The sequence below is a fragment of the Crocodylus siamensis genome, chromosome 5 (assembly GCF_052110815.1).
Source record: "Crocodylus siamensis isolate JL-2025a chromosome 5, ASM5211081v1, whole genome shotgun sequence".
NCBI lineage: Eukaryota > Metazoa > Chordata > Crocodylia > Crocodylidae > Crocodylus > Crocodylus siamensis.
In genome coordinates, this window is record NC_143399.1 from 161,904,613 (window position 1) to 162,010,359 (window position 105,747).

At 42.9% G+C, this 105,747-nt stretch overlaps 1 protein-coding gene across 2 annotated transcripts; it reads right to left on the bottom strand.

Moving 5' to 3' along the window:
• Window positions 1–42,007: 42,007 nt before the first annotated feature.
• On the bottom strand, window positions 42,008–71,820 carry TMEM106B (transmembrane protein 106B). Of its 2 annotated transcripts, XM_090046912.1 has the most exons (9): window positions 71,712–71,819; window positions 66,259–66,328; window positions 61,594–61,815; window positions 57,111–57,174; window positions 54,509–54,668; window positions 50,679–50,819; window positions 50,540–50,589; window positions 48,426–48,479; window positions 42,008–47,429 (listed from the first exon to the last, which is right to left on the bottom strand). In XM_090046912.1, the coding sequence occupies exons 3-9, from the start codon at window positions 61,811–61,813 to the stop codon at window positions 47,291–47,293; spliced, it is 828 nt and encodes a 275-aa protein (XP_089903038.1). In that variant the 5' UTR covers window positions 61,814–61,815; window positions 66,259–66,328; window positions 71,712–71,819; the 3' UTR covers window positions 42,008–47,290. The 2 variants fall into 2 exon arrangements, with proteins under 2 accessions (XP_089903038.1, XP_089903037.1); XM_090046911.1 differs by lacking the exon at window positions 66,259–66,328 and having other exon boundaries at window positions 71,712–71,820.
• Window positions 71,821–105,747: the final 33,927 nt, after the last annotated feature.

Consider the following 105,747-nt stretch of genomic DNA (forward strand, 5'->3'; position numbering starts at 1 on the left):
ATACCCTACCCCCAATTCCATAGCTTTCCATAACTAGTAAAGAAGAGCTTTAAACTAGGTTCACCAGGGGATGGAGACCAAAGCAACAAGGTAAGTAAGAAACTGGAGATAGGCTTTTCAAAAGTCTCTGGGTTAGGGTCAGAGGAGAGAACAATAAGGGTGATGTCTTGGTGGGGGTTTGCTATAGACCACCAGACCAGGAGGAAGTGGTGGAAGAGGCTTTCTTCAAACAGCTAGTGGAATTTCCCCAATCGCAAGCCATGGTTCTCATGGGGGGCTTCTGCAGGGAGGGCAATACAGCAGTGCACAGACAATCCAGAAAGTTTTTGGAGAGTGTTGGGGACAACTTCCTGGTCCAAATGATGAAGTGGTCAACTAGGAGCTGTGTTCTTCTTGACCTACTGTTCACAAACAGGGAAGAATTGGTGGAGAATGTGGATGGCAACTTGGGCAGCAGTGACCATGAGATGATTGAGTTTGGGATCCTGAGGAAAGGAAGCATAGACAGCAGCAGAGTAAGGACCCTGGACTTCAGAAAAGCAGACTGACTTGCTCAGGAAACTCATGGGCAGGATCCCCTGGGAAGCCAGTCTGAGGCAGAGAAGCTGTCCTTTAAAGAAGCCTTACTGAGTGTGCAAAAACAAACCATCCTGATATACAAGCATGCAGACTAGCAAGTATGGCAGAAGACCATCTTGGCTTAGCAGGGAACACTTTACTAAAGTAAATCATAAAAAGAAAGCTTATAAGAAGCGGAAATTTGGACAAATAAGTAGGGAAGAATAAAAGAGCATTTCCCAGGCATGCAGGGATGAAGTCAGGAAAGCCAAAGCACGACTGGAGTTGCAGCAAGCAAGGGATCTGAAAGGTAACAAAAGGAGGGTTTCTACAAGTATGTTGGAAGCAAGAGGAAGCTCAGGGAAAGTGTGGGTCCCTTACTGGATGGGGAGGGAACCTTGTGACAGAGGATGCAGAAAAGACTGAAGTACTCCATGACTTTTTCGCCTCATGTGGCATGTGGAGGTGAAAAGGGAGGCATGTGTGCACTTTAAACACTTTAAAGCAGGCTAAATGCTTTTGCACTGCTTTAATGGTGTCGGTGTTTCCATGCCTGACCAACGTATTACACATTAATTCCAGCGGCTGTAGGAAATTTGGCAGCATAATGCACCTTAAATGACTCAAGGGTCAGCAAACTAAAACTTCTTCGAGGAATTTTAGTTTGCTGCCCCTACAGCAGCAGAGTGAAGCACCGGGTCCCATGCAGTTGCGTGGCTCTGAAGGATGCCCTGCAGGAAGCCTGGCAGCAGCCCAGGAAAGCAGGTTCTGCCCAAGAAAAGTGGCAAGCCTGATTCCCCGCCACCCCTCCATCAGAACCTGCCTGCCTTCCTGAGCTGTGTGGGGACCTGGTGCTTCCCTCTGCAGCTGTGGTGCCCCCACCCCGGCCACCTGAGCCAGGTGCCTGTGGGCCGGTGCTTGCGAGCCTGGGGGGTGGCAGGGCATGCACTGCTGCCACAGAGGGAAGCACCATCTCCTTCCCCCCTTGCAGCCCAGGGACCACTCTGTCCATTGGCAGGTCGCCCTCTCCTCCCCACCACAGGGCAGGTAAGTCAGTGGGGTGTGTGCATGATGTGGGAGTGGGGGGGTCTAATAAGCCCTAAATTGAAGCAGTGTTTTTTAAAACCCACGGCTTCAGTCTAGGGCCCCCATTTCACCTACATGCACTCATCAGTCTTCGCAGGCAAGGTCAGGCCCCAGACTACTGCACCTGGCAGCACAGTTTGGGGAGAAGGTGAGCAGCCAGCAGTGGTGGAAGAACAGGTTAGGGACTATTTTGAAAAATAACACCAGCCAACTTCTCTCAGAAGGACAGAGGCAGAGGTGCAATGAGCGGGGAGGTGATAATAAGCAGAGGGGTAGGGTTTGGCAGTCTTACCTACACCAGGAGCTCAAAAACAGCCTCCAGCTACTGCCATCACTGCAGCTGCAGCATGGTTTGCCTGCACTGGTTGTTTCTCATACAGCAGCAGCATGGTGTCTATGTACCTGGCTGCTGCTGCAAGAGGAATACCATGGGACTGATTCTCCTGAAAGGGCTCAGAGGATAGCGGCGATTCTGGCACCCTTGCTATGTTGGAACCAGGGGCCGGTGCCCTGCTTACCCATCCCCCCAGGCAGAGCCTAACAGGCATGGACAAACCAGGTGGCCACAGAGGACCAGGACGTTAAGGGGGCCCAAAATTTTAATTATTATTATCATCATCATCATCATCTCTGGCAAAGGGGGGCCCAATACTAAAAGTCTGCCTGGGGCTGCCAGGAGTCTAGGTACAGTGCTGTCCCCAGGTTATATTCGAAGCCCTCCCAACCCTAAATTGCTTAAGGGGCCTATGTTTCTTACCTCTACCATGGCCTCTCTTTCTCTAGGCTGCAAGCTCTGTAATGCATCTCAAAATCTCAGCACAGACTCTCACCCTCATCTACTAGTAAGTCTACCACCATTTGTTTTTATTATATGAAAAAACTTTTACCAAGCTATTAAGACTGGATCTAGTAATGTTGCCATGGATATTTTGCCCCTAATTTCAACACAAGCAGGCCTAACCTTATAAAATAACAGGCATGTCAAAACAAATGCAAGCAGACAGCTCTGTTTATGGCACACTATAGGTCAATCTTCTACAGTAGATGATATTGCTGAATTTAAAAATAAAGCATGGTTCTATGAAAAATGTACAATGTCCCACATCATTTGATAGCTTTTCCATCACTTTGAATTTGGGAACATCGGAAACACTTTCAGCCCATTTACACCTTTGTGGTTTGGTAATGAAAGCCTGTATGTGAGGGGAAAAAAATAGAGTAGTTCAGCCTAGGAGCTAGTCATCAGTCTTTTTGTCAGTGGCTGTATCTCAGTGAACTTTATAAGTAATTCATGTTATTCCTTTTCTCTTACCCCACAGCACAGGGGGACTATCCATTAAGACTGTGATTCGTTGTTGGGCTTTACAAAGAGTCAGTGGATGACTATGAAGGGACAAAGGCAGCTTGTGAGTCTGTGTTGAACTGAAAGACTATTATATTTTTGGTTAAATTTGAGAGGAAGAAAATGTCATTCTAAAGCAAAAGGAGCATACTTAATCCTCATGTCAAATCTTATGTCAATCCTTATGACTCAGTTTTTATGTTCTGATTTGTGAATAGGATCAATTAAGTGGTCTTTGTAGTCTTAGCATAGGCAGTCTTCGTTCATATGCTTTCCTGAGTGGAAACCAGAGATTCGTTTAGATTAAGCATGGTCAAACAAAAGGATGTTGAACCATTTTAATTTCCTTTAAGGATACAAGGTCAAAGCCTGAAATGATCTTTAGATAAAATCCAGAGATTGGGATTCCTTTAATACTAAGCAATTAATGTAACCTCCCACCAGCACTATTAATTTGGAAATGCACACAGACACACAGCCCTGAATACAGGGGTGGAAAACTTGTTGGATGAAAGCATGGTATAAATGGGTTATCTAGCCTGCTGGCTTCTGCAGGCAGGATTTACTGCTTCAGGAGATCCTCAGGGAGTTCTCCCAAGTAAAATACAGTCTTTTAAACAAATAAAACAAAATCCTGCTGTCCTGCCCCAGACAATGAGGGGAACCCTTTTGGCTCTGGTCCCAGCACAGCAGTCTGGCCCTTCCCCTTCAGCCCACAACTTGCTGCTTCTTCTGTTTTCTCCCATAGGGTAAAATGCACCCATTAGGAGACTCCCTAATTATTCAAGAGACCTTGCAACTAGTCTCTCTCAACAGGATTGACTGTTCCCTCTTAAAAGGACAGTCCACCTGGTTACACATCTTGCCCTCCGACCCCCAAGAGTAGAATCCGTGATGCAGTCTTTCAAATCTAACCCCCCTCCTTCCTGTGAGAAGTCAGCATTGGCATGTGCAGCTACTGGCCTGTGGTGGATGTCCAAGGAGTAGGGTTGTAGGGCCTCAATCATCCACTTTAATGATGAGGTAGTCCTCCTTGATTACAGAATATTTCTGCTCTCAGAGAAGGAGCTTTCGCCTCATATACAGAACTGGGTACTTTCCTTCCACTCTGAAAGATCTGTTTGTAAAACAAAATTAACACTAAAGTTTGGACTGCACAGCACTGAGATAATGCACAGTATCTTTTTTCTCTTTTCAAAGGCCTCAGCTTATGCTTCATTGCTCTGGGTGCCAACCTGCACAATTTATATTTTAGTGGGATGGTCATTGATGAGACCTGTGGCATAAAGTTCTGCTAATAACTTGTCAACCTAGGAAGGATTTTAGCTGTCTTTTTGTCTTGGACATGGCCAACTTTATCACTCTTTACTTTGTCCATGAGGGGTCTGATCCCTCCATTGCTTGGTGTATACCCCAAGTACTGTACTTGGTTTTCTGACAACTAAGCTGGCATTTTGCTCGATATGCAGTTGGGCCTGCAGCTCAAAGTGATTGTAGCACTGCCCTGACCCAATGAAGATGTTCCTTCCAGGTACTTTTAAACACTCATGCACTGTCTATGCACCTGCCTTATCCATCAGCCACCAGGGTGTGGCAGGGGCACCATGAAGACTGAAGGGGACTGTTCTAACCTGGTAAAGCTCCCATAGCATTGTGAACACTATTAGACAAGACAGCAAGGGTGATTTGCCAGTATCCCTTTGTTAAATCCAAGGTTAATATATACATTTGGCCTTCCCCAGCTATTGCAATAATTAATTGACTGGGAGTATCAGGTAGGTGTCAAAATTCAACACTGTGTTCAATGCAAACTTGGATTCACCATTCATTTGATGACTCCTCAATTACTCCTGTGTCTAGTATACTCTACACTTTCCTCTTTACTGTTTCCTGTAATGGCTCAGGTGTCTGGGAGAACGTCATTTGGCCAGGGCACCCTGGTTTCAGGACTGTGCCATGATTAATCAGGGTGGTCTTTTCTGGCTGGGTTGTGTACGCATCCCCAGTTCACCTTAGGATCTCAGTGGGTCCCTGCCACTTAGCCACCAATTTACTCTCTGCTGAGGGGAGGAACAACAGCACCCTATCCCTAGGTCAATAGACCTGGAGTCATACATTTTTATTATAATGCTGTTCTTGGGTCTGAAAAGCAGCCCTGAAATTATCCTTGGTGAATTCTCCCACTAGAGACTCCAGCATTCCCATAAACTAAAAACTTACCAAAATGACATTCTGTGACTTAAAGCCCTGATCCTGCCACATCTCATGAAGGAGGTCTACTATACTTTAGGGTTGCCACCCCTATAGAAATTTAAATAGAAAGAACCCCATGGAGGACCGGATCAGACATAGTAGAAGCATATTACATTTCTGGTGTTCACCGGTCACAAACTCTCTCAACAACCCATTCAGAGTCCAACTGAATCTCTTCCCCAGAGCATCTGTTTGGGGGAGGTAGATTGAGAATATGACTGGGTGGATTTTCAAAAGTACTCATGTTTCCAGTAGGAATTGGGACAAAGACCATGCTCTGGTCTGTTAATATTTTCCAATGGCCCACATGTGAGAAGATTTTTTTTAAATAGTTCTGTGGCCACTTTTTGGGCTGAGGCTTTTAGAATTGCTACTTCTTCCGGGCACTAGGTGGCAAAATCCATGAGCACAAAGATAAAATGGCATCCACTTATGCTCAGTTCCAAGGGCCTGACTACATCTATCTGATCCTATTCAAAAGGAACACCTGCCAAGGGCCAAAGCACCCAGGGCTCCTGATGCCTTGTGTGTGGAGCCACCAATTAATACTCAGGGTACAAGGCACAATAGTCTTTAATGTTTTGATAAAGCCCAAGCCAAAAGGTCCTGGTGAATACACTTTCTTGTTTCTTTGACTCCCAGATGGTCTGCCCAAGTGGTATGTCATGGATGAAATTTCAAGACCTGATTGCGGTATAATTTTGAAAGCAATAATTGGAACCTCCAGGTTCTGGTCATCTTGTCTCAAGAGACCATCATCAGGACACCCCTTGCTGTTCAAAGTGGGGATCCTGGGAAGCCAGCTGAAGATGTATCACAGAGTCATACACCTGGGCTGGTCGGCCACAGTGGGGCAAAAAATGGGTCCTCCCTCTGTCTTTGCATGAAGTCAGGCATCTCTTCCATGGGTACAATTTCCACCTCAGGCAAATTATTTCCTCTAGCTAGTCCTCAGACTGATCTTGACTGCCTAGAGTTTGCCTATGTTGCACTGCTAGGCAGAACAACTTGGTCAGCAGGCTGCCAACCCATCACTACCAAGTAGAAGTAGCTAGCCACTGCCACTGTCAGCTCTGCAGTCTGGCCCTCCTATGGATGCAGGTCACATATACACATTCCATGATCAGTAATTGAGCAGGGTCCACAAGCTTCTCACAAATGAATGCTTACATAGACTGGAATCCTCTAAACAGGATCTGGGTATCCCTCACCTTCATTGGGACACAAGCTTCTCTGCCTCTGAGGCCTCTATCTATACCTCAAAGACCCCAGTCTGCATATATTTGCAATCCTTCTGGGCAATCCCTGTGCCAGTAGCCTGGCTATCCATACATAAAGCAAACCAAGAGTTCCCCTTTCCCCAAGGGGATTATCTTCTATTGTCAAATCTGATCTGATACTGTTAAGCCCACCCTTGTTTCTTTGGCTATTAGGGCAGGACTCCCAATTTGGGTGCAAAATCTCCATCCAAACACCTTCTCATTTTGAGTTCATGCTCTGCTATATACATCCCTTTGGTCCAGACTTTGGTCCATAATCTAATTTGGCCTCAAGAAAGTTCTTGACAAAGCTGACTGCCTCCTTGAGATCACCAACCCAGAGTCTGCAAACCTACTCCCAGGGTCCTGCAGGCAATAGCTGGCAAAATTGCTCCAGGACTACCAACTCTATTGCCTCTGGCTGAGCAAGACTCAGGTTTCAGCCATTTTGTACACGTATCCTTGACCTGCTGGCTAACTTGTTGGGGCCAGAAGCCCAACTTAAGCCCCTCTTCCCAGAAATGGTGCCAGTATACTACTTGTATGACCCACACGGTTTAAGATGGTGGACTTGAGGATGTCATACTCATGCAGGCTTATTTCCCAGGGCCCAGTATGCTGCCTGAGTTCCCTCATCATGTAAGATGCCAGTTTAGGGGCCTGCAGCTTTCAGGGCCATTAATACATTTTGGTCACCCACCCAGAAGTCTCCAGAAAAGCCTTGGGATCATTTTCTGGCCCCATTTTCATAACAGCTCTGTCCTCTTCTGTTTGGGCAAGGAGAGTAGTACTCACCTGCATGCTGGGCTTCACCTAGTTCAGTAGCTGAAACAAAGTGCTGCTGTGCTCTTGAACTTTCTGTTGAAAATGCTGCTGTTTAAATTGGAGGTGCTGGACAACTTGTTGCTGGTATAGCCTCAACAGGGATCTTACAACATTCCAACAAGGCTTGGGTATCCATTTCAGTTGCTAGCTGGGGCGGCCTGCATTCTCTACCATGGGTAAGCAGGTTGCTTAGCCTACTGGTATCTGCAAGTGAGCTTTGTTCCCCGAGGAGCATCTCAGATAGCCTATCCAAATGAGATACAGTCTTTTAAACAGATTAAACAAAATCCAATCGTCCTGTCCCGAACACTGGGAGGGGGACCCCTTTGGCTCTGCCCTCAGCACAACAGCCTAGCCTTTCCATTCACTTACCAGTTTGTTCAGCCCACAGCTTGCTTCCTCTTCTGCTTTTCCCATGAAGTTTTAAGTTCTCAGTGGGGCATGCCCTCCATAGCTACCAGCTTTGGTTTTTTTGCTGGTGGGTACTTAGACATAATTTTTTTTTTAAAGGCACTTTAACTCAGCACACTCCCATGCTGAGCCCAGAGGAGGTAGTACATTACTTCAACCCAGCTTTGCAGAATCTGTAAAGGTTGGGTGCTTTAGTGGGGCTTTTTTGATATTTTTATCTAATAGCTGCTTGGATCAAGTACCAAAAAGCCCAGTCTAAGGGCCAATCTTCACAAACTTAGCAGAGCCAGGTTGAAGTAACGCACTGCTTCATCTGGTAAAGTGCATTTTGGTTTTTATAATGTCTGCTAGCATGGCGCCATGGGTGCTGAGCACCCGCTAACTTTTTTTTGGTGGGTGCTCAAGCCCCGGAGCATTATACATTATACAAATGCCCTGCAACGAGACTTTCAGCGGGGCTGACTGTTCCCCTGTTACCAATTGCAGCAACTTAGTGTAACCTTTTCTGGTCATCTCCAGTACTATGAATTGGGTTTATTTTGACCTAATGTAACTGAATTTTGTAATAATGGACCTGAGCATATTCTTTTCCATTCAACTAGTTGTAAGGCATACAGCAGAAAAGGGAACACAGCCTAAACAGCTTGTTATCTCTCTTTTCCAAATACAGGGATATGAAACAGCAAGGTCTGTGGTGTGGTCTAACAGTGGAGTCAGACAGCAATCTCTCTGCATGGCACACATCCTTGACAACATGCTGGTATTAGCACCACAAAGGCCAGTGGAGATTAGCAGTGCCCAGACCGGCACTATTTTCCACTTCAAATAATCTAGATGGAGGGGGTACGACAGCAAAGACAGCCAGTGGCAGTGCTTATTTAAAGGAAGCTGTGCTGCGAGAGAGAATGGAAGATGAGAAGGCAGCATGGTCAGGGTCTCTGCAGAGTTGCCCTAGGACCTGACTCATAGAATCAGCACATTCCTTCTCTGAAGATCCTCTGCCTCAGCAAGGTTCATCACCTGGCCTGAAGCCCAAATAGGTCAAGTTTTGTGAAATCAGCAAGGGACAGTATATACATATTGCAAACAATGTCTGTGCACTCTGTACATAGCTTCACTTCTCCCTACTCCCCTTTCCTATGGTTTATAACCTGTTAGCCCTGGGAACTGTGGACTCTAATTCCTCATCTACAAAATTCCAAACTCAGCTTCCTTTCTTTTGTTTTAAGAAATATTATAATTAACATTTGCCATAGGTGCTTACATCTACAGTAACAAATACAAATGAATCCAATTCCAATTTTAGGTGTTTGCTTGGTTTTGTTTGATACAATTGACCATACTTAATGCTATTATAGCTCCAGAGTCATCAGAAAAGCAGCAAATTAACTTTCACAAGTTCCCCGAGAGGGAACATAATACCTTTGTACTTCCCAGACATTTATAATACTTGGTAGTTGCATAAGGTTTTTAATACACAGCTCTCAAAGCACTTTGCGAAGGCAGGTTCACCCCTTCCCTCATTTCACCTATGGGAAAGCTAAAGAATGGAGAGGGTAAGTGATTTGTCCAAGGTCAGAGGATCTGTCACTGGTATGAATGAGGCCTAGAATCCCTCTTCGCTATGCAGTAGTGCTACAACCCCAACTAAGCAAAGCCAGTTTTGAGGTGAAGTGTCTTGCCCTCAAAGTAGATAAAAGTGTATGGAGGAAGGAAAAGGAGAGGAATCCCAGACTACAGCCTACTCCCCCCTGCGGGAAGACCTGCAACTTCTATGGACAGATTTGTGGCTCAAGAATTGGACTCGTAAGTCATTTAGGACATTAGCACATGTTTGTGCGGTGCATACCATTTGTATAAATGGTAAAATGCATGTCAGTGCTGAGAAAATAGTGGTGGTGTGCTTTTGAACTAAAACGCACTGAAGGTGTTTTAGTTCAAAAGCACACTGCTGCCATTTTCTCAGTGCTGATGCATATTTCACCATGTATACAAATGCATGAGACAGTGCTGGGCACGTCAGCTCGCATGGACTCGATTAATGGAGTTTGCTCTGACATGCCGGATCTCCGATGTGTTGGAAAAGACAAATGTATGTGTATAAATACCCTGAAAAGACCCAATGAGCTGTGGCAGAGATCATCCTTGAACTGAGGGATTGCCAATGATGCAGTGGCTTGTCCTCTTAACAGTAGCTCCACCTTGTCAACTGCCACCTGGCAATTCTGCAGTGAAGCCAGCTTCATATGCCAAATTGAAACTTGGTTCTGCTAGGTCATGTAACCTCTCATTAAAGACATCATCATGGCTCTAGGTATAGGTTTGCTGGCTTATACTCCCTTTTACTTCCTTGGTCTACAGCAGGGCATACCAAGTCTTAAAACTGGTTAATGGGGTTGCTTTGTTTCTTGGTGACAGTGCAATAATATGAAAAAGAGAAAATTTCTTGGCCATATTAGAGAAACTGTAAACAAAAGTTAAACTGGGGGCTTCAAATACAAGCTACTTTCCCTTTAAGAAACAAACCTAAAGTAGGATATGCCAGAAATCCCCTGAAAGCAAGATTCCTAGACAAGTGGCACTGAAAGAAAAAAATTGAGAAGGCACAGCTACAGGCTTCAGATTAAAGGAAGACAAAAGTGATTTGTTCACCAGATGTCTTATCAGAGCCACATCTTTTAATCTTGGCAATAAACACTACAAAACAATGTTACAGAGATCTGTTTTTGTCATCAAAACATACGGCGTGATGGGAACAGCAGTAGGGAGTACATATAAAGAGGTATAATAATTATGGTGCAGGGAAACCTAAAAGTAAAAAATGTTTTTGCTAAAGAATAAACAAAGTTGTCTAGACAGCTTCCCATCAGGAAACCTTAGGAGGCATACACAGTACTTTCTGATTGTAAGCACGTGTGAAGGGAACCAAATCCACTAGGAATTCCTCAGAGGCAAAGAGCTCTTCAAAAGGAATTGTAGAGACATCTGCCTCATGGCAATTCTGTGCGCCAAGCAATGAACTGCTAAGTTTCAGTAACATGAATCAGAGCAGCAGATGACATGACAAACTCTAAATGAGCAAAATTAAAACAAACTAAGTTCTGAAAGGGAAATGTTTCCAAATGTGACAGTGTTACCTGGTTGCTAAACTACCCTGGACTTATGATCTGTGGCTGAATCGGCTGACTACAGGGCTGAAAAAGACATGATCTAAATTTTACTTTTCAAACTGTACCGTCTCATGCCCTGCAGCATAACCTTGCTAGCATAAAAAATTCAACCCTCTGTGCCTTGTTTTCCCCTGTCTGTCATCTGTACTTGGCCACCTTTTCAAAATGCTTTAAGATCTTTGGATGAAAGAGTGCTATTTGAGCAGAAGTGACCCCTAAATTGCATTTCAAGCCTGCTCCACTGTTCTGCAGAACAGAGAAAATTATGAGCACACTGTACATGGAGAGTCATGAACTGGAGATTGCAGGAAGCTGTTATTGTAATGTAATTTTACAGCACCAGAATTTAATATCTACTTGACATCTGTGCTGCAGGAAGCATACCAATATGAACCACCATACTTTTAGGAACCAGGGCACAAGCCTTTAAAGAAAATAACAAAATTAAGAACAGCAACAGGGTTGGTCCAATTTGATCTGCTTCCCAAAAGCACATTGCATAAACCACCTGTGTATTCAGCAGTCTTCAGGATGTTACCTACATATGAGGATGTGTCTATATGGATGACTGCAATGTCATGCAGAGATAAGCTAGCTATAAATGAGTAACACACTGACAGTATAGTTGCATTAATGGAGCACTCTGTCTAGTTTAGCATACAAAAGTGTTTTATGAAGTCACAGGCTTGACAGAAGAGCAAAGTTATGTTCTCTCTGGTTTCATAAGAATGATCAATTGTTTCTCTTTTACATTTTCAGTAATATTTTTATACAGGAACTTTCCCCCACAGACCTCAAAGCACTCTATGAATATATTGAGCCTCAAACAAACCTGTGACGTTTGTAAGTTATCCCCATTTTACAGGCCAATAGGTGGATATAAAAGGTTAATTGATTCAAAGCCCATGATAATAGGAGACAAGTAAATGGAAAGAGACATACAAGGCAATGAAAAAGGAATTCTAAAAATACATCAAAAGTAAAATGAAAACCAAAAAAGCCATAGGTCCCTTGCAGAATACAGAAGGCAGCAACCTAGTTATGGAATGGCTGGCTAGGCTGCCATACTGCAGAGATGGACTCGGGGGCAGACCAGCAGCTGAATAAGATGAAAGTGTTTTCTTGCTGGGGGGGCGAAATCCAATACAAGTGAAGATGGTATCAACAGGAGTGTCTCTTGCAAATCAAGGAAAGTGATTCTTCCACTCTATTCAGCACTAGTGATGGCTCACCTGGAGAACTGTGTCCAGTTTTGTGTCCTACACTTCAAGAAAGCGGTGGGCAGATTTGAGAGAGTCCAGGGAAAAGCAACAAAACTGCTTAAGATTAGAGGCCTGAGAAGCATGACTTACAAGGACAGGCAGAAAGAGCTAGGGTTCTTTAATCTGGAGAAGAGATGACTGATTGGTTCCCTATGACATTGTTTTATTTAATTGAGTGACTCTTAGTGCCTTCATTAATGCTATAGTTTTGTGGGGGTGGCTGACTGCCTGAGGAGAAAGTGAGGCCTTGAGAGACCAGAGGAAAGAAAGGAAAGGCCCAGGGAGTAAACTCCTCATTCAGCAAACCTTTTGCCCCCCCTTATATGTGGAGAGTCTAGGAAGGACAGAACTGCTATGGCACAACAAAAACTGTTTGGAGATGAGCGATCAGCTGTGCTGTGTCTGATCACCTCCACCCTGCCTGTAAAGAGGACAAGACCCCCATATTCCCAGAAGCTGATCCAAATGGAGGAGCTCTCTGCTGTGGATTGCTGGGGAAGCCAAGGACACAGACGAGCCATGGATGGTCTCAAGGCTGGCATAAGAGGGCCCCTTCAGGAGAGAGAGACTGAATAAAGCTGCTTCTTGGGCAATGCCAAGGCAGATCTCCACCCAAAAGGAGCATGATCCATGACACCAGCATGACAACTATAGAGCTTCACTGGAACATGAGACTGTAGAAGTAACATAACTCCACTATTTCTTATATCTGAGATGTAATCTATTACCAAAAACCTGGTACTATTTAGTCTTTTGAGAGACAAGACCACAGCCCATCTATGATCAGGGCTTCTTCGCAAGTTTAAAACACAGAACTCAGGAACCATTACAAATTCCTTACTGAAACCCTGATTGTACACTGAATCAAAAAGCAATCACATTGCCACAAGTCAGAAAAGGGGGCAAGAAGCAGGTCTATGATTCAACTTTTCATTGGTTATACCCCAAAGCAAAAGAATAAGCACTTATCTCTATGCCGGTCTACCTGCCTGCAACAACACAAGATCATTTCTCACCTATACTAGCTGGGGAAGAGCCAGGAGGGAGGAGAAAGCTGGCATGCAGGCTGTCAGCAGGTTGTTTTGAATTTGCAGAAGTCTTCCCACAATTCCCCCTGTTTAAACCCAATATCTGGCTTATTTAAATAAATATACTGATTGGTGTTCTGTGTTTCACTAAGAGTTTAGGAACAAGAATAAACCAGTTTTTCTGTGGGCTTGGAAGATGCCAATTCACTGAGGTCTGTGTCCTAGTGAAAAGTACAATTCTGGGATAAAGTTCTACTTCTGTTTCCCTCACCATCTGGTAATGCTACTTGCCATGTTCTGTTTCTTTGACTTTGCTGACTAGGCCAGCTGCACTTCTGCAAGGGCTCATTCTGAAATAGGCTGTGCGATCTGCTTCAGCCACACGTCTGCAATTTAGCAAAAATCCCTTAAAACTAGCCAAGGCTGACAACAGATTAACTAAGACATGATTATTGCAAGAGGGCTCTAGCTGACTACAATATTATCAAGAGGCAAAACATCTAGCAGCTGTTACACGCTTTTCCAATGTTTCCAGTCTACAAGTCCACTACTCTGTAATGTATATCTAGAATCAGACATTTACACCATTTAAATTGAAGACTTGGCTGCAGAACTGTAACGTCTGCTGCTAATATAGGCACTCCACATATAAGGGGGCAAAAGGCTTGTTGAACAAACATCTCTGCCAAATATAAGCAGCCTAATTCATCATTTGAACTACACAAAACCAACTAATTAGGGAAAAAGCAGATACTTTGCTCTAGCTAACCAAAATGAAAATATCAAGTATCTAAACCTCCAAAGTCATCAAAATTTGGACTGAACTCCAGAATATGTAGAACAACATATATCAAAATGCAGTACCACTGAATTAGCCCAAGATTGTTATGTGAAAAGTTGTCAGCAAATTTTCTCTACTTACAGGGTAATTTAAAATAGATCATGAAACCATTCCCTGCCCCCCGCCGCCACCCTCATAATCATCCCTGGTCTACAGAAATGTTCAGTCAGTCAACATTTCAGTTAAAACCTTGACCTTCCTTTTTGTCATCTGAACAAGGACAAATGGTCCAGTGACACCACCAATATATTGCATAAGGTAAAGAAGAGTCACAGGAACATAGGACTAAGAGACTTCCTGAGCCATCAAGTATAATCCCCTATATTTACAGGCAACCACTTACCCAAATAGCTGCTGAAATCACCATTTCAAGCTCACACACAACTACAAGATGCAAAATTAGAAATACCTAGAAATCCTACAGCATAGGTTTATGCAGGGGTGATGAAAGCACTGCCCTGCCACAGTGATCAGAGGGAAGTACCTAGCTAATACAACAGGGGTTGGCAACATTTTTGGGCAGAGTACCAAAAACACCCACAGCCTCAACTTGTAGGATGTTGGCACACTGGCACAGATGGCAGAGAAGCCACAAGGGGTCTAATCCTTGTTGTGAGAGCACAGCCCCAGCCCCTTCCCTGACATCTGCCCCAAGACACGCATGCCAAGCAGAATGTCTTTGTGTGCCACATTCTGGCCCCCGTGCTGGGGGTTGCCTACCCCTGTAATACAATAACTTTAGTTAATGAATGACTCGTTACAAACCAATTAGAAAGTGAGTTTGAAGGCTGGATTTTAAATTTCATGCAAAGTATAAAATGAACATAGCCTTAAAATCTAAAGGTTTATAAAACATCACTTACAAGAATAAAATGGAATGCAGGGATACAGATCAATACCTGCTATCACAAGCTTTCAGTATTTTATTGTAGGTTTAGCTGTTCTTAAGTTGTTATCCCACTGTATTACATTCGTTGTTTATACAAGAGTATATTTTGAAACAAGGGAAACAATTTCCACAGGGAGAAAAAAAAACCAAAATGCGCATTGCACTGGTGATAAAGATGCTTTCTAGCCCTAATGGCTTGTCAGCAATACTTATTAATACACTTGTTTGTCCTTTCATCAAAATAGTTGACCACGGGGCATTTACTAGATGAAACCAGATGCTTTAAAAAAATCACAAGCACCCAGGTCCAGTCTATATTTGAGAAGGAAAATGGTTTATGATTAGGGCATTAAACTATGACTCTAGAAATCTGGGTTCAGCTCTGCTACAGAGCTGCACAATCTTTGGCAAGACAATTCTCAGTATGGTAGCACCTCCACTTTTAAAATAGACTTAGTAATTAGAGCAAAATCAGAATTTTCCAACTAAATAGTTTTTGGACAGGAAGTGCTTGCCCCGCTGTCCCTTCCATCCCCCTCAGTCAGCACCCCATGCTATTGCCACCTCCAGCGTTGCTGGCCTCACCCCCCCTGCCATCCTCTGCCGTGCCACCACTGCCACCTCCCGTCCAAAACACTCTTGGAGCACTCTGATTGATTGTTTTAGTAACCAAAGTAGTCCAAGAGTGTTGGACAGACAGACAGACTAAGGCCTTTATTATATTAGAATTAGAAGGTTTGGTTATGGGGAGGCGGGAGGGAAACAATCTGACCATTTCATTTTTCCTGAACACTAAATTTCCTTTCTAAGGGAAATTTGTAGTTTTCATTACAAACAAAATAGTTGAAAGTATCAGAATTTCCAGTGGGATGGAAACTGCAAGTTTTAGACAGCTCTGCTAAGCCAGAAGGGAACTAAGGATACAGCTGTTAGGTATTCATATACTGCAGTGATGAATGCCTGATCTAAGTTCGGTTCTTTGTATTATGTTTATTGCCTTGTGATGCAGTGAGGGCATCCTTTTGCCTCGGACTTCCATTGCCATCCATCCACTGGAGGACATCCATTGCCTTGTGATGCAGTGAGAACATCCTCCTAAAAACAGTGCTTCTGTGAAGTCTGAAAAATGTTTTACTCAGCACATGTTTAACATAGAATTTCAGATAAATTTTTCTCAAGTTTGCAAGTAAGTGGTCAAGGCACATTCTCAAATTATTTTAAACACCGGTATTCCTGGGTATAGTGATTTACTGAACTTACTTCATGCCTTCAGAATGAAATTAAGGATACAAGTTGTCATTATTACAAATCATCCTTTTTCCTTGGACAAGGGCCAAATATCTTTGTGCCCAACTACTTGAAAGTCTATTAAAATTATCTTAATTTGAACAACTATTTCATATGCAGATCACATTTAATATTTCATTGACACGGTCTTCATTTTTTCAAAATGACTTGAAATGATATATGTTTTATTCTTCTAATTAAATGATTAAGCTGACAAAGTAAAAACATCAAGGGATTTGTAACAGGCAAGAAAAAATAAACTATCATACAACTATCAAAATTATAGAAAGGAAAGCTTTATTAAATAGATTCACTCACAGTTGAAAACTGTGATAAGAACTAAATGAGCTGTTTTGATTAACAAAATTGTTGGGGTTGATTTTTGCATGTGCATTCTGTTGCATCCCACTGACGCCCACATGCAAGTAGTCACTACTATTGACTTAGGAAGAGCTGATTTTACTCTTCAGTTTCTCAGGTCAATTAATTAGCAGGAGACCTTTCCACAAATTAATTTCTCCAGATTGTGCTTTTGGCTACTCCTGCCAGCCAACTGCAGAGACAGCGCATTTTCTGTGCTAAACTACAGTAATCAATACTCTTAGCCAAAAAATCAAAACAGAGACCTCAAGTTGGGCTCCTAAAACCATATTTAGAACCTAAATAAATGGCTTGAATTTTTAAATAAATCAATGGCCAGCAACTCCCTTGGACTTTACTGACACTTTGGCACCAGTTCTTAAATATCTCCAACATACATTTACACAAAAGAAGGCATATGTCAAGCCACAAGGAGGGGTTGAGATTTAGAGGTAACAATGGGAAAATAGCTTAGACGGCAGGACTAAGGTGTTTAGAGGTAAGATGACCATCAACCCCACATCTTTTCCCCACAAGGTGCATGCTGGGTCTGTTACCCTGATTGTGTCAAATTAGCTCCCTTCCTCCATATGGGAGTCAAAACTAGGGACCTTCTCATTCTAGGACAAGTAGAAACCCCCTTCCTGCCTCTCTGCATGTGGTATCCTGGGGTACATCCCTCAGGAACCCTCCCCCTGCTCCTTGTATGAGCCAGGATGTAGTAATTTCTCTCTTTTGCAGTCCACTCATATCAGCTGAAATCTTCTGTGCCTCACAAGATGCTCAGAGCAGACATACCTGAAGCTTGCACCAAATACACAGCACAGTGACTGACAGAGGAAGCAACAGGGAGACAAGTCCTAGGAGGTAACTTCAAGGGTGCAAGAATGGTGCCTTTCAACTTGGCCACCACACCCACTGCTGCCATTGCCCTTGCTACCTATGCCACCCAGGGTGCAAAGCCCTCTTGCTATGCTTCTGGCAGGAGAAGCTAAGAATGGTTGTACTCGATGCACATCACAGGCTCAAGACTTGATAATATGGATACGAACACCCACAGAAAAGAATGGAGCAGTTCATGTTTCTCAGAATTATTTTCAGGCTGTATTTACTTCCTGAAGACATTTACATTTGACCATTCCAATATAATAAAAGGTTTAGTTTGTCTGTCCATAACACTTTCGGGCAACTGTGCATGTGCCGCGGAGAGGTCGGGCAGCAATTGGCTGTGCAGCCCAGGCTGCGTGGGCCCAAGTTTAAGTCGCCTCCAGGGAAGTTTGTGGTGGTGGCAAACACACCCCTGCTGCCTGAGCAGTGAGGCTTCCCCACTCCTCCCTGCCTGAGAGCAAAGGGAGAGGGATCACAGTGGCAGTGCTCCTCCCCTCAGAGCAGTTGGGAAGGGGCTGGATCTGGAGCAGCAGAGGTGGCAGAGTGGGGCCAGGCTGTGAGTGGCAGCAGGGTGAATGGGAGTGCCTGTCAACTTCACAATTTCCCCAAAAGTCTGGGGATTACTAAAACGGAAATAAAACCTCTAAATACTGTAAACAGCTAAGAACCAGAAAATAAGAAATTAAGGTACATGTATGAACAGCCATCCAATGTATGATCTAGTGTGCACAGGCACTTCTTTATTGGCTAGTTTTCAAAAATTAGTTTTTTTGTTCAATTCTACATTGTGAAGGGGCTCAAGATACCACCAAGAACTTTAAATCTGAGCTTTATTTTTAGATCACTGAAGATGAGTGACCGTATTTCACATACCCCATGCCATCTACACAATCTGATCAGTAGGTGTCAGATCTTTCTGGACAAGCTAGCAAACAGATCTTTCTATCAAATGGCAACTGCACCAACATGAGGAAAAGCTGTGTTAGTTTTGACTAATAGTGATATTGTAGTTGTATAGGAACTGGTTGTAGGAACCAACCAACTGGTTGAGGGAAATAACCTTGGATCAAGTGATCATGAATTATTTCAGTCTATGCTTAATTGCAGGAGAGACGAGAATAGGTCAGTAATGAGGGCCTTGGACTTTAGAAGGACTAGCTTAACTAGTAGATTAGAGAGCTATGAAACCTGGTGTGGAAACGGCACAACTATTTTAAGGAAAAAAAAGGAAATACTGTCAAGTGCTTGCATGCCAAGCAAGTGAAAAAGAATGGTAGGGAAGGGCTGCATGAATGAACAGGAGCATCTAACAGGCCATTACAATTAAGCAAAGGATCTATAAACAGTGGAAAAATAAGTCCAATTAGTAAGGAAGGATGAATATCTTTCTGTGGTCAAGTATAGCAGAAACAAAGAAAAGCAAAAGGCTTAGACGAGGTTGACTTTACAGATAACATTAGAACTAATAGTAAAAGCTTCAACAAAAAGAGAACCAAGAAGAACAAGGTAGGACCATCAACTGAAGTAGAGGACAATTGAAGCATAGCCTCAAAACTTAACAAATACTTTGTTTCAGTGCTCACTCAAACAGAGAACAACTGAAGATTAGTGCCATACCATATAGCAATGAATAAAAATAAGTTACATGAATAAAAAAAAGTTACTATTATCTGATATGGAAGCAAAACTTAGATTGCTGGCTGGTACAAAATCAGGGGGTTCAGATAATCTTCATCATATTCCTGAAGGAATTGACACAAAAAGAGAGATTACTCTACTATGGCTCTTCACTGGATTGGTCAACTCAGAGACAATACATATGACTAGAAAACAGTAAATGTAAATGGAGTGCTTGTTTTCAAAACAGGAGAAAGTGATCTAATGCTTATAAGTAATTAGCTTGACTTCAGTATCTATTCCAAGACCCCACCTACTGTTGAAGGAAGAAAGTCAGATATGGACAGAAACAGAAAATAGGACAAAATACTACGCAAGTTTAAACAATGGAAAAAAACATGTCAGACTAAGTTGATATATCATTTTATGATAAAACAAAAGACCTCTTGAATAAATATGGACTTAACATTCAGATCTAAGCAAAGCTTTTGTTAGTGTTACGTGGGAGATTATTGGTAAAACTGAATAGAACAGAACAGGGCTCAATACTACAAATCAAGAGTACTCAAGGTAGACTATGCAGCATGTTTTGCTGAAAGAGAAGTTATTGAACTAGAGATCATCAGTAATTGTATTCCATAAGGACCTATCCCATTCAACACTTCTGTCTGCAACCCTAGTAATAGAGTTACCGGTAAGTGTCCTCAAGAAATTGCAAACAATGCTAAGCTGTGGGATATTGCCATTGCCAAAGAAGGCTGAACAGAAAGGTTCAGATAATCTTGTGGAATACAGCATGGGAAATGGAATAATGTGCAATTGTATGAAATGCAAGGCTCACACTTAGGAATATCAAGGACTTCAACTATAAGATGAAGCTCATGGACTGAAGACATTTGAGGAAAAGAGGAACCTAGGTGTATTGGTCAATTACAACACGACCACCAGTTACCAGTGTGCTGAAGCAATGAAGAAGGCTGAATACAAACTTAGGGTATATTACAGGAATATGTGCAACCGAAACCAGAAAGCACTGATAAGACCCAATTTAAATTACTGCAGAGGTTTTCAAACTGTGTTCTGTGGACCCTTGGGCTTCCATGATAGGTCATCAGAAGCTCCATAAAGATATTGGGGGTGATGGCAGAGCGGGCTAGGAGGCACTGTGCCACCATTACTGGGCCTGGTCACCCGGCTCCATGACAGTCTTTACAATAGAGATAGGGGTTCTGAGGCAGAACAATTGATAAGAAAAGGTTCTGTGACTTTAAAAAGCTTGAAAACCACTAGAATACTGCATGCATTTCTGATCACCAATGTTCAAGAAAGATAGACTTAAACTGGAATGTGTTCAGAAAACAACCACTAAGTGATTAAGGGAATAGAAGCTTTTAATTATGAAATAAGAGTAAAAGAATCTTAGAGAACAAGAAGAAATATGATCACTATTTCCAAGTACAATTGTCATGTGAATATTGGGGGAAAAAAAGAGCTTTTCAGGCTGAAAACACCAGTGACATTGATCAAACGCCAATAAAACTGACATTCAAATATATTTAACTATCAAAACACTGAAGTCTTGGAGTGGCCTTCTAAGCAAAGAGGTGGTGAACAAGAACCCAGATCTCTAATACTGAACTGGGTAAGTTTATGAATAGGATTGTATGACAGGACAAGAGTTCTGGCCCACCAATCAGTGTGCAATGTGGAATCAGGTGCTTTTGCTGGTCACCAGCTAGGGCTAGGAAGGAATTTTTTCTTTTTTCATAAAAATGTGACCGACTTCTTTTCTCCCCACTCCGTCTATTTTCTTCTGAGGTACTGGAACACGGACCACAAGTAAGACTGAGAGCTTTGACAGAAGCATGCACACCAGTGCTTCTACTGCTACTTAGAAAGCTCCTGGCTAGAGCATCTTCATCTTGCTTTTCTACTTAGGGTCATAATTGCCAAATTCCATGTAAAAAATAAATTGTTTTCCTAGATCAGACTGACAGGGAATATGGGGGTTTTTATATCTTCTCCTGTAGCATTGCCCTTTTCCCTAAGATCTTGTGTACATATGAACCAAGTGTTCTCTGTTGTTGCAGTGGCAGGGTATTGTCAGTGCTCTCGTCTCCTCTACTTCTAGGGTATTCTTGGTGTCTTATGTATTCTTCTTTCTGGTTGTTGGTGAGGGTTTGAAGTTGCAATTCTGGGGATTCCCTCAATTAATTGCCTGCAAACTCAAGGGATTGTATTGGATGGCCTTGGAGGCCCCCTGCATTCCTACGTTCCTATATTATAGGCATTATGTGGGTTTTGTTTTTGTTTTTTTTTAATGACAGCCATATTTTAGCAGGCACAGAAAAAAACCCTACATTTGCCAGCTTTCTCTGGCTTTTCAGGTCTTTTAAGTTAATCTATCATATTTGTTAAGAACCAAGATCTAATTGAATAATTCATAGAATTAGGTACAGAGAACAGAGCCATGAGAAAATGACTCATACCTACAGAAAAGCTCGTCAGGAAATACCAAAGAAATATGAGAGAGACTTCTCGGTAACTTTATTTCTGGTATGCTAACAAATACACTTAGTAGGCATTGGAGTATTTTACATTCATGCTTCCCATGAAAATAATGGAGGATGGCTGCAACATAGCAAACACTACTATGGTCTCTTCCTACACGAGCATTTCACCTACACTAAATAAACTGTTAAGAAAGACTATTCACAAAATATGGGGAAACTAAGAATTAAAGATAGCTCATACAAGTTATCTTCTAACAGTGACAATAATGGTCTTGGAAGCTGTTCTAACTTCCATCATCTGGTATCAGCCTTAGTTGATAGACCAAGCATATAAACTTGTAGGCTGAATAAGAAATAGCATCATTATTAGGGAGGAAAAAGGCTGGCCCATGTCACGAACATATTATAGCCTAGAGAACTATCCACTAGTGATCAGTCTAAAACAGAATAGTAGGGCAAAATACTTGTAGATGTGGAACAACGTTTTTCACTTCAGTGCCACCTCTGTCAACATTTGGGGCATGACAACTAAAAAATTCTCTCATTCGCAGTAATAGTATAAATTCAGTTCAGAGTAGCATGGTCACACCTGCAGTAAAAATATAGATATCTAGCACATAGGGTTTTTTTTAAACTTTAACTATGGAATATATATTAGAAAAGAAGCATATATAACCTTGAACCATAAAACACCAAAATGCTTTAGTATTACATTTATGATAAATGTGCCATCCATTAATTCTGACTGTAATATGCAAGGTCTTAGAAGTGAGATTGTCAGACCTGATGGATTAGTAGCCTAACTACTGCACTAAGAAAAATACACTATGACTGTATCACCCATCATATAAAATAGCTGCATAATAAAGTTATTTCTCTTCTTGACAGCTCAAATGAGAGTTGTGTTTGGTTTTGAGTAGGTTGCAGTATGCACAAGCTACAAACCCAACCTACATATTCTGGCAGTGTAAGTTAGACATGCACAGTTCACTTCAGACACCAATGTATTTTTACTCTGGAGTAACATTTGAGGTAAATTATCCTTAAGTGCATTGCATGTTTGTAGCTTGACCAATCCACATCATGCAGCAGAACTCTATTACACCAAGTGTTTTAATTCAATCAGCTATTAGATAATAGCACCACAAAATCCCACTGAAGCATGTGATCTATCAGATGCTGGGAGTGTCAGGTCAAACTGATGCCACGGACATGTGCTACACTATCTACGCACAGGGCACAGAGTCATAGATTCCAGGGTCGGAAGGGACCTCAGGGGGCCATCTTGTCCGACCCCCTACCCCTGGCAGGCAAGAAAAGGGTCATCAAACCTGGAGTCATGTGAACCCAGCTAAGTGCCTGTCAAATCTCCTCTTGCAGACCCCCAAGGATGGGGCGAGCACCACCAGGAAGCCTATTCCAGATCCTGGCAACCCCGACCATGAAGAGCTTTTTTCTGATGTTCAGTCTAAACCTTCTCTCCAGTAGCTTATGGCGATTGTTCCTTGTTGTTCCAGGGGGTGCCCAGGTAAACAGATTGTCACCTACGTCATGTTGCTCTCCACTTATGAATTTGTATGCCACTACAAGATCCTCTTTCAGCCTTCTCTTGGAGAGACTGAAGAGGTTAAGGTCCCTTAGCCTTTCCTTATAGGGCCTTCCCTGCAGGTCTCTAATCAGATGAGTGGCTCTGCTTTGGACCCTCTCCAGGTTGTCCACATCCCACTTGAACTGCAGCATCCAGAACAGGACACAGTACTCCAGCTGTGGCTTAACCAGAGCCACGTCGAGAGGGAGAATCACCTCCCTGGACCTGCTTGTGACGCACCTATGGATGCACGACAAGGTGCAATTGAGCCAACTACTTCATCACATTGACGACTCATGTCCATCCTGGAGTCAACAGCGACTCCAAGATCTCTTTCTGCCTCAGCGAAGCTGAGAAGGTCGCCCCCCAGCCTGTAGGTATGATGGCAGTTCTTCCTCCCTAGATGCCACACCTTGCACTTGTCCTTACTGAATTGCATCCTGTTGCTCTCTGCCCACTTCCCCAACTTATCTAGGTCGGCCTGGATCTGGTTCCTCCGCTCCAGGGTGTTAGCGTCACCCCATATTTGTGTGTCATCCACAGACTTGGACAGCGTGCTTCCTACCCCCTCATCCAGATCACTGATGAAGATGTTTAACAGCATTGGCCCCAGAACTGGGGGAATCCACTGCACACATCTTTCCAGGTTGACACAGACCCATCCATCACCACTCTCCGCCATATCGGCGCTGACCATTAGTTGGCTGTTGTTCCCTTTGTTGTGTCCGTGATGCATATTGAGAGTTAGTCTAGATTCTTATTTAAGACGACAGAGGCAAGAAACTCATTGAAGAGCTCTGCCTTGTCCCTGCTATCCATCATTAAGCCCCCTGCCCATCCTGTAGGGGTCCTATGCTACCCTGCACCCTCTTTTTGCTCCCAATGCATCTAAAAAGGGTTTTTATTGTCCTTGCACCCTGCTGCTAGCTTGAGTTGTAGAGCCGCCTTGGCCTTCCTGACTGACTCCCTGCAGGCTCGAGCCAAAGAAGTGTACTCTTCCTTGTTAGCTACCCCCTGCTTCCATTTCCTGTATGCTTTTTTTGCCCTTAAGGTATCCTGGATGACCCTGGTTAACCAAAGGGGCTTCCTGGCCCCTTTGCCCCCTTTTCTCTGCCATGAGATCATCTCACTCCGAGCCCAAAGGATGGTTTTCTTGAGGAATGACCAGCCATCCTGGACCCCCAAAGCATCTGGGTTCTTGGTTCCTAGTACCCTGCTAACCAATTCCCTGAGCCAATTAAAGTCAGCCTTTTTAAAGTTTAGCACCTGTGTCCTGCTGGGTATAATGCCTGCCCTTCTCTGGATAGTGAATTTTATCATTTGGTGATCACTAGGTCCCCTAGGTTGCCTTGAATCTTCAAATCCCCCACCAGGTCATCCCCTGTGGCCAACACCAAGTTGAGCAAGGCATTACCCCTTGTGGGACTCCTTACCTCCCGTGTCAGGTGGAGGTCCTGGATACAGGTTAAGAACCTGTATGAGAAGTTACATCTAGCTGACTGTTCCTCCCAGCATATGTCTGGGTAGTTAAGGTCCCCCATGACTACCATATCTCTAGACCACACAGCCTCCGAGAGCTGCCTGGAAAATTCCCCATTTAGCTCATCCTCCTGGTACAGAGGCCTGTAGTAGACCCCCATCACCAGGTCCCTTTCCCCCCAGCCCCCTGGGATCCTAACCCACAGAGTCCGTTTGTCCATCCTCTGATCCCAATTTGATTAGGGAAGATGTGTACTGTTCTGTGATATAGGAGGGGGTGTTCCTCTCTTTTCTCCCTCCTCTCTCTCTCCTATACTACCTATAGCTTTCTATTCCTACCACCCAGTCATGAGTAAAGTTCCACCAGGTTTCAGGTAGTCCCACTAGGTCAAAGTTATTGCTCACAAACAAGAGTTCTAGTTCCTCCTGCTTGTTTCCCATGCTTCCGGCATTTGTATATATACACACTTAATTCCCCTTGTGGCTGCCCCTGAAACCCCCTTATACTGCCGTCTACATTCCTGCATGGAAACAAGTGACAGCTCCTACCATGCCAAGCTGAAAGTAAAGAGCCAGTTTGTTTTTTTCCACATCTGTCAGGAGCCTTTAAGTCTAAAAAGCAGTGGTCTTAGAACACGAGTTACTTAACTTCTGTTGAGTGTTTTTGTGGGCATCAATATAACGGAAATCTGAATTCCTAGAAATATATCATTTTGATGACTGCAATAATCACTAGCTGTGAAATCTTGTGTGGGGCAAATAAACATGTAGTATATTTGCTCAAAATTGCCACACACAAGATTTCACAGCTAGTGTTATAATCCAGTATCAGAGTATTAATGAAGTATAGAGTGGCCTAGATCACTCTTTAAAAAAGCATTTAGAAACACCAAAAATCAAGTAACACAAATTTATTAAAGTAGTTCACTAGTTGTGAATTACATGGACAAATTAAATTATACATCTTTTTATCAATTGTTCTGCTCTATAATGCTAGTGGCATTATGGCTCTAGCTGTTAACCAAAAGGCTCAAAGGCTTATAAAAACAGTTAATAAAAATCCAAATTTCAGAAGATCAGGATGTTACAATTTAGGATAGTCAGTTTTCAGATAGTAAGAGTAGCCACTTATTTCCATGAAGCAATGTACAGCACCTGTTGAAGGCAAGAGAAGGATCATGAGTCAAACCACTGTTAGCAGGGCTAGCAACAGAAATTACACGTAAACCAATTTAAGTGATCAGAAACCAGTTTAAATCTATAACAGAACAGAAGTTCAGTGCACATAAGCCACTTTCAAAATGTCTGAAGCCAGTTTAATATAAACCTGGATAGATGCAATGATGGACTTAACTGATTTAGGTTAAATTGGTCTATTGAACTTCTGTCCCAGATCCCTTCCCATCTGAACTTAAATCTCAGTTCCCCAGCATCCCAGGATGCCTTGCACATCCCCGAACCAAACCCCAATGCAGGGCAGGTGGGTAGCCACTCTCTCCCCTGTGGTCCAGAGGAACCCAGCTGGTCTTGTCCTTGGAGTGACACAAAGCTGAAGAAGCAGAGCCCCCACTCCACAGCCCAGCTGCTGGGGGCACATGGGGGCTCCTGGGGGGGTGTACACGGGATGGGGGAGAGGAAGAGGAAGGGAATGGAGTCTGTTGGGGTCTACAGTACAGAGGCCCCACAAATGGGGACTTCCCCCCTGCCCCTCCACATACACAGCCTGGCTTTCCTCCCCCCAGCCAGGCTAGTCGATGACCCTAGCTCCAGCCCTGCTGGAGCATGGGAAGGTAGATGAGAAAGGTGGGCAGGGGGATGAGAAAAGCCAGGCTACAGGGAAATAAGCCTCAACTGCAGGTCCCCTGCTCTGCGCAAATCCCAGCTGGGCAACCATGGCTGGGGAAGGAGGCTCTATTCCCCCCCTGTCCCTGCCCCCCTGTGGCTAAGAGGCCGAGACCTGTGTGGGGGCAATCACCCAGCCAGGATACAGGGAGGAAAGCTGGGTTGCCTGCACTGTGGAGCACTCCCACACTGTGCAGACCTCAACTAAAAGGGGACATCTGGGATGGGGGTTTCTGCTCCCCCTGCCTGTCTGATCCTGCCTTGGGCTTTTTAAACTGTCTGTACTCAGCCTAGAAGGCCAAACTATTCCCCCCCTCCCCCCCAAAAAACACGTGCGGGTCCAGCAGCTGCCTTTTGTTATTTCTTACATTAAACCCAAAGTACAAATTTATAGATTGATCAAAGCAGTGGTTCCTCAACTTTCTAGGCCAATGAATTGCTTAGAAGCCAGGGTAGAGTTGAACCTTTTAGATTAACCAAAGTAGGTATTATTATATATATTGTAACCTGGGTGGCAGCCCAATAGTTGCCACCCCCGACCAAATATCATGGATGGTGTGGTGAGTGGAGCACCAATTTACTATCTAGCTGGCCCCTACTTCCCACAGAGCAGCCCATGGTCCCAAGAAGGTCTAACATTTAACTGATTTAACTATTTACACTTTATTTATAAAAGAAGAATAGGAAAGGTTATTTACAAGTGAACTTAAATGGCATAACCAGAATCACAAAACAAACCAGAATGACTTAGTCAACCCTTGACTCAAGAACCACAGGTAGGGTAACTGGCTGCAACAGTGTAGGCTCTTCTGGTCTGCATCAATCAAATTGTATCAAACCTCAACCCCTTCAAAGTGGCTGAAGGGTGACCCTCCGAGGCAACCAAAGAGGCAAGCAACAAGCAACAAAGTAGGCTCCTGCAGCAATCAGCATGACCCAAGCACAAAGCTCAGACTCCACCGATGACTATCAGCTGCAGAATAAGGGACAGGACTGAGTCCCCTCTGAGGCAGTCAGTGGCAGAGGGTCAGCAGCACAGGCAGCTCCCAGGGGTCATTGCTCTAAACCCTTGCTCCAGATGACTGGCCGGGCTCCCCAAATGCATCATGGCTTGCCGATCCTGCTCCAAGAGCTGGCCTGTGCTCCGAGCTGCCAGGGACCCTTGTCCTGGCACTCTGCTGCTCCTCAGGACCCCAATGCCTTGCCTGCTGCTGTCCCGCTTCCCCAGGGAAGGTAAGAGGTTTCCTCAACTCACCGGTCCAGCTCCCCTGCTCTGGATAAGGATGCCGCCTATGCTCCTGGCCACTGCTTCTTCTTTACAGTGGAGTGGGGGGCTGACTGCCACCACTAGCCTCCGAGATGCCTGGCACGTCCAGCACATTGTGATGGGGCCTTGGGGCACCAGCTCTCTGCCCCAAGCCCTGGCTACTGCTCCCTCTCTGCTGCAGGGCTGGAGGCAGAGCCAACTGCTGCTGCCTTCTTCTCCCAGGGCCTTTGAGGATCTTCAGAGGGGTCTCTCTGATCCCTCTACTGGGTCAGCTCACCCCAGCTCTTCTTAGGCCTCCTGCATTGTTCCCTGGAGTCGCTGTCAGCAGCCCCCCATGCCAGTTCAGCTGCTGCTTTCATCACCTCTGGGAATCGCTCTTTGGCTTGCAAACCAGTCAACCAGGGCTCAGGGTCACTGGCCCCCAACTCCAGCCATCCCCTTCCATGCAAATGAGGGAATTAAAAACCCCTTCTTTCGACTGGCTTCTTTACCACAGGGCAAGGCTCCCCTGCTCCACCCTTGGGGTCACTCAGAGTCATCAGCACTGTTTATAGCCCAGGGTAAGTAAGTATCTCAAGTCAATCTGGTGAGCCCACATTGGCAGTCTGTTACAATATATTTGTTAATGTATAAGGTTCAAATTAGTATATAGAGTACGAACTTTCACAGGCTGATGCTGACAACAAACTAGTCAACTGGAAGACCTCTTCAGAACCACCATGTACTCTTACCACCAAAGATAAAATTAAAAGGGAGACCTCAATGCAACCTATGAGCCAACTGCAAACCACTATCCAAGATTCTGGACCACCATTTAGGAAAATCGCTGAACTAAAATTATAAAAATTTTAAATAATAAAAATTGTTCTGCTAAAAAGTAAATACTCTCTATGATTATTTATATTTTTGGCTCATACTCAGTTTATGGTCCACTGTAACCCCCACATCCTTCTTTGCAGTGTTGTAGCTTTGGTGGTCATTCCCCAGTGTGTATTTGTGCATGTGATTATTCCATCCCAAGTGCAGGATTTAGCACTTGTCCTAGCTGAATTTAATCTGGTCAATTTCAGGTTATTTTCCCAATATATCCAGGCCATTCTAGATCCTAGTCCTACTGTCCAGAGTATCTGCAACTCTATCTAAATTTGCTAAACATGCACTCAGTCCCATCAGCATAATGATTAACAAAGATGTTAAACTATACTGAACCCAAGACGGAAACCTGGGGATCCCCATTTGATACCATACCTCTTCCCAACTAGACAATGAACTATTGAGCACAATGATCCAACCAGTTGTAGATCTACCTTACAGTAGGTGGATACATCTAGTGTGAATTCCCTTAGTTTGTTAATGAGAACACTGTGGGAAACAGTATCAAAAGACTTGCTAAATCAAAGTTTTCTGCAAAAGGCAAGAACACCACTGCAATGTATATTAACTAGAATAATATTCAATAATAAATGTGCAGTAAAAGGACAGTATTATATATGACAGATATGTAGTTCAAACTATTAAATAAAGTAGTAAGAGGAGTTGCAAACAGTCAAATTTGCATTGAAAAACAATAAACTATGGATTGTGTCTCAGAGGCACATGTGCTATTGCTGAAGCTGCTTCAAGGTTTCATTGCCTTACACATTTCAAATGCGTCAGAGTGAGAGTTTTAAATATATATTATGTTTCAGATTATACAGTACTAACATGTACCATTTGAGATTACAAACAGGGAGATTCATGAATAATGGATTTAGAAGTGAATAGAAAGGCTTATAAATCTAGCTGTTCTGGTGACAGTATGTTATATAGTTCATATCCAAAGACAGCAACCTACTTTTAGGAGTCTCATCAGAAAAACAAATGTGCAAGGAGATCTATTTTTTTACATTCATTTCTGATCTATTTTGCACCGACTCAATTCAATCTTCAGACTAGATATCACTCCATACACTTTTTAATACAATGTACTCCTGAAGTACATTATTTTAACGTACTATATAGTTGTGGAAGGGTGATGGGGGCCACCACGAAGGACAACTTACCGGAGGCACGAGATCAACAATTCAAATTAAAGAACATCCAGTGCCAGTATGCGAGTGCCGGCAGCCATTTGTCAGTCGGAACCAAGACGCGGGTTTAAAACCAACACGGAGCAGTATCATGGGGGGAGGGGGCGGACCGGGAGTGAGTTTCCCACACCAGCAAAAAGTGGCACTGTGAGGTGGTTTGCCCCCATGGGGGTAACTGGTGGAAGCCTAATTCTGAAAGGCAATGCCACAGAGCTGACTTGAAGGAGTAAGAGTACTTACCGTTGAAGCAGACTTGGATGCCTGCTGAAGACGGCCAGAACTGGAGCAACAATGAAACTGAGGGAGAAAAAATAGATAAAAGGACAAAACCGTGAGTGAAAGAAGGTTTGATAGTCCACTTAGTAGTGTGTCTCAGCCCCGATGTGTCTGACAAGTGAATCAGGATTGACTGAACCCAGAAAGTCTAGAAAGACTATGTATGGACTTTGTAGCCAAACAGAGACTGATAGATTCGGTGCTTCCCCTTCAGCAAAAGGAGTACAAGAGCGAGACTGATTTGAAACAAAACCTACCCCAAAGGGACAACACACCATCAGGTTGGTGCTAGGTGCAGTGTAGGGCCTGCAGTCCAGGCCCAATGATGCTACACGTGACCTATAAGAAACCGAAGCGGAGTAGAGATGGGTCTTCCTCCCTTAACTATTTTTCATGAAAGACGTGGCAGGAGAGAACACTTGGTAGCTTTAAGGATCAATGCCATTGGCTAAACCATCAACCCGAAAGCCAGTGGATAGTGCAAGCAGGCCAGGAAAATCAAAGCATCTGGCTAAGGATCAGCACGGAAAATTACAAATATACTCCTGGAAAAAATTACTCAGTCAAAATATTTTTAAAAAAATTTGTTTGGTATTTTTAAAAAGTTACCTTTTTATCATCTTTTACAGATAATGTTGCTGGTAGTGATATACTGAACAATCTGTCCCAAATTCAGTCTCCAAAACACATTGGAACAAAATTATCTATGGAGTTAGCCACAACCTAATTCTATAGTTTGTTTCAACATACAAAGTACAGAAATCAAGTTTGTCTCCAGAAATTCATTACCATTCTGAAGTGTTGCCTAAAGATTTGAAAACAGAATTGAAAACTAGAAACTGCTGAATCTTGCTTTTGACTCTTAAACAATGGGCTTAAAAAAAAAAGAGAGTAAATCTCTAAGCCCTGTTTTAATTTCTTAATCTTAAAAAAAACCCCCAAACCCTTAAAAACCTCATATGCTTGCCATAAAATTTTAATCAGGACTGACGAACATCCACAGGAGTAAAAAACCTTTTCTGCATTCATAATTTAATTATAAATCAAGTGGCTATCTGGGCATGCATCCTAGTGTCTGCAAACTTTTGTGGCACTGCAGGGGGTATGTTCTTGGTCCCTGGAACACAAGGCTTCTGTCCGCATTTTCAATTTGCAAGTTTTCCAAAATTGTTGCATGTCATAGAAACTGTAATATTTTGAGACGATATCCAGACAAATCCTCAACCCAGGTGAAGTGTGCGCTCTTAATATGCAATAACAATCTGGCATGCAGCATCTGCTGGAGATGATGTACATGTATCAACTTAAAGTTTATGCTAATGTGGTACCTGTTGTTACTGGCCTCACTTATCCCAAAGTTGACTCCTCCCCTTCCTATTGTTTCCATACCCTAAAAATAAACTAGGTATTTTATGGAACATCATAGTGCTATTTAAGTAATAGAAAAGGTCTACATAATACAGCCTACCTTCCCATACAATGAAAGAGGCTCAACAGAAATTCCATCTGCATGAGCATGCAGAGCAGCCTACTGAAAGTGGTCCTCTGTTAGGAGGCTCTACACATAGTAATACAAAAAGTGTTGTCCCACAAGACTTAAATATCTGAAGACCCAGGGGGGTTGGAGGATGTTTTCCAGTAGTAGGGCCACATATGGTTCTTGAATGACTCAGATTTGGAATTGATTTGGCTTGGAATACATAAATATGCTCCTTAAAAAACCCCAAAAACTAGAACATTAAATACAGTACACAAGAGAAAGAAAGTGTTATTACCCCTGTTTTACAGAACAGCAACTGATGCACAAACTGCAAGAGCATGCCGCAGAGGAGAATAAATCACAAGTTGAGTGACCGGAATGGAAATCAACTGCCATGCTGATAAAACTTAAAGGACTAAAAGCTAGCTTATTCTCATGAATCAGATTCAGGGAAAAAGGTACCAGAAAGTAGCTCTAGTTATATGGCGAGATAATGCAATTGCCAATAATACTGCATTACAATAATGTTCATAAGCCATGAAAACTGTTTGGAACTCTTAATGCCAGCCTCTGTTGGTCTCTTTAGGGCAGAATGCAAGGCTCATATTTGCAACTTAACTTGTGTTGTACGAGTAAAGATTGATACATCTTGGTTTGGTCATGATTCCTGGTGACAAACAAGAATGAATTAGATTTGACCGTCAGGGCTTGGTTTGTGTGAGAGCAAAAAAAATGAACTAATTTTGCCCCCAAACTGAGCAAAATTTCACAACTTGATTTAGACAGAGATACAAATCCCTACAGCCCTTTTGGCACAGAATTTTTCAGATTAAAATAAATAAATAAATAAAAAAAATGCAGTTTAGATAGAAATACCACACCAGTGTTAGCTGTTGAAACACACACAGATTTTTTAGATTTTAAAACAGACTTATGAATATGAGAATACTTAAGTGCAAAATCAGCTACTACTATTCTGAAAACTTAGAGGAAGAATAAAAAAGTTAGGTGCATCAATGTATTTTTCTGAGAAGCATGAAGCACTTCACATTTTAATGTAACTTATTATTAATGAATTAATGGCATTAAGATGGATTATTTAAATTATTCACCTTACAATTCAAATTTAAAAGCACCGAAGAAGCAGCCGTAGTTTAAATCATTGTTCAAAATTAATACACGACATCAATAATGCTGTCAACACAACTTTTTGATTAGTTGTGAGAGTCTTCTGTCAATTGTAGATGAACCATAGCGAGAACAACAGATGAGGATTTCAGTATCTACAAATGTATTTCATACTTTATCCTGAAGGAACAAAAAAGTACTCTTGGTTCCCTGAAAAAAAAAGGAAAGAAATATTCTAAAAACATGTTAATATTATGTAACATTCTGCTGGATGAGAGGACAAGTTAATGTAAACACCCTCAGTTATTAATAATGTTGCTGGCTTTAATGCATGTAATAAGTATATGGCACCATCTATTGAAAGAAAGGAGCAGTACATGTTATTGGAAGCATATTTGTGCTCCGTTTGTTAAGGCAGACACACACACACACACACACACACACACGCCTGTTTTCAGTCATTCTAATACTAAAGAGCAAGTGGAATGTGCAGGGCCCTTAACACTTCAGTATTAACCAGAATCTCTGCCCAGGATAGCCTGGTGGGGACAAACTTCTTTACCTAAAAATAGTGAGAGTGGATTTTTTCTGCTTACCACCAAACAACTTTGAGGTAAACACACTTCCAACTGTCTCTGAGCCTAACCTGCATCTAAAATGATGAGCTGTTCCAAAAAAGGAGATTTTACCACACCTTCAACTCTCCTATGGAGTATGAACTTCCATTACTACCCAAGATCACTTTTACACATCTTTTCTCCCATGCCTGAAGAAGGGTGTTTGTGCCCAAAAGTTTGTAATTAAAGATTTTGTGTTGCAAAAAATCTAGTTGGTCTAATAAAAGATATCACCTCTACCATGAATCAAGACAAACTGAGGTAATTGGTGACAGAGGGGGGGACAAAGCTGAGCTCTTCAGTGAGCTCTTTGCATCTCTCTTCCTAAACACAGACCAAGACAAATCCCCCAATTGGATCATAGTTTTGCCTGTCAGCAGCTAGAGGTGCAGGGCCTAGAACCCAGAAGCCCCTACACCCATCTCCTTGACAGCTGGCAGGCTTCATGGCCACAGCAGGGCCTAGGCAGGCTTGCAGCTTTCACCCCACTGCACCTTAACACACACAGCGTCACCCATGCCACGAGTTTTGCTTGTCTACAGCTTGAGGTGCAGTTTCTGCAAACCCCTGCACCTATCTCCTTGAAATTTGGCAGCCGTTGTGGCCTCAGCAAGAGTTACCACCCACGCAGTTTTGACCCTGCTGTGGCTTAACACACACGTGACACAGGTTTTGCTTTCAGGACTTTGAGGGGCATTTTCCCAGAAATCCCTGCACCTATCACCTTGAAACTTGGCACATGTTCTTCTCTCGGCAGAGGCTACCATCCCTTCAAGGTTCATCTGAATCAGCCGAAAGACAACAAAGTTATAGATATTTCATTGATCCCCCATGGCCAAATCACAATCTTTTCCGAATTGATTCAGAAGCTCTGAATTGATTCGGAAAGCCTAAAGCTTCCAGCAATTCGATTCGGATTCATAGATTCAGCCTCTGAATCATTTCTGAATCCAAATCATGATCCAAAACTTTTAGGGCTGTGCAAAGCTAACACACCAGAGGGTAAGGAATGGATCCAGGCTGATCTGGACAGGTCAGAAAAATGAGCAGAATGAAATAGGATGCAGTTCAACAAAGAAAAGTGCAAAGTGCTGAACATGGGCAAAAAGAACCACTGACACTTACAGGCTGGGGGATAACCTCAGCAGCACAGCAATAGAAAGCGATCTTGGAGTCATAGTTGACTCCAAGATGAACATGAGTCTTCAACATGACAGTGATCAACAAGGCTAACCACACTCGATTATGCGTTAGCAGATGCATGATGAACAGGTCCAGGGAGGTGACGCTTCCCCTCTAAACGGCACTGGTCAGGCCGCAGTTGGAGTACTGCATCCAGTTTTGGGCGCCACACTTCAAGAGAGATGCAGAGAATCTAGAGGGTTTGGAGGCCACTCATATGGTCAGAGGCCTGCAGGCAAAGCCCTATGGGGAGAGATGAGGGACCTGGATTTCTTCAGCTGTTGCAAGAGAAGGCTGAGAGGTGATCTTGTGGCTGCCTATAAATTCATCAGGGGAGGGCAGCAGGGTATAGGAAATGCTCTATTTACTAGGGCACCCCCTGGAGTAACTAGGAACAATGGCAACAAGTCAACAGAGAGCAGATTTAGGTTGGACATTAGGAAGAATTTCTTCATAGTAAGGGTGCCAGAATTTGAAATGGGCTTCCAAGGGAGGTGGTGCTCTCCCTTTCCTTGGGGGTCTTCAAGAAGAGACTAGACAAGCACCTAGCTAGGGTCATCTCACTCCAGTGCTCTTCCTGCAGGGGGTTGGACTTGATCTGTTGAGGTCTATTCAGACCCTAACATCTATGAATCCTGACTGAAATTTTTCATAAGCATACAGTCTTGGCCACGCTATTTTTCACTGAGGCCAATGGCATCCTTTCTGCCACAAATGGAAAGAAAAAATAAAAGCAGTCAAACTTTTAAAAAGGCAATCCACGGCATTTTCCCCACCAGTTCCGGAAGCTTAAATTTCAGTCTAATTGACTTTTTAAATCCTAGTATTCTGATAAGAAGTGTCAGGTAATTACATTAATCAGAATAAAATTAATTATTTTTTTTAAAACGGTATTTTCTTGACTTAAAAGATTTTTTTCCATGCTCCCACATTTCCGGTTTTTTTTTTTGTTTTTTTTTTAAAACAGGTACCAAACAACCAAAAACAGGAGGAAAGTCAAACATATTTATGGGTCAACATTAGAAACTTCCAAGGAGAAGCTGTCCTGACCTGCAAGGTGATTTCTCAGTCCAAGAGGCTTCCATTAGGTAGTATCTAACCACTGGGATATTTTCAATGTGAAAGATGTTCACTGACTACTATTAGGAACTTAGTTTAAGGGGGTTGTGGTTTTACCAGGTGTTTATAGCATTCATCTGTGCATAATATTCTCCAAAGGCAATACCTATTTCATCCTTTTTTTTTTTTTTTTTTTTTTTTGAGTGCCCCCAGAGCAGCTCTTCTATCAAGACCTGAGAATGATGTTCATCGTGACCCTTTCCATAAGTATATCTCTATATACTAATTAGATGACTACCATTATTATTGGTATTAGTTCTCACCATATGCCAAGCCAGTTTGGGGTCTTATTGTACTAGGCATTCTACTTTCACATAAAGAAGTGCTTCCCCTGTGCAAATTTGTCTTGGTAACATGCAGAACACCACCTGTTACTACAGAACTGAACCGACAGCAAATACTTTGTATTAAAATCAGGCAGGAAGCACTGGTTAAAGCAGTTACCGGAAAAAGGAATGTAGATTTGTGGCCCACCTTTGGTCAAGTGGAAGAGATGCTGTGAGCATAGTTCATAAATAAAATGAAATAGTCAGAATTCATTTTGAAGATGCCAACAGAAGCACATTCTTACTATACTAGAAAGCAGTCATTGACATGAGAGCATGCAGTTTTATACTGGCAATCACCATCATCATACTAACCAAGAGTTTTTTAGACAAGCTGATTGCATGAAGTCTGTTGGAGATCTGCTATGATAGGCTTTAGGTACTTCTTCCTTAACTACAGGAAGATTTGAGAGAGAAATGGAAATTTATGAAGGGCAATAAGACAAGGAGAAGGAAGGGAGAGAATGGTACAGGCTGGTATACTGTTTATGCACTTCTGTGATTTTTCTGCCATACCCAGAATGGTCTTGCAGCATGATTTCTATTTGAAGGAGGAGCTGAATGAGTTAGTCAAAAATGGGAAGGAAATAGACAGCACATAACATATTATTCATCTTGATACTCAGCTATTTATGTCAAGTACATTTAACGTCAGTACCATAAAAAGCACATTGGATGAAACAACATTGAGATTCAAGATGGCCTTCATAAACATCTGAAGTATATTCTGTCTCTCCTACTTCAAGTTATATTTTGGGATCTAAACCTAAATGGTTATAAATATAAGCACATTCATCTGGGATATACTGATCACATACAGTTTTCAAGTTGTAGCTTGACTTCAAACAGCTGTACTACAAAGGGTGAAAAACAGGACAAGTTATAAATTCCATTTAATTTGAAATTTACTACAGCTGAAGAGAAAAATATACCATCTTCAGACCACTACTTTTTTAGTCCCACTAAAACCCTTTCTTCAATAGAGGTGAAATCTGGCATGTCGAGAGCTCATACATTGCTGTGCATAACTGAACTAGATTCTGGCCATTTTTTGATTACAGGAAAATTGTGATTACTACCCACAGTTTTTGTGCATATTGTAACCAGATACCTAGGCTCATCTGTCATGGAGCACACCCCCTTTCAGGGGAAGCTCTGCCTTGGAGCTCCCTAAGAAAAAGTCATGCCTGCTCTCCCTCTTCTGTAAGGTCCTAGCATGCCCTCTTGAGGGGCAAGCCTCTGGGTCAAGACCCTGCCTCTTCTTTGTCCCACAAATCATGGTACCCTAACCTCAGAGGGCTCCTTCAAAGGAAGAGTGTTTTCCTTTTCAAGGCAGGAGGGAGGGGTGTCAGTGCTGACATCCCAGACATTATAGTAGATGACTCTGATCCAAACAAAGTCTTTACTGTGCAAGCCCCATTGCCTCCAAGCTTCCTGGAACAGTTACATGCTCCCTAGCAGTACGGTACTTTTTCTCTCCTCCACAGCCCTCTCAGGAGCACACTCCCAATGAAACTGTTACAAAAATACAGTATTTAACACAGGGACTAAACAGGAACCCAATAAAACTAAATATAACGGTATGGGGAAATCAGTGAAGGACTAGCCTCCACCACCTGCTGCCAGGCCCAGGCTTCCATCTCCCCTGGGGTGACAAATGCATATAAGTGTGACACAGCCTGGACAGCCTTTGCTGTTTTTGGGACCTGATAGTTCTGCGATGCCTAGAGGCCCAAGGTTACCAAATGTTCCAGAAAATACACAGGGTAAAGAGACACCTCCTTCTGTATCTAAGACAACTTTACCAACCTCTTCACTGCAGCAGTCAACTGGAGGACCTGGAAGACCTGTTTAATCTAAGCATTGTACCTCAATTGCCCTCAAAACACAGTAAGAGACTTTTTGACATTTAAACTAGATTGACATTTCAAAAATACTTTGAAAAGTAAACTTTTACCTATGCCTCTCTGGTACTTCAATCCTGTGACTTGGGTGCTCTTCTAGGCTGCTGCTGTAGATAGTGTTGTCTCTGATGTAGATAATGATGCACTACAGCCAACCTTTGACTGAGAAGCCTCAAAAATAGCTCAAAAATTTAAACAGTAACACTCTGAATACAGAGAGTCCCAAGTCCAACTGTAAACAAACATCCTCTCCTAAGGTTTGCTACTGCCCTTTGCTTGAGACCAAGAAAGTCTTCATGTGCCCATCAATAGGGCAATTGTGTTCCTGCTGCAGTAGTTCTGTACTCCCAAGTGGTTCACCCGAGTATCCTCCATCCTCTACTTACATATTTTTGCTTGGGTTCCTGCTACCTGCACCCCTTCACCAGGAAACTTTTCAGGATTCTGGGTCAGGACTCAGAGATATGCCTCAAGCTGTGTGGAGAGGGGTTTACTCTCTGCTCCTGCATAAACTGCATCTTCAAATCAGAGAATTAGTGATCTCCGCCTGCAGGGCTAACCCTGCAGCTTCCCCTTGCTGGAAGCTGTCAGCACCAACTCTTTGTGAAGAAGGGAGGGAAACTGAGGTTACTGATGGCCAGCAACAAGCAAACTATGTTTGCAGTCCTTGTCATGGTGGGTTGCCCCAGTAGTTTTCTGGGGTATTGCATGTCCACCCACACTTCTAAGGGGATTTCTGCACCAGCCCTATTGCCAACACAGCACTAGCTGCTATTTGCAGTTTCTACTTCTCCCTGTTCAAAGGCTGTTACTGTCTTGCCAGGGACATAAAACTCCTTTCTGACCATCCCTTCCTGGATATCATAGACTTGGGCTCCTAAATTCTTCCACTCCAAACACACCTTGCCATTATCCCTGGCCTCTTGAGTACGATCCATGTTCCTTAGCAAGAACTCTGGCCGATTGCTTAGTGAGGACCTTGACTGACCTCCCTTAGCACCCAAGTCTTTTGACTGGGATCTATTCTCTTTCCTCATCAACTCAGGATATGGAGGAGTTTTCAAGTGTGGATCCACTAAACACTCGAGAGATTTCCTGGGATCTACCACTTTCCCCAGAAGTCTTCTACTGGGCTGAGGAACTAGTAGGGTCATTAGCTAGTGTAAGACTTACCCCCTACCTTCTTCCTTTCCTCATTAACTGGGGGCAGTAGTTTAGGATCCATCTACCCCAAAGATTTGGGCTGATCCTGACCTTAGACTTATTGTTTCAGGAAGACTAGAACTTCTCAGTGTCTCCATCTCCAGCTCAAATTCTGTTTTTGTGGTCACCGTTCATAAGCTTCATCCATAGTTCCCCCAACTGAAGCTCCCTTTCCTTCTGCAGGCTCTACCGCTCTAGCTCAGTGCATCTTTCAGGATCAGTTTCTGCTCAGTCAATCCACCTTCTGGCTTATTTCTCCATTCAAATATATTGGTTTTAGAAAAGTTCTTTTGTCCTTTCCATCACTTCTGCCAGCAGTGTCTGCAGATATAGTCACCCTCAGTTTGATTCTGAAAATGTCTGTCTAGACACGAGCAACACCTGATGAAATATCATGAAAGTGAACATGGAACATCCTAGTATTTATTACAAATTGTGTGCTTGCAGCAGTTCCAACACGGAAGTTGTAGAATTGTGAGATGCATTTTTGGTTTGAGTTCCAATTGAAATGCCATCCAGGTAGTGAGGCAAGGGAATGGCATAAGATTGAAGGACTGGTCCTACTGCAGCAGAATAACCTCCCTTTGCTATCAGCTGATTAGCAGGAGCATTTTCCTGTAGTGGGAACCACTGTTCCCCTGCTATGTCTATGGCAGGTGAAGAAGCTATACATGGAGGTTATGTTCATGATTGTGCATGTAGTTTTAATAAGGTCAGACAAAGATTTGCTTGGGATGGTTTGGATATGGATGGTCCTGCCTCAGGCAGGGGCTTGAGCAGATAACTTCTGGAGGTCCCTTTCAGACTATACTCTTATGATTTTATAATCCTCCCAGAACAGCAGAAAGGTTGTTCCTGGAAAGAATGGCCCTTAGCTGCTCTCCAGCCCACCTGTAGGAGCACAGGAGGAAACAATGGGGGGGGGGGGGAAGTGGACATAACTGAACAATACCTTCTATAAAACAAAAGCTAGAACCTGAAAAGATCTCATGCGGCTGCTAATCCACTTAATCAATTTTGTAAGTATTCTGCTTTCACCAGAAAGGTGCATTGGATTTAAGAGTTAGAATTATATTTTAAAGTAAGTTTAAAAAGCAGCTTTGAATTAATTGATATTTATTGATTTGCATTTGTACTTTTAAACTCTCCTTTAGGAAAATAACTAACTGATTGTTCAACCATTAAAAATGCAATAAACATGTAATGCACATTAAATTGGCACATTAAATTGGCATTAAGTGACTTTGATTTAAAAAGTCATAGGAACCAGACACCTAAATACTTTGGAAATCCCACCCTTAAGTCTTTTGCTCAGTAAGCCCACTCAACCACTATTTAATTCACATGTACCAGCTCAGTGGGGATAACGTTGGCCATATTTTGTTTGTATGCCAAGAGATTCAGGACAGGAAAAAAAAAAAAAAAAAAATGTAGTAAGGAATGCTTCTAGAAGTTTATCCCACTGGATCCAAAATATATTTGCAAATGTTATATACAAACACATTTGCCTTCCATTAATGACATATAATCTATGGGTGTGTAAGTAAATGCTCCATGCATGTTTTATAGCACTTTTTTATAGGATTATAAAAATTTCAATGCTCTTAAAAGTGACAGAAATGCAATGTTTGCTGGGGGAGCCTGAGCCTCCCTGCACGGCACTCTACAGCCTCCTGGAGCTTCTCCAACAGCCAGAAATCTGATCAGCATACAGAAGTTATTTAAAGCATTGCAGGTTGCTAAAGTGCTGTAAAATATAGCACTTCAAATTTAATACCTCATTTAAAAAGGGTTATTTGAAAGTGCTGTAAAGCCATGCACTTCTGTTAAGTCACAGCAATAAAGCACTTTAAAATGGTAAAAAAAATAAAAAATAAAAGTAACTTCTGTACACACCCTGCATTAATGGCTTTTTATATTAATATCACCTAAAATACAGATAAATTTCACTAAACCTTGTTGCTCTGGTCAATATGAAAGAAAATGCAACAATCCCCATTTAAAGGAAAGGTGTGGGGGTGGAACAAGATCAGTACTTCACATGCAGAGACCAAACTACCATTTTCCTTCCTGTCCCCCCCCGCCAGGTCCCTCTACCAACTGAAATCGAACAAAACGTATTATTGGCCTACCTCATATTACAAATGCAAAATTGTAAAATCAGCTCTCCAGCTTAAGAGCAGTTTTAGCATTCACTTGCTAGTCCTTTAGATTGGACACTCTTGGCTTGTCCTTATTGTCTGGTCTTTTTAAAATAATGTCATCTTTCATCCTTTGTGCATGGGACAAATCAATCTGTTTACATCTGGGCTAATGGTGAGTGAAAACACTAAGAAAGAGAGAGAGGGGTTTTCAAAGCATCTGGAATAAAGTTTGACGTGTTCATTTTGTGAATTAAGGAAGTGGTGTGTGTCACTGCAAATCCTTAAAAACTACTGTTCATAAGTATAAAAACTTATACTGGTAGTGTATTAAAAATATTTAAAATAAAAGGATTCCTTTGTTAGGTTGTTAAACTTTTCATTTAGAATTTAAGTTAGCATATGAACACAACAGCTAACACTGTTAAGTTCTGAAACAACACAATTCAGAAGTTGTGGCCTTTAAAAATAAAAGTCAGCAAGAAATCAGAATTTCAGTGTCATAAGTTTATGCTTATGAAATAAAAGCCATTAAGACTGTATGAAAGCTAGAGATGAGAAATTCTTTTGTGGAAACCTCTAAATTCAAAATCAGTTATTAGAAAAGCTACAAATTCCAAGCTCATTTAAAAAAAAAAAAATCTTAATAATGTCTTCTTGAGCCAACAATTCCTTTTAAAAAATTGTACAGAACTACCTTTACAAAGTCCTTTTAGATTGTCAGTGATTATGTTCGTTACCCAAATGGAATGCAAACATTTAAGACGCATACTGGATATTAAAAGCATATCAGGATATATTTTGGTATATGGAAATTTTATTTATCATGCGTATTAAACTGATACAGATTTGCTACACAGTTACCACAGCAACAATTACAATTCTTAAGTTACAAAAATAGTTATCACCCATTAGCATCTCTATATCTTAAGCAATTATATATTTTTTCTCTACAATGAAAAACAGTGGTTAAAATTGTGGAAAGGAACCAAAAGGAAAGACAATGTCATTAATTACCTAAATTAGTATTTAACTGTAAAAGTCTTAGTGCCAATAGACATCCATCTCTAAAATTTTAAGGCCTGTTCCCCATCACTAACAATAAGAATGGCAGTATGCTTATACTATGGTGCTACTACCATGGAAAACAGATTGCATTTTAGCACATTGTACAAAACACATTTGTTTTTGACAGATCCATTATATTTGATTTCTATCCTGCACTTTTTATTTACTAGCTAGAAACTGCTCCTGCCTGAAAGGCCCATCAAGAGTCAATTGGTAGGAACATTCACGTGCCAAAGCAGGACCATGCAAGTAGGGAACAACACAGCAAATAGGTTACCTTTCAATTAGAGGAGAATAAAAAAGTTCAAGATCAGTTTTAAGAAGAAAGAGAAAAGAAACCTGGATGATTAGTCCTATATTTGCTCACATTAAACCTACGTGCTTTTAAAAAAAAACAGAAAGCACGAAACAAGAAACAATCAAAAAAACCAAAACCCCACACCTTCAGTTTTTTGTTAAATCTTGTACATTTCAAATTACTTCTGGTAAATTGTACTGAATTAACAGTCACTTTAAAAAAAGGTAAAGGTAAATCTAATAACATTGCCAAACTTGTGGTATCTGTCATAAAGTGTTAAACATAATCTGAATTCCAATCCAGGACCTGATCCTGCAACTATAATGTACATGATGAACTGGAAAATAAGACTTGCTGTACTGAAGTTAACAGCAATTTTTATACAAACAAAAGGGATTGCAAGTAGTTAATTTTAAACAAGATCTTATCACAAAATTAATGTACATTTTTAGATGTTACACACACGCTGTAAATAAGAGTAGCATATTATTTTTCAGCTTTTAACAACTGAAATCTTGCCTCTTCTATAGTTATGACAACACTCCAAATAAACTTCAGTTGTTTTCATCCAACTCTAAACAATCAAAACATGTGTGTAAAATGTATAACTTAATTGTTTAAATTGCCAACTGTGCACACCATTTTTAAACACCAAAAAAAAAAAAAAAAAAAAAAAAGTCATATATACTTAAGCATACCACAACTTTGGAATTCTGAAGTAAATACATCCCTAAGACAATCTGTATCAAAGTCAACTAATGCACATGTTTAAAAGTTGCTAAAACAGAAGTTACAAATGTAGTATAGTCATGTTAATATTAAGGTCATGCACACTTCAGAAGTGCATTAAAAAAAATTGATGTTATACCTTATAGCAAATAGCTACTAAAAAAAATACTGATCTCCACACCATAATTTTGAAAAGTAATTATGAGACCCGTTACAGTTTTAAGATGGAGAAACAAAGGGGCGGGGGAGTAAGGAGAAGTAGGAAAAAGGAAGGTTTTTTCCTCCCCTATATAGTTTTGAAATTGAGGAGTAACGATTATGTATAATCTTTTAGGCTAGGTACAGATGTTCAGTTCCTAACCAGGAGAAATCACCGTTCTACCAATAGAAACCAAGAATGTATAGACATTCAGGCCGTTTCCTCACACAGCAAAAACGGCTGTTCCAGGAAAAAAAACAAACAAACCCCAAACCATGGAACAACAAGGGTTAAAACTGCCCCGGAAGAGTTTCTCTTAGAAGACTGAACAATGGGCAAGGGGAAGCCAGACAGTTGGGATCCAGGCATGGAGCAGCTTTCCTGAGCCTAACTCCTGACTCCCCCCTCCCTCTACTGTCCAGCTGACCCAGAGCAGTGCTGGGCAAGGCAGGCTGCAGGTCACAGGGGAAGGCTTGGGAACATTGCTGCTATAGCAAAATGCCCCTGCCTCACCCCACACTGCTTTGGGTCAGCCCAGAGGAATGCAGGGCAAGGCAGGCTGCTGTAATTCTGAGGAACACAGATCAAAGTGCCCAATACTTTATTTACTTTTTCAATGTACCATACATAGTTTACTACAGCCTTAAAATTAGTTGTCTCTACAATATGCATATTTGAAAGTATTAAGAAGAGAGACATTACACATTTTTCTTTCAAGTCACTACAGTACCTCACCTGGACAGTCATACTTTAAAACAAAGAGAACTTTCCAGTTTTAAAGTGCAACAGATCTGCTACAGAGCAATTATGAAAATTCAAGTGACAAGCTACACCAGGAACAGATTTCTTATATAACAGTGCAACATTGAAGTAATACATACCAAATTATAAATATATATTTAAGACAAAATACATAAACATTTAGTGTTGTGAATATTTAGGATGAGTGGGAAACTGCAGTTACTATCTACCTTCTCAGATTTATTCCTGAAATACTGAAAACAAAACCAAAAGTATACACAGCCCAAGGATAAATTTAAACAGTGGTTCTTCAATCTAATGAGCTCTGCTTGAGAAAGCCTTGCACTTGTTAACATAATTGAATATTATAGGTTAAAAAAGGTCAATCCAGTTAGGATAGATGTTGTGTGTGCACAAGTCACATTTACTTAAAAGAATTCTAGTACCAATTCTTACACCCTGTAGTTTATAGTTTACATATTAACCTTTTTTCTTATACGGTATGTCCAAGGTTGATAATTAATTCATATATTCCAAATGAAATACATTTCAATGGAGACAAAGAAATGCTTCATTTGTTCTATATCCTCTTTTCAGATAAAACTGAAGCCAAGTTTTGCTTTTAACCCTCTTTAGTCTTTCACTGAATGTTACTGTATTACCAGCATTTTCACAAAGACAGACTACATGAGATAAACAGCTTATAGTACACTTAAAAAAGTTAAAATATAAAGCTCTGCAGTCTTAATTTCTTGCACTACTTCAAGCCTCTGATTTTGCAGGGCTTTTCAGCTATCAAGGTGTAGGATCAAGTCCTTAGGCAACTGAAGAACAGTTCTTGGCCACTTAAACCAACAGATTCCTAACTGGATTATTCTCCTGAATGCAGAGATGTTGCAAATGAATTCAGTAAGGTATACATATAAGTATAGCAGCATTTTCCATAAGTCAACATATCCAAAGTAGCTAATACCAAGCAGTTCATAAAAAAGGTAAAACTTAAAAAAAAAAGTCTGGGCATCTCATTAAACCTGAATCTTACTCAGCTAATTCAAATGTTTACCAAATTGTTGTGGGACAGGCTTCATTGCCCTCTTTCTGTACTCCTGAATTGCTAGTGCAGTGACAAAAAGTATGTATGTAGTAGTATAAAAGCCGTATTTAGTCAGTTTTCAATACTGTTCCCATATAAATAAATCAGTTTTCTCTACACTTGATCCCAGTTTTTCCACCCATTTTAGGGTGCGATTTATATTAATCCTAAACCCACCTAATTTTAATGGGCATTTTCTCCCTACTTCAAAAATTCAGGGAAAAATGTGGGTCCACATGCAGGGAACATTTTTAGTACTACATCTGTCATAACCCGATCTTGAAGGCTTCTCTTTCCTACTCCATATAGGGACCTCCTCTGATGGCACTGACCTGGCACAGCATCTAATTTCACAATATTACCTATTGCTGGCAATATAAGCTTGGCCAGACTTTCTATACATCTGTCCTCAGACTCAAAAATACAGCTAGCCTGAATCAGAGGAAACAAAAAGCCAATGCTGAACCATCCCTGCACCAGATTTTACTTTGCTGATGGCCACAATCAAGGCATTTAAATTACATCTGGCTGCATTAGGCTGCAATATAAGCTTTTATTTATGATTGTAAAGATTCACTCTTTCTTCACTCCATAACCAAAAGACACTTAAAAAAAGTACACCTTAACACACAGATTCTATCAATGAGAACTAACCAGCACTATTTACAGAACTGATCATTTTGGCTCCAGAACTGAAAAGGGACCTACACAGGTACAACTGAAGTCTCTCGCAACCCCTAACTAAAAAAAAAGAAATAAAGAAAAAGGTTCTGGTACTTGAGATCAAAAGATAATCTGCCCTCCTCCCCCAGTCAAAAGGTATTAAAGATCTGAAATTATATTATGCTTGTCACAATGTGATGTTTTGAACCTGACATTCAGGGATTTACAGAAGCCATTTACTCAGTGAGAAGGTACCGTTTTGTCATGAGAAAGGTTACAAGAATTCCAGTGTGGTTCCTGTTTACATAATCACCTATACTTTAAAGGGGCCAGGGAAGAATACATTACTTTGTTCTCAGAGAATTACTCTAAATCTGACATGAAGTGAAAGAGCTCAAGGGAGATTCCGGTAAATACTACCAATTGAACTACACTTCAAGACATATGCCCAATATATTTAATACTCATTAAACTTGTGAGCCTGCAGTTTAATTTTGTCCAACACATGTTTTTTTTTAAAGTAAAATCTAAAACAAAAAACCCCAAACAAACAAAACCCTGGTAGAACAAGCAGTAACTATACGCTTTATAATGTAGTCCACATTCAAGTAAAACTTTTATCCCATCCAAGAGATCTGTGCGCGCATAAGTACTGCAGCAAGCTAATGGAAATACAGCTAAATAAATGGAATTCCAAAACTAAAACACACAGACAAAACAAGAACAAGTAAAACAAAGCCCACCAAAAACAAACAAAAAGATAATACAAACTTTCCAGCCTCCAAATCTATGAAGTACTGCATAGAGACACTGAGAAGGAAACTCACTATTTAACTAGAAAAATCTGACCCGTGATATTGTTAAGGTAGTTAAAAAAAAAAAAAAAAAAGAGAGAACTAAAAGTGTATAAATTTAAACTTGTAGATGTCCTTTTTCTCAAATATGCATATGTCTAGCTGGATAGATGAAAGTGTCGATAATGAACATTGTGCTATAAGACGACAACTGCTGTACTTAAATTTCATACTTTTTTTTTCTAGCAAAACAATTTGATAGAAATGCCAGTATGTTATAAAAGTAAACATAAGGGGATACGTAATGTTCATTAATTGTGGCTATATACATTTTACATCTTATCCCAGCCTCCTCTCATAAGTGAATAAGTGTTCAGGATTGCTAATCAACTTCCCATCCGCAGTCTCCCGCTCCTTCAAGTAACAAATCTGATCAGTTCTACTTAGATGAACTCTGGCAGGATGAACAGCCATCTCCTTTCCACATTGCCACTTCTATTGTGGAGGTTGAAGTACGTTTAGATATTCTGACTGGCCCAGCTGGTAAGTTGTGTTTCCTCCACAGTCTACATACTGGTACCTCTCCTGGGATATTTGCTCAGAATGGCCAAAGTAAGATGTTGTCACAGTCACTCTTAGAATAGAAAAAAGGAAAAAAAAAAAGCAGTATATTATTTGGTGCTCACACAAATTTTCCAGAGTCCATAAAACCAAAATACAGGTTATTCCTCAAAACTAAATATAAGATTTGTTTTGCATTTAACATTAGGAAAAAAAAACAAAAACCGAAAAACAAAAAACCAAAGCTTAGGAAGTACTCAACCCAAGAAGCAGCACTGAGGATATATTCAAGGCAGTTATAGAAGTTTATAATCCCAGCCTCTTTTATTAATCACTTCTTTGCACAGAATATGTATATCTTTACATAAAAAGGTCACACCCATCCTCAGTACTGCTCACCCCTCTCTGCTGTCAACTGAAACAAGCAATTGGCATTGACTATGCATAAACAGAGTAAGAGAGAAGAAAAAAAAAACCCAGCTTCAGGCTTCTCATAAAACAGAGGTTCCCAACCACCAGGCCATGAAGGGTTAGCTGCCAGGTCATGGCATGAGCCCCCCCGCCCAGGCAAGCAGTTTCCAGGGCATGCTGGGTTAAAGGGCAACCCTGGGAGGGAGGCAGATGGCTCTGTGCATCCCATCTTGCTCCCGTGCTGGCCCACAGGAAAAAGGTTGGTGAACCACTGCCATAGGAGAAGCTTTTTTTTTTTTTTTTTGGGGGGGGGGGGGTGCGCGGCAGGCGTGAAACCTGGCCATAACTCAACAAAATCTCACTTAAAAAGAGAAAGGATTAATAGCACTGTGGTTGGAAATTTTTTATTTCTAGGACCATCATTCAAAAACGTCTCTATATTACCAGGTTCCCTGCTGAAAAAAGGAGGTACAGTTTCAATAAAAAAAAAAATTTTGTATAGTGGTCTTTAAAAATGATTGAATTTAAAAAGCTAATAAAGCAATTAATAGTTTACATAATCATGTATTTAGTCTTAAGTCTTCTACTTTAATAAAAAGTAAATAAATGGCATTGCAAGCAACTTTTTTGCTTATATGAAAAAATTATTCATACTTACTGCATCATGACTACTATGTTATGAACTTTAATAGATATTAAGGTACAGAAATCACTAAAACAAAAAGAAAAACAGAACTCATTAGATTTCAAAGGAAGCAAGATTAACAAGGAAAAAAAACAAATAAAAACCATCTTCATCAATCAAAAGTTATTTACACCATTCTTGGTCTTTATTATTATATTTAAAAGTAGTCCATAAGAAATATTAAGCATTCTTGTTTAAACAACTACCGCAAATAGACCAAAGTACATAGTCATCTTCTTTACATATGTAACACTAGAAAGGGGCTTATATTTTCAGTCTAGCTAAAAGTCTAGCTCAAAAGTTTTAGCAACAGCAACACCAGCATTGATACAAGTTAAATTAGATCGGGGTTTTCAACACGGGGTATGCATACCCCTGGGAGTACACATGGGCGGGTGGGGATGGAGTACTGCTATGAACCATCCTGCGCTGCCGCGCAGGTGCTACCGGCCCAGCTTGACATGAGGGAAGCTTGCATGTGGTGGCTGTCCCCAGCATCTGGCCACCAGGTGTACAGTGCTCCACATCCAGCTGCCAGGGGTACACTGCACCAAAAAGGCTGAAAACCCCTAAATTAGATGAATGAGGGGTTGGCAACCTAAGATTTGCAGTCATGTGATTCAGTCCCCAGGTGAAGTTTCAAAAGGCACTGGGCATTTGTCCCTTGCTGCCACAGGGGGAAAGCAGAGAAAGCAACTGCTGTGATCTAACAGCTGCATGTCTCTGCCCCCCAACTTGGTTACTTCAGCCAGCAACCTAAGAACAGTTGCCAACCACCAAGATGAATGTTGGAGATTCCTACCAACCCTATGAATCTATAAAAGGCATTTATCTTTCTCCTTCTGGCCTTTAAATAGGCAGTTGTTTCACAACACGCTTCTTTTAGATGCTGCTTACTAGAACCCAGCATTTTAAAAATAAAAAGTTAGAGAGAAAAAACAAACAAAACCCAATAAAACTGCTTACTGAGCAGACGTTCCCCACTCCCTTTAGAAGTTCTCTTTTCTGACTCGGTCTAGTTACATATTTCTCAACTCAAAGATGGAGGGGGTGGGGGGGGGGGAAAAAAAAATCACAGAAAAAGGGATATAAAAATTAATATTTATCAGTTGTTTCCTCTTCACAGAAAAGGAAGAGAGCAGGTAGTAAAAGGCAGCTACTATTCAAATACTTTCATGTTCGGCATTTTCAGTACTTCAAAAAATGTAAAAGGAGTTGGAATTTCTCCAAATCCAAATTTGTTATAACAAAGAACTTGGTCAACACAATGACACCACTGAAGCAAGAGATGGTCTTGAGTTCATTCTCTTATGAGTCACTTTGTTTACAGGGTTTAATACTATTTTAATATTTCCAAACGATTTTGCATTAAAAATATACTTGGCATGAGTATTATGCAAGTGTGAGGTCAATTGCCCGCTGCCCATTAGCACAGTAGGCAAAAAACTGTGCTAATGCATTAATGCACAACAGAACTGGTCTACTGCACATTTGTGTCACTTAATGTGTGCACCAGTGCTACTGCACATTTAGTTAATACCCATTATTACAGGTACTAAAAACTTATAACCACTGCCATTAATGCACATATAGATGTCAGTACATTCTTCTTCCACTGATAATCCTACAGAGCAGTTCTAATTTGAAATAGAGACCAAATAAGTTTGCTCAGAAGTTACAAAGAACAGATACTCATAAGCTATGGTTCAACTGTAATCCCAAAGTATATCTACTATCCAAACAAAAGTGAGGGATAGAAAGCCTACAAGTCAAAAAGCTACTCATGAAGTCTTTTAATAAGAAAGTTACTAAAAAGCAGTACATTAAAACAACTGATACTGGATACCAAAGCCCCAAAATGGAATTGGATCAAATCACTTGTTTGTTCTAGTACAGCAGTTCTTAATTTATTACATAATTCAGGAAATGGCTTTACTCAAGTATTTTCAGTACTTTTAAAACCAGGTATAGGAAATGCCACTCAAAATATAGCAGTGCAGTAAGGCCATTTTTAATTATCACGCTACCTAGCTTGTTTAGTACGAAGTTGTACAAAAAAGGTTTTATTTTAGAAGCCAAACACTTACTACATGTAGCTCATTTCATCTTGTATGACTGTGGGCACCATATAATCAATCTGGAAAACAAAACCAAAAAACATTATATTGAATTATTAGAAAACTCAAGACCAAACACATCCTCTCTCAAAAACATATCCACGTTTACCTGTTTCATATCCAGTGGACCAATGTTGGTGATGTTGTTTAGCCGTGCCTTCCCAATAACTGTTTTTGAGAACTGAACCTGGGCTGTAATATTTGCCACTTCAACAGAATAATAATTGTTGTTTGTTATGTTTAGTGCATTCTGCAAAAAGAAGACAATTTAAAAATTATCATAGATTTCTTAAGCAAATTTAAGTACTTAGTTACAAAACATTAAACTGATACATAAGTTTTTCTTGATTTCAGGCATTTTCCTGCCTACTAAAATCAAAGTATTCATAAACTGTGTCTGGGGGAAAAACATCCTACTTATGCTTTTGAAAAGAGCCATTAAAAAGAAGCATGAATCCCCCCATTCTTCGCAGCGGAACTCACCCAAAGTAAATTAACAACCTTGTTTCTAAAGCAGGGATGGACAAAGTCCAGCCTACTGGCCAGATTCAGTCCACCATGGACTCCATGTCTCAGCTGCCACCCCACCCTCGCATGGCTTGTGATGGTTTCCATAAAGCAAATCTACTTGCGTACCCTTGTCCAGAGCGTGCAGGCTACATATCGTGATTCTTCCCAGGCTCTGCAGCAAGCTGCTCCCATCCCTAATTCCCAGGGGCTCTGGAGCAGTCCCTTGTCCTGCTCTTTCACACACCTTGCCAGTGTGGCTGGGGCTAGTCTCCGTGGCAACTTCAGCCTGAGCTTTCACAAGCAGGTGCAGCTGGGGTCTCCATGGAGACTGGCACAAGCCATGCAGGTAGGGGCAGCTGGCAAATGGAGTCCAGATGCTGGCCAGATCAGCCATTTTGCCCACCCCTGTTCTAATGGTTACTTTGCATCACAACTGAGAAGCTTCTTAAGCTGACCTGCTTTATCCATCCAGTTCACCATACATTTTTCTAAACATATTGGATAACATACTTTCAAATACCTGAGGCAAGCAAAGACAATGACACTTCAAAACATTTGTATTAGTTGCACCTCATTTTTGTAGCGTAGACAGAGCCTTAGCAAGGCAAAATATGGCCTTCAGACCATACCAAGTCTGCCAGGCAATCCCATCCAGCCTGTGGAGTCCCTCCATAAGCCCTGGCCCCTGCTGCTCCTCTGAAAGTTGGTGCCTCCATCCAGAAAGTGCGGCCCCAGCTGCTAAGCAACCAACCCCCAATAGAGCCTGGTTTGACCCACCCCCAGGCCCAAGGTAGGGGGCACTAGAGACCAGAAGTCTCTGCTACCCTGTGGCTGTTTCCCAGCCTTCTCTCTCTCTCTATGGGAATGGAAATTTAGGTAAGGGCCAGGAACAGCCACTGGGGAAAGGGGACTGAATGCAGGGAGCTGTGTGCTACAAGGCTGGGATAGGCTGACCTGGCATGCTGCAGGAGCTGCACGCTATGGAGCTGGATGGGACTGGCCCTGCACGCTGTCACCAAGTGCAGCTGGAGACTCGGACATGAGCACTACTGGGCTCGGTGGGGCTAGCCCTGCATGCTGCCACCACGTGCAACCAGGGACTTAAGTGGAAGCTGTATTACGGGGCTGAGTGGGGCTGGCCCTGCATACTGGTGCTGGGGAGGGAGCACAGGGAGCTGTGCGCTTTGAGGCTGTGGGGAGTGGGCCTGGCCCCGTTTGCTGCCACCACATGCAGCTCCAAGGACCCAGAGGACCCATCCCTCACCATACCTACATCCTCCCACCATAACCCCAAAGTCCCACCTCCCCCTATAACCCACACCTTCCTGCCCCACCCACATACACCCCACCCCCCCATACCATATCCCACCTCACACACGCTCTGCAATCACACCCTCCCCACATACACCCCCTTACTCTTGTCTATTGCATGGAAGTGGGTAAGACTATTTTGAGTTATGCAATCAGTTCTAGATGCACTATACAAACATATGCATCAGGACAAAAACGGTTTTTAAATAAAATTAAGATACGCTATAGTAGATGTTTGATTTTTTTAGTATACAATTCTCCCCCCCCCCCCCCCCCCAGTTTCAAGGTGGCAACCTTACTTACTCCTGAAAAGAATACTTCTGGGGCAGAGGGAGGGACTTCTGGTGGCAAAGGTCACGGGGTGGGACTTCTGGTCCCAAGATGACAACCAGGGGGAAGGCACTTGTCAAGGGGCAGGGCTACCCTTGCAGCCCTCGATACCTCACCAAAGCTTGTTAAGTGGCCCTCCAGCCAAAATAAAATTGTCCCCTTCCCCTCCCCATGCCTTAGACAGTAAGATGAGAGTGTTAAGCAAGGATAGGGACTAGCATACTTTTGGACTGTTCAGCTCTTTTTATTTACATGGAGAGTTAAAAGAAACTCATCTTATGTGGAACAGAAGTGAATTCACTAGGTTTTCAGCAAGGAATTCAATAAAGGCTTTAAGAAAAAACAGGAAAATAGAATCAACTTCCTAAATGACAGGAAGCCATGGATCTGTATCACATATACTGCATGTAGAACACTTTGGGCAAATTCATCGGCCTAACAGAACCAGTTTTAGCCCCCTCACAAGAGTCTCTCCAGATTGCTGACTCAAATAACATGTTGAATAAGAATGGCCCCGACCATTCTAATATTGAACAAAGACAGTCTAATGGATCATTCTTCCCCAACTGCAATAATTCAGGCTGTCAATAGAAGCCTTATTTGATGCAGCTCTGATTGTCCCAGGGTTTGACCCTGACCAAAACAGGCACTGCATAATCCTTTACACACATCATGCTTCCAAGCTGCATTGCTGAGCCTTTGCCAGTAGGTAGCCAACAGGAACACACAATGTAGTCAGGTGAACCTCAGAGTACCCATACAATGCAGTTAAGGGCAACGGGATCTAATGCATGAGCCACAGAACTGTGTTACCTCTCATGCCATAAGCATCGCAGAAAGTGACTGTGCATTAGATCCTGTTATGCCTTATTGCCAGTGCACTTCCAAGGCTGGGGGACTGCCTCATCTGCCAGCCACGGAAGTGAGTCAGGGATCCCCCACAGCTTGGATCCCGAGCCAAGAGGGCTCCCAGCTATGAATGCGGGGCTCCAACCTGCAGAGGAGACTCTGCTACACATCCGAATTAAAGCTGTAAAGCTATAAAGTTAGTACACATTTTTGAGGCCTAGCTTGGATTTTTTAATGGCATAAGTACTTTGTATATGTAGCTGGTTTCACTTAATTGCATAATTAACCAGCTAACTGTGTAATACCTAAAACGTGCGTAAGTGGCCCACAATAGTTTTACCACTGCACACAAGGTACCAGGAAAAAGCATTACCACATTTTATCCTGCAGACTTCAAGAAAGACTTGAAGCAGAACAAAATACTTGTATATCTGTAGGATCCCAGAACAAAAAGGCTTTTCCCCCAGGACAAATGGATTATTTATTTACAGCCTGTGACAACTGTAGAAAACTAAAAATCTCTCTCATCATTGTCCAGATCTTACGCACATCCTCCTGAAGGGGAGGAGAAAGAATCTTACAGATTTTACAATTAGGTTAGGGTGCAAAAAAAACAAAACAAAAAACAAACAAACAAAAAAACCAATCGGTATTTTCTGCCAAATATCCAGACCTAAAGAAAATCTGACAAACATGGGCATAGGAGATTGATTACACGAACCAGAAAGAGAACCCAATCACCATCTTTATACTTTATGCTATATCTTTATACTTCATGTGAAGCTGCTGCTACAACATAGGCTTTCAAAATGCTTACTGTTAAAATGACATTTACATAAATGTTATAACATACATTTTTATTGCTTAAACTTGTGTATTACAGGAAAATTGTTTACAACACATATTTCAACAATAATGCTTGTTAACAGATGATCTTACCGTAATATTTAGATATATAATACGTCTACTTGGCTCGTAAGTGACGTATACTGACTTCACACCAACATATTCCACATCAATGGACCGAGGGAATAAAAAGAACACAGCCAGTCCAGACAGGAGTAAGCATACAATTACAGAAGCCGTCACGTAAAGTTTTCTGAGAAACAAAATGTTAAGTTTATTAGCATACCATTATTAAAAACAATGAGAATTACTCCTTTTTCTTGATAAAAGCACTAAGAATCAAAATGATTATTCCATTTCAACCTTTCACTAACTCCTTTAGTAGTATAAACCTGGGAAGGAGTCTATGCACAGGTATCAAGCCTCAAACAAGCCGATGTCCTGTTTTTCATCATCTTAAGTTTAACATGAAGTAAAATATATTTAAAAACAACATAACTAAGTATTGTGGAAGTGAGAGGCTACGCAGAACTTCTCATAAGTCTATCAGAGATGACTACACTAATCAAATATTAAAGCATTTCAATGCATAGAAGGACAACTCCTATGGACCTGGTATAACACCTCTTCTAGGAAACAAAATGCTGAAACTAAATGGAAGTGCTTAACTAGCGTATATGCCTGTCTAAGAGCAATGTTTTCTCAGCTGGTTTCCTGAAAAAGAAGAAAAAAAAAAAAGGAAAAAATTCTCACAATAAATCCTAAGGGGATACACTTGGATTTTTTTTAAGTGACCTAGGTACAAAACCAAAATCTTGAAAGCCAGCTTACCCAGTTATATGGGTAGTCCTCGAACTTACGACACAATTGGTTCCTGAAAACCACGTCTTAAGTTAAATTTTCTTATGAGAAAATTGGTTCCGAGTTACAGCAATGTTATAAATGGGGGGCTGGTTCCTGAACCAAGGTCTGATACCCTATTTTTACTAAAAATACCCCAGAATTTTGTACTTGGTCAATTACAGATGAGTAATAGAGCTGCATTAATGTATTTATATTGTAAATAGCAATCATATTGACTTGGAAGGACTTCTTTGAGGTGACTTTGCAGGACTTTTTGAAAGGCTCTTGGCTGGAGTCTTCTCAGGAGTCTTGGCTGCAGGTTTTTCTAGAGTCTTGCCTGCTTTCTTAAAGAAAGTGTCCAAGGAAGTTTGGACAGATATTCTCCAGGGAGACGAGCAATGCAGTGAACTTGTTCGCTGGTATGGCACTGCATCAGATCAAGTGTTGTAAAGTTGAAACTGACGTCATAAAGTTGAAACAGGGTGTCAATTTATAAATATTGGAAGTGTGAAACTAAGTTGAGGACTGCCTGTACTGAGATATTTACTGAATTTAGATTAGGATTTAAAGTCCTCACAGTTTCTCTCTATAGTATGAAAGAATTTTCAAAATCCTACCGAAAGAGAAAGAAAATCACCCCTGCCCACATTACAGTAATTTACTTCTATTAATCTACTGCAGACAAAGAGTCAAACATGGCCTTAGTAAAATAAATTAGGTGTAGAAAAGTCAAAATGGAGGGGCACTTTAGAAAGGAGATTATCCAAGATGAGGAAATATCTGTCTATGTATATATAAAGGCATATAATACCTATCAATGTTTGAGTATCAAGTAATATTAGTTTGACCACAACTACATTTATCTGAATCCAAATTGGCTCCACATTTAACATAACACCCCAATAACTAGATTTTACATGTGAAAAACTAGAGTGTTATCTTAAATATGTCCCTCGCTGCTGCAGCAGGAAAAGCAGTAGCAAGTGGGAAGGTGGAAGGGAAATCAATAGGGAGGCAGCAGAGAGGAGTCAAGCAGTCTGACCCCTGCTACCTGCCCACCACCATTTGCCCCACTGGCATGGCCCTGTGCTCCTTGCTCCCTGCGGCACCCTTCTCCCCGCTTCCACCCTCCTGTTTATCTTACCCTACAACTTTAATGGCACTTATGCTGGGAAGTCTACAGCATGGCTTAGTAAGAGCCCAAATTGTCTTCCAAAAAAAGTCTGTGCTTTTAAATGAATTACCTGATTAACAAGCTAAATCAGGGATTGTCAGCAGGGGCTACGCATACTCCCAGGGAGACTTTGAAAGGTCCCAGGGGGTACGTGTGGGGATGGAGCACCACCACCCCATACCACCACCTCCCAAAAGCAGGGCTGGGGTAGGGCAAGGGCAGCAGCAGGCTGAACACATGCCACCCAGCTGGCCAGATCCAGGGGGAGAAACTTGCACATGGCAGCCATCCACCACCCTGTGTTGCTGCTCTGTGTGCAGCTGCCGCTGCTGGCCCTCCCCCCCTCAAAAGCATTGGGTACATTGCTCAAAAAAGGTTGAAAACCCCTGAGCTAAATTCATAGCTATTTAAATTATCTATCTTAGAAAGCTAAGACTCATCTACTCAAGTCAGCAATGCATCCAGTCCTTTGTCTACAGATAAGTGTTATATTTTCAAGGAGGTAGAATGTGTTTTAAAAAAAAAAAAAAAAAAATACTTATGGAAGCGTCCATCATGTCATGTATATCCTCAGTAAAAACTTCACTTCTCCAAATTATATTGGATTGCATATATCATATCAGCAAAACAAACAATTTCAACGTCCTCTCTCATATTAAAATTCTTACTGTAACTTACGTTCTCCTTGGTCTCAGTCTCTGATCACTGTATGGAATCAGCGCTACAAGCTGGTTTTCCTGCCCTATAAATATAAAAGAACACTTCTCAAATACCTAATACACTTATACTTTTAAGGCAAAACAAAGAGCAAGCAATGTGAGTGTAGCATAATCCAACATTGGACCCTTGGAATTTTATTAAGAAAATACAGTAAGTTGAAGCAACACATTTTCTGAAGTGTCTTGTTACAGAACCTTTCATCCCAAAAAGCTGATTTGATAGAAGTGCCAAAAAGCCCCACTGAAGCATGCAAGCTATGCAGACACTGCAGAGCCAGATCAAACTGATGCGATTCTTCTCTTGGGCACATATTGTGCTTGGTGCGCGGATGCGCCAAGCTGAAACTAAAGCTCTGGGTTTTTCCCCGCCCCCACATCTGTCAGTAAAATCGCATGTGGTACTATCTCCAACCCTCTAATATACAGAGGTCCTACTATCCAACACAACTATGCAGGAGAACTCAGAAAAGCTTGTAGAACAGCATGCAGCTGGCAAGTCTGTGGGGGAAAAGGGGCAGGGAAGGGGTGTGGGAATGGGGCAGATCAAGGCCCCCCCTCTCCCCATGATGAGGGAAGGAGTGGGGCTGGGCCTGGGCCAGGCCCTTCCCAGCTGGGGTGGGGCACAGGACAGAACTATGAGCAGTTCATCTGGGGGTTTGGGGGTGGCTCCTGCCCTGGCACACCCCAGGGGAGGCATGAGGTGCATGTGCCCCCCAGATCTGCATGCAGGACAAAGGCAGGCTGATGCTACAAGCTGGGGCTTGAAGCAGTGCTGGCTCTTCTTGGTGGGAATACTTGGCTGGGGCTGTGCATAGGGCAGGTGGTGGCAGTGGGAGGGGAGTGGCGTGGGGAGAGCTCTGGCAAATTCTAGGGTGGGCTGTGGCCAGCCCAGAATTCACTGTAGGCCCCCTGCCCAAGCCCCCACCTCCAGTGCTGCCACCCACTCCAAGCACAGCCCCAGCTCAGACCCCCCCCCCGCCCCCGCCAGAAAGAGTCTGGGGCCGCTCCCAGCCCCAGCCTGCCCTAGCCCCACACAGATCCAGAAGCATGTGCCCCCCATGCCTCCCCTGGGAAGCACCAGTGGCGTAAGCTCCTTCCCCTCACCCCCCTGGACAAAATGCTAGAGACTCCATCCCATGCCCTGTCCTGGCTGGGCAGTGCCTACCCCTGCCCCCACCTCTCTTTCCCCCTCCCCCGGACTTACCAGCCAGACACTGACTGCTCTGCAAGCTGCCAGGATGCATATCAGCAATCAGATTGGTATTGGCCAATACAACTCATCAATAGAATTGGCCATCACCAACAAATACTTCCTGGGCTGATGGTGCACCCTTACTACTTGAACTACTAAACTAAGAAATAAGCCTGTGTGTGCTTCATAAGAACAGTTTTACAAAGTTGCTATCAGAAAAGCATGACCACAGGCATCCATCATAAGAACAAACAGTAAAAGTCGAATCAGCCATCACAAGGGCCACTCCACTGCCAGTATACCAGCAACAGGAGTGAATCAAGACAGTACCTCCCAGAATATCAACATCATTAACTTATCACTATGCCACACCCGCACTCTGAAATACCTGCACTCCCCAAGGGATCTAGACTCCTGCCTAGAGAAACAACCTGACAAGGTACTAATATACAGAGAACTGAAAGAATCTTTCTGCTGACTTCATCTCAGAGAATACTTCCACAGCAAAACCAGAACCACCTCTGACCACCTTCCCACGACAACAGAGAAGATTTAAAAAAAAAAAAAAAATTCTGATTAGACATTCCCCAGTGGATGGAGTCATACAGTGCACTATTACATTGTCAGCTTCAGGGGAAAAAGCTGCCAATAGTGACATTCAACAAAAGCAAGGGCCACCAAAACTTTCTTCATTCAGAGGAAAAAAACCAACCAACCAACCAAACAAACCACACAGTTCCCAAGACCAAACAACAATATAGTAATAGTAAGGGGTACAGTCATCTTCTATTGACCATGCATCAGTGACAACTCTCCGACACCAACTACCATAACAAACTTGAGGAGGACCCAACACCAACTTTTTCTCTTTATAAATGTTCTTAAAGCTAGCATGGAAAAGATTTGATAGAAACTTCTCACACTAATCCCCTGCTCCCCCATCACAAGAACATTTTATATCTGCCTAAAAATTTACAAAAAGGTAATACTAGCAGATTCATTTCCAACTGCAGTATCCTCCTGAAGAGAGGTTAGGGGTTCATAGAAACCATTCTTAAAAAAACAAAAACAAAAACAAAAAAACCACACACACAACCCAAACAAACAAAAACAAAACAAACCATGCATAGAACTCATCACCAAAAAGAGGAAGGGGTTTTTTTTGTTTTGTTTTGTTTTGTTTTTTTAAATAGGACACAGAGTTAGTTCCTCAAGATCCAGAATATAACCACATCCCCAAAGCCACGCTTCTAATCATGGTTCTCACCAGCATGCATACTTACGGCCTGCACTATGAAAACTGGAGTTACGCAAGTGAAATACCTAAAAAAAACAAAACAAAACCCAAAACCCCCACTCCACAGACTACACTCAGATTTGCAATTATAACTTACTGTACAAATCATCCAAATTCATTACCTGACCGGACACTAAAACTAGTGACTAGATACAGATATTGACTTCATCTACCTCTGTATTTCAGTCTCTTCCCTCTTGCTTTACTTCACTTCTCATCTGATAACATTTTATTCCTCCTATTTTGAAGCCCTCCTCCATTCCTTTAAAACAGACTTTTTTTTTTTTTTTTTTAATTTAAACAGAACATTGTTCTGCCATTTAAATTCAAGAGGTGACTGCCACTTACCAAAGTTGAGAAAGCTTGTCTAAGATTTTTTCTAACTATACATTTAGTCCAATAAAACACATCACCACCCCAAAAAATCCTTGCCTCATCTCACTGCAGCAGGAATCCTTTAGTATGAATTGGCAAGCTTGCAGCTGAGTTTGTGAAAGTTCAATGAACCATTACATTTGATGTATTTATAACATCTGTTAGAAGTACCTTCCACTGATTTATACAAAAATGTTATTTTAGAAGAGTAATACATACTTCACCAGAATAGAATTAGATAAAAAAGTCAGAATTATTTTAACTGCCATAAGAACAACAAAAAAACCATGATACCCAACACACAATTACTAGCATCTTACCTTATATTACTTAAGATAAATTAGCAACTGAAATTCTGACATGCTGAAATCAATACAAAATAAATTTTGGTTTTTGGTTGGGGAGGGGGGGTAATCCAGTTTCTTTTAAAACCTGCTCAACTGATTACTTGTACCCACTAGATTTTCCTCAGGTCATGTGCTGTTGTTACATGTTACCTTACATAAACTAGCATTAGAAGAAATATTTTTCCTTCATAAGCATGCCTACTGTTGCCAGGAAACGGGGAAAAAACCCAAACCCATTACTGAACTAATAGATTTTGCTGACACAAATGCCTACCTGTTATATAAGCATATACTAGTCTATTTAAAATCAGGCAAACAACAGGCAGTTTCAAGAATTAAAACTGAGTTTTCCAAATGGCACTGAGAGACATTGCAACAAAGAACATGGCTTAAAATAATTCATTATATTGTGACAAATAATGTATGCATACTGTTGGTGGCCAATATTATCAAAGCAGTACACACCCAGCTGTTTAAAGACACATGCAGATAAAAATGCTAATTATCAGACTTAGCCTACAAATAATGTTAGTACTGGGGCAGAAAACGGTACCTCCAAGAAATGTCACGTGAAAAAAGACTGCATCAGCATACAATGAAGTTCTATTCTCTTTCAGCCTATTGATCAGCCACTATATTTGGGATACAGGGCAAAAATACTTCCAGGAGCTCCAGCACAGAAACAAATGGCACCTTTCCCAGGAAGAACAGAAAATGGCAAAGTGCATCCCAGAATACAGTAACAAAGGTAATGAATAATACAGTAATAACGGAAGTAGTCAGTTATCATACATTTTTCCAAAGTTATCCCAGTAATTTACTACTCAGTAACTGAAGAAAAAAGTTGTATGACTTCAAGATAGCTTGATGTGCTTGGAGAGGAGGGAATAACACTGTAGTTGTTAATCGCATTAAAATATTTACTGCAATAGAAAATGCAGAGTAACCATGCCGAACCATGCTAAGACATTTTTAAAAGTTTCTTAAGGGGTACAATACCCATGTAGATGGAGTATTAAGAACACACCAACCCGAACAGATCTAGCCAATAGCTCCTCACTACTTTAAAAAAAAAAAAAAAAAGATTAAAAGAGTAATTTATTAAAGGTTGATTAATTCCCAAGAGACAGACCAAGCATGAAAACAACACAGAAGTAATTCTGATTATAGAATTAGAGATTTTACTTATATTTATGCATAATTTTAATTTACTTTTATCTATGGTACCTACCACGTGGAATTCGTCCTGTTCCCTGGCAAGTAGGGCAGGTGACACTGTCTCTTCCTGTAAATTCCACATATGGAAACTGTGATACATCCCCACTTCTTCCATCTTCAGCATGGGATTCTGAGTGAACTAACCCATTCCTCACATTTTCTGATCCTGTTCCTCCATCGCAGCCATCTTCTTTATACGTATGTAATGGCACGTGAGAAAAAGACTTCCCCATGCCTGATGGTAGAGAAACAAAAAGTGTGCTTCAGGAAGGATGTTTTATTATAACAGTTCACTGGTTTTATACATGAGATCTTGTTAATCCTGCAATCATTTCTCAGGCAAAACTATGGAGAGCCAGTCAACTGACCGGTGCAATAACGTCAGTTGATCTGACAATTGACAGCAGACAAAAATTGTCAAATATACCATGAAAGCAAAAAAGCCATTGTGTAGGTGACAGCATACCTTTCCTGCATTGAATCTCAGTGTCATCTGTTAGTAAGGGCAGGGTGAGGGCTTCTTGCCCCTCAGTCCTGCTGGAGTAAGGGGACAACGCACATGCACCCACGCTCCATATAGGAGCAGGCATTCCCTTGCCCTGCCCCTCTCTGGAACTCTTCCAGGCTCTTTCTCCTTCCCTGAATTAAGCTACTCTGTGCTAAGGGAAAACACAAAACCAGCAAACACAAAAAAGCATCTCCTTACTGGTCATCTTTGGAGACTGCAGGCACCTCTATATAGAAACAGCAAAATATTTGACAAGTTGGTCTGCTGCATTTTAAAAATCTGACTTGTCCCTTTTGTAGTTTGTGTGTGTGGTCAATTTCTCCTTAATTTCTTTTTTTCTTTCTGTAATTTTGTAACTCCGAGTCACTCTGGGTACTCAGTTCTAATAAACTGATGCTTACAATATTTGATCAGTCAAATATCCACCCTAGGCAAAGCTCCCACTGACTTTTGCCCAACAACTGTGCGCATTTATAGCACTTCAGGAATCCAAGAATGGAAGACAATAAAGTCTTCACAACAAAGATCTTAAGAAGGTGAATTAAACAGAGTTCCTCTTTGAAGAGAGGAGTAGCCCACGTACTGAACGTAGCCTAAAAGATACACAGCCACAAAACATTCAGATTGCCCAGAATCTCAGCATTTTCATTTTAAAATGTATTTCTGCAGGCAGGAAGGCAGGCTTGCAATTGTAACCGGTGTAGTGATATCTGCCTGAACTTGTAAACGGAGCAGAAGCACTAAGACAAGCAATTCTCCTTCCAAACAACTATCTCTAATCAGGAGGGCATCATCTCTAAAATACTATTGGATGTTTTAAGGATTCACATTTAACTTCAAACAAAACAACCAACCAAAACAAACAACCCCCCTGTTCCCCCAACATTGAAATAGTAGTACAGGGATGCCCACAAAAAAGTGGTACATGAAAAGAAATTAAACAAACAAACAAACAAACAAGAGCAGAAATTAAAACTAAGAAGGAGAGGGGAAAAAAAGAGACTAGCAAGGAAAGAAGTGAAAGATGAGCAGAAAGGGCAGAATTCCTTAAGGGTGAACGGTTGTTTCCTCAAAGTGCTGCTGAATATCGGAAGGTTGGACACATGAACATGAATGCCACGCAGCATCAGGCTAAAGGTTCAATCTCCATCAGCAGCAAGTTGCAGGTGCATTGGAGTAAGAGAAATGGGGCATCCGTCACCTGTTACACCTTCCCAGTCCCCAGCAATCATAGGGTTGCAGATACCCAGAGCCAGAAACTTACATTCCCAACTGTTGTTTAATGGCCCGTGATGAACCCATCCTTTCATAAGCTTGTCTAACCTCTTCAAACCTGATTATACTACTAGTTTCTACGAAACCAGTAGCGATGTTTTCAAGTAACATATTTTTGTACAAACACAGCTTCCTTCTGTTGGTTCCCAAATAGCTGCCAAGTTATGACAAGTCCCCTAGTTCTTGCAGTAAAAAACGACAGAGAACAGTATTTTCCCATTCACTTTTTCCATACTCCTCATGATTTTGTAGATCTCTATCATACCTTCCCTCAGACATCTCCTTTCCAAGCTGGAAAGTTCAGGCATTTTCAGACTCTTAGATGCTATTCCATACTTTCAAACTTCCTTCCCGCCCTTTGCTTTACCTGTTTAAGTATATAGAACACATCGTGATCCCCAGGATGGCTGTGACATCCCCTGGTGGCTCTGTGACCGTGCCCTGCTCTGCTCCTAGAGCACCTTAATATTTTTCCTGCCATGCCTTGATGGTAATGTAAATAAATATAAAAGGGAGGCTGCCCACAAACGTTTGCTAGGCCCCCTCATCATGTTTGCTCCAGGCTGGGCCTCCGTAGTCCACTGAGGCTGCCTGGGCACCCAAAGCCTTATAGGCCAATTGTGTTGCTCCAAACAGCCTTATAGGCTAATTGCATGGCTTTACCATGCCCCATGCCTCGCAGGTGTTATCAGTATATTCCCCCTGTTGGGGCCTTAGCCTTTGCCCCTTTAATGAAGCTAGGCCTTCTAGCCTAGGTCCACTAAATAAGAACTGGCTTTGAGGCACTAGCCTTCCCTTGTCCCTTTTAGTCACTGAGCCCCTGGTTCCTATATGTCAGGCCCCTAGCCCCTCTATGACTGCAGCCCTCTTGGGTGGCCCCTGGTCCCTCTATGACTATGCGCCTCTCTGGTGCTGCTTGGCACTCAGTAAGTGTTGAAGCCCCGAGCCTACCTCTGGCAGGGCTCAAGGCAGTCAAGTACCTCCCCTCCCACTCAGACACTAATGAGGCCTCCACCTCCCTTACAGCTTTATCTGCAAGGCATTGGGTTAATATAACAGAAACACAAGCTCCTGGGATACAACATAAATAACATATAGCAGCTTTCTGCCTCTTTAAGAATATAAACCCTCACTAACCCAGCATCCTGGGCAGCAGCACCTTCTCTGATAGAAGCGAGGGAGAGACTACCCCTGTTAACCCCAGCCCTGAGCTTATATGCTCCTCTGGTCCTGCCTGCATCAGGTCACCTGACCGCCTGCAGGTGCTGGCTAATTATCCCATTAGCTCCCCACTGCCCCCTGCCTGTCCAGGCTGCTCTTTCACTAAGTGAGAGAGAGCCTCAGGCTCTCTTACAGTATACTATATCTGTTTTTGAGCTGAAAAGACCTCATTTACACATAGTCCTCAGGACACAGGTGCATTATGACTTTATAATGGCATAACAGTATCTTCCAATTATTTACACCTGTTTTTCTAATGAGTCTTTATACACATTTGCTTTTCTGACCACTGCTGCATATTGCACCAATGTTTTTAATTAGTCACAACAATTTGAAGTTCTCATTCCTGAATGGTAGTGACCAGTTTAAGATTCCATTACTGTGTACATATAGTTAATATTAATTCCTTCCATGTTGTCTTGCTAGTTTATTGGCAGCCCATTCAGTTCTGAAAGATCTTTAAGTAATTCCACCATCGGTTATGGATTTGAGTACTCAGAAAAAGTTTTAGTATTATCTACAAATTTTGCCCTTTTTGCTACTTACTCCCTTTTCCAAATAATTCATGAATATGTTCAACAATTAAACTGTTATCCCACTGTTAACATTTCTTTGTAGTGAAAGTTTAACATTTAGTCCAAATCTTTTCTTCTCCCTTTAACCCAGGGAATCACCCAACCACATCCAATGGAGCCACTGGATCCAGCCTGCAGAGCTGGAGGGCTTTGCCTGGGCTGAGCAGTAAGGAGCTGTGCCCAGAGCCGACCCTAGGGGTGCGTGGGGCCTGGGGCATATCAGCCTGTGTTGGAAAGGGGCTGGTGAGCAGCTGGAGTGTGAAGCTAGAGGCATGCGGCAGCCACTTGGAGTGGTGGCACCCTTGGGGTCTGTACAGCCTCAAAGCGCGGGGCCCGGGGCGGTTGCCCTGATTTCCCCACCCCACCCCACCCCCTGCCCCCAGGGATGGCTGTGCCAGAACCAGATATTTCCAGCTGTGTACATGCTGCCACTGCTTCTCCCAGATTCCCCTCCCCAAAGCTGCAGTGTGGACACAGTTTCTAGCCAATGAGAAACTGCACCACAGCCAGGCAGTTTCCAGCTGTGACCATGCTGAGAAGAGGAGGCTAGGGAGAAGTGGCACTAAGATGGACTCAACTGGAAGCTATGCTTGTATCCCAGATCAGGAGCAAGGGGTAAAGGGGGGGCTGGAAGAAGCAGTGGCAGTCAGGTCCCAGCTGCCTGGCCCCAGCACAGATGCAAGGAATTCCCCCCCCCCCACTCCTTGCAGGTGTGCTGCTGAAGCCACTCACCCACCATACTGGATCAAAAACAGGTTGTTCTAGACCACAGGATATAAAAGGCTGCTGACTGGGTTTAATTACTTTTCAGTGAATGAGTTTCTCCATGAGGATGGCTTAGTTTCTTTAACAGCTTCTGGTGAGGGACCATGTCAAAATCCAAGTACTGTATACTTTAAGTCAACCAGATATCAGTTATCAATGTGCTTGTTAACACTCACAAAGAATTCCAGCAGACTGGAAAGGCATTTTACAGAGCTTTATAAAAACCACACAGACTCTACCCCAGCATATCATATTCGTCCATGAGACCAACTAATTCTATTTCTATCATTATTATTGACTTCTGTTCCCAAGAAATCAGTAGAATCTGACTCACCAGTAGTTCCCTGGATCACCTCTGGAGCTCTTTTTATAGACTGAGGTTATGTTAGCAAGCCTCTCGTCCTCTGGCACCAAAACAAATTTAAGCAATAGGTTACATACCTTTGCCAACAGTTCTGCAATCCATGTAAAATACCTTCAGAACTCGTGGGTAATTTTCATTGGGGTCCAAATAATACTAAATATTTTGCTGCTACATAAAGGTCAGACTGCCTATAAGTTCTACATATTTCATTCAGGTCACTGAATGTTTCACACAGGTATGGATTAAGTAAACTATACAGTCCCAAACACATGCTCCAACCCACAGACAAACAAGTATATGATTTGGCTCTCTCTACCACCTAAATGTCACCTGCAGACTTTCTCAGCCTGCTTTTCAAATAAACATTTAATTAGTCAAAATCCCAGTTCTGAACAGGTTCAATATTAGTACTGCTGGACACATCACCTCATCCAGATTGGATAGCTGGAAATAGCTATTGATGCTTCAGTGATAAATAGTTAAGACAAAGAACTGTGCACAGAATTCACGTATGAAAAGCTCTCTCCCCCCTCCTCATAGCAAGAACTAACGAAACCATTGCAAACTGAAAAGATCTAATCACCAAAGTTCCTATATTGATTGCTACAGAACGTAACACTTAATGTAAATGGTTTATGGAAATGTCTGCCCTCATGACTGCAAAAAACCCTCACTGAATCTGTTCCCATGGATGCACTGAACTTTCCAAATTGGCTGGCAAGTCCAGTATCTCCATTCCTTCTCTTGTTATCTCCCAAAATAGTAGCCTAAAGTGGACAACTGTCCCTGAAACCTGTCAGGAGAAGTAACAAGAATCAAATTATTTTCACACTGACCATGACCAGAAATCCTTTAAACAGCTGAGACAAACACAGGAGATAGTCCTGAAAGAAAGTGGATACAAACTAGCCAGCAAGAAGCTGGGAACCAGAGGATCTGGCCATTAATTTCCAACAAGATGAGAAAGAGAATTAAGATAAAAAGGAACTTCACTCCCTGGAGTAGAAGATTTATGTTCCTGCACAGACAAAAAGGAGCAAGCTATGAACTAGCATGAATTCCTGTTGCATTCACTTCTGAGAAATATTTAAAAAAAAATCTCAAGTACAACCTTATTGACGCAGAAACCATGTTTTCATTATTATGATACATCAAATTGGTTATTATAATAAACATCTCCCATGCAGTGGCAACACATAGGAGATACATGTGCATCCCCTGACAGCCAGCGTTCCCTCCCTATGTGACAAGCAGGGAGAGGCAGGTGAGAGCACTTGTGCCCCCACCCTGAAAGTGGCGGCTGGGGAGTGGGGGTGCCAGTAGAAGTGATCCCTGTGGTCCCTCCATGGCCAACTGCGCTGACCTGGGGGGGGGGGGTGTTCTTCTGGGTTGGCACAATCAGCTGCGGGGGGACTACTCCACCCCAGCTGATGACTGACTGGTTGCCCATGCCCTCATGGAACTTTTCTCCTGGTCCCACAGGGGTTTGTTCCGAGACTGTAGTCTATCATCCAAAAGGTAGAAATGCACTGTCAACATCTATTAAAAATGCAGTTCACACTATTTGTATGCGTGTACAAGCAAGCTGCTTAAACTAAAGTGAAGAAGTCCTCTTACAGGATAAAAGAACTTATATTAACTATTTGTTACAATTAATTATTTACATAGTAACTATTTTTAAGACTGCCTCTTAAAGCAGGGGAAGGCAAAGTCCTGCCTGTGGTGGACTCTATTTGACAGCATCCCCTTGCCTATGTCGCTGCAGCTGGTTACCATGGAGACAGCAGGAGCAGCGCACAGGGCCAGAGTTTTCATGGCAACTGGCTGCAGCAGCACTGGCAGGCAGAGCTGTCCCTAGGGGTGTGCGGGATCCTGGGGTGGGGCGGGGGAGGCACGGTCAGGGGGAGTGGCTGGAGCCAGCAGCGCTTGGCAGCAGCAGCAAAGCCAGTGGTGATCAGCAGCACATGGCAGCCGTGGCTGGCCCTTTGTGGCATAGACCACGGGGCCCCCCCCAAAGTGCGGGGCCCGGGACCGTTGCCCCAATTCACACCCCTACCAGGGATGGCCCTACTGGCAGGGCACACAGCTGGGTGGGGAGCTGCTCCGGGGATCTTGCAGCGGTGACAGTGTGGTCCGGAGCTGGGTCAGAGCCACGATCTGCTGGCTGCATGCCCCTGCTAGGCTCTTGCCCGGCTTCAGATCATGCTGTCACCACCACAAGATCATAGTATCATAGTAGCTAGAGTCGGAAGGGACCTAGGTAGATCATCTAGTCCGACCCCCTGCCTTGGCAGGAAAGAGCACCGGGGTCAGATGACCCCGGCAAGGTGCTCATCTAACTTCCTTTTAAAAATCCCCAGGCTAGGAGCCTGCACCACTTCCCCTGGAAGCCGGTTCCAGGCCCTAGCCGCCCTGACTGTGAAGTAGTGCCTCCTAATATCTAATCTAAACTTACCCTCCGCCAGCTTGTGACCGTTATTCCTGGTCACTCCTGGCAGCGCACGGGGGAACAGGGACTCCCCCAATACCCGCTGATCCCCCCTGACCAGTTTGTAGCAGGCCACAAGGTCCCCCCTTAACCTTCTCTTGTGGAGGCTAAACAGGTTCAGGTCCCGTAGCCTCTCCTCATAAGGCCTGCCCTGCTGACCCCTGATCATACGAGTGGCCCTCCTCTGGACTCTTTCCATATCGTCCACGTCCCTCTTGAAGTGTGGCGCCCAGAACTGGACGCAGTACTCCAGCTGCGGCCTGACCAGTGCCGCATAGAGGGGGAGGATCACCTCCCTGGACCTGCTCGAGATGCATCTGTGGATGCATGACAGGGTACGGTTGGCCTTCTTGACTGCCTCCCCACACTGCCGGCCATGTTCATCGTGGAGTCAATGACGACTCCAAGATCCTTTTCTGTCTCCGTGCTGGCAAGAGGGGAGTTCCCCAACCTGTAAGTGTGGTGCCGGTTCTTCCTCCCCATGTGCAACACCTTGCACTTACCAGTGTTAAACCCCATCCTATTCTCATCCGCCCACCATTGCAACCTGTCAAGGTCAGCTTGTAGCCTATTGCACCCTTCTAGTGCACCCACATCCCCCCACATCTTAGTGGCCATGTGCTCTGCCACTACTGTTGGGGCCAGCCTCCATGGAAACCCTAGCTCCAAACTGTCACGGCTCTGCTGCTCCTGGGGTCTCCATGGCAACCAGCCACAGCAACACAGGCAGGGTCTGCTGGGAAAAGCAGTTTAGCCATCAGCTGGATCTGCCATTTTGCCCACCCCTGTCTTAGTCTTGAGTTTCTGGGAACAGATAGAGAACTGTACATATTGCTTGAAATATTTATATTCATTTCTGGTTCAAAGAATACATTCCTATATTTGGCAGCTTTTTGTGGTTCACTTGTCTTCCACGTTAGCTAGTTACTCTAAAACAGAGGTGACCACCCTGTGGCATATCTGTCACATGTGGCACAGGCAGCCCCCCCCACGTGGCCCATGGTAAAGGAGGGAGGCTGTAGGGAACACAGTAGCAAACAGAGCTGAGAACAGAAAGTAGAGCAGCAGGTGGGATGGGAACACAGGACAGGAAGTAGAAAGCAGAGCAGCAATCAGGCAAGGAGCACAGCAGTGAGCAGCAAATCTGGTACAGGAAGGGAATCAGAGTGGCACTCAGGGTATGCAGCTAATTTTGGCACACCTGACAAAAAGGTTTCAGTTACAAGAACATTTTTGAAAAGGAGACTTATTTCCCATTTTGAAATATTCTATGCAGGTCTGGGAGTCAGCCAATAATGGAGCAATCTAATGCACAGAGCATATTGTGAGCAACAGGCTGCAAGAAGTGGCAGCCAATCTGCAGGCTGAAATACATTCAAACAAGTCATTTAATAAGCAAGTTTATAAGAAACTTGCCAGCAGAAAGAGAAAGTCAAAGTTGAATAAATTGGTTATTGTGCAATGTAACCCAGGATTACGTGTTGTTCCATCTCCCCCATACTTAAGATATGAGTTTGCCAAAACCTTTAATTTGCAGAATCCAAGATTTAGTGCAGGTGCTCATACTTTTATTTACATAAATCCTGGGATCAATCCCTGATGCCACTGCGCTACAACTCATTATTGCTGTCAATAACTCATTCAGCTCTATTGCTCATTTTCAACTACAACATATACATGTGCAAGCTAGTTTCAGCAATAAACCATCAAAAGATAAAAAGTGGTAAAACTTAACCAGGAGAATCCTTTAAAATAGAATTAAAATATTAATTTAATTTTAAAAACCCAGACATGAACGAGGAGAAATTAAGTGAAGTACCTAAATTCAACCAAACCACCAAGGCCAAAACTGAAACAGATAATCTCCTCCCTCCTTTTCAAGTGTCCCATTTGCTAGACTCCCATACTTCTTAAAATATGTATTATCTACCAGTTAGCTTTATCTGCATCCAAGAACTCTGTTTTTTCAATGGTTTGAAAGGCTGTTCTAAAAGGCTTATAACAGGGTTTGGCAGACTAGTTTTACTACAAACCCTCAATTATTTTCATATGGGTCTCTTACAACAGTAACACAGTTTGACCTGGCCAACAAAGTATGGGAAGAACGCAGCTTGATTCTGTGCAAGACACTGGGGGCCAACCTCTTAGGTAAGCATACCACAAGTTAGCCCCACACCCTGCCCAAGTGCCACTCTGACCTGCTTTCCCTGTCTGATCTGCTGCTCTGCTTCCTACTTCCACCCTGTCCCACCCTGGGTCTGTCACATGCCCTACACTAGTGTTTCCTAACCTTTTCCAGCCCAAGGCACACTTACATTAATACAAATTTTCTGTGACACACCTATTAAGGCATTCCCCATGCTCACATCTATTGTAGCTCATTGCCATGGCAAAAATTCCACAGCACACCTGTTCATTTTGATGGCACACTTCTGTGCCGTGGCACACTGGTTGGGAAACACTGCCCTACACAGAGGCTGCGTATGCTATTTATATCACAGGTCGGCCACCCCGTCCTAACGCACCCATACCATTTCCCTACGGAATAGCAATTTCCATACGAAGAAGTCATCACCCGTGTTAGTCTGAAGTCAGGTTTAGGTTGGACATGAGGAAAAACTGTCACGAGGAGGATAGTAAAGCCCTGGCACAAGTTACTCAGAGAAGTGGCAGAGTCCATCCTGCCAAGACCCAGCCAGACGAAGCCGTGGCTGGGATGATCTAGCTGGGGCTGGCCCAGCTTTGAGCAGGGGACTGGACTAGACCTCCCGAGGCCCCTTCCAACCCTCATTTTGATCCCAAGTTCCTACCAAGCTGCCGTGTCTGCTCCCCCGGGGCTTGGGCTCCGTCCTTCCCCCGCCCCCGCGGGCCAAGCTCTGGGGCAGCACCTGCCCCGCTTCCGCCCCTCCCGCCCGGGACGTAAACAAGAGCTCACCTGGGCCGCCGCAGACGGAGGGAGGGGCCAGGCAGAGGGTGCGGAGCCGAGGAGACTCACGGCCGGGCCCGACTCCGCGGGGACGCAGCGGCAAGGCCCGGATGCTCCGCGGCCGCAATGCGCAGGCGCGGGAGGAGGTGACCACAGAGGTGAAGCCGCGCAGGGGCGGGGCGGGCGGGGCAGGCCTGGCTTGGGTGACGTCATTCCCGGCCGTGGCTCGCCCGCCTCTGTCGCCCCAAAATGATGATCAGCCACCGGCTTGGGGCGGCTGCTATGTGCTGAGGGCGGTGGGCGTCTGGCTGCTTGGCCGCTGCGCCCTCCAGCACGTGTTTATGGTGGCACAAAGTTATTTCCATCCTAGGTCAGTCCCTACTGGGCAGCGGGTGCAGTCAGGTGTTGCCCACAGACCTCCTTGCCCCGGGGTAGAGGGAAGGCAGGCCTTCCGCCTGGCACCTCGGTGGTGCGTGACACTTGGCATAGTCAAACCAGACCTTAGCCAGGCCATGCTTGCAGCTCTCGACATGCTACGTGGGCCGCACCCTCACAGCTTACTGTCTGCATACGTTTAAAAAATGTTTTAACAGGCTGTCACGTGGGCGGCTGCGGCTGAGAGCCACCCATCTAAACAGACTCCCAAGTGTGCGTGTGTGGGGGTTGGAGGGAGCAGCCTGTTTTTATTATGCTGTCAGGGTCCATCCTGCCATTTAGCACTAAGTCTACTGGCAAAGATTCCAGGAAGCCATTGCTGATTTGGGACACTTTCCTGTTTTGGGTGCTTGGTATCTACCCTGTGAAAATCAGACGTTTATGTTGCCTCAGGTTGAGCATCCGAGACTCAGAAACACTAGTCCAAAGGTTCTCTGCCTTTTTAGGCTCAAGTCACCCTTTGCTAGACTAAAGGTGCCTTTCCAAAAATATCATTTTTTTGCTTTCACTCATTCTGGGACAACAGAAGAATAACAAGGCCGTTCTGTTTCTAAGGGCTTTGCTTTGGATAGCATAGATTTCTATTTGAAATCTTTAGACCATGTCCCCACAAGCGGAAACGTGTCTCCCCAGGGACAAATAGCAAAGCATATTTGTGCTGCTGCTAGGTATCCCCTGGCACACCCCTGCATGCATGCTCTTGGTGTCTGGCAAATTGCCTCAGGTGGGGTAAGGGAGGCTGGGGCCAACACCTGGGCTGGCCCAGCAACCTTACCTGGGATCTTGTGGGTCTTCCCGGGCTGCAGCAGCGGTGATCTGGGTCCGCGGAGCCTGGCTGGCAGCCAGAGCATGGATCTGGCCGGCCAGGCTCTGGTTTCGGGTGGCGCATGCTGCAGCCATATGCGCCATCCCACTTGTTTTTCTGCTACAGGGTCTTTTAGGTACAAGGATTTCCCAGTATCTAATTTTGCTGTATTTGCAGCATGACAAATGGAATCGCGCACAAGCGCCACACATGTTTTACGGTGCCTTTGAGGCACCGCAAACCGCATGTTCCTGCTCATGGGGACGTGGCCTCTGAGTTTATCTTGTAAATCATCTGTAGATTCTTGCACATCCAACAGGGCTAATTTTGTGCAACACCCCATGGCACCCTTAGGATCTTATGGCATTTGGATTGAGACTCACTTCAAGATCACTTCTGAAAATCTTCATTGTAAGATTTACTATTCTTAGGAAAGGAGCCTATTTAAGCCATCAACTGTTGTAACCAGACACCAGTTTTAACTTATATTCTATGCTTCACATAAATATGTTGAAATAATACTGTACACCGGTGTGCCTACATGAAAAATATTCCTTCCAGATACCTGAGACACCAACAATAGTACATACTGCTACATGAATTTGGGTGTATGCCCAATAAATACCTTTTTAAATTAAAGAACCCTATATATGGCTTAGATAGCTTCTCTCCCTGTGACATATTACCATCAGCAGGCTGGACCTTCCTCAGTAGAGTTGCAGCATGTTCTTTGAAGGTTCTCCTGTTGTGGTACTAGTTCTGGCCTTTCTCTGGAGCCCAAGCTCGATAACTTTCGAGGCACACTGCAGCGTGTTACTATTTTCTCTTTTATCCAAACCTGCTACAAAAGGTGTGAGTTGAAGTAAACTGATTTTGGGGCCATCCTTTGTTTATTTTGTTGTTTTAAGTGATGTATGTGCAACTGAATTTGTATGTGCAACTTGCTGGAGGGTCTGCCTGTCCCCTCGGCCACTCAGAGAAACTGTGGTAGTCCTTGGTAACCTAGTAAAGGAGCAATCCCCGTGGTCTTCTGAGACCGATGGCTGCCAATGATGATGAATTGATGAGATAAGCGCTAAGAATTACATATCAAATATTTGAAGAAATAAATCACTTTGTCCGCTATATATTTTTTACACACACACACACACACACACACACACACACACTAGTTACAATTATTCTTCATCAGGAGGACAGGTACCAGCTTAGCATCTAGTTGTAGCTTAGCATCAAATCTTAGCATCTACTTGTATCTTTTTTCCCCTGTAATAGACAGTGCATAACGGTCATTTATAGGGAGAACTTCAAAAATGTCTAGATTTCTTTTCACCATTAAAAAATTAAAAATGGGATCATCCCAGGTTGCTGTCACCTACTTTAGATGCTGAGCTTGATGATGAGTCTGCATTTATGATAAGGCTATAAACACCGGAAAATCAATTCATAGTGGAAAGAATAATAAATGTTCAGCTGTAGCAGAATCTACAATAATATGCAGCAATCATATACAATAGTATGACAGATTTTTGATCAGCCTTTGTATTTTATTTGTGTTTGTTCTGGGAAAAAGAGGGTATCCTGCAGGGCCCTCCTCCTGCCTTGTACTAGTTCACCATAGCACTGCTAGGAGCAGTGTGAGAAAGCATGGTTTAGAGAACTGCAGCCTGTGCTGGGTGTGTGCTGAGCCTCAATTCCTTGCAACCTCCCAGCACTAAAACACCTATTACAGTAATTATGCCAGCATGTTGGAAAGTGCCTGTGTGACCTATTATAATGTCTGCTCTTTCTTGTATTACGAAGACCTGAAAGAGACTGTCATTCCCCAATCATAATCTGTCTTTCCTGGGCTGCTTCACAAGATATATTACAAATTTATACTGTAGCCTATAATGTGATCAGTAATATACTGGCCTGCAACAGTAACCCTTTTAAAGTTGTGTAGGCACAGTCCTGAATGGTTCTTTGAACAGTATCTGCACTGAACAACAAGTTTAAAAACCCATGGTGCAAACTTGGTCCACCCTAATAAGGTGTATTCAGAACCATCAAAAGTTTATTTGTGAAGAATTCTTCATACTCCAAAATTGCCATCTTTTATGATGAATTGACTCATAAAATATTTTGATTTGGCTTCTCCATGGAGAGTTTCATCTCTGTGTGCTATCTGATGATAATGTCTATGCACTGAATTATTTTGCATGAATAAAACATAATCAATCTTTCATGTCTGAAGTATTTCTGATACACTGCACTACTATTGACACCTGTCAGTTTTATCGCATTCATTATGAAATGCATACCTTCCTGTTTCTTTTTATTCATGACTTATATAGAGTGCATTTGTTTTGCATTAAGTGACAAATGGCTAAGATAATTAAATTCTGTGTCATGCAACTTGCAGAAAGGCTATAATTTATGCTAGTTACAATATAAGTTTAATATTATAAATGAACTATGACTCACATGCAGCAATAAGTACTGCCAGTGCTTTATGAGGGAAATGGCCCATATTTCTCCACCTTTTTGTGTTTTCATCTTTCATATGTAAAACGATATGGTTGAATATTGATAAGCAAAAAAAACAAGAAAAGGAATCAAAACAAGCTCTAGATGCAGAACCAGATACAGCACACATATCTTTTCTGATTGAATGAAGGGCCAGATAATAATTATAATAGTAAGAAGAAGAAGAAAAATAAGTTCTGGTGTAAACAGAATGCTTAGTCTATAGGTTTCTGCAGCCAGGTTCTGCTCCCTGAGGAACTCCTCAGCCACTCCTCCAACTAAAACATAGTCTTTGAGCAGCAAATAAATGAACAAATAAACAAATCCAAATCCTTCTACTCTTTTCCAGGCCCTTGGAGGCGAGCCCTTTGGCTCTGGCTGCAGCCCAGAGGCCTGGTCCTCCTGGTCCTCCTTATTCAGCTCACAGTTTGCCTTTGGCTCACAACTCGTCCTTCACAGTTCGCTACCCTTCTGCTTTCTTTTGGGGGATTTTAAACTCCCAGTGGGATAAACTCTTGTTATCTAAAAGCCCCATAGCTAGGATTCCTCAATAAGGCTGAATGTTCCCACTTAAAAGGCCAGACTATTATGTATGGTTAGAACCCTATTATCTATGGTTAGAACCTCAAGGACTGGCAGCCACCTTGCAGAGGTGGCCAGATTGTGATACCTTCACTTAAATAGAATAGCATGTCTGAGTAGACCCATTTATTATAGTCTCATAAAATTTATATTCAATTGTTGTTGAAAAAGAATTGTACTGTCCAAAAAACAAAACAAAAAGAATATTTTAGCTTTATAAATGTTCATGGAACTTATCTACACACAAATGGATTATGTAGGGACTTTTTTGAAGGGTCTCTTTCTATTACATATCCCTTCAACAGTATAATTTTGTAGGGGGGTTTGGAAATATTTAAGTAATGGGATTTGCTTAAATCTAAAAAAGGACATAAACGTATATACCCATGGTGAAAAAACTTCTGTATGAACTTACATAAGCCCTTGAGAAAGGCTAACTGCATGTGACCAGTGTTTGCATGGTTTGTGCTAACAGTCTCTCACTGACTTTGCAAGCATAACAGATCTATTATTCCACAAGAGAATAGGCATGCTTGTCACATATTTCCTACTATTGTTTTCTTTGTAAAATGTCATCTGGCCAATGCAGGAACACCCGCTTGAACTTTTGTGAGTTCCCACATATTATTCCCACATTTTTATTATACTATCTTGAGTTACAGATAGTGTACAGAATCTTGATTTCTTTGTCTGTCTTCTATGATGTGCCCAGCTGGCTTTTCAGACTCAGGTGCCATAGCAATCCATAATGTTTAATAACCTTCCGCATAATTTATTCCACCATTTGTGTATCAAAATTGATTTATCCTATCTTGGCATCAGGCCAACAGATCCAACAGAATCATTTGAAAGCCATTAGTGAAGCATGTAAAATGGCACCCACAAGAGACAGTTAAAAGGTAACAGAAGATGAAGCATCAGGAGCACCAGCATGAACATACTGCATTACAGAAGTCCTCTTAGATATGGCATGAAGTCAGCTTGTCCCTGTGCCTTATGCTCTGGTGGGTTCTTTTGCTATATGGGTGAACTGATACATGTCAAAACATTTACGGTAACCAAATGTAATCAACTGATAGATTTTTCCCTCAGTTTTAATAGGGAAAAATGGATGTAATAGGTATGCTCAAGTATTCAGTCTGCCAAATTACCCAGTTACATGTCTATTTCACACTCCCTGCCAAGATTTTCAACACATTATTGCCAAATATGCTGGTGACTTTGTGATTTGACCTTTTATTCCATGAGAAATAGACTGAGACAACCGATTCACTTCACATAGGTCAATAAACACTTATCAGTTGGTAAGAACTTTTGCTGTCTACTGATCTAGACCAAATCCATATGGATTACCCAAAGATGAAAGACCGTTTCTCAGCACCAGACACTTACCTCTCCCATTTTCTTTAAACATAGCAAAGCTATGATAATATTTTGTCTGTTCTTTTGGTTTTTTACATTTGTAGTTTATTCTGTAAATGGATGTATATTCTTCCATTGACTATATATTATTATTACTATATTGTTTCCTTGTAAAATAATAAGTTATTTTATTGCTTTTAGATCAAAATTGTTCTGTATACTAGTCTGTGAAAGCAACCCAAATAGAAATAAATCAATTTTATTAGATTGTTATTATTACTGCAAAGAACTGATATATATATCAGGTCATCTAGTCCAACTCCCTGCTCAAAGCAGGACCATCCGAAACTAGATGATCTCAGCCAAAGCTTTGTCTAGCCTGGTTTGGAAAACCTCCAAGGATGGAGACTCCACTACCTCTCTGGGTAACCATTGCCAGTGTTTTACTACTGTCCTAGGGAGAAAATTCTTTCTAAGTTAAACTTCCTTTGTTGCAACTTGAGACAGTTGCTCCTTGTTCTGTCATCTGCCACCACTGAGAACAGTCTAGCTCAGGGGTGGGCAAAATACAGCTTGCGGGCCGGATGCAGCCCTCCAGGCACTTTCATCCAGCCTGCAGTGCTTGTCAATGAATTGAGACTGGCTCAACCCTTCCACCCATGAGGGTGGGAGCGAGGCATCCATGTATACACACACCCCCAACATGTCCTATTGCGCCTCACTCCCACGCTCATGGGTGGAAGGGCCCAGCCCTGCCAGCACGCAGTTCCCTAGTGTGGCTGCTGCTGCCCCTGCTGCAGCTGCCTCCATGAGAACTTGCTTGGCTTCCCAGGCATCCAGCTCACTCTGGGCAACAGGTAGGAAAGCAGTGGGGGTGGGGGCAGGGGCTGTCAAGCTGCAGCTGGGGGGAAGCATGGACAGTGGTGCAAAGCCTGTGCCCAGGGAGGCAGTGGGAGTGCAGAGCTTGGCTGGGCAGGATGAGGGTGTGAGGAAGGGTGGGGAGGTGTGGAGACCCCCCCACACACTCCTCCACATGGCACACAGCACCTGCTGCCAGCAGCAGAAGCAGGCAGGGTTTCTTGGAGCACTTGTGCCCAGTGCAGGTGCTGGTGCCCAGTGAGGCACGGCTTCAGGCACTGCAGCATGCAGAAGCAAGGAGCGGAGCCTGCCTGGCCGCCTCTATCATAAAGACTCCATGTTTCACGCCTGCAGCTCCCACAAGTGCACCAGGGAAAACCCTGCACTGGAGCCAACTGCCTTCCCTGCTCCCTGCCGCACAGGTTCCCAGACTTTGCTGGGAGTGGAGGGAGCCCTGTCCTCTGCTTCCCGGCAGAGTCCAGCATGCGGCTTCCCCTGGTGCAAGTGTGAGAGCTGCAGGCATGCTATGCCCCCACAACTCCCACTGACATATACACACACCCCAACATACCCTATGCCATCCCATACACACAGCCACACCTCCTCACAACCCCCCACACACCCACCCAACACACATACACATGCACACACACAACCCCTGCCATACACACCTCCCATACACACGCGTCCCACCTTACACACACTCCAACCACTCCCCACCCTGCCACACACAATATACCAGAGTAAAACTTTATTTTTGAGTTATTATGCAATTACCTCTATATACACTGTGCGAACACAAATCATGACAAAAATATTTTTTGTAATAAAATTAAAATATGTTATAGTAGGTGTTTGACTTTTAGTGTATGATTTTAGGTCTGGTTTTAAGATGGCAACCCCCGTCCCAAAAGGACTATGTGGGGGTGGGGCAAGGGGAGGGACTTCCAGTGATGAAGCTCAGGGGCTAGGGGTGAGACTTCCCATCCCAATATGGCAAGCAGAGGGCAGGGCAACTGTCAAGGGGTGGGCTATAGCCCTCGACAACTCATCAAAACTCGTTAAGCAATGCTCCAGCTGAAATAATTGCCTGCCCAGGTCTAGTTCTATTCTCTTTTGAACCTTCCTTCAGGTAATTGAAGGCTGGTATTAATCCCCTCCCAGTCTTCTCCAGACTAAATAAGCCAATTCCCTCAAACTCGTCTTATAAATAATGTGCCCCAGCCCCTGAACCATTTTTGCTGCCCTTCACTGGATTCTTTCCAATTTTTCCACATCCTTTCTGTAGCGGGGAGCCCAAATCTGAGCACAGTACTCCAGATGTGGCCTCACCAGTACTGAACAGAGAGGAATAATTGCATCCCTTGACAATAATCACGTCCCTTGACCTACTGGCAACACACCTACCAATGCAGCCCAGTATACCATTAGTCTTCTTCACAACAAGGGCACACCGTTGGCTCATACTGAGCTTATTGTCCAATGTAACCCCCAGGTCCTTTTCTGCAGAGCTGCTGCCCAGCCAATCAGCCTGGGGGCCTGTATTGGTGCATGGGATTATTCCATCCTAAGTGCAGGACTTTGCACTTGTCTTTGTTGAACTTCATGAGATTCCTTTTGGCCCAATCCTCCAATTTCTGTAGGTCACTTTGAATCCTAGTCCTACCTTCCAGCATATCTATTACTCCCGCACAGCTTCACGCCATCTGCAAACTTGTCGAAGGTGCACTCTGCCATTTTCCAGGTCGTTGATGAAGATATTGAACAAAACCAGCTCCAGGACCAACCCCTAGGGCACTCCACTTGATACTGGCTGCCAATTAGACATTGAGCTATTGATTACTGTGCCCTGAGCCTTATGCCCCAGCCAGTTTTCTATCCACCTTACAGTCCTTTTATCCAACCCATACTTCCTTAGTTTGCCTGAGACAATGTTGTAGGAGACCGTATCAAAAGTGTTGCTAAAATCAAGGTATACCACATCCACCAGTCTCCCCACATCCACAAAGCCAGTGACCTCGTCATAGAAGGCAGTCAGGTCCGTCAGGCATGAATCCATTCTGAATGTTCCTAATCACCTTTTTCTCCTCCAACTACTTAGAAATGGATTCCTTGAAGATCTTATCCATGATTTTTCCAGGGACTGAGGTGAGGCTGACTGGTAGCTCCCTGGATCCCTTTTTCCCTTTCTTAAATACGGGCACTAGGTTTGCCCTTGTCCAATCTGGGACCTCTTCTGATAGCCCTGTGTTTTCAAAGATTATGGCCAGCGTTCTGCAATCTCATCAGCCAACTCCCTTAGCACCCTCGGGTGCATCCCATCTGGCCCCATGGAATTGTACAGGTCCAACTTTTCTAAATAGTCCCTAACCTGTTCTTTCACCACTGAGAGCTCTTCACCTCCTCCCCAAACTATGCTACCCAGTGCAGTAGTTTGGGAGCTGACCTGGCCTGGGAAGACTTAGGAGAAAAAGGCATTGAGCATTACACTACAGCCTTTTCTGCACCCTCTATCACAAGGTTGCCTCCCCCATTCAGTAAGGGCCCCATACTTTCCCTGATCTTCCTCTTGCTATGGACATACTTGTAGAAACCCTCCTTGTTGCCCTTCACATCCCTTGCTAGCTGCAACTCCAATTATGCTTTGGCCTTCCTGACTTAATCCCTGCATGCCTGAACAATTCTCTTATAGTTATAGGAGCAATGGTCTTCCCTAGTTATTTGTGCAAGTTTCCACTTATTATAAGCTTCCTTTTTGTGGTTTAGTTTACTAAAGAGTTCCTTGCTAAGCCAAGCTGGTCTTCTGCCATACTTGCTAGTTTTCCTGCACATTGGGATGGTTTGCACTCTCGGTAAGCTTTCTTTAATCTCTGGCTTTCATCTACTGGTGCATCTCAAGCAAGACTCAAGAAGTCACCCTCCTACTTTACTTGGCTTTGGTAAGGATGCAACTGGAGTACTGCATCCAATTCTGGGCTCCACACTTTAGAAAGGATGTGGAGAAGCTTGAGAGAGTCCAGAGGAGAGCCACGCACATGATTAGAAAACAAGAGAGCAGGCCTTATGAGAGGCTGAGAGGCACGGGTCTCTTCAGCCTGGAGAAGCAAAGGCTCAGGGGGGACTTGGTGGTAGCCTAGAAGTATATAAAGGGTGTGCATCAGGAACTGGGAGAATGTCTGTTCACCAGGGCACCCCAAGGGAAGACAAGGTCTAATGGTCACAGACTGCTGGAAGACCATTTTAGATTGGACATAAGAAAAAACTTCTTTGCCATCCAAGTCTCCAGAGTCTGGTATAGACTCCCTCCAGAAGTGGTGGAAGCAGCTACTCTGGATACCTTTAAGAAATGACTGGATGCTTATTTTGCTGGGATGATCTGACCTCAGCTGACTTCCTGCCCCTTGGGTAGGGGGCTGGACACAATGATCTCACAAGGTCCCTTCCAGCTCTAATATCTATGATGTCTATGAAATCTATGAAAGTACAATACTCCTGGACTCCTCTCCCCTTCAGATTGGTTTCCCAGGGGATCTTGCCCATGAGTTCCCTGAGTGAGTTGAAATCTGCTTTTCTGAAGTCCAGGGTCCTTACTCTGCTGCTCTCCATCCTTCCTTTCCTCAAGATGCTGAACTCAATCATCTCATGGTTGCTACTGACCAAGTTGCCATCCATTACTACATTCCCCACCAATTTATCCCTGTTTGTGAGCAGCAGGTCAAGAAGAGCATGGCCCCTAGTTGGTCACTCCAGCACTTGAACCATGAAGTTGTCCCCAACACTCTCCAAAAAGTCCTACATTGCCTGTGCACTGCTGTATTGTCCTCCAAGTAGATGTCAGGGTGACTGAAGTCCCCCATGATAACCAGGGCCTGTGATCAGGAAACTTCTGCTAACTGTTTGAGAAAGCCTCATCCACCAATTGCTCCTGGTCTGGGGTCTACAGCAGACCCCCACCGTGATATCACCCTTGTTGCCCTTCCCTCTGACCCTAAGCCAGAGACTTTCAACAGGCCAATCTTCAGTTTCATACTAGAGCTCTGAGCAATTATATGGCTCTTTTACATAAAGTGCAGCTCTTCCTCCTCTGCTCCCCTGCCTGTCCTTCCTGAACAGTTTATACCCATCCATGACAGTGTTCCAGTCATGCGAGCTATCCCACCAGGTCTCTGTTATTCCAATCACATCATAGTTTCATTACTGTGCAAGGACTTTCAGTTCTTTCTGCTTTTTTCCCAGGCTTCATGCATTCATATCCAGGCACCTGAGGTAACTAGTCAATTGCCCTGATTTCTCAGGTTGTATGAGAGCACCTCTTCTTTTGTCCCATCCTACTTCCTCTTGTTCCAGGTCTCTTGCTTCCCCACTTAGTACATATATGTGTACTTGTAAATAATGTAACTTTCAAAATCTTATTTCATGCTCTGATTAAATTACAATTTTCCAAATAAATTTTCTTTTTCTTTAAATTATCCCCACTCCCAATAATCATTTTTAGTTTGGATATTTAGTACCACCAACAGCGTTGTTCAAGGGAGTTCATATTCATGTTCAAAAACCCTGAAGTACTGCTGAATTCCAGCAGAAATGTGTAATACAGTGTGAATCAGCTGTTCCTTTTTAACTCACAATCTGAAAAGTCATTCATCTTGGGAAAGCTTATCATTGTAAAATTACATTACAATTATAGTGTTACTTAGTGTCATTTGTTATGTGTGAATTTATTGTCTACTTACAATTATTTGAAATAAGACCCTATTAAAATACTATTTATTATTGAATTATGATCACTGGAATCAAAATATTTTATTGAAAATTCAATTAGCCAATTGGTATCTATTTAATTATTGAGGAAGCAGACTGGCCTAAAGAGACATTTTGCAAATGGTGTACTACAATATATTGTCATGTTAGACAATATAAATTTTATTTTAATTGACGGTCAGTGAAGAATTCTACTGAAATCAGGAGCAATAGAAATATAATGCCAGAATAAAGGTCCCTTCATACTTGGTTAACTATCATGAGCTATTCTTGTTTATATGTCACATCTGATGGATAGGAGTAAAGATTGGATAAGGGTTTAAAGAATGTAGATTTAATAGCTTGCACATCAAACTAATTTCCTTAGTTCTATAGTGACTCATACTGTATATATTAATTGTAGTTACTGATTTCAAAGACAGATCATATTTTCTGATTTTCAGTTGTAAAGAGAGAGAGAATTCTTTGAGTAGATAAAGGACTTTTTCTGTGTTGGCATAAGAGCTGTAAGCTCCAAGATTAACCTCAGGATTTTCCCTCAGTTCTTTCGATAGTGAGTACCAGAAACAATATACAACTGCTGAAAACAATCCCTCTGACTAATCTCATGGTCTGCAAAGACAGCCCTTTTCCTACTATCTTTCCCAGGTAAAACCACTTAACCTGACCTTTTTCCTAAATAACAAATGGAGGGTCAATCCACATAAGAAGTTCTAAGTATGTCTCTAATTAATAAGGAGCATTATTGGCTAAAACCTATGTTTTGTCCATATAGTATACAGTCACAAATACAGCAATTAATTAATTAATTATCAGCTGGCGCATCTATATGAGACATTAAATGTGCAGTAGCCTAATAATGCTGTGCAGTAGTGTGCCACAGCACAGACAGTGCTAATACACTAGTGTGTAGTATTATTAGGCTACTGCACAGTAGCATCATTAAAAAGGGGTTTGCCAGAGCTACTGTGCAGTAACTCTGGTTACTGCATGTTTATTTAGTACGTGATTATATAAGTACTAAATTAAATGTGCAGTAATCACTGAACATTGATGAACATGTAGACACATCTAATGACAAGCATGAGCTGCTCTTTCTAGCTGCCTGGTATGTAAGAGGGATCAATTTCTGTAATACATTAGACATCATTACTGTATCTGTGTTTTCTGGATGTAACAAGTAAAAGCCACTTTTTTGGGGTGCCTGATTTTTGGGGTAACCCAGAGACCTTTCATAGCTATTTCATCCGGAAGATGCAGGCCAGCTTAACATTATGAGCACTTTCTTTTCCTGGACATAGTATTGACACCATTTTCCAGATATCAGAAGATAGTGAACTGCGGAATAACCATGTTAATTATTTAAAATAGATGATGAAAAAAGAATTCAGAGAGGGAGGAACAATTAAAATTGTCTGCCATGTTTGGCATAGGAAACTGTTTCTGAGGTACTAACAAGCAATGACCCAAACTGACCCACAACGTATTTCATACAATTAGTAGAGGGAGATAAATATGAATATAAAATTGTATCCAAAGTGCTGCATGGACATAAAAAACAGTTGCAGTACTTGAGAAAATTTAAATCCACTGTGCCTATATCTGATTCTAAACATTGTTGCAGTGTGGGTGTTCAAACCAAAAAGTGCAAGGTTTGTGTAATTACCTATGAAATGTAACTATTCTTTCAAAAATATACTCTAGCCCTGGAAAAGCTAGATGATACGTTGGAAGGGAGTATTGTTCTGCGTCACAAGTCAGTGTTCTTATGGATGATAGACAATTATTTGAGATGGACTGAGTCAAAGATCAAAGAAGGAAAGGGTTACATATGGAAAACTTTACACAGCTTATACCAATGATTCCCATGCTGAGGTGCCATCAGAACCTTTTAAAGGTGCTGTTCAACATTAGCAGACTTAACAAATACCTAACATGTTTTACAAGATAAGCAAAGAGATTTCAAACTGGAGTCCAGAGTGTTAAAAACACTGTTTTGTCCTGGTCTTTTTGGGTTCTTTGCAACAGAAGAATTGCTCTGTTTTTTTCCATTGTCAAAAAATTAGTGAAAGCTAAGAGCTGGCATTTTCTGAGAGGTGCTTTGAGTCAAATGCTGAGAACCACTGGCTTATGCTAATTTTTTTCAGGTGTAACTCCCACTAAATTCAGTGGAAGATTGCTTGAGTAAGAACTGAATAAACCTTCAGAATTCATCCCAAAGTAATAATTAAAAGCAGCTAGAAATATGTGGCTGATCTCAGGGGCAAGATTCTGATCTCAGTATCATTGGTGTATACTAGAGAAATTCTTTTGAAATTGTTATTTACTCCAGTTATACTTCAACATAACTGATATCAGAATCTAGCCCATTTTGCTTGAAAGGATGCAGGACAGAAGATGAGTGCATCCAAAAGGGAAAAATAAGCAAAGAAATGCAGAATCATCTCTGTGCACTGAAGAAATATAAAATGTCATAACAATACAGGCATACCTCATTTTATTGCATTTCGCTTTATTGCGCTTCGCAGATACTGCGTTTTTTACAAATTGAAGGTTTGTGGCAACCCTGTGTCGAGCAAGCCAAGGAATCTACTCCTGGTGAAGATGCTGTGAACATTGTTGAAATGACAACAAAGGATTTAGAATATTACATAAACTTAGTTGATGAAGCAGCGGCAGGGTTTGAGAGGATTGACTCCAATTTTGAAAGAAGTTCTACTGTGGGTAAAATGCTATCAAACAGCATCGCATGCTACAGAGAAATCTTTTGTGAAAGGAAGAGTCAATCGATGCAGCAAACTTCATTGTTGTCTTATTTTAAGAAATTGCCACAGCCACCCCAACCTTCAGCAACCACCACCCTGATCAGTCAGCAGCCATCAACATCGAGGCAAGACCCTCCACCAGCAAAAAGATTATGACTCGCTGAAGGCTCAGATGATGGTTAGCATTTTTTAGCAATAAAGTATTTTTTAATTAAGGTATGTACATTGTTTTTTTAGACATAATGCTATTGCACACTTAATAGACTACAGTATAATGTAAACATAACTTTTATATGCACTGGGAAACCAAAAAATTTGTGTGACTCGCTTTATTGCGATATTCGCTTTATTGCGGTGGTCTGGAACCGAACCCACAAAATCTCCGAGGTATGCTTGTATTTAACTTTCAACAAAGAAAAGTCATTTTGATGGAGTACGGCTATAATTACACCAATGTAAAGAATTTATAACTGCTACTCTCACACACCCTGGTTCCACACTAATTAAACAAACTGACTAAAAGAGTCTGTCACCTTTACCATTGAATGACATTTTTACTCAATAGCAATTTATATGCATTCCAGCTTAGCCCACTTGGATACATTTTTTAATCACTCATTAACCATTTTGTTTTCTGACTGTCTCACCAAACAAATCGTACGTCTACTATTAGCCAAACAGATTGTGCTATGCTGTGCTCTCTTTTACACACATGCAACCCATTCAAATCAGCATGGTTGAATAGATGTAACCAGAAGCTCTCAGGTGATATAATTTACAGATTAATACATTTAAGATAGCATTAGGTTAGTATCTAGACAACCTGAAAAAAAAGGAGAGAAAACTGCTGAAAATAAAGATTTTATTATGTGAGAAATTCACAGCTCATTCTAAGAGTGTGACTTTCCTCGATGATACGTAGTCATTTTCATCTGTGTTTCTAATTATGTTTATGCTGAGCATTGAGTATTTGGACATCTCTAAGTGCTGGTGTGAAGAACAAGACTATTTTATCCTACGGTGTGGAATTAGACATATGGGAGATAGATTATATTTTTCACAAACTCTCAGTCTAATTTTATGGGATCTAAGAGAATATATGCTTCAGTGAATGCCCACAGCCAACCTGTTCCTTTTGTCTACTTTTTAACCTAAAACACTGGGAGAGCTATGCACGTGACTATTGGGTAAAAACATGTGAACACCCAACTGCTGGCAGTTGCTGAGACTATCCAGCACCAAAGGCATCAAGGATCTTTTCTGCAAAATATGCTTCTTGCTATGAAAACTTTTAAAAACAAAAGCAAAAATATGTATTTTCATGCTGTGAGGGACTAATATAGATGAATGGGTTTCAAAAATATCTTGGAAAACAGACATATTTGGAAAACCTTGTTTATATACTGTATATCACATATATGTTTATTTAGCTGCTCCTTATTTCAGATCCACCCCTTGGATCTCATAGAATGACATAGCTATTGTCATTAATTTCAGCAGGTTAAAAAGTTACTTTCTCTATCTTCATTTTTATTCCTGAAATGTACAGTCCTGGCACTTGATTTGTGATAACTGAAACCTAAAAGCTGATGTATGACTCAGAGTTAAAAAGCATGGGACCAGATAGAAGGAGCTAACTATAATCTCTCAAACATACAATATACTCTTCTGACATCAAAATGTGAAAATCATCCAAGTGTATACAGCATCATACAGAAAAAAATACTAAAGTAAATAAAGTGGAAAATCACTTGTGTTTTGAATCAGAGTGTGTTAACCTTTCTAATCTCTCCACCTTACATTTTGCATCGATTCCCCTACACACCTCAAGATTAGAGAGACTGAGTTTATTGTCCTTTCTTACATGCTAAATTTATATGAAATTTTTGTATGGAAGATGTCAAATTACAAATCTGATCAGGAAAGAAGACAAAAGAGCCTGAGCTTTCAGCAAAGGTACAGCAATAACCAAGGTAAATCTTGGATGCTGGAGTAAGGAGAGTGACAACTGAGCTTCTAACAAGGATAAATAGTAATTACAATTGTTTCCCAAACTCACATTTTAAAATGATAACTGAAAATGAAGGTAATATTTACCATTATCTTTGGGATAAAAAATGTGTAATCAAATTTGCTACAATGTACATACTCCAGCTTCAAGTATGCAAACCAGCAGACAAGGTCAATCATATTTAGTCTAGATTGGCAGTGTTCATGGTGTTAGAATTATACCTTATCTCTTCTAAAAAACCCAGAAAGTGACATTGACAGATTAGGACTGCAATGCCACCATTGTGTGGATGAAACAGTTTTGTATCTTGTTTTGCGAAGACTCAGGTGATGCAATATCTTTACTTTTCTTGTTTTCCTAAGTTGGGACTGGGATGATTGCACTGTATGAATGTTTAGCCAAGTAAAACAGGTGGTGGTAAAGTGACCTTAGTTAAAATGTTACCATTTGTCATCAGTAACTGCACAATAGTATCTAAGATTTAAAACAGAAATTTAATGCAGGATGTCAGACACCTCTACGGGCGCATCCACATGAACACACATGTGCCTCTTGCCCCATCTCAAACCCCTCTGAGGTGAGGCAACAGGCACATGTGGGAACAAAAAAATGTTCCCCACGCTGCAAACTTGCAGTGCAGGGAGAACATTAGGCCCCTGTATATCCAGGGGTCTAAAAAAATGGATGTTTAAAAAAGCAGGGCAGGGCATGGTCCCTGACTGTGCCCTGAGGCAACCAGAAAATGGGTCCTCAATGGAGACACTCTGGCTGCCAGAGCATCTCTATGGTTGGCCCTCGCCCTGGTGCTGAAACATGCGGCCGGCCAGGCCACATGTTTCAGCACCAGGGTTCTGGTGCCAGTGAGTAAGGGGTCGGGGGGCCTGGAGGAGGGGGGAGGGGACCATGGAGGCGGCCCCCCAATAGCCACGCCCACTCCCCTAGCCCCCCCCCCCCCAGGCCCTGATCCCTGCTGGGGCTGGCCCCTCCCCCCGCCAGCCCTCCTGAGGCCCCCAATCCCTGCTCTTGCTGGCCCCATCCCCCCAAACCTGCCCATCACTGTCCCCCACCCCACAGTTTAAAAAAACCACAACCCCCCCCCGGCACTTACCTGCAGTCTGGCTGTGTCTGGCTGACTGGGGCCCCGCCCACACAGTGTGGGGCAGGGTGACAGCCCCAGCGGCCCCAGCCCAGGCCCTGCTGCCCACCTGCTGCCTTGTGCTGCCCCAGGGGACTCTGCCAGGAAGCCTGAAGCCCCCTCCCACCCCTGCTTCAAAGGTAAGCAGAGGCTTTTTTTCCCATTTTTTTCTGTTTTTTTTTTAAAGTGATGGTGCCTGGGGTTGTGGGGGTAGCCATGGGAGACTGGGAGTTGGGGGGGTGAGGCTGGGGCTGGGTGGGGGGGCTGCAGCAACTGGTGGGGGATGGGGCCCAGGTGGGGCAGCAAGTTGGGGGCTGGGGTGGGGCATGTGGGCCTTGCAAGGGGGGTGATAGCCCCTGTGGGGGTCATTTAGCCCCCACTGGCAGGGCCATACCCCTTGTGAGAGGGCCGAACGCCTGCTGGGGGGCGAAACCCCCTGTTGGGGTGCATACCTCTTGGGTGGGGGTTGAACCCCCTGTTGGGGGGCCATACCCTTGTGAGAGGGCCAAAGCCCCTATTGGGGGGGGCAAACCCTTTGTTTGGGGGTTGAACTCCCTTTTGGGGGGCTGAACCGCTGTTGTGGGGGCATACCCCTTGTGTGGGGGCTAAACCCCCTGTTGGGGGCCCGTACCCCTTCTGAGAGGGCTGAACCCCCTGTTGAAGGGCCAAACTCCCTGTTGAGGGGGCCAAACCCCTTGTGTGGGGGTGAGCGCCTTGTGGGAGTGCAACAAAACATGTATTCCTGAAACATGTATTTCATAGATTTCATAGACATTAGGGCTGGAAGGGACCTCAGAAGATCATCGAGTCCAGCCCCCCTCCCAGAGGGCAGGAAGTCAGCTGGGGTCATAGGATCCCAGCAAGATAAGCATCCAATTTGGCTTCGTGCATCCATGTTTGTCCTACGTCTGGCCTCTGCCCTCCCTCTTGCTTTCACATGTTCCTTGCCCTTCTCTAGCTGCCTTCAAGGTTTTGGAAAGGGCTTCTCCCACCGATTTCCCTGGGAAGCTCCCTTTCCCTCACCTTCTCATGCCTGCCTGGCCTTGATTGCCTGGGCCTGGAATATCCAGCAGCGCTGAAGCCCTCGGGGCTGGTCTCAGGATGCCTCTTGCCCTTCTCAGGGGGCTTGGAATTCTCCCAAATGCTCCTGGATCTGTTGCCTTCGCACCCGTCACCTGCAGGCCTCGAAGTCTGTGTGACATACGTCTATGTTGGCATGGGGCGAGGCCCCACGTCATGTCTAAAACAGGCGGCCGGGACCTGGGACCCCTGGGTTCAGTCCCTCGCTCGCTGTGGTACTGCGGGGGAGCTCATCCCTGCACAGGAGCCAGGACCACTGCTGGAGCCCATGTTGCACACCCCCCTGCAGGTGGAAAAGCTGGCCAGGACCCTGTTCCTGTGGAAGATCGATGTGCATGACCAGAAGGAGCGGGTTTACGAGATGCGGTGCTGGAATGAGGCGCTGGTCACCAACATGCTGCCGGAGCACGTGGCCAGGCACTTCCTGGGCTCCAGGAAGCGGGATGAGGTGAGGAGGCGGGGAGGGGGGGCTCGGATTTAGAGTTCACTTTATTAGTATGATAAGAGACTTGCTTTAACACCATAAGATATATCAATAAAACATTGTCCAACTGATCACTGTCTCTGTCTTGCTGTCTGTCTTTATAGTGCTCTTTTGTTTTACTTGTGGAGGAACATGGATTTGGGGGAATTTTACAGAGTGACTTTGGGATTTTTTTTATCAGGGATTTTTCAGTTTTCCAACAGGGAACGCCAGAACTCCTGCTAGGGAACCCAGTGGCAGGACCCTGCCTGCTCAGAGCTAGCACCTTGGACCCATCTGGCTATGGCTGACCTCCTGGACAAATGGGGCCAGGAGGACATGCTTTGACAGTTCAAAGCAGGCCACCATACCCAGAACATCTTTTGGGAGATAGCTGCCTAGATGGCCGGGCAGGGGGCACAAATAGCAGTAGTGCTCCACAAAGGCCAACCCTGCAACCGCAATCCACTGGCAGCTGGCCCAGAGGGGGAGATGCCCCTACTGGCTCTGCAGTCCCCATCCGAGTCTGGCAGGTGCACAGCAGGTCACAGCCAGGTAGCAGCCCCCACTGCCAGACTGCTGCAGTGGGTAGAGGGTGCAGGGAACTCTCAGGGCTGCTTCAGCAGTCCAGCTGGCACAAGGGGTAGTGTCCCCAGGTACCAATTGGCTGGGCCCCAGAAGCTCGTGAGAGCTAGTAGCCCTGAGCTACTTGCCAGGGTGGCTTTTTATACTGCTGGAGCCAGGACAGGGCAGCTTTTTATACTGCTGGGGACAGCACAGGTGCTGGACCTGGTCTCTAGCTCCCCCTGGCTGAAGATCTGGGAGGAGCCAGGCAGGGTTATTTTGCCCCAAGTGGCGCAATTTGCTCCACAACAAAGCGCATGTCCGAGCACATGCACCAAAGCAAAAAGCCCTTGCTCCAATTTGCACCACTTCTATTTGAGCTGCTGCAAGCGTATGTGCTTACATGTGTGGATGCGCCCCATGTGGTCAAACTTGCTATGTGTCTTTTAATGGCAACTACATTAGTGGAAAAAAGAATATATGCAAGTGACTATTTTAACCCCCACGATTAGAGAATTTGTCAATTGTGTGGTGACAAACTGGAATGAAACAGGTATAAACTTATCTAGAGCAATAGTCAGCAAGCTATGGCCTGTGGGTCGGATCCACTTTGCAGAACTGGGGGCTTTTAGTGGCATTCCGACAGTGCGGGGTGGTGGGAGTTTTGCCTGTGCTGTAGCTGGGCTCAGAAGCAATAGCAGCAGCTGGGACCTAGCACTGGCCCACGTAGAACCAAAGCTGGGTCATTCTGGTGTATTAAAAAAAAATTTGCCAACTCCTAGTCTCCAGTCCCTCTACCTTGATATGAAAAATACTTGTCCCTGCAGTGACTTCTGGGGTATTTGACATAATACTACATCGTTATGTTTGTTCTTGTTATTTGACCTAGATGCACCTTAATCTTATTTAGTTAAAAAAGGTTTGTAATTTCTTAGGCATCTCTTGTTTTAAATTGAAATGCAGTCATGTTTTAAAAAACATAAACATAAACATAAAATGAAGCTTCAGAGAGGAAAATTCAGATGGGAACCCAAAACTTACTTTAAAAAATTATGGTCAGTGCTCATATCTGATATTGCACTAGGTCATATTGTAAAAGCTTACTTAAAAGAAGACTTCTATAGATTTTTCTTTTTACAGTATTCTGACATTTTTCTTACCATTTTTTGACTCTGTGACATGCTTTGCTTAAGTATATGCTGAAGAATTGTATGGTATCAGGGAATAACTCTGCTGTATGGTATCAAGGAATAACTTAAATGCTTCAGAAGTCTTAAGTATCACTATGTTAGAGGGTTCCCTATGGAGTTATAGCTTGCACCGTGAATATCTATTCAATTGCAGTGCCTCATGTGGCTGCTACCAACAAATGCCCCTAAAACTGACCTGATTTATTATCTTAATATTTTTCTTTTTTGTTTCTGCAAATGTTTGAGGCTTAATAAAAAATAGATTCTGTAACTGTCTAGTTTAAAGGGATTAACTTGTTTATACTGATCATGTTGTTCTTTCTTCTTAAAGAGCTCCAGCCATCAACCTAGCCTGTGGTACATATGTAGAGATAACACTTTTTAGCCACCTGGCAGTAGCTTGGGACAAGATTTTGAAGCCTAGTGGCAACTGAAAATCAATAAATGTCAATTAAATGTGCATGTGGCTGCCACTTTAAATTTGCTTTGTATTTATTTCTTTAGATTTAGCTGCTATCATTTATTTCACCTTTTATCAGCTACCAGCAGATGAGACTAACAATGGGAAACAATGCAAATGCAGTGATTCTATTGACTGAACCTCAGATTTATCTCCTTGAGAGAGATAGAATGCACACACTGAAAAGGAAGGTAGGTCAGTAATGAACTGAGATGACTTAGGCAGGAACTGAAATTCTTCCTTGCAGAAGAGAGATCACATTATATGTCTCATGAGTATACACATCTCTCAGTAAATGTAAAAGGGACAGAGCTGATACAAAAACATGCTTCAAGAACAATTAAATGTATCAGAAGAGTCCTCAAACATCAGGATAGTTCAAACTGGTGGTGTAAAAGGAGACTGGTGAAAGCATAAAACTTGCTTTACTTCAGAACACTGAAAATCATTTAGGTTCGGAGTGTACTCCACTCTTATGCAACTATGTGGAAGATAACTTTGCCTCTTCCTCATTGTAACTTACATGGTATTTTTTTAAGTCTTTACTACTATCCTACAGAATATAGTCCCTCTCCACCTCCCTGCCTTCCCACTATTCCCAGCTCAGGTGGGGAGAGGGAATACAGGGCATGCCTACATGAGACATTAACTGTGCAATAACCTAATAATGCTGTGCAATAGTGTCAGAGCACAAATAGTGCTAATATGTTACTGCACAGTATTATTAGGCTACTGTCCAGCAGAATCACTAAAAAGTCATTTGCCAGTGCTACTGCGCAACAACCACTGAGCATTAATGAACATGTAGAAGATACCCCCCACAAAGTGAACAAAGACAACTTCGTCTTGGCAGCTAGCAAGGAATGTGAAACTGATAGTGAGGAAGAGTGCTGCTCTGTACAGACTTTCCTTAAGAGATAAAGAATTAGCCCTTTTATCCCTACATTACATGAATCCCTTCAAGTTTTTTTGTTTTCTCAAAAAACTGAGTAGGCATAGGAGGGTGTAACTCATGTAACTCTTTTCTTGCATAAGTTAGGAGTGGGTGGAAACTTTGGCCCATTTGTTAGAAGGCTGTGTTGTAACCAAAATCAGGAGGTCTTCCATTCCTGTTTCTGAAGTACAAAAAACAGATTTGGGTTTTCTTGTGGCCGGTAAATTTAAAGCCTCACCTTCTGACTGAAAAATTAAATTTATTTTTTCACTGCTCAACGTGATTTACTCAACCATCCTAAACCCTCATTTTTCTTACTGTACTTTGGCCTTTGTTTTAAAGTAATGGAAATGTGTATTTCCATGTGTACTGTCCTCCAAACATTGTATAATACCACTATCATTAGTGCAGAATATAATTCGGGTCACAACTATTCATATGAAATGTACATTAACCACTTGGTGCTCCACAGTGGCAAGTCACATCTGGCATCTGATCACATCCCATTAATTTTAATTGATATTCTACATCAAATTGCTCCTAGTCTCTTTCATAAATTGGGCACCTAAGCAGTGGCAGGACTTATTTCTTGCCATAATAAATAATGTTGCAAAAAATTTACTTAAATATATAGTTTAAAAAACTCAGGGGAACTATTCTGTTTATCAAAAGTTTGTCACAAAGCAGATAATCCATATCTTTTAAAACAGGATGTATCTCAGTAGATGACCATGTGCATATTTGGACAACAAACATGAGCTCTATGTTTTTAAAGCAAAATTCTGACAAAAATCATTTTTAAGTTCACTTGAAACCAATACTGAATCAATCTTATTGCTCTCCAAAAGCCTACTGGATATGGGGTTATATCTCTACCAAGCAAATAAAATGCAATATTAAATAATAAACAAAGGTATTAAATAAAATTCAAAATAAAATACTGTATTTGACACCTTTTAACAGGAAAGGTTAAACCAAAGGTTCCTGTTACTAAAGAGGAGTGTACTAAATGCCAAAGCCTGGCTGGAGCTGGGGAACAGGGCAAACCACCCCATGAGGATTAAAGAGAGACAGCTGTGTCAAAGCAGCAGGCCACCTCATTAAAAGGGGCTGCACAAGCTCAAATATTCCAGCCTCCAAGCACATAGGGGGAAGGAGAGAGCTCCTAGGGAGAGAAGGAGGTGCTGAGGGAGAGCCTGAGGAGTACAGGGTACCTAATGGAGAGCAGGGAGAGCCCCAGGGATGGGGCTTCACTGAAGCATGTTAGTTACCCTGATGAGGAGGAGAGAGGACCTTTCTTAAAGTGATGGTGTGTTTTCTTTTTTGGTTTTGGATTCACCGGAAGCAGGGCAGACTTTTCGTTAAAGTGATGGTTATCGTTTATGTTCTGATTTAAGAGTGGTGAACTGCGTGTGGCTAACAAAGGAGTGATGACGAGGCCACAGACTGCCAGAGATGGATGTTAGTGAGTCTTGCCAGGGGCAGGGACATGAGATACAGAAGGGCAAATTGCCTTAACCTGAGAGAGGGAAGAGAGGAGAGGCTGATGCCAAGACAGCCAGAGCCTACAGCCCAAGAAGGATGAACCAGGGCAGGTTGCAGCCAGGCGGGCCAAAGCCTGGATATGGGAGAGGACTAGAGGTGGCCAGAAGCTAGAAAGACAAACCAGAGTTTAGGAAGGGTGGGAAGGAGCTGAGGCCCAGAAGCTGGGATTCAAGACAGTCGACCTTGGGCTAGGGTACCCAGCCAGAGGGGAGTGGCCAAATCCAGGAAGGCCAAAGCCCCAACAGAGCGTTTTGGGGCCAGAGGGCCAAGCAGCACAGAGGGGCAAGAGACCACACTCAAATAATAACTTGTACCACCTGTGAGCCATGGGAGTGGCTATGAGGAAGGAAGGAGGCTGTGAATCTAACTCCTGAGGACATAGGCACAGAGGGTATCTATACACGTTCACTGGGGTGGAGGTGGGAGGGGCACTTTAATTAGAGCAACTCTGAGAGCCTTCATAGGTATTCAGTGTCCCACACCTCAAAATGGTTGCAGGGGTGCTTTAACTAAACCTCATTCAACGAGCTTTAGTTAGACTGACCCTGCCACCACTTTGAAAAGTGGGAATGCTAAAAACACATGATGCAGAGGCTGCTGGAGCATGTGAATTAGCATGCTTCAGCAGACTTGCAGCAGACTTCATTAATCAAGTCTGTTCTGACGTGCTAATTAGCATGTTTCAGAGCAGAGATCCATCATGTATATAGGTGCCCTGAGAGCCATAAGAAAGAGAGAGAGACTTAAAGGCTCACTTACTCAGCAAGGCAGCTTCCCTTCACTATCTTCCTTTACCAGCAAGGCGTAGAAGACAAATGAACCGGATGCAATCCTGGGAGATGTGAGTGAACCCAGACCACCAGAGAGGGCCCTGAGAGAAAGGAGGCATCACGGTAGCACTTCAAACCCTCAGAACTGTCACCCTCCACCCAAGTTTTCTTCATCCTCATTCATATTCTGTAGTCATCCAGTTCATCCAAGACAACAGTTCCCCAAAGTTACTCTTCTAATGATACTCCATCTCTTGTTGACTTATGATGATTCATGGTCCAGCATCTCTTCCTATACATTCATTCAGGTGAGATTCTATCTACTTCATGCTAAACCACTTCCAGAAGTCTACATACTCTATTCAGTCATTCAGAAAGAGTGTTTCTAGACTGAGATGAAAGATGGGATCTTTGCTCTAGTAGTAAAAAATAGCTCAGAGACATCTTGTATAGTCAGTAAAAAACATTTCAGTGGAATATTCTTGCATGTCCTACAATAACAGTGAACCCTTGTCCTGTTCCTGGGAAGTGGTGTGGCCCCTTATGGAGCAGGGTTTTTGTAGCAATCAGCACGGGAGTGGGAGAGGGGTTAAGGAAGGACCCTGTGGGTGCTGGCACTGGACCCATGACCCAGATACCTTGTTCCAGGTAGACCTAAACCCTCAGGCCAACCACTATTTCTTCCATTCAATAATAGGCAAATTTTACTGATACACAGTTTAGAGTAATGCAGGCAAAGCGAGCAAAATGCTGGCTTGCATCCATAGATGCTTCTCAAGCAAATCCCAGGATGTCATTTTCCCCTTGTACTTGGCCTTGGTGAGGCCGCAGCTGGAGTACTGTGTTCAGTTTTGGGCTCCACAATTCAAAAAGGATATGGAGAAGCTTGAGAGAGTCCAGAAAAGAGCCACATGCATGATCAGAGGTCAGGAAAACAGACCTTATGTTGAGAGGCTGAGAGCTATGGAAAAGCCTGGAAAAGCACAGGCTCAGGGGTGATCCGATAGCTGCCTATAAGTTTATAATGGGTGGAACATTTGTTCACCAGAGCGCCCCAAGGGATGACAAGGTCGAAAGGTTACAAACTCCTACACGACCATTTCAGGCTAGACATAAGAAAGAACTTTTTTACTGTCCAAGCCCCCAAGGTCTGGAATAGACAGCCACCAGAGGTAGTTCAAGCACCTACTTTGAACACCTTCAAGAGAAAGTTGGATGTTTATCTTGGTGGGATCCTATGACCCCAGCTGACTTCCTGTCCCTGGGGCAGGGGGCTGGACTCAATGATCTCCCGAGGTCCCTTCCAGCCCTAATGTCTATGAGATCTATGAAATCTATGAAATAACCACCCTTATCTAACAGTTCCTAAGGCTGTCACAGAGGGAAGGTACATCTGTCTAGTATGTCAGCTTCACCCTGTGGTTTCCTTTTGAGTGTCAGATGTCAGCAGCCCAGAGGTTGAGGGCCATGGCTTACCCCTCCCAATGGGCTGGTGGTGCGCCCTCAATCCATGGTAACATTGCAGTCCCCCAGAGACCTTTTGCTGCTCTGAAATCGCTCCTTTTGTTTCTTTCTCCTCTGGTGACTCTCTATTTCCAGGCATCATTGGTTGGTCTCCCTGTGGTCATCATACTGTCCATGGTCTGTTCTTTCAGCATATTCCTTTGTTTCCATAAACCCATCACATGCACACATCTTAATTTAGTAATTTACTGGTGTCTTAATTTGGGCATGTTCCAGCTTCCTAATTTAGGGAGACCAGAGCAGGCAATCACCTGGAGCTCTCGATCACCTGGAACCCTGCTAGGGAAAGGCTCTAGATATAGCTAGAGGGCCCAGAGGCCAGAGAAGGCAGATCCTGGGTCCAGAGGGCCCAGAGTGTGAGAGATGGCCCACAAGCCCAAAAGGGGCAGAGACAGGGGCTAAAGAAGCCACAACCCAGTGAGCCCACAGCCCAGGCAGAGCAAAGACTAAAGCCCAAAAGGGTAAGACAAGAGCTGGAGCGTGAGGAGCCAGACTTGCGGTGGTGGTTCTGGGCCAAAAGGGCCCAGCTAGAGCAGAGGGGCAGAAGCTGGGAAGGCTGAATCCCCAACAAGGGAATAAGGACCTGAAGTGGCCTGGTGTCTTTGGGGACAAGTGTCCCACTGGATGTGAAGTTGCATAGCATCAGTGAGACAAGGGTGACTGGGGGCAGCTGGAGGTCACAACTTAAGCCCTTAAGGCAAGACAGGATGACCACAAGAGAAGCCAGCAAGCATCATAGGCACCAGTCTCTGAAGGTAGCCTCCCTTTCATTATGCTCCCAGCAAGATGTGGTGGGTGGGAAAACAAGGTGAGAACTTAAGAGACAGGGCTGAGAGAGCGAGCCTAACAGGGATGAGGCAGCCTGTAGGAGCATTGCAGTGGTCCTCAGGCACCTAACTTGTTACATACTCTGAGCAGTAAACGGATCCTCTTTATTTTTAAATGTGCTTCTGTAGACAGATAGCTCTTTATACACTAAGCATAAGCTTCTTTATTTTTCTTTCACAGGATGTACTCCTGTCAGCAACAAAAATAACATGCTGAAGCAACCCCTTTAAGGTTTCGCCTTTTACAAACCACTCTTCCTGTGTAATATTGCCACAACTTTAGATCTGTGGACATGCTTGAGCAAGAACTTCTCAAATGTAAGAGAACTGTCAGCGGGGTGTTCTCTGCAAGCAGCCATCACATTTGAAATAGAGTCCCGCCCCAGTAGAAACATCCACATTTGCTGAATTTGAGCATATTTGATAAGGCATCGTCAATTTACCCAGCTTTTCACGGAGGGAAGGACATATTAAGGTTGTGTCTATCAGAGCATTATTGTGTGACCTCGATGTCTTTGGGGCTAGTTATTTGGTTTGGCTTGAGGGCTGATGGGTGAGGCACAGGTGTTGCCTTTAATTTTAATTTTTGGTCTGTGTGCCTGGAGCCCAGAATGGAAGCTTATAAATGGACATCAATAAATGAAAGAAAGTATAATTTAGTAATATTGAGGAACAATTATTTGATCTCCAAATATTTTATTCCAAAATTAGCTTCTGTCACCAGTTAATTGAGTTTGATTTTTCCAGTCTAGTCTACAAGGTGTATTTGTCCATTCAAGTTACCACATTTTGGGGAGATTTCCCCAAAGAAGGGTGTCACGCACTGTTTTTTAATGAAATAAAAAGGAAATTACACAGAAGATTCCAGTACTGTACTCCAAGTACTGCTCCACATAATAAACTCATTCTCCTGAAGTAATTTGCCCCTTTCTCAATGTGCATATACCTTCCAGTTGTTTCTTTTGTTTTACTTTTGCACTCTTGCTGATAAATAACTGGATGCAGGACCTGGGGAAGATCATGAATACATTGCTTCGGAAGGTGGGGTCAGATGTCCATCAAGGCCTCTGGGAACTATTGCAGTTGCAATAGTAAACAATACTGTTATTATTAATGCTGATGATAAAGCAGTGAATAAAGGCAGTGTTGCCACGACACAGAAAATTCATCAACAAAACTGTATGCTGGTATCTTCACTAAGTGTTGTAAAATTAACACAGGATGTGACCAGACAAGCAAATTATACCAAATTAAAAGGCACAAGGACTTACTTGTAGACTGATTTACTCTGCATAAGATGCTCTGCAGTAACTGTTTCCTGTGTCTGCTCTGTTCTACAGTAGTTAGGCAGTTGTTTTACCCAGGGATAAACAAAATAGTTTTGTTTCCACTTACTGTAAGACTGAGCAGACCTGTGAAACAATTACTGCCTATCAGCTGACGTAAGCCACCCACACTTTTTCACTCAAATCATTTTTGTCACTCCGTGTCACAAGTAAACAAATGGAAAAAAGGGAAAATATTTGTTTTTCTTGCTCTCATTTAGTTACATTAGTGTTACCTGTGGTAAAAGTGCATACACAATTTTAGATAAAATGTGATTTTTAAGTAACAATGTCCTTTTAATATTGTTCATCATATGTTACTGAATAAATTATCCCTGGCTTGGCAAAGTGGCTATTTAAATCTTAATGTGACTTGTATTAATTATTGTTGTTAATAATGTTAGACCAGCAGAACATCTAGTGCCTAGTTGGTTCCTATTATTATTTGCATTTTATTAATAATCTCCCAAGATAATGTTTGATATCAAATATTTATTTGTACACTGATTATGTTGTTTTGCTGGCAGCAACCATCTGCTGAAGCAGTGAGTGAGGAAACATTTCAACAGACAGAGGAAGAAAGCAGCAAGACAAAAGCAATGACATCAGAGATATTCTAACAAATCTTGTCAGTGTTGGTTGGTACCAGAGAATGAGACAAGGAGGTGACACCCTACTAGGCATAATTATTTCAATCAGTAAAGCAGATAGTAGAAGATAGTTTGATATAGCTGATAACAAGCTAGCAAATAATGAAATTCTGTTTACATGAAAGGGCTATTGTCCATTTGATAAAGCTGACAGATAAATATGTGAATGTTGGAATAAATGGCCTGGGAAAATTATAATAATTAAACCAAAAGAATAGCGGGTAGAAATCACATGAAGCTTCTACCAAATATCTTGACTCTTATGGCAGAAATAGCTTGGTTTCTCCTGCTACTGGAGTAGGCTTCTTCTCATACAATGCCAGGACTTAATACCTGTTTTCCAACTGGGCATCCACAGGGCCAGAAGAGTGCTCTCTGCTGCCAGAGATGACAAGCTGCCAGCTTCCACCTTCCTGAGTATCTGTGTTTTCTGTCTTCCAGTGCCTCTTCCATGATGCTGGAATGCTCTTTGCATTGAGTCAATGAAGACCTCATGTTCATGAATACCTCTGAGCCTATCCATCTTACACTGCAAGCACTCCCCTACCAAGGTTCCCCCTAAGGTGCGCAGCCGCGCACAACTAAAAGTGTGGCCACGCACAGCCTTTTCAAGGCTGTGCACCAGGAAAGGCTGGTGCAGGAGCCTGGTGCAGCTCCGGGGAAGTGCTCTGCTCCCCGTCCCTGATGCAGGGGAGCGGAGCACTTCCCTGGAGCCAGGGAGCCCACACCAGCCCCCGGCTCCAGCCCCTGGCCCCCAGCTTCAGCCTCTGGCCCCTAGCCCCCGGCCCCAGCCTCCAGCCATTGGTTCATGGCTTCAGCCTCCAGCCCCCAGCCTCCGGCCCCAGCCCCCAGCTCCAGCCTCCGGCCCCTGGCCCCAGCCTTCAACCCACTTTGGTAAGTGTCCCAAGCTGGACTGAGGTGGTGCGCTCACGGACCAAGGCAGTGTGCTCACAGACTGCTGCTCTTTAGAGGGAATATTGTCCCCCACCTGCCTGTCTTTGGCAGGGACATGGAGGCTGCAGTCCCTGCAAAGCCAGACCAGAACCTGGGCAGAAGCCTTTGTGGTTAGTGATAGAGGCAGTTGGATAGAGGCATGGAAGGATCCCGAATTTTGTAAAGGAACATGCAGGATCTGTGACCTGTGCTCCAAAGGTGGCTGCACCTTAGCTCCCAGCCTTCCTCCACACACCAGACAGGCAGATTGCACCATGATAGCAGCAGCAGGGGACTTTTAAGTTCCTCAAACAGGTAATAATCTTCCCTCTCTCCTATCTTCCCTTTCATGGATGTTTTTTCCCAATCCCCTCCTGCTGCTTCTGCTGCTAATGCTGCTGTCCCCAGCTTACCTGAGAGCCACTCTTACTCTGTTCCAGCCAGAGCCACTCTTACTCTGTTCCATTCAGGCTGCACATGGAGCCAGACTTGACTAGGGATGGCATTGGCAGCATGTAGGTTTCCTTCCTTGACACCTACTCCTGGCCTGGCAGAGAAGATCTGGGGGGACCAGGAACTTCCTGCTGCTGTCCCTGGCTCTATGCAGAAACCACCTGGAACAGGCAAAAGCATCTCTGGAACTCCTCCCACCATCCTTGCTCCCACGGCAGCTGGAGACAGGGGCAGCAATGTGTAGTGAAATGGGGGAGGAAAGGGGAAGGAGGAAAGGGAATGTGCTACAGAGCATGGAGGGGGAAGATGGGGATTCTTTTTACTTTCTTGGGGGAATTAAAAAAAGTCTGCAGCTGCTCATTCTGCAGCATAGTCAACTGAAAGGATCCAGTGTTTATGCTACTGTGACCCCCCAAATGCACCCCTGGACAGAATCTGCATATGTACTGGCAGAGGAAGAGCTGGCAGTAGCAGAGGATTTGGCATTGCAACATCTTCCTGCCCATCCTACTGATTCTCCTGTTAGCTCCTTCTTCCTCTTTAGCTGCTACTTCCTAGAAAAATCCCTTTTCCTCCTTTACCTGCTTCTACTCAGAAAGCTTATAGTGAAGGATGGGTAAGAAAGCATGGCTGGACAAACTCCCCAGTGAACTCCTCGCTTGAACTCCCACTCAAACTCTTCTGTTTGCTGGTCCTAGTGTCTCTGGCTCCAGTTTGAAAGCTAACCTAGGTTACCCTGAAAATGGTGGGCATTAGCCAGAATAAGTTATCTCAGCATCTGAACTAGATATAAAGCTAAAGAGTAATTGAAAATAGACAAATGATACACTGAGAGAATATAAAGCCAGAAAGGTAGACCCTCCTCTGTTTAATCAATAGAGTTGTCAGGGGTGAGTTTCCCTGTGCATTTCAGTTGCCCAGAGTGCGGCGCTGCCCTGCTAGGCCTTTGCCCCCGCTGCTGTTTCTGAGAAATCAGAGACCCCAGCCACTTTGCTACTGAAATGAGAGGTACAGGGGATTGGATTCTGGGGAACTGGAATCCTAATGGCAAGGTACAGGAGTCAATACCATGAGACATCCACACTGCTGCTACCGTTGCCAGTAGAACTAGAGAGGTACCAGGGGGTGAGGCTGGAGGGTTGGAATCCTACCATCACCACTAGAACTTTTATTCTAAAAGAATACATGCTAGAGCTGTGGCTCTCAAGTCATGACCTTGTCAGCACGCTGCTGCAACCCATGTGACATCCTATTAAAAAAAAAGTAAAGACATTTGCTAGTGCAGAAATGAGAGGTATTAAAGAATATTGATTTGTATTGCATTACTGTCAGATAACAGACACAAAACATTTTTTAAATGGAGACACAGGAAGTAAGTTGTGTGGGTGAGGCCCACATAACACATTGAAAACAGCAAGTGTGGCCCACTATGGCAAATCGGTTGAGAACCACTGGGCTAGATCACTGACTTGCAAGATCATCTTAGCCAACCTCAGCTGGCAGATCCCCCAGCAAAATTTCTCTCTATAGCAGAAGCTACAGCAAAGGCCATTCACTATCCTTCCCAAAGTTGGATGCCTTTTGATGCAAATATGGCTCTTTGTGCCTTATCCATTAGGGAGGATATAACCTTCAGATCTTGAGAAGAAGGGGCAAGTGCCACTCACATGATCAGGGGTCAGAGGGCAGGCCCTACGTGGGACCTGAACCTGTTTAGCCTCCACAAGAGAAGGCTGAGGGAGGATCTAGTGGCTGTTTACAAGGTAGTCAGAGGGGACCAGCAGGCACTGGGGGAGTCCCTGTTCCCCTGAGCACTACCAGGAGTGACTAGAAATAACAGTTACAAGCTGGCAGAGAGTAGATTCAGACTACTTCACAGTCAGAGTGGCTAGGATCTGGAACCAGCTTCCAAGAGAAGTGGTGCTGGCTCCTACCCTGGAGGTCTTTAAGAGGAGGCTGGATGAACACCTTGCCAGGATCATTTGACGCCAGTACTCTTTCCTGCCATGGCAGGGGGTCAGACTTGATGATATGCTCAGGTCCCTTCTGACCCCACCAACTATGAAACTATAGTATAAACTATGAAAAGCGATGTAAAGTAGTTGCCAAAGGAAGATGGCTGCAGTATATAACCAAGTAATTATGTTACCCACTAGTGAGCATCATTTACTGGAACTTTATTGCAAAACTATGGATAAATATACAGGCATACCTCGCTTTATTGCGCTTCGCAGATACTGCGTTTTTTACAAATTGAAGGTTTGTAGCAACCCTGCATCGAGCACGTCAAGGAATCTACTCCTGGTGAAGATGCTGTGAACATTGTTGAAATGACAACAAAGGATTTAGAATATTACATAAACTTAGTTGATGAAGCAGCGGCAGGGTTTGAGAGGATTGACTCCAATTTTGAAAGAAGTTCTACTGTGGGTAAAATGCTATCAAACAGCATCGCATGCTACAGAGAAATCTTTTGTGAAAGGAAGAGTCAATCGATGCAGCAAACTTCATTGTTGTCTTATTTTAAGAAATTGCCACAGCCACCCCAGCCTTCAGCAACCACCACCCTGATCAGTCAGCAGCCATCAACATCGAGGCAAGACCCTCCACCAGCAAAAAGATTATGACTCGCTGAAGGCTCAGATGATGGTTAGCATTTTTTAGCAATAAAGTATTTTTTAATTAAGGTTTGTACATTGTTTTTTTAGACATAATGCTATTGCACACTTAATAGACTACAGTATAATGTAAACATAACTTTTATATGCACTGGGAAACCAAAAAATTCGTGTGACTCACTTTATTGCGATATTCGCTTTATTGCGGTGGTCTGGAACCAAACCCGCAATATCTCCGAGGTATGCCTGTACTGATATAGAACACCACTGGAACAGAAATGAAAGGATCTAATTTTCTATAATGAACACTAAGCTATTTGGGCATTGATACATTAAATTGTGATGATTATTCATAGATGAGTAAGAAACTTCCATAGATCAGTCAATCTGATTTTGATCAGATACATAATTATTACTGTCATTGTGAGTTAATGAAATGTAAAATGTGTGTGTCACACCTCAAATGAAAGTAGAGCAAGGTGGTTATCTTATGTCTTCAAGCCTGTTTGATTGTTTAACTTTCAGAATCCAACTACCTTCATAGTTATTTATTCATTTTTAATTTTTTCTTACTTATAAGAAATCATGAGCCTATCAGGCGCCCAATTCACCCACAGAGAAATTACAAACACTGTACTGGCAGCAGATAGTTCCTTCCTGCCCACGCATGCAAACTCTGTCTTGGTAGAGTTTCGCAATTGTGACTCATCAAGCATACAACAGTGGATGAAAGGATAGTTCAGTCTTTTATCTTTCTACTAAGAGTACCTACCAGCACTCAGATCCTGTAAACCCTTAAATGTGCTCTTAACTGTACACATCTGAATAGTCCCAGAGAGGTCAATGAATGAGAGGCCCCCAAAAAGAAGAAAGTCTTTTAGTTAATGACATGACTTGTGTGCATCAAGATAAGTGAATGTCTCTGCAAGATTAGGGCCCAAGAGAGCAATAATCAAGTGTAGTTTTGAAATGTGGCTATCAGTCTGGCAGGACTTGGACTGGGATCAGCAACTCAATTCTACAGGCAAATAGCAAAAGCACCTACAGGCAAATAGCAAAAGCACAGATGTCAACTGCTGGTCACTCCTGGCATCATCTGGACAGGAAATAACATCTCACTTGACCTCCCCATAGTCCATTTTCACTGTTTGGAAAATGGAGATGATGATATTTACATTTTTTGTAAAATGTCAAAGGAGGAAAAGGCATATAGGTTGTTGTTATGAAAAGACTAGAAGTATTATTAGTTCATTTTTATATTAGTTTATTTTTACTATGAAATATGCTGTAACAACAGTTTCAAGAAATGCGTGCCAATTCACAAAATGTTCTCCCTAATCTGAAATGATATGCTTTATTTATTATCATGCTCATGTTCCCAAATTCTCATTTGTTAGAATAAGCTTGTTCATAAAAGAAGTGTAAGTAGCATAGCAAACAAAAGGACAGGTGTTTTGACCTCTCATTCCTGACAGCCTAGAAAATGA

Bases quoted from the DNA above. Each gene is read 5' to 3' on its own strand.
- TMEM106B (XM_090046911.1), bottom strand. From the start codon at position 61,813: ATGGGGAAGTCTTTTTCTCACGTGCCATTACATACGTATAAAGAAGAT. The intron at 54,669-57,110 runs GTAAGTTACAGT...TTTGTTTCTCAG, and splicing joins AGACTGAGACCAAGGAGAAC to AAAACTTTACGTGACGGCTT. The intron at 47,430-48,425 runs GTAAGTATGAAT...TTCTATTCTAAG, and splicing joins AACATAGTAGTCATGATGCA to AGTGACTGTGACAACATCTT.